At 38.1% G+C, this 144179-nt stretch overlaps 5 protein-coding genes across 7 annotated transcripts; 3 read left to right on the forward strand and 2 right to left on the reverse strand.

Moving 5' to 3' along the window:
* Positions 1 to 1945: 1945 nt before the first annotated feature.
* LOC121297391 (proton-coupled amino acid transporter 1-like) lies at positions 1946 to 33017 on the reverse strand. Of its 2 annotated transcripts, none has more exons than XM_041223698.1 (12): positions 32891 to 33017; positions 30343 to 30414; positions 29987 to 30113; positions 26904 to 26994; positions 25770 to 25858; positions 24833 to 24928; positions 24338 to 24422; positions 23193 to 23411; positions 22202 to 22300; positions 21848 to 22014; positions 20485 to 20654; positions 1946 to 4224 (listed from the first exon to the last, which is right to left on the reverse strand). In XM_041223698.1, exons 3-12 carry the CDS (start codon positions 30106 to 30108, stop codon positions 3950 to 3952), a joined length of 1413 nt encoding a protein of 470 aa, XP_041079632.1. In that variant the 5' UTR covers positions 30109 to 30113; positions 30343 to 30414; positions 32891 to 33017; the 3' UTR covers positions 1946 to 3949. The 2 variants fall into 2 exon arrangements, with proteins under 2 accessions (XP_041079632.1, XP_041079633.1); XM_041223699.1 differs by lacking the exon at positions 32891 to 33017 and adding an exon at positions 32513 to 32608.
* Positions 33018 to 34146: 1129 nt separating this feature from the next.
* On the forward strand, positions 34147 to 37095 carry LOC121296871 (copper transport protein ATOX1-like). The gene is made up of 4 exons (XM_041222749.1): positions 34147 to 34468; positions 34898 to 34973; positions 36210 to 36359; positions 36830 to 37095. Exons 1-3 carry the CDS (start codon positions 34463 to 34465, stop codon positions 36332 to 36334), a joined length of 207 nt encoding a protein of 68 aa, XP_041078683.1. The 5' UTR covers positions 34147 to 34462; the 3' UTR covers positions 36335 to 36359; positions 36830 to 37095.
* A 12644-nt stretch (positions 37096 to 49739) lies between these two features.
* Positions 49740 to 58184, forward strand: LOC121297321 (SPARC-like). The gene is made up of 10 exons (XM_041223574.1): positions 49740 to 49845; positions 53994 to 54063; positions 54736 to 54771; positions 55028 to 55115; positions 55568 to 55689; positions 55831 to 55951; positions 56639 to 56772; positions 57091 to 57239; positions 57338 to 57486; positions 57704 to 58184. Exons 2-10 carry the CDS (start codon positions 54007 to 54009, stop codon positions 57730 to 57732), a joined length of 885 nt encoding a protein of 294 aa, XP_041079508.1. The 5' UTR covers positions 49740 to 49845; positions 53994 to 54006; the 3' UTR covers positions 57733 to 58184.
* Positions 58185 to 62489: 4305 nt separating this feature from the next.
* On the forward strand, positions 62490 to 69880 carry LOC121297244 (ras GTPase-activating protein-binding protein 1-like). 2 transcript variants are annotated; one of them, XM_041223421.1, is made up of 12 exons: positions 62490 to 62629; positions 65458 to 65564; positions 65744 to 65825; positions 65934 to 66107; positions 66190 to 66280; positions 66445 to 66532; positions 66707 to 66914; positions 67195 to 67296; positions 67912 to 68023; positions 68191 to 68316; positions 68456 to 68565; positions 68915 to 69880. In XM_041223421.1, the coding sequence occupies exons 2-12, from the start codon at positions 65470 to 65472 to the stop codon at positions 69149 to 69151; spliced, it is 1425 nt and encodes a 474-aa protein (XP_041079355.1). In that variant the 5' UTR covers positions 62490 to 62629; positions 65458 to 65469; the 3' UTR covers positions 69152 to 69880. The 2 variants fall into 2 exon arrangements, with proteins under 2 accessions (XP_041079355.1, XP_041079354.1); XM_041223420.1 differs by lacking the exon at positions 62490 to 62629 and adding an exon at positions 64761 to 64800.
* A 6780-nt stretch (positions 69881 to 76660) lies between these two features.
* Positions 76661 to 103312, reverse strand: LOC121296821 (glycine receptor subunit alphaZ1). Its single transcript, XM_041222650.1, has 9 exons — positions 103217 to 103312; positions 97602 to 97726; positions 88850 to 88917; positions 86686 to 86909; positions 84626 to 84708; positions 83554 to 83691; positions 82209 to 82423; positions 81692 to 81838; positions 76661 to 77665 (listed from the first exon to the last, which is right to left on the reverse strand). The coding sequence occupies exons 1-9, from the start codon at positions 103270 to 103272 to the stop codon at positions 77378 to 77380; spliced, it is 1344 nt and encodes a 447-aa protein (XP_041078584.1). The 5' UTR covers positions 103273 to 103312; the 3' UTR covers positions 76661 to 77377.
* Between the last annotated feature and the right edge of the window lie 40867 nt (positions 103313 to 144179).

Below are 144179 nucleotides of genomic sequence, written 5' to 3' on the forward strand. Positions count from 1 at the left end.
TTAGTGCTTAGGGCTTTGAATGCAAGTAAAATTAATTACTATAGAATTTGTCTTACAGTTCTTTATAATGCGAATCATCCTATTCACTCACCTTCCTTATATTTTCAGTGGTGAATGCCAATACGATGTTGAGAAACACGACTCAAACCAGCCCACTGGGACTGCTAACTCTTCATTTAAGTAGCTTCTTCTGGTTGCTGAATTTAAACGCAGTCACAGAAATATCATGGTCTGTTCCTGCCTACGTATCATCCCCACTGAATGTTAGCTCTTAAAAAAGAATAACTATCTGACAGAAGCAGGAGATACAAAAACAAAACAAAAGCTTTATAATGGGTGACACAATCTGTTAATGGTACAAGGTGAGAAACTACTAATTGCAATTGCTCAGAAGCTATTTGTTGCTTACAGTAGTTGTTTGTTTCTAGGTTTCAAAAATAAGACATTTTTGGCCTTTTGAGAGGGAAGAATAAATTACTGACTGGTGGAAATGAAACATTCCATCCATTCTTTGCCTGAGTAAGCATGGCAAATAAGGATCACAATGGAAACAACGAGAGAAAAATACAGAACACATATATAGATGATACAGAACATGAAGGTTCAGAGTGCTGTAGGTCTTCCACAAATTAATATAGCCGAATAACGACTACACCCAAAAAGCAAATAACCACAGCACTCCTGAACTTTCAGAGTATTATTTTTATACAAGTACAAGGTTTGGAAATTAAAGTATGCTTAAACCTGTACTTAACAGCTGATACCACAGACTTTCTTTAGTCAAACTCCACAGTTGCTTAGCAACACTGCGTTAATTGAAAACAGTGCGTTTTGCTCAATTGGTCTGTCGCTGGATTTGAATGAACGCAAGAGAGATTCCATAACGAGAAAAAAAAAAAAAAATGATAAAAACCCAAACTCTTGGGAGTCCATTCTTCCTGATCTGTGTAGGGTTTACTGCGCGTGTTATCTTTAGTTATTGTGTTTGCTCAGATGAGCGCTTCTTCAGAACCTCACTGAAAGCTTTAATGAAATGTTACAGTCCCTGCTACAAACCTTGGTGTAACAAATGAATGCATGTCTCGGTGTCTTAAAACATGCAGCTTGAGGCCCCAGTGATATTATTCCAAAAAGCAGTTCAGTTTTAATAATACCCAGGCACGGCTTAGGAAAAAGCCTGAGGTGGCATTGCCTGTGATGGCTTGGTAGAAAATGAATAAACAGGACAGGTAACTGGGGAGTCACGTGGATGTTACTAATACAGGCTATGGAGTTGGCTATGGAGTTTCCTTTCGTCAAGAAATACTGTGTGCTCCTGAAAAACTGCTATATTCTTAGATTCTGCAGTTCTTAAAAGGCATCTTGCTGGGAAAGCTAGAACTGTTCTTAAGAGCTTCAGACATTGTGTCCTTTGTGAACATTATAAAACCTTGTTGCTGATCTTTTGGTTTCATTGGTCCGGTCTTTCTGAAACTGCAGCACAAAATGACAAAGTGCTTTTATAACCAGTTAGTTAAACAAGAATCTAGTACAGTATGCTTTATCAGATTAGCTTAAAACAATACAAGGAAGAAGTATTTTACATGAGCTGTCGACATAGAAGTACAGTAAAGAACACAATTAAGTAGACATTGTATTGGATATAATAGATCAAATAACTCCATCTTCCATTGCATGGTGTGGATTTCAGCATTAAAAATAGAAAAATAAGACATAAAAACAAACAAAAACTGTTCACAAATGCTCATATTTAATTATTTTGTAAACAAAAATACGGAACTCAAACTTATCTTCCAAGTACAATGTTTTTTATCTTAATCTCATGATTAACAGAACACAAATGCAGAAATTAAACTATTATATATATATATATATATATAATATATATATAGAATATATATATTATATATTATATATATATATATATATATATCGTTTCTTCTATTTAATAATGCCGTACCTCTTGACTGAAAACATCAAATAACAGTACTGGGGGGCGAGGGGGTGGAGAAAAGTTTGGTGAAAAGTCTTACAACGTAACTAGCCATGCACTGCTGGAAATCGAAGGGATAATAAGAAATGGTACAGCCAAGCAAGCCAGGCACTTAGACTACTTGCAATCCCTCCCTGGTCCTCCACGATGTCATCTTCTTACATCTGTACTGGACTCAGAAAGGATTCCAAATACACTGCCCTCCTCCCTGGCCCTGCCCCGTCCAGGGCAACTCCAGTAGCTCAGCTCCCTCCTCCACCCCACACACAGATTACAACAAGTAAATAAGGCAACGCGCACAGTAAACTATACAAGAGAACCAGAAAGCAAAGCAGTCATAATAAAAAACAGCAAGGTCTTCAGTACACAATATTATACATCCAGATTACTTTCTATTTTTCCTATATTTGTGTACAAGTAGTTATATATTTATTATGTACTTACAACGGCATAATAAAATTAAATAAAAAAAAAAAAAACACACTATAAAAAAATACATGTACCATTAGATGTAACCCCCCCATGAAAAGATATAAAAAATGAGTCCACCCTGAATGACACGGGTTGTAGGTTTGATATGTCCTATCACTTTAAATTGTTGGGTTTTTTTTATATTTTGTATCATGGTGTCAGGGTTATCTCTAGTTCTAATTAACCTGTTTTTGAACACATTTAAAAATGAATTGCGTTAAATAAATCAATGCAAAAACAATTGAAAAGGTAAAGAGTGTGCGTACCCAGAAAAAACAAGAAACGGACAGAGAGACCATGACCTCCAAATGTAGGAGGTTCTCCAACTCAAACCCCTTGCCAGGGATATACACCCCCTGCCCTTAACGACACCCACTAGCAGTATAAGAGGCAGACACAGCATGCCACTTCAGTGGTTTCAATGTAAAATAGGACACGCTGCTTGGCCACAGTACCCGATGAGTAGAATAGCACACGTTTGTAGGTAAACCTTGGTTAGAATAGAAATGACAATGGGCACCAGAGGAAAAGTCTGTTAAAATGCAGAGCTAGCAACTGATCAGCTAAGTGCTGACAGTCTTACTAAAACCCCTGCAGCTCAAATGAAACCTTTCATCTGCAAGCAACAAGAATAAATGTACATTTCCATGCTAACAAAAATATATAAACTGGATCCAAGGATCCTCAGCTCTAACTTCTGCAATGCAGAACTGAAATAGTGTTTTGTGTAAAACCTATATTGCAACTCCCTTTATCATGAAGAACAGTGATGGTTCATCTTAACAGAACAAACACAAAAACAGACACATGGCATAATTTACATAAAAAAAACTAAAGCACCTTACTAAAAATAAAAACAACAAGGAATGCAAATACAGAGGTTTACTTTAGTGCGCGATCAAAACACTACACAATGACAACATTGCGGTACATTTGGCATGCAATGAAGAGATGAGCATGGCACCCCCTGATCTACAGCAAGGCAGGATTACTATTGCATCCTCCAAGTTTCAGGCACTTTCCTCCTGCCCGTCTGATTTAGCTCTCTTGTAGGATATACATCACACCTCTGTTTGTCTAAAACTTATTCACAGAAGTATCAGTCTGGCTTATCTTACAAGATACTGGCCTGATGTGTCTTTTTCAATTCGATTCTTTGTGAAACTCAACCGGTTACTATTTCAAAATAACTTAATATTATATTGCACTTTGAAGTCAAAACTTTCTGAAGTTATATTAAAGCTGATTTTTATACAGAAGACAACACTGATTATTTCAAACTGGCAGACAATTTCAATAAAAACGTTCAGGTCAATAAATAAAAAAATAAATAAAAACTTGAAAAAAAAGATGAATGATGTTTTCCTGACATGGCATTTTAAATCTGAAATGATAACCCTTTTGACAGGTGGAGCGCGAGGCGCTTTGAGATAGAAACCATCAGGTCTAACCCAGAGGGAGCTTGAAAACCTGACACTGCCCGGATTAGTGCACTCCGGACAGAGTTCCATTGAGCACGTCTCTGGCAGAATTCCGGAGGATGATTTGCTCGATGGAGACATAGGTCCCGGTCACGAAGCCCACCAGGCCAATGATGCTGATAAGGAAGTTCTTGCAGATGACCCACCAGGGCAGCCCCTCGCTGTGGAAGGTCAGGATCTCCAGAAGGGGAGGGAAGATGAGAGCCAGGGCACTGCTGCTGACGGAGCCCACCAGAGAGATGACGAGATCAAGCTCTGGAACCAGGATAGCTAGGACACCTAAAGAGTGAAGCGCACATACACACACAGTTACTGGAGAATAACACAGCCAGTGGATTGCTCTTTATTTCTTTATATTACAGTATGGCATATCACAAACCCAGTGCTGTACAAACTACAACCCTCTCAGATCAGTTTCAACGTATTGCAACTGCATGGTGTGATACTGCTTTGCAATCGCAATGTATCTAGACCTTTAAGGCAAAATATCTCGCAGCTATGTGCTACTTCAGATTAACTACAGTTTAGAACAGACTTAAAAAAGTGGAAAAGAACAGACAACAGAAATCTTGCATTAGAGGATAAAATGGGTTAGCATTGGGGAAAAGACTGGGAGGGACAAAGAGAGAGATACACCAGCTCTGTCACATTCTCAATGAAACATTAATAAATGCAGACTACAAAGACAGACAAGCAGAAAGGACTGGTGGATACGAGCAGTGTAATGTTAAAATAAAAAAGGCAGATTAAGATAGTGAAACTTAAGACAGTTAATATTATCCACCAACTCTGTTTTTATCCTAAAACAATTAAGCCAGAAAAAAGCCAGAAATTATTTTAAATAAATAAACAGGAAGCTCAAGGACTTCTTTGATAAACGTAATTTCATGTGTAAGGAAAGATACACTTCTTTGGTATTTCTGAAAGGGGGGTTGGCCACTCCTGCATACAACTCCTGCATGCTAAGTACAGAAAATTCATTGGCTAAATTATTGCCCCTTAAACTTTAAAGATGCATTTCTGGGTGATTTAAAACTTCTCTCATATCTGGAGATCTATCCACTGAGCTTGTAATTTATTTTGCATAAAAAAAAGGAGACAGCTCAATACAGATTGCAAAACCAAACCTGACCTTTTCTCTTTTCTGATGTTATCGTGTCTACAACTTTTACATCCTTTTAGCACAGTCTTGACAGGTGTCTTCTTGACATATCAGAAACTTTTGCCTAATTCTTTCAGCACTCACAACAGCACCATGCTGATAGCAAACCTGTTTCATACTGCCACATTGTTTGAATATTAAATAACAAAAGATGACGGATTATACATAACTATTCTAACTATTCATTTATTACTATTTGCAAAAACTAAGAGACGCTGCTCAGAACATCCACCTGTGAGTGTCTGCACTTCAGCACATCTCCTTGCTGCAGCTTCACTAGCACACTGTGGTCAACAGCTCTGCAGCTCTTGCCAAAGCAAAGTGGCAGTCATGCTCATGGCTGTTGCTGTCCCTTCAGGTGAGGAAGCCAGCCACTTGGTTAATTGAGTGTTTATTTGGGTTAGGGCTTCTCATCTTGTCTACCTGTCTCTGCTTCTGCTTTCCCCAGTGGATCCCAGTAAACAATTCTGATAACACTATATTTTAATTAAACCGACTGAAAATCAGTCATCTGATAAATCCCTTGGCTGCAGAGAAAAAACACACTTTCTGACCGTATGATGCTGTTAGCGCTCGTGTGTGTAGATGTGTGTCCACGTGTTTCGGGATCACAAGAAATGCTGGGCAATGGCGCAGAATGAACAAGGAATGAAATGATTCACATGAGCAATCAATGTCAAGACCCATGCCGATTACCATCTCTGACAGGCATGACAAACCCTTGTATTTAAGTCCTTTATATCTGAACGAACACTCATAACACTTAAACTTTCTTTAAAAATGGAATCAGAAGAAATGGAACCTCGAAATGAAACGAGAACTCCCAATACGGTTTTGTATTTTCTTCAAACAGCAGCGACTGGAATGAATGCCATCCCTTACCATCGCGGTCAGCAGTTCTTCAGTCTGCACTCCGGCTCTTAGAAATGCAAACTGAATAATAGCATTGTTAGTTTAGCTCTAATTGGAATTTTCTAGTGGAATGGAGTGGGATCTACAAACTATTCAGGTTTATGAATGTATTTTCTAGTGTTTCTAATGGAAAACTATGAGATACCACTTTATTTACTGTGTTAACATGGCAGTGGTTTCCATGCTCAATGCCACCATTGTAAAGCAACACTACCCATGCTGGAGAGTAGAGAAATCAGCAGTACTATCACACTCAGACTCCGTGGGATTATTCTAATGATATTACATTATTGATTGCACTGTGTGTGCAGAACAGACAATTAAGACTGGAAAGTAAAATGACAATTCCACAGCCAGCTGCTGTTTCAATAGATAGGTCTATATACTGTATATATTATATATTAATGATAGAGAAAGAGTATATATTTATGAATCATTCTTGCAGGGAACGTAACTCTGAACATTCTTGATAGACTTTAGAAATTACGGCAATCAAACAAAACAAATACAAAATTAAAGTGAATAGAGCAGACCGTTCCACTCAAGTGTACACTGCCAATTGTGGGTGATTGCTTTGCCCCACTTGAAATAATGCATAATGCTTTCTATATCGCAAATGGAAAAGTACAAAGGATTTTAAAAATAAATATCTAACAGCAAGTGCTTGGAAATTACAGTGCACCATTTGAAAATCTATTTTATTTTTTAAATAACAAGTGCATTCAAATTTTAAAGAGAACATTTATGCAAGTAAAACATGCCTGCAATAGTTTTCTGCAGGGCACAGAAACACATTCTCACTCCATTCTGCTCTTTACATCTTAGTTTCAGAGTGTCACAAGGCGGGCTGCAAATTAGGACATGCTCACAATCAAGGTTCAATCAGTCAGGGTATCTTTTACATCCTTTTAAGAGGTCTTGTTTTGAATGCTTAATAATGAGCGTGGTGAACTCCATAAATAACGTTTCAAAAGCAGAAATGGAACAAACATTTAAAAAGCACGTTGGTATTTAATCTTTTACTCTTTTGTAAGCATTACTGTGGCATTTGAACAGCGTCACGATAAGAACTGCATGGCACAGGCTGGGAGGCAGGGTCACAGTGATTCCACAGCAAGGTTAACTCAACAGGCTTATCACTGGGCATGAAGGCATCTGTATTCAAGCGTGTTATAACATTTTATTTGCAGAAATAATATCCAGCTATTCTTCTTAAAAAGAGCCCCTTGGGGAGATGGTCCTGAAATCAATTAAATGCTCTGCAGTTACTTGTCTTTAAAAACTCAACAATTGATTTATGTAAGGATGACACAGGAGTTCAATTAGCGCCGTGTCTGCTCTGCATAGTGCATGTTGCCTGAAATGGTTGCCAGAGAATTTCGGCACGCCTCTACTTTATTGCAGCAAGATAAACAAGTGCGTGCTTCCCGACATAACAATTTGACTGCACATTATATGAACAAATATTCTGTTTTCTAGATGCTAAACATCATAAGGGGTTTTGCAGAAGCAAAAACCTTCAATATGCACACTAACACTTTATTGGCACGGTTTACACAAAGAACATGACTGGAGATTTATTTTGACAGTGAATTTGGACTGACACTTGTGAGGTGCAAGTTCTCTTAGACGTTAATGAAGGTAAAACATTTTTTTTTTGTAGTGAAGTAGACACACATCACCAGTGTTACTTGAATTAATTCAACATCAGGGCATGTAGTAATCAATCCCCTGCAAGGGAAATTATGTTCTTCTTGTTAATGAGGCACGCTAGGCTTGTGAAAAAAAAACCTGTGTGAAATACTCTGATGTGCACAGTGCATGTGCCAGTAATACAGAGCGGTGCTCCGATGTGCAATCAAAGGTCAGGCCATTCATTTCCTGCACGAAGCAACTCAAAAGAAAGAACATCTAGAATAGCTGACCACTTATCTAACATACTTTAATCAGATGCCATTCTGAGTAATGTAACAAGCATGTTTCAGGATGTGGGGTTTTTTTTGTTTGTTTGCGATTTTCTTTTGTTCCATCAAAAGGCCAAATAAATAAATAAATAAACAAACAAACAAGATTAAAATTGAAATAGTATGACTTGTGCCTTTTGCCAGCAAAGTTTAATTCCTCAAAATGTGCGTACAAATAAACAAATATAAGACTGGACTCTATCCGACAGTTCATCTCCGCGCTTTTTAAATTGCATCCGCTGTGTCAGTCTCTAACGTGTGTTTAGCCCTTCCACAATAGTTCTAAAGGAACTGCAATTCTTCACTGGGTACGGTTTTCACTTCTACTGGTAATCAGAGTTTTTTTTTTTTCACATCCAACACATCGAGCCGCATTACAGTTTGTGAAGGCCTACCAGCAGGTATTTCTGGCTTCAAAAGATACTGTAGAGTTTGATTGATGGAAATCTCATTTGTACTTACTGCTCTGTTCACTTCTGTTAACTTGTAAAGGAAAGCCAGTATGAAGAGACAGCAATTTTGCTATGAACAGCATTGCAGTCCAAACAGTACAGCACTGCCAATTTTAAAGCTACATGGGTCTGTGCCCGATCAGGATTTGAAATAGAGTCCTCCCAGACTGGTTGTATTTCACTGGGATTGGCAAGTGACTTGTGGGAGACACAGCGATTGGAAGGGAGCTACTGGGAGAGGTTTTAGAAAAATCATGCTTCCCATGAAGGTGTGGCTCCTTCTGAAGCAAGAGTTTGACAATGCGTTGATTTATCGTTTTTTAGTCCTTCAGTGGCAAAGCAATTACACATGATACTTCTTTCCTGTGCAGAACAGTGAGAAGCTGGGGAACAGTAAGCGCTGCAACAGTGATGCTTCTTTTAGTGAGCTAGCAACCTGCCTTGTCTGCATCTCCATGGCCAGTTTAATGCATACCGTTACCCAATTTAAAAAAGAACATGATTTCAAAACAGAGAAATCAAGCAGCCACCTCCCACATCTAAGGGGGAGAGAAGCCACCTTAATCAGAAACCGCTCTCGTCAACTCTCAACTATGCGAGGAGCCATCGGCAATTAAAGCCTCCGAGCCAGGTACAATCATCTGTCACAACCGCTCTCCATCCCATCAGACAAGGTCCTACAGAGCTTGAGGATAATGGAGTCCCCAGATCTCCAACTGGGTAAACAAGGGGAGGTCAGTCTAAATCACTCTGCTACAACACAACCGAGCATCACGTATAAACAGCTAATCCAGCCTGCACCAGGCCAAAGAAAAGGAGCTCTGCCTCTAACATACTGTACCCTCCTACCCACGCCACTTGTAAAAGATGATCAAAATACAAATAAACAGCAATGATTTACCAATAACAGGAGTTATACTTAAAAGATTCGGACCCACTGCTGCACGTGAAGTTAAAACCGTAAAGGCACTGACAAAGAGACTTCCAAACGGTCTGACATTTCAAGAAAGATACTCACTTTCCATTGTCTATGAGCAAAAATATGACCAGAAAACACCATGATCTCATAATTATAAATGATTGCTGTTAGGCAATGAACATGATTTTAAGACCTATATATTTAACTTAATTATCATTATCATGACAATAAAAATAATAATAATGAAACTAGAAAAAGGTGAGAAAATAAAATCTATGTGCTAATACTTTAAACTGCTAACAAAAGCTAATCACCTGTAATTACCAAGAATTACCCCAATTGTCTCAAATTTTCTTTTCACAAATTGGGAACTAGACAAGTCAGGTAGACAACTGTTTCCACAAACATTTTCCCTGACTGTATACTATATTCACTTGGGTTGAGTTGGCATTCTTTGTTCAGAAGAAGAAGAAGAAGAATTCAGAGATTGTATTGAAAACTGAAAAGTGCTGCCCATGGACCTGGATCTGCTGCCCATGGAAATGAACGCATCTCTTCAAATCGCTTCACGTCAACCCCAGCTGCAGATTAAAAAAACAGTTTTACAAAGTTCTACTTCATTGCAGAACCTTCGACCAACTTCTGAGCAAAAGTAACAACGCATGCAACAGTAACTTTCCAAGCAATAACAATAACAAAATAAAATTACAATTCTGCTGTGTTCCAATAACGGTAAATAAAATAAGAGAATCTTAGTCTAAAATATATCCGTACACTCTATAAAGCAATGCTGTCTTAAGCATAGACACAAAGCAATATATAAAAAGCTCAGCAAGTACAACACATGAGATTAAAGGACTGCAGCCCACTTGAATACTTTCAATTGCCTGCGTGATCAGGCAGCATCCATCACAGGACAAAGCAATAGTCAGTTCTGATGCACATCAGATAGGGAGGAAAAAAAGAGTTATTCTTCAGAGACAATACGGATTCAAATTACCGCAGAAACAATCTGCATATAAGATAGAGGGAACAGGGAGTGCAAATAGTCAACAGCATACTTCAATTGAACCAGGCATTACAGATCCTGACACTTCTGAGAAAAGAACGCTCAACAAATCACAACATCCCCCCCCTCCCCCCCAACACACACAATGCACAGTGCAGCACTGCATAGGGCTGATCTCTAAATCAAGGTTTAGAATTTTGTTCGACTTTCAGTTCTCGGTCTTAGTGAAAATTACAAGAACAAAAAAAAAGATCTTCTCTGATCTGGCCACTGCACCTCTTAGAAATTTCTCTTGTAGTGGAAACCTTTCAAGTGCTGGCCCAGTGTGTTTACAGATCCAGAATATTGCTTTAGGCGTGTTTTCCGCTGATGCTGCAATGTCCTTCTATTCCACTGGCTCTTCATCTGCCTGTCTATGAAATCCTCAGATGCTGACATGGCATGGATTGTAAATATTACTGCCACGCTACAGTTTGGTTGATGGGTGAAACAGATGACACTAAATTCAAGTCAAAGTTTACCACAGGGGTGCATGATCATCATAACTTTTAGTAGTAAAAAGGTTCTTATGTCAACACTGAACAAAAATATAAACACAACATGTAAAGTGTTGGTCCCATGTTTTATGAGCTGAAATAAAAGATCCCAGAAATTTTCCATGCGCACAAAAAGCTTATTTCTCTCAAATTTTGGGCACAAATTTGTTTACATCCCTGTTAGTGAGCATTTCTCCTTTGCCAAGATAATCCATCCACCTAACAGGTGTGGCATATCAAGAAGCTGATTAAACAGATGATCATTACACAGGTGCATCTTGTGCTGGGGTCAATAAAAGGCCACTCTAAAATGTGCAGTTTTGTCACACAACACAATGCCACAGATGTCTCAAGTTTTGAGGGAGCGTGCAATTGGCATGCTGACTGCAGGAATGTCCACCAGAGCTGTTGCCAGAGAACTGAATGTTCATTTCTCTACCATAAACCGCCTCCAACGTTGTTTTAGAGAATTTGGCATTACGTCCAACCGGCCTCACAACCGCAGACCACGTGTAACCATGTCAGCCCAGGACCTCCACATCCGGCTTCTTCACGTCTAGGACCAGCCACCCAGACAGCTGATGAAACTGTGGGTTTGCACAACTGAAGAATTTCTGCACAAACTGTCAGAAACCGTCTCAGGGAAGCTCATCTGCGTGCTCGTCGTCCTCACCAGGGTTTTGACCTGACTGCAGTTCGGCATCATAACCGACTTTAGTGGGCAAATGCTCACCTTCGATGACCACTGGCACACTGGAGAAGTGTGCCCTTCACGGATGAATCCCGGTTTCAGCTGCACCGGACAGATGGCAGACAGCGTGTATAAAAGGCGTCATCTAGGCGAGCGGTTTGCTGATTTCAACGTTGTGAACAGAGTGCCTCATGGTGGTGGTGGGGTAATGGTATGGGCAGGCATAAGCTACGGACAACGAACACAACTGCATTTTATCGATGTTAATTTGAATGCACAGAGATACCGTGACGAGATCCTGAGGCCCAATGTCGTGCCATTCATCCGCCGCCATCACCTATATCTTGTTTCAGCATGATAATGCACGGCCCCATGTCGACCTGTAAAGTGGCAAAGTTAACTGCCACTGATTGGTACTCAATTGTAAATGTGTGGGAAGGACAGCTTTTCTTATTTTGAAATCAACACATTATTCAATGGATTTATTGAATTAAACCTACTTTTCACCTCACAATATAACCGTGTACTAAATTGTAGGTACGGAAGATCAGCTCACAGTGCACAGTTCATTGCCTCAGCACAAACATCCAATACAAAACTCTACAGAGCTGTGTATTTACTTACCTACAACTCAAAACAGGCCCCTTGTCATATTGTGGCCAATGTACTGTTAACAACATTCCAACAGCAGCACCAAAGAACAGGCTCCCTTCATGGGGGTTAGGTGCTTAATTCAATTTATACATAATTTACAAAGCTGCATTAAGAAAGAAAAAAAGATTTAAAATGCTAGCCAATCACGGGGGGGGGGTTGGGGGGGTGATGTAAATTGCATACAGGTTTTAAAATTGGAATGGCAGAATGTGTGTCCATTTAATATCATACTCCATTAATTATCAAGATTTTTCAGAAACCACTCGCCAAGCACCATAGGTTCTTTGAAAAACTACCTCTCTTAATATCTCACAAACCCGCTTATTGTCACGTTTTGTGCAGCCTGTCAAATGCTGCGTGGGCAGTCACAGGATAGAAGTTCAGTTTTTCTTCTTTAACATAGTCAGTCAGTCTTATACAAGTGCACAAAAAAAACCCAAAACAAACACACTTCATCATCGGTCGACAATTCATGCCATTTTTTTAGATAATGACAGTGCCTCTGTCTGTTAAATAAATAACTACCCCAAGTTAGTGGTTATAAAGAGGCACTTTATCAGCATGATCAGTGCTTGTCCGATTCCTAAAAGCTGGTTTGCACCTTAAAGGATCCCAATAGTTCAGCATCAACAACAAGGCTTGGCAACTGATTCAACACCCTCAGTATGTAAAGAAGTGTCTCCGACTCTCAGTCTAAAGTCTCCACTTAATTTGCAACGACATACCCTGATCCCGGTTTCCGTGCTGCGCTTCAAATACTAGCTAGGGTTAAGTTTCTCAACTCTGTTTAAGATTTTAAAAGCTCCAATCAAGTTTCCCCCACCAATAATTATTTGTTGAAGGATAAATGCATCTCTCTCCAATGCCACAATGTCCTTGTGGTGAAGGAGTCACAGAACATTGTTGGCTCAGCCTTGCAGAAACAGCAGCTGAGCAGCAGCTGAGCCTGAGGCAAACCCCTAAAACACCAGCGAAAGCCTCTGGCTATTCTCTCAGAGAATAATAATTAAGAGTATCTCAAACGTGAACAGCAGGCAGCGATAACTGAGATCACTTCGGAACAGGCATTTGTTTCCTTGCTTGTATCTATGCAAAAAAATAAATTTAAAAAGAGGGGAGGTCCTTAACCTGCAGGCAACTGATCACTGATTGTGAGCTGAAACAACCAGTACATCGATAGACAGTAGACTCTTAGATTTGAACCCAGCACAATGACGGTTTTATTTTTCCTTTAATAAGGAAAAAAAAAAAAAATAATAATAAGAATAATTCTCAAATTTAAATCCTAAACTATATTAAAAAAAACAGCTTAAATCCTTAAAAGGCACAAGAAATGCATGTTCACAAAACAGGCAGAAATTGTCTTTCTTTTTTTGGATGTGCACTTTGTTTCCCCAATCTATATGTAATGCAGGTGATATCCTGTAGTACTGCCTAGTATACAGTGCATGGTGCAACAGTCTTTCACTATGGCAATTAAATGAGTGGAATTGACTCACATGAGTCACACTCAATTTGTATACAAGTATACCAGCATGCTGCCAATGCTGCCTTTAGTCTGGGATCCAATTGGAACTGCTGATGGACAGCCAGACCAGAGCAGCACCCGTCAACAGGACCATGCAGGTAAGAGCAGGCATCTCCGATCTGTACTGAAAGCACAGGGCTCACTCTGCAGGATCCAGAGACGGCAGTGGAATCCAGGTGCAGGGCAGCCCCTGGCTGCACTAACCAGCTCGTCAGCAAGGGCAGGGTCTGTAACCAGCAGTCCCCAGAGCTAAACCCAGAGACAGGGAAGCACACAGTCTGCTCCACAGAGTCTTGATAAGCATTCAATCTTGTTTTTCATTCAGTTTGCATTACTACTGGAATTACTGGCAAATTAAAGCTTTGGTGAAGGGCAGTCCCTCACAATCCCCGATTTTATGAGATAACTGGACCAAAAATAAATAAATAAAAGTCATGCATGCCAAACTGAAAAAAATGATAAATAAAAATCTTACAATACATCCCATGAGATTGACAGGCTAATCATAGTGGGAATCATTTCTGTGATAAAATATTAGTTTTGGCATTCATATAGCTAATACTTAATCTCACAAAGGAAACAGCATCAGGAAGCGATACAAAAACATGCACTAGAAACAAAAGTTTCATCTTAGTTTAATCCAGCCAGCTGGCAGAATAAACTTCTCATGGAGTCTGAAGTTTAACACTGGGGCTGCAAATCTATTTAAGCAGTAATCACAACACAGAGTCTCTACTTGATATTGTGAGTTCTACATAAAAGCCAAGTCCCTTTGGAAGCATTCACAACATCAAATTGAACACCGGTGCAAGTGGATCTGCGATTACTTCTGCAAGTACTCAGAGCACTTTGTAGAATAACTTAAACAGAATCACTTCAAGCACTGATGGGTTTTGATTTATGTTAAATGCAGCTTTAAAAACTAAAATTCGTCAATTCCGATTGTGGTCACTGAACACTTAGTTAACATGCCTTCCACTCAACACACCAGTTTGTCGCAGTAAGTGACTGTGAGCTCTGTAACCTGTACACTCCAGGGTCTTTTAATCAGCAGAAAGCGCAAGGCAAGGGGTTACGCATCCATTACCACAGAAGACCCAACAGTGGTCAAATAAAATAAACAAAAAGGAACTAAAAAAAAAAAAAAAAAAAAAAAAAAAAAAAAAGAAATTCAATGATAAATGTTTACTGGGCAATATGGTCTCCACCCCTCAAGTGGATCTCTCCATGGACACACATGGAGAGATGGATCTCTCCATGGACACACAGGTGTGAGTAGTGACAGTTACAGAAGGTCACACAGACAAAAAACATGGAGAAAGGTAAACAGAGAGAGAGAGAGAGAGAGAGAGAGAGAGAGAGAGAGAGAGAGAGAGAGAGAGAGACACGCAGGGCAGGACAGAACTGTAGGTTGGGTGCTTTAAGTAGGCAATATTTTCTGGTACAATGGTATTGTGCACAAAGACTACTTCTACTCTGCCACTCCCAAATGTATTCATTAGGGATACAGGTGAAAACAAGACTAGGCCATTCTATTCACACAGAGATAGCATTTTACAACAAACAGAAATCACGATACATGGCTTTATAGGCAAGTTTTAATTGCAAATGCCCACGTTTGAGCAATTTCGTGATACTGAGATTAATTAAAAACCTATCACTTAGACGTGCGTACAAGTGCCTTACTCAAGATTGAGAAATCTGAACTGAATTATGCATGCAACGATTCTAAATGCATACAAACGCATAAATTAATTTATTTATGCACGCTGGCCCATTCAGAAATAATAATTATTATTATTATTATTTATTTTTTTAAGTCATGGAACAAAAGCAAACTTCAACTTGGCACATAATTGCCCTCACATGGGTTCCAGAGATCACTAATAGAAAACACCTTTCTGAAACAGCTATTTGCATTGCCATAAATAATCTATGCTGGTTTTCCATATCAAAGTTTCTTAATATTTAAGCCTGTTCGCTTCTTATAAATCAAACATCTTCCTCTACAGAATATTTAGGGTAACAGGAGCCCCCACCCGCCACCCGAACCTTTTAACTGTTTCATGCCCATCTGCAAATCAAAAGCTTAAACATCAGTGTGTGGGTGGAGGAGGGAGGGAGAATTAAAGAAAAAAAAAAAATCTTTAAGTTGGGTCCTCAACATACTTTGTTTGCAGTGGACACAATGAAAGATCCACATTTCTTTTATATCCGGCTCTGTCCTTCATCAAGGACACACACTTATAATGGGTGAAGGGCTAGCTTTATACTGTGCAGTTTAAGGTACGGATTCCCGAATACATACTATTCTTTCCTTCTTGAATACATTCAGTACATACATTACGCGTTTGCTGCTTTTCTGATTACAATGAATGTGCATTTTAACTATGGGCTTGGGATGCAAGAGTCTCTCGGTTAAAGACAGATTTATTAACATTTGAATACAGGGTGCATTCCTTTGTCAATCCATCTCCTCTACCTTTTCTGCTCTGTGGGGTTTTGGTGTGATGTCAGTTGCCATGGTGAGGGCTACACATTGCCATTTGGCCCTGCAGCCATCTCTTCTGAGAATCGCTTTAGCAAGTCTCCGCAATACAGCCGTAAAGTCTTAGTGTCTTACTCTCTCAACGGCCACAACATGCAGGGATCTTCGGACACATTCTCAATGCACTCACCTCACTAAAAGCTTCGTAACTAAAGGCAAAACGTGTGCTCTAATAGAACTAAAAAGAGAGAGATGGATAGAAAGAATTATCCCCCCCCAGATTTCAAAACCCATCTGCTACAGTCCTCTTTGCAATTGGTAGGATGTGTAATGGCCTAAGCACAGTCTCATGCGAACGTTTTAGAAACTGAACTGTTCCTGGTAAGGATTAGGACCAGATGGACTCCGGGTGAACTATATTGCTATCACCTAGTTGCTGTTTGAAGAGGATATCAACAGTGGCAAATCTAAATTGTTTTTGCAGTAAAAGGTGGCACTGGCCCAAATACTAGAGTTCTGATTGAGCATTAAGAAGTTATGTATGAAACATCTTCAGTCACGTTAAGGGAAGCGGTATAAAGATATCTATGCCACTGAAAGTCTTGAAATAGGATTTTGCTCACACAGCAGGGAATATTTATTTTGCAGAAGCTTCCCTGTGTGATCAGTCAGGGGCATTAGTTCCATTAGCAGCTACTGTATACCTGTCACATGTTAAAAACTTGATGAAGAACAAGTCAGTAATCTTCCATGCTCTCAAAGTGATATAAATTATTTGTTACTAATGGGGGGGGGGGGGGGGGGGGGGGGGGGTATATTACTCCAACTCCATAAAGGTAGGTATTTTCTATAAACATTCTTATTAATTCATATACTGTGAATAAAAGGTTGTTTTTGGCATATACTTTTTTACCTGACAGATAACAATTGCAGTAGTATACAAATATATCTATCTATCTATATAAACACAATCTCCGGGCAGTTTTTAAACTGAAGTCACTGGCTATCTTTGTACCCCTTTTATTTAAATCAGTGACCGAACCAGTGATTGATTGGCTATCATGAAGCTTCATACCACGCTTGCATTAGTGTTTTCATGTTTTAACATGGCATCACAATGCTAGATGCTTTCTTGTGTGTTCCATGCGCACATATTAAACTGTCAACGGGTGCAGAACATACACCTATCCTTAAAAAACTTTTAGGCTGGCGATATTCATTGTCTTTTAGCTGGAGATCAGTGGAGCTGTGTTGAGAAACAAACAGAATATGCTTGCACTCAGGTAGGCTCTGCCTCTCGCAGCCCGAGAGTGAAGCACAGTGAGAGACTACTGAGCCAAGGCTTAAAGACGCTTCCCTTTCATTGGGCTTTCTCTTCTGCCAAAGCACTCCCTCCTCCACAACCGGAGGGGCTGCCTCTTCACTCTCCAGCTACACCAGCCAGGTTTATTTTTTATAGTTTATGGCTGGCGTTTCTCCTTGTGCAGCATTTCAAATAGCTGTATTGCAGCTCCTTCACAAAGCAGAATCAAAGATTTCTATTGTTACTTCAGCCGCAGGGAAAGACAAGGATGAAAGGACATCCGGGAAGGAGGCAGCTTTTGAAACCAATCCCACACAGTATCACTCACCAAGAAAGACGTTCCAAAACTTTACAACCTTGAAAAAGAAATAAACCATTGTATTGTACATTAAAGGTTTGGTACCTCCTTATTTGAGTGCTCTGGTAGAAAAGACTTGCAGCTGGCTGTAGCTTACGTTCTCAGGATTCTGTTAATTTGGCAGTTGCAAGATTCTAACGTTTGGGAAAATTGCAAATCAACTACCGAAGACGTGCAACTGTTAAAATTATAGTATGAAGTTCGCATTAACAAATACAGTAGTCTTATTTCCTTTGTTCGTTGATCACTGTATGCTGAAGATTAAGTGTGAACCGCTCACATTTTTATTGTGTTGTTTGTACATTGCAATTTTCTTCCGGAGAAGACACTGCTGCAGATTTCCATCGCGGCCTCCCTAAAGTACAAGCAGTAAACGGGGGGTACTGGTCACGCGTCCTTCCAGAAGAATGCACCATGTCACGCCACATCAGTGCTGTCCTGGCACACATGGTAGCTCAAAAGCCCTGCAACAGAGCTGCAGTCCTTTATTTATTTTGTCCATCATCCTACTTTGCTGGTCTTTGTCTTCGGGTTACCCTGGAATACTGCACATATGGAACATTCACGTACTGGGCATGTGATTCACAATCCTGGGGTACAGAATACTGAACACAGTGTATTCTGAATACCCGGCATTTCAGATGAAGTGAGAGTAATACAGACTGTACCGAAAGAAAGATTGCTAGTACTTTTCCGATAGAGAAAATCAAGCTACAAATCAATAGCTCAGCATATGCATTATAGGAACTCCTACATACACATTAGTTGGTTCATGCTATTATTTTCCTTTTAGATAGAAAAGGTAGAGTGGGGTAAAGAGTGGGGGTGTTACTCAAATAACCTGGGCTGTATGTTCAAGATTGTCCTGTTTTCAATGAGTTACCATTATCATTGTCCATGGCAGAAGTAGAACGTGCTGTCCATTCTCTGCTGGTTCAGCAAATTGCCTTAGCAATTTTTTGAATCCAAGTGTTCTTATGGCTCACTTTTCTTTTTCAAGGTTAAATCAGAAATCTCATTATATTGCAATAAGTCTTACTAAAATGCATTAGCAATACTCATAATAACACTAAAGGGCTTCTTTTCTATTAGAAAAATGGGTCACGGTAAATGTGCATGAAAGCAACTGATTATCAGGTTTCCATTATCTGTGTGTGTGGGGGGGGGGGGGACTATTTAAAAAAAAAAAAAATACAAAAAACTTTGTTCATCTTCTACAACCTTTGCCGGGTGCTAGCTAATAATCCTATTTGTGCAAAAACATTTCAAAACAACACTTCTTGTTATTTTTCAAACAGACCTTTGTACTCACGGAAACAGAAGGGATTTCATTCAAACCCTCAATACCAGTGTATTCAACACATTTACAGAAAGTGATAAATTCAAACTGTTGTATAAAAAATAAAGTATGCATCAAAATAACTATCTGAAAAAATACATTTTAAAAACCCTCCAATGCCCAAGACAAAGCAATAGCGAACGGAGAGTAAAACATCATTTAAAGTTCATCAATCACAGTTATTTTTGCCTTCTTTTGAACTGCAATACAACACTCAAACCTCACAACGTACCTGGGGGCAGGCTCTACTCCAGTACAAGACACAGCCTTGTGTATGTTATTTCTTAAAGAACTACGGTTACTTTGCAATGAAGAGGGTTTTGGATAATATGGTGTAGCTCTGGAGGTGTGAAGCTCTGCAATCTCACAACTCGTTAGCACTGTATTATCACCCTATTCTGCAAAGCACTCCTGATGAGCACGCTGTTCCAAGGATTGTTACACCCTCCCTCAACAATGGCGGTACAGAACTAGAACACAAAGAGGAACACCTTGATGTTGTAACCACAATCACTCTGCTACTTATTTTAAATCTGAACAGGGTTGCAAATCCTGTAAATACTGACTATGACCAGGATCAGGGTCATGTAAAAAAAAAAAAAAAAAATATATATATATATATATATATATATATATATATATATATATATATATATATATATATATATGCTTTTATTTCGTAGTACTGTTTTTATGATTGTTTTAAGTGTTTTTCATCCCGTTTGAATGATCTGCCTCTTTTGGACGCTGACTTTATGAAGTTCTTTCTTGCCTCTTCTCTTGTCAGGACCCCCTTGCAAATGAATGTTAAATGGTTAAAGAAATACATTTGAAATTTGGAGTTTGTATAGCTTTTCCGTTTCACTGAGAATCATCATGAGGCTTTGCGTGGACATGCCAGGTCATTTAATTACATAAACACTATTCTGTATTCAATCTGATGTTAGAGGCATACCTTACCTCATTTACATGTCCCTAATATTTAATTTCTTAATAGTATTCTATGCGTTTGTAGTTTCTTCTTAGATCTTGGTCTTTGGACTGCCTAGCCAATGACCTTATATATACTATGACTGAAACGAGCAGCTGTGAGTTCAGTTGTTTCAGCCATTATGAAGCTTGTTCGTGGAGATGGATTTATGTAGTACTGGCAGCATTTTTGCTTCAGATGAACATATTGGTGTACACTATATACATTCTTGTTGATTTTCATACATTACTTACAGGTGAAGGTAACTAGCGCTGCACGGACGGCAAGGTCAGCTGCCCACGCCCATCGTTCCTCCAACCGGGCAACTACTCGTGGGATCAAGATTTCAGCAGGCACGTAGAACTGCAGGGCATAGGTGATGAAAATCCCAAAGCTGTAGAGGATTTTCACTGCCTGATACAGCCTAGAAACAGACACATTTACAAACAGACTTAGTATTTTTAACAACCTACTTTATTAACTGTAATGAAATGCAATGCCACAAGTAACAGGCAAAGTAAATATTTCTATATCGGTTTAGACAACAAACTATATCGGTCACTTTGACAACAAAAGTGCAAAGGCTGTAGCTGGAGGTTCCCAACTTCTATTAAAGGGAGGAAAGCGCTTCATTTATTTCCGTGCCGACTGTCTCCGCCTACATGGTTCTTGAGGTTCCCAGCTGTAAAACAACTAACTGATGCTTTCCATTATCTTTTGCTTAAGCGCTGATCCATAGGAATATGTTCACAGTATATTGAATAACCTCCACAACACCTTGACGACTGGTTCTGTACATCACCAGAGAAATAACCTGCCCCTACTATAAGTGTGGCATGTAACATCAATGAGCTCGGTGTATTCAAACACACTATAACCAGGCTCCAATTATATATATACTTAATTAGAAAAAGAGAAGACAGCAGCCTGGATGAAGGGAGGAGACTTCGAAGTCAAAGGCAATTTATTTAATATGAAATTGCAATGTTTACACATCAGAGTCGAGCAGTTTGAAGAAATGAAGGAAAAAAAAAAGTATTTTAATACGCCATCGTCCTGGTGCGCAATTTAAATCGAAAGCCAACAGCAGACTTGGATTAAATTGAATACTTAATGAGTCTTTCCATAAAGATTTGAGACAGCGTTAATACTGCCCGAGATGAATTCTCACTGCAGTGGCTACAGTGTCTCTGATTGGATTTCTGATTTCATATGAAAAGTCACACCCTGAGACATCCTTTAAAATATAACAGCTCTTCTTAATACTGATCACATCAACTATTTTACCTCTTTTGTATTATCTACAAGTTTCACTGTCCCTATGTCCTTTGTCACTTGGCATGGAGTTTACCAATGTATTCTTTTTGTCACAGGGACACATGGATACACCAGAATAATGCTTACATTCCGGGGTACCAGGACACACTTGGAGGTCCCACTCAATCCTCTGAGCTCTACTGTGGCCACAGAGGTGCTAAGACTTTATATAGATATTTCACAACCACACCATCATGCTGTGTCTTGTGAATGAGACAGTATATAAAAAGAAGCATTTCAATATGTAAAATGGCAAGAAAGTGGTCTTTCGTATAAGAGAAAGAAAGAGATAATACTGACCAGCAGTTTGGCAGGTTTAACGTGATGCTCGCTCCGATGCCGTCTCCGAAGCAGAGGTATCCCAGCGTTCCCAAGCTGATATACAGGCAGGTTACAATCGCCATGCCCAAGTACAGAACCTTGTGAAACGATCGAGGCATCTTCATCTTATTTTCAAGAGGGAGCACCTAAAAATCAAAGGACAGTAACCAGCAGGATGAATACTGGGAACTTTCTTTTTGATGTGATTAGCAAATAGGTTGTCAATAAATTCCTTTTTTATCTTTAAGGAATAAATCTCAAGTGTTCTTCATGACCACTGTGTGATTTCAACTTCTTTCCTTTTTTTAAATTACGAAACCATGAATGACTTACCACTCCGATGCCTTCAAATGCAAATATGGCCGTGCCAAAGAAGAGAGGGTAGTTCTTCAATTCGCCCAAATACGGCAAAGCAACAGGAAAAGGGATATTCTGAAAGGGACAAAGGTCAATAAGAAAAAGAACAAGTACAGTATGGCAGTAACATACATTCCTTGCCCAAGCCGTCCATGCAGAAAAAGAGCAATCAGTGGGGAAAAAAACATACAAACAGTAACTACTAACACACACAGGTCACACATGAAACTGCAGAGTTTCATGTATTTAACTGGGGAAGGTATTAAAGCCACGCAATTTTAAAGCCAGAGCCTTTGTTACAAGAGTAAAATCTCTCATTTGAACAGTGAATAGTTTTAGCTGAAGATGCTTGTGGTTTGTGGATTGGATGGCCTTCATGAACAATGTACACCCACTGTGGTCATATTTTCAAGCCTTTAGCAGTGGTACAAACTTGAATATTGATTATTACAAGGAACAGTAGCTGTATCCGCTTCAGGGACAGTTAAAAAGCCCATACCAAGGACATATTAAATGATATTGAAGTTGCAATAGGGAAGAGGTAACAGGTCTCTAATATCTCCACCATGAGAGAAGTGAATCACTGCAATGCAGAATCAAAGCTCATCAGCTGTAGCAAGTCACCACATCTCACTTGCCGAGGTCTGGAAACCTTGATTCTTGCACAAGCCAGTCATTAGCTAAACACAGTTCTAATGCATACGTTTACCGTGAATGCATCGGACTGTACTACTGATAAAGTCAAATGGCAACTCACAAGAAATTGTTCTGAATTAACAGGGAAAGCCTGGTTTTCCTACTCCGTGCATATGCTTTCCTTTGCAGGCTACAATTACATGCATTGTAAGAACTCCCGGTTACAGCAGAATTGTGATGGAATTAATACATATGACTAAAGTATAAAATGACATTTCATAGTAAATACCTAGGGACAAAATGCACAGGCAACATGTTCATGGATACCCACCCATACGATGTAGTTATAGATCATGCCTAGACTGATAATCATGGCAAGGTTTGCAAGCATTGAGAAAGGGGCCAGGTACTTCAAGTTTCGGATGAACACCAGCAGAATAATAAACGGCAAAAAACACAGCATGTACAGCCGGGAGTCAAAGGTGCTGGCCATCACAACCGTCTGGTTTAAATGACAGTCTACGGTCGTTCCATTTGCCGATTCTATGACCTTCAAAAGAAATACAGACACAGCCATCAACTAACAAGCTTTGCGGTTCATTTGTCAATTCCACTTTCAAATAACAAAACAATTCTAATAATTAAGACACAGGTTTCAGCTCATCGCTGTTCTAAAACCAACTAGTATTTAATAAACAAACACATATGGGTTGTCATTCAAATAACTGAAATAATAAGGTTAGTAGAAGACATATTAAGGGTGAGGCCCCTGTATAGATCATAAATAAATCCAGAGTCCTTTTTTTAACAAACTACGATGGAAGCTCAGTAGGCCGAGAGCATTGCTGACAGGAACTGTACTCAACCTGACTGGAAGGACTGTGTTAATCAAAAACACAGCAGCAGAGGCCAAGGTGTGAAACAGCAAACTGTGCAAGCTCATGCTACAGGTGTGTCTTACTGATGGCATTCAGAACTGCTTTCATACCGAATGTGTGCTCGTGCATAGCTGTGTGAAAGAAAACAAAGGCGATATATAGCCTTTTCATTTCACACCCATCATTGTGAAGACCGTCGGAATATTTTCAGTTTAAGGATTGTCAAAGTTTTCTCAAGAAAGTGGAGCAGAGGAAATTCTCTTATGGATGTGCAGTTATAGAAAGGAATTGCTGAGATTTACATTGAAGAACACAGAATGTGTGGATATACTGTACTTTCTTAAAGGAAAAACCACCAATCAAAATTATAAATTGAAGAAGAAACAAAACAGTCTATGAACACCTTTATTAAATGCTTATTCTGTAGTTTATTTCTGGTTTGATAACATAATCAGTGAGGTTTACCTTTCTGAAAGAGGTGAGCTACTTGGAGTAAAGAGCTTTGAGACTCTAGACCCATGTGTAAGGAAGTCCATTTAAAAAATAAAATAATAAAAACAACAACATGTGTGTATAGAGGAGGAAAAAATAATCTTACCTGTTTGATATTGTCAGAGAGAAAGACGAAATACACACAGCAAAAGCCCAACTGAGTGACCATCAAAAAGGCATTAACCACTCGCCTGGAGAAAGAAAAAGGGTAGAAGATGAACAATACATGACGGCATCGTTCAGAAGTGTTCATTGTGGTTTTTGCTGTGCGTTTGTTTTATATGGGGTACAACTGGATGTTGCACAGAAACATTTTAAAGGTGAAAGAAAGCAAGCCAAAGCAAGAACGTCTTGCACAGCGCTACGCGGGTTATAAAGATTACAAAGTCCTCCGCATACACATTTCTCTCATGTATTCTTTTTTTCTTTCTTTTTACACAAAATTCTTTGTAACAGCCTTTCACCCAAACAGGTTCTTAATAGCTGCTTTTGAAGTCTGAAGTAAAGGTAAGTGATTACTTGTTTGTGTTGTTTTGAATAGCTGTTCATGTTCTGCCATAACTCCTGCATACACCCCACCTCCTTCCATCCCATATCTTACCTTCCCCAGATTGCATGTCTTTGCAACCAGGGTACTGGCCCCACCTCCAAGCCATACTGCATACAATTACCATAGTCCAGGAAAGGCTTTCTCATCCTAATATAAAAAGAAGAAGAAAAATGAAGAGGAAGAATTTGAAAAAGAAGAAGGAAGACGATGATGTAGAAAGGGGGGAAAAGAAATAAGGGAAATTATTTTTTTTATTTTTACAAAAAATAAAAAATAATGATAGATAGATAGATAGATAGATAGATAGATAGATAGATAGATAGATATTGTCAAAAACAGTTCAACAGATATGCTCTGGAAAGTCTGGTAGAAAGTTCCATGCGTTACTTGAAAAGCTGTAATAATTTATTTATTTAATGTTGATAAAAGGGTGACATCTAGTGGAAGCAATAAATACTGTACATTAAACAACTGAAAGGCTTTCTCCAAAAATAAATAAATAAATAAATAAATAAATAAGCAAGCAAGCAAAAGACCTTTGTACTAAAACAACCTGCCGATGTCTTGGTATTGCATGGCCTACATCACAGAATACTGTATAGAAGAGGCATCACACTACTGATTCAGTCTAAACGTATGAATAGTATCCTGGACAACATTCTGCAAGAATAAAGAACCATATTCAGAAGCTGAGATCAAATGTTGGAGTTTTGCATTTGGAAATAGAATATAAATGTGTAAGATTAATAGATTTGAATTGTGTAAAGATGTAAAACTTTTGCACAACTGGAGATGCTGGGGGATATACTGTAGTATACTGTAATATATACATATATAATAATATAATATACTGTAGCCAGCCAGCACAGAACTGCACAGTGCAGAAAAAACACTGTAAATGAAGAACAGCGGCCAATCGGAGAACAGGAACAGAAAGACATGTGCAGCATCTGTGCCTGTGGGCAGCAGCAGAAACACAAGCACTCACCTGCCACTGAGATAATGAGAACATTTCACCAGAATGTCCATGCAGTGAACTGCAATGCCACCCATTACGAGCAGACTTATAGGCCCCAACTACAAAAAAAAAAAAAAAAAAAAAAAAAAATTACAATTGCAACAAAGCAGTGCTTTAAAGGGTTTTCTTTTTAAGCTGCAGAGTGATACAATGGTGTGGGGTTTTGATATCTGCAGCTCTCCTTATTGTAGAATCTGACCTGTGGGAAACCTGACAGGCAGGACTGCAGGACTTGGTACTAAGAACAAAGGTTTTACCTAAATGTGTGAATTGGACAAACATGTATCAATGTTCTTTTTTGGGAAAAATTGAAAACAGGCGATTAAGTCAGGGGTGTCCAATCACGGTCCTGGAGGGCATTCCATTCCAGGGTTACTTCAGGGCATGCGTGGAGTTTTAATTGGTTCAAGTAAACAATTTAGGACAGGTTGGAACAAAGACAAGGAGTGGTAGGGCTGCCTTTGGACTTACCTGGTTTAAGTACTCTGTAACACTGACCTGGGGGTCAATCCTCGAATATGATTTTACCTCTATGAATGGTTTAGTCAGTGAGATGCAGAGCATGAAGCAGAAGGGAAGAATAACGTTGGCATTGTGCGGCATGCTTTGCACGGCTGCAGATAATTCCATGTGGTATTTATTAATTGTGTCAGATTGATTTGTATATGGAATTGCACAGTCTGTGTGAGGAACCACCCTGGTCTGACCAGGGTATACTGCCTATCTTCCTCTGAATGTTCTGGTGGAGGGCTAAAGTCTATGCTCTGAGGAACGCTTTGCAAACATATACTTTTTGTTGCCAAATATTCATGGGACTACAGAATACATGTGCACAAATAAGAAATCCACCTTCAAAAAAGAAATCCACCTTCAAATGCAAGCATGTTAAAGATGAAAGGTAGCTTGGGCATACCAAATAAAAATGGAACAATCGTATAGACTTCTTAGTCTAATTTGACAGGTCATAGTTTTTTGTATATGGCAGCATCAGCCACCCAACCACTTCCACAATGAGGGGAGACGGCATTGAAAAGGGGCCCCAGTCCTGATAGGGTTTTGAAACGGGATCAGCGCCACACAGCGCCACTGCCACAGATCTCTTACCACAAGCCCTGCATTCTTCACAGCCAGAGGAAGTCCCAGCAGTCCTGTGCCAATGTTGCCTTTCAGCAAGTGGATCAGGGTTTGAATGAAACTGAAATGAAAATCAGGTGATCAGCACTGACAATGTACAAGCAACAGCAACCCTCTCTGACCGTCTGCATTTCCTACCAATGCATTAAGCAGATAACTTCTTGTAATAAATGTCCATGAGACGCATTTTAATTTGGTCATGTGCCTATCAAGATGTAGTATTTCTAGGTAATAGTTTAAAGGTAACCAAAGTTGGATCTTCCACTCCAGGTTTTTGTTCCAACCCTGTTCTAAATTATTTAATTAAACCTCCAACCAGACCTTGAAGCAGTTAATTATCTCATTTCACCTGTTAAACACAGAGTGGAATGGCCCTCCAGGAACGTGACTGGACAACCCTGATTCAGAATTTAAATATTTAAAAGTTGTTCAAGTGTTTAACATTTAGAATTTTTGCCTCAAAGTTTAAGCACTTTCAAACATACACATGTATTGTTTATATGGTGGGAGGTTTACAGTGCAAGGTTACATATTCATATTTATTTAAAGTAACAGCAATCTTCTCATGGTGTTTTTTTTTGACTGGATACAAAAGTCCACACAATTTGAAATGTTGAAACGTGTTCAATCCTGAAGTAGAAACATTTAAGGAATTGAACTGAATCCAACATCCCTATTTCTAGGTGACCTAATCAAGTATCAGTAAGCTGTATAGAGAACACCGGCTGGGATAACTTCATGTAAAACATCTAATTCAGTGAGTCAGCTTTTAATAGCTCAGCTACTCAGGTGTCAGGAGCCCTATAACCTACATGAATAATAAGTGGAGAAATGTCCTGACACAAACGCTAAAGATTTGAGTATACAGCTTACCCAACTAACCATAAGCTAGAACTCAAGAAAAAAAAGTAGGTCACCATGACCTACTTTTTGATAACTTGCATTTTTTTGCATTACACAATAGAACACACACACACACATACATATATATATATATATATATATATATATATATATATATATATATATATATATATATATATATATATATATATATATATATATATATATATATATATATGATTCTATTCTAGCTTTAGTATGCTACTGCACTAGTCAAATACAGGATCGGCTTTTCAAGCCAGTTATCAGACAAATATGAGTGTTCAAGATACAGCTAAACTATCCAGATACAATTTAATAACCAATGCAATTTGGCACAGCACTGTTGCAAGCTGTGAAAGGGTAGTGTCATGACCCAGGCTTGTTACCCTCAGGAAGCAGACTCAGAAACAGGAGCTGTGCAGTATAAGCGCAAGAGCATGAATTTATTAACAAAAACAAAAGTGGTTCAACCAACAAAACAAATATACAAACAAAAAGAAACATACAACCACTATTCCAGTGCTTTAACTGTGAGCACACCCTGCTACTCACAGCTAACAAAGGATTTCTCCTGCTTTCATACCATGTGGTTGAGACCTGGTTGATGCTCAGTCATTCAGTCAAGACCCAGTCTCATTCCACTGGTGTATTCTGCAGGGATGGAATTAACCCCATCCCTGCCAAACAAAATCAACACACCCTACAGTATTTACCTGTGCAGACTTCCACCCTGCCACACAAGTAATCACACAGCCCTGCAAAGATAATTCAGTTCTGTTCCACAAGTGTGCACTGTAATCCCGCAGACGCTTTGCTATTATTTTTCTGAAAGTCTCGTCACGTAATCCAGTACATAAAGCTATAATTAAATAACAATGACAAACAGCAGGACAAGCCCCACAAAAACCAGCTGCCTGCACAATGCTACACTGAGAAACAGAATTGCAAAAATGTTTATCACAAGGAACCTTTCTGAACAACATTTCACCACCAAGATCCTTGATTGAGCATTGATTTTGCAATTACTAAATACAACACATCCTTGAACAGGCAGGCTCAAATGTCTTAAAATGTATTTATTTTTTTTTATTTTTTTTTAGAAACGTGTTGGCCTAGTTTGTTGCTCAAGAAATTCTAAACAATAAAATAAAATAAAAAAGTGAGAAACTCACTTTGGTCCACAAGTTCAATAGTATTATTCAAGCCTAATATTTTGACTTCAAATTACTTCAATGATTAATCTATTCAATGGCACTGAGATAAAATCAATTCATTTACCTCTTCATAACTGACAATTTCAAAAAATAATATAAAAAAATCTAGACAGTACCTACAGGAATTGCTTTTCTTTTCCGTCTGCATCCTGCCTCGTTGTTTCCAATCTTAATATGGCTTCAAAGTCTCAATCTACCTGATAAAATATTGCCAACCCTCTATTGGACTAGGAAGGTTGAATTCACCTGTAACCCTTTCTTAACCAAAATGTACATGCATTAGAAATTAGCACGAATCTATGACTACCTAATGTTATTTTCAGTAAAATAATCCAAGATTAGTGCTGATCAGAATCTATGAAACCAGCTGTGCAAGAATGAAATCACTGAAGCTCTAACTTGACGTTCAAGCCAGTCAATGAATGACAATCCAGATCTGATGTCACTTTTTCCCTTCTCATTATAAAACATGTAAAACACAGTGGAGCAGATAGACACTGTGGAAACACACCCTCTAAGCTCAGATGGCACACTTGGTTAGTGCATTAGCAATGCATGTTCCTATTTGGGGAAATGGTTGTTTACTCTGTTGCGTCGTTGTTTGTTCTATGTTCGCTCCTGGTTTCGGTAAAAAGCATTTCTGACTTTACACAGTTCAGGTCAGAGGCTAAATGAATAAATGAAAACAATATTGCTGTTTGTTGATTTGGGCTTACAGATCTCTCTACACCACAAAACTACCAGCTTTATTTTATGCACAAATGTGAACTCGATACAAAAGAAGCAAAAAAACAAACAGATCTACAGGGGAAAGAGGCCGCCATTAATAAGAGCTCTGGCTCACAGCTGGATATAAAATTCCTTATTTTTTTCTCACTGAACTGCAGCATGTGGATACGGTGAACCAGCCTAAATCAGAACCCTTTCTCTTCCATGCTCTAGCAACCTCCTTACGTTGTTCCCGTCTTCTCTCCCAGCCTTGTATACTCATCCTGGGGTTCTTCAGGACCTGGAGACCGGTCCGGGGTGAGACAGGTCTCCTCCGTAGGGCTGTTCACTCGGCTGCTATTAGACATTGTGACTGAAAGAAAGAAAGAAAGGAGAAACACATTTACACTTTGTGAACGTACTGACTACACAATGATCGTTACATACTTAGTACCAGGGATTCCAGTGCATCATAGGGTGTACATGCTAAAGCCAAAATGATTTCATTATAATAAAGCAAAAGTTATCACATTTTTAATGGTCAGACTCAACTGCTACGTGTAATAAAAAGAGATTACAGGTAATATTGTCTGAAGGCTTACTTAGTCTAGAAGGCTTCTCTCACTCAGTGTCTTCAGCAGTCCTATACAAGCTCCCACATAGAGTAAATGAGTCTGTAACAGGCAGAAGTCAGAAAATATTTCCATTTCCATTCGGTATGATATGCAGAGCACCAAACATTTAACAGTGTGTAGAAGAAATTGTCATGCTCTTGATTCAATAAGGAACAAACAATAGAATACATTGAACCTGCACTCCTTCAACAATCTATACTATGTCAAACAGACATTTCCATCTCAGAATTCATGATGCAGTGTTCCAGGTTACAGCCCCTAGCACTGCAAGACCTGCTAAATCAACGCATATTGAGACTTTCAGTGATCACGACCTTGTGCCTACATAAATGTAATAGGGATGTTCAGAAAACACAAACACAACGGTGCTGTGTGCTTATGTAAAATCCTGTTCAAAGAAGCACAAGTACAGTGTACAGAAAACAGTGTACAGTGGTCAGTTTTATAATACAGTGATCTCTTATAGGAGGGTCATAGTTAGGACTGAAGTCATTGTATCTTGCTCTTAACTGTAATTCTTGATATTTATTTTTTGTATACAACTGTAAGTCGCCTGGGTAAAGGTGTCTAATAAGAAATAATAATAATAATAATAATAATAATAATAATAATAATAATAATAATAATAATAATAATAATAATAATGCATGTAATAGGAAAGACCATGCAGGCACTGAACAATAATCTTCAGACTCCGACATCATTTCTGGTCTGAGTTATGTCATCCACACTCACAGCCTTTTTCTCGTCGTCTGCGACCTGAAATCGCGTTGGGTCGGAGTGAAGCTGCACTGCTTTTATAGTATTAATCTGCGACAGAGGTATGAATATTGCAACATACGCACTAATGACTTTGTATTTATTTTCTTTTTATTTGTTCATTATTATGCAGTACCCTAATGGTACAGTATGTTCTCTATACTGATCAGCAGTTCTCCTGTAACTAAGCAAGGATCATGTCTTGCACCACAGATGTGATTAAATACAGAGAACTATGGCAACCTGACGACCCATGTAATCTACACCTCTAAATTAACCTTCCTTTGAACTTTTGTGCAAATTAGAAAAGCTCCCTTTTTGTTCCTTTATCCAGAGGTAATTGTGCATTACAGATTGCAAAACAATTAGAGTGCAATAATCTCGGTTACTTTATCTTGCTGTAATAAGCAAAAGGTACACATCATAAGAGAAAAGAGCTCTACCAGTGCGATTATTAGAGTTTCTTTTAGGAATTAATCACTGACTCATAGTCTACAGTATTAAGAGCCTTACAGTACACTCATAAATCCATGTACTGTAAATCTTATATTTTCTAATAAATGTAAGAAATCGTGTAAAAATTCCAATATTAAAAAGGAATAAACATCACTAAAGCGACTTTTGCGTATAAAGTACTGGTACTGTAGTTTGAATTTCATTCAATGGGATCAGGTGACATCCTGGGAATCGCATGATTTTAAAACATATTTCTGCCCACAAACTTGCCACATAACCACATTCCACTCAATGTGCAGATTGAGTAACTCTTGTAGCGCTCAGTGTATTACTTAAAAGGTCATAAACAAACCTAGTTTTAAAAAAAAAAAAAAGTACAAACTTTTTTCTTCAGCAAACAAGCACTGCATTCAAATACAGTACATGCATATATTATTTAAATGACTAAAATATGCAGCTGCTCACAGCTGTGCTTGGATTAAAAATCTGGTAATCTGCATTGTCCAGCCTCTCGTTGGCACCACACGGGCTCACAAATCCATAGCTTTGGTGCGTGTAGAAATTGTCATAATGATAAGGAACAAGGCGCTACAGTAGACCGAATGCGGTTCGGAATGCAGATGAATTGACTGATAATTACACCTGTAACACAAGCAAAGTATCGATAAATACGCAGCAAATGATAATGGGTTTTTACATATCACAGGACTGCATAGTTTAATTTACTGTAAATTAATCTTTCTAGTATACAGTATTGGCTTAAATTAAATACAACGTTTTATACAAGACAGTAGTAGCAGCTTTTTAGGTTTGTTTTATTTGCGTATGTATATTTATAAATAACATCCAGGTAGGTTAAATACATTTTGTTTTGTTTTGTTGTTAAATCCAACATTTATTCGGACAATAGAAACGCACTTACCCACAATGCACCGCGTGCTCCTACTGGCGGTACTAGTGCATGTGAGCACTGAAAATGAACGGTGTTTGTGATTGCAGAAATAAACCACGCATGTTCAAATAGCAATGTCTCCCAACACACTAATACAAACTGTGACATGCGCTTGTCTTAGTGGTGTATCCGTGCATCAAATACCCAAACCACAGCATGCCGACACAATGAGTAACCACTCTGCCTTGTGTGTAGGTTTTACAGCATAAATTATCATGCCAGTTACACAGCCAGTGGCAACTCGAACCACCGTCATTCTGCTTATGTATTTTCCCTGATGCTCTGTAGCCAGGTCGAACATGTTAAAATGTGTGCTTTGAGCACTTAAAAAAAAAAACAGACAATTACCTATTTCTTCTTTCTGACAGCTTTTGTTACACCATATTATTGCTGTCTAAATGTCCACGGCGGATCTGTGGTGTCAACACAGTCTGAAGATGCGCTGACAGAGAGCAACGCTTCCTATAGATCACACGATCTCCACCCCAATGTTGCTCTTTAGTGCTTCCGTCACAAACACTTCCTTGGATATTGTTGCTACGCGGTTCTAAACAATATGGCGCTCTCATAGTAATAGGCATACTTTTTTTTTTTTTAAACCTCTTTCAAATCAGGGGATTAACAATCATTCGTGTATGATGGCACACTTAGGGTCTTGAAAACCAAAAAAAAAAAATGTTTCAAACTTACGGTGTCGAGGCAAGTTTCTCGCTAAATTCACGCTCGGATTGTATTCTAATTCATTTGTAAAGTATATATAGATTATTTAAAATGCATTTTTAAACAAGAATACTAGTAGTTGATAATATTGAGTAAAAACTAGGTCGAGTACACAAATTGTGGTGTTTATTTTTTTATTAGTAGCCTATCTTTCCGACAGTTTCGTACAAACCGGCATGTCTTGGCATTTAGGGACCAGCAATCGACTAACGAAACTGCAGCTTTGTCTTTGTCAGAAGGTTTCTGAACTGCGGTTGCAGTCTGCAGCAGAGCACTGGAACATGCTGTTTACTCTTTTTTGATTTGTATTTTAAAATGACATCTTACAGTTCAATTTACTGAGGTGTCTTTTGCCACTGATTCATCATTTTGTGGTTCACCTGACCAGGACGCGTTTCGAGGATGACCCGTTTGCTTATATCACAGTGCCCCTGGCGGAAGTAAAGGGGACTTGGACAGAACCACGAATCCTTTTGATATTTTAACATTTTTGGTTCAGAAATGAAATATTTTTCACTAAAAATAAATTGTAAAAACTAGAAAATACCCGTAGTGTAAAAAGTGGAGTATTTCTTCAGCACAGAAGGATGTCATTAGACAAGTTACTTCAAATGGCTTCATCTTGAATTACAAGTTTTGACCCAGCAATCTGTTTTTATTAGTTAAAGTCTCCACACAATGTCACTTTGTAATAACATACTCACTGGCCATATTACAACAAATACACGTATGTATTTAAAACATATAAAAAAAAAATAAAGTAAATGTGATACAGTGCCAAATATATTTTCTATTAGATTCAACCATTCGATTCCTAACGACACCCAGTGGCGAAATAGTGCAGTGCAACCATTATCTGGAGGCGAGTCAGAGTAACGCGAGAGAGTACGGGAGCCACACAAAAAAATACATATTTGTGTATTTATTTTTATGACAGGAGAATTCCGTTTGGTTTTGGATAGATAGTTCGCTTAATCAGTTATTATAGCATTTTGAAACTAACCGGCCACTGTGCATATATTTAAATAATAAACTATATAGACCTGAGTTTATTTCGTGTAGGAATTTTTCTGGAATTGATCGATTGTCCCTTAAATATAATCTGTGGAGTTGCTGCAGAAGTACATTTTACTGGGTGAAGGCGACTCGTCACAAACTGTAAAACGAAGGATCTGGGCGTTTTATATTACATCTTAAACCATGACCGTAAGTAAAATAAACAAATAATGATGTTATCATCACAATTTCGCGGATTACAGTAAATGTTATATTATAACGCGCTTGTAGACTCTCATTGAGTTTTTCCACGTCTGAGCCTATATGACGTGTTCCAGTGTGCAAAATCGGTACAATAAAGCGAAACTGCTTTCTTTGAAATCGTGAAGTTTTAGTTTTATATATTTTTAAATGTGGGAACACTATGCATTGATATTAATTTGTAACAATGCCCTGGTAAATGCGTTTACCCACGAATCTGACTATTTTTTTTCAATGCAAGTGAGTCAACGAGGTGCCCAGTCGACAATATACAGCTGCTTACTGCTTTACTCTTTTACTCTGGCCTCTTTTCACATTTTTACCAAATGTGCTACATGTTATTTGTTTGTTTGTTTGTTTGCTTTGTTTTTTTGACAGAAGCACGAGTTCTCTGTTGATATGACCTGTGAAGGCTGCTCCGGTGCTGTAACCCGTGTCCTTAATAAACTCGGGGGTGAGTTCTGCACCGCATACTGCATTGTCATCAGAATTAGTTGATATATTAGCGATGGACACCTACAGCAACAGAACTGATTGTTCTTGAGAATCTACATTGCAAATCTGCATGCGTTTTGCTTACTCGAGGGTATAGTTTTGACTTGTTCACAGTACTTATTCTAAAACAAAATTGAAAGTGTTCAAACGTTTGCTTGTATTTTCCTACACTGTTCTAAAGTGAATTATTTGTTTATGTTTTTTTTTTCTTCCATTGAGAGCTCTAATGTTACAAACCTATTACAATAATAACGCAGGTACAGGAGGATTGTAGGCATGCCTAAATAAATATTTAGAGTTCTTGTCTTTTCAGTTTTACGGATTCTGTTCCCCTTTTCAGAGAAAATCTGCACGTTCTTGAACCACATAACCTCTGAAACGCTTCTCTTTGGAGGGGTAGGGGGGCAGGGTGGTGAATTACCCCTCTCTGGCTTGTTCCCATTGGAATGACAGTTCCCCAGAACTGTAAAATCAAAGGTTTTTGACCTTCCAGTCACTGAACTGGGGCTGTTCCGCCCTTGCCAATAAGAATATAGCTGACTGTCACAAGACTAAGGCTGCTAGGAGCTAGGGAGGAGATAGCACGAGGGGGCTGATAATTAAAATCAAGTGATTGGTAAGTAAATAGATATTATGTAATGAGCCCTGGAGTATTCTGTGCACAGAATGCTAAAAGCTGAGTTGATTAATCAAAGTTACAGGGGGTTCCCAGTGCCTGACCTGTCACCACTTGGGGTGCAGGGTGAGTCATGCAAGCGTGATTTCAGTCCCATTCTCGTAGAGTTAAGGAATGAAAATAAGACTCCTACTGCATAGCAGTTTGACCCATTCCACGTTTTGATACAAGCTTGAGCAGCCTCAGTGTATAGGCCCATTCCTGGAGTTGCTGATTTTGGCTGGAGACCCAGAGAGACCTGCCTTGGTTGTTGGTCTTCGCATATATATATATATATGTGTGTGTGTGTGTGTGTATATATATATATGTATATATATATATATATATATATATATATATAACCTGTTTACTTGTACACCTGTATGGAATAAAATGTAATACCAAAACATGTATTACAGAACGTGTATTCTTCCCCCTGCGGTTTGCAGCAGATGGACAGTAATTATGTTAGCACCTTAATAAGAAGCAGCGTTCTTCTTGAAGAGTCATATTAATTTCTAACACTGTATCTCTCTGCAGGTGTCCAGTTCGACATTGACCTGCCCAACAAGAAGGTTTTTATTGAGTCAGAGCACAGCGTGGACCTGCTTCTGGAAACATTGAAGAAGACTGGGAAAAATGCCACATATGTCGGTGCTAAATAGAAAACCGTGTCATGAAAGAAATGAGGTAAACACAATGGAGTGACATAGTTTACTCTGAAGACCTGATAATGAAAGCAACTGTTTTTATTTTGTATTATTTAATGGAGAAGCCATATGAACTGCAGGTGTCTTGTTTACGAGGGTGTCCCAGGAGTGACCGTCACATACAAGCGTACAGCAAACACAGTCTCACAATCTTACAATATTTACAACAATATTTGACTTCACATCCAATGCAATCACAAGGCAGGTTCAAATGATCAGGTAACAATCCAAGTAATTCAGGGGACGGGGAAAGCAAACTCTTTCCTTTCAAGGATGGCAATGGCTCATGGTTCCATTAGAAGGTTGGTTCAATGATCAAGCAATAGTCACAGCTACGGAGGGTAGAGCCTAAAAGCTATGATGAACCAAGAAAACACTGAGTTTTTAAAAATAAAAAAATAAATCATCTATACTATACTAGTAACAGTTATCTTTATTCGCCCCACCCAGGTATGCGACTCCGTTGGAACTGAAGGAAAAGGAGCAGCAACATCAAATCATAACCTGCAAACACTGTGGAAATCATAGTGGCCTCTTCTGTTCTCTTTTGTCCTTTTCTGTGCTTTGGGGAACCAGTAGAATTTTTTATTTTTGGAAGGGGGAAAAAAAAAGCTGTACAATTTAACTCCATCGTCCATTAATGTAATATCTCTATTCCATGTATATGTCTATGTTTCGAGTCAATTAAACTGTGTACCATTGCATTGCATATGAAATGAAAGTAATCCTCTCTCTGTTAAAACTATACAATTCATTTATATAATCAAAGGAAAAATGTTTCTTATGTTCTTCTGCCAATTCCTAGCCATAGGGATATACAGTGGGGGTGTGCAAATACTGAGATCTTCCAAACAGTACCCTTCTAACAAGTTTTAAGTTGTTCGGTATTAACCCATTAAGTGTATTTGTCCTCATTTGATGACAGGCTACTTTGTAATTTTTTGGAGTATTTTTCACCTTTCCAAATTGCCACATTTTTCAATCCCGCTATTGTCAGAGGGCCTTTTTTCCTGTCAACTCATAAAACAACCACCAGTGGGCACTCCAATTCTTCATTTAAAAAAAAAAAAAAAAAAAAAAATCTGTTCTGTCATCTGCATTACTCAAAACACCGGACGTGTGAGATGATGATGAGGTTTTAAAATAAGTGCCTGTCGATCCCTAACAACAGAGTGCTGCCAGCCTGCCTGCCTGCTGCATTTCTTCATCCTGCTCAAATGGCCAAAGCAAATACAGATTGCTATTGCTCTCTTCCAGTTCGGTTGCTTGACAGCAGCCCCATTACTGACACGTTGACTAATTGCTCATTGATAGATCCCAGGTTTGGATTAACTTGATCTACAGCAGAGCCATTGTGTTTTAGCTAAAACCGTCTGTAGAAGTTCAAGTTCAGTAAATCGGGGCTAATGGTATCCAAGTGTAGTTGATTTAGTTTAAATCTCTAAAAGTAGCACACACATAATTCTTGTTTAAGATCACTATAGAATATGATTTTTCATAGAGAAAATATGCTCATCTTTAAAAAAAACATAAAGAAAAAAAGTAAAGACACGAATGTGATTCATTGGAAAAGTTATTTTCTCATGCAGTGTCGTATTTGTTAAAAATACTGAAGTACATTACTGAAGTTTTTGAGTTTTTTGGTAAGCTTTGTCTTGGAAGTAGTGTGGCGTGTATTATGTGGCAGGCTGCTGATGTAACCCTATGAATGGGAGACTGCAGTATGGAGATTCTGTTAGAAGAATGCCTCTCTCTTTACATCCCACAGTGGGGAGGAAACCAAGAACACACCCTGTATAAGTGGTAGGAATGTCTATCAAGCAGAGTTGCTGCAGTTGGTTTAAACTTACATTTGTGGACAACCAAAGGACAACTCAGAATAAAGGGAGCTCCCTAAATACTTTAAAATACAGACTGCAGTGTAGTATTTAAAGTATATTACAGGGCAGGGATTGGCAATCCTGGCCCTGGAGAGCCACAGGGTCTTCTGGTTTTCGTTCCATCCAAGTTCTCAATGACCTAATTGAACCAATTATTTTCTTAATTGGTCAACACTAACATGTTTCCTAGGTCTTTGGCCATTAAAGAAACTCAGATTCTGACTTTCACTTTGAATATGACTTTGAATGGGCAAATTTGAAGATACAAGATATCTATGTATGTATGATCATTATATGTGCAAGAAAAAAATAACCATTTAAACAGAACGCACTCACATTTGCCTAAACAAAAGAACAATGCATTGCAATGGGAATGTGAGATACATTTGCCTAACTATAGAGAAAATACCTACTTCACAATTGTCAATACAATTATTTTTAATGTATGCATTCAACTATACAGTATTATGAGTCTCATGCGCAGTGGAAAAATAGAATGCAGAATAATACATCTGGATATGATCAATGAGCGATCAGACAAGAACACCACTGTGTATCACTAATGCATGTTGTTACAAACAGGATGACAGGATGAAGTTAGCAAGCACTCAGGACTCACGAAGTCATGGTTCTACTTCTGTTTTAGTCAGATGGAGCAGATAACTGTCAGTACAACAGATTTCTTAACAACAGTGAAATTGTATCGCTATTACAGGGCGCTTCTACAGAGTAATATATGTGATTGTATGATTAACACAATATGGGTTAGCTCTCAACTGGTTTCACAGACCATAATTGGCACCAAGGTTCACACTCACTTTCCAAAGCACAAAGGGGCGACCTTCTGCAGAAGTTAGAATGTAGTCTGGAACACAAAAACAAAACAACGTACAGGAAAAAAAGAACTGTCTTTAGAAATCCTGCATTCATCCACTAAGAAACGGTGATAATATTATTTCCAACAATTCATATTGTTGCGTCTATTGCAGTAATATTGTATCCTGACTTATCTAACTTGTGCTGAATTTACACCAGTGGCATACAATGAATTCCCGGAAACACCTTGCTGAAAACCAGGATGATCCAGAGAAAACAGATAAGGGTCCTGCAGTACCAGGGTCGCCAAGAAACAGGTCAGAGAGCTCCCGCAAAACAAAGCTGCAAGAGAGAACAAAGACAGCTTGAGAACATGATCAGGCAGGATTGAGGGCTAGGTTCCTCAGTGCTATTTAATTCAAATCTTTATTCACGTGATTCTTTTCAGAAAATATATAATATACATCAGTTACGAAAAACAAAAGGAAACCACTGAAGACTGCTTGTAAGCCCCATTGAATTTGATATTTGAGTAGTTTATTTCTGGTTTGGCAACTTGGCTGTGCCAATGGCATTCAGGAGTAAAGAGCGTGGAGGATATAACCCCTAAATGGCTAAACCACACAGTGCTATATGCAATTGTAGTGGTATTGCCATCGCTGGTGTATATTCATTTATAGAGTGAGTTTCCCATGGGTACCTGCCAGGACGCTGAGGATGAGTGCAGTGGTGGCTCTCTTCCCTTGACACAGAGCTGGTCTGATAGTGAACAGGCTGATGAAGGAAAGCACAGACGAGGCAGACAGAAACATCCAGGACAGGCTGCTGGTACCTGTATGATAAAACAATACAGCCGTAACCTACTGATACATACTGGAGCTAATGGCCCTGGTGCAGAACTCCAGTACATATGAGCATGACTACCATAGAACCCTGAATCAGCAGTGGCTTGCCCATGTGTAAAGGTGTAGACCCGTGCCATGCTTTGTATAACCCTATTGAGACACCATAGAAACATAATAAAATCATCTCAATATCTAAAATGTAGTTCGTCCACTGTTTTAAAGTAATATCAATCAATATTGTTTATACAGTGTTCGTTTAACTGCCTAGTTGAGAGCAGTTAGTAACATCCTGCGTTGATTACATTTATTATTATTATTATTATTATATTATTATTATTATTATTATTATTATTATTATTATTATTATTATTATTATTATTATAAAACATAAAAGTAAATTATGGCAAGAAGCTCAAAGCACCTATTCCAAGCTAGAACTATAAGAAACTAAAGTCAAGTAGGCACACATTTTGGCTAGTGTCTTTTGTCAGTGTACCAGTCTCCACCAATTAGAATCATTATCACAATGGGAGGTATGCTCACCCATCCAAGCAGAAACTGTAACACAACTGGAGAAGCCCTCATAGGCATTACAAAGAACAAACAGCCCCTGGCTGATCCCTTCTGTGTACACTAGCCACTGTGGAGCACAGAGTGATATTGTGTACAGGACGAGCTGCACAGACACCAGGGTCACCATCAGCGTCACTGGGTTCTTCATTTTAGATAGGACCTCAGAATCAGAATGCAACCTCTTCCTACACACATTGATTTCTTGAATGGGCTTGTTCACTTTTTCTATTCTCTGATAGTGAAGCTTTCCCTGAAGTGACTAGTTCAAGTGAAGTTACTCAGAGATTTCCCTTCAATTATATTATGTTTCTGGGTTTGTAATTTCTCTAATTTCTGTTTCTAATTTCTGCAGTTGAGTTGTTATCAGTACTCTACACCTTCTCTTGTACCTCTTTGAGTTAACTCAGTGTATCGATCCTCTTAGTTGTAGTTTCTTCCTTTTAGCACAGTTCCTCAGAGATCAGTCTCCACTGTGTATTGCTTTCTTTCTAATATCTTGTTTATTTGATGCTGTAATAAAATGACTCCTTATGCTTGGAGAGTTGCATGCAGTTCTTCTCTCAGATTTAGTGAGCCGTCTTCCTCATGAGTTGTGTTAGTCATTCACTAGCCTTCCTTTAGCTTGATAGTTTTGTTGGTCTCCGTTCCTTGCTGGTGACTTTTAGGATGCAATCTTAACGGCTATCAACTGTGCTAAAAATCTTCAGCAGGTGACCTACCAATGCATGTTCATGGGACTAATGAAGGTCCAGCTCAAGCTTCCCTGATGATCCCTGCTCTGAACACGATTTGAACGTTTCTTCCGACTTAAACACAGTGGTCATTCATCTGAGCAGCAAAACACAAGCTCTGTGAAGGACAGTGTCCTGCACTCTGTGCATCCCACAGCTCACACTGTTTCAGGTAACACTCTGACCTTGATAAATATAGTTCAGACTAGCATCTTTAACTGTGAACAAATGAGATGAAAGGAACTCCTTGCCGTCATTGTAGTCATTTTATAACACTTCATTCAATATCCAAACACGGCACAATGCATTATCAGGTAATGACGTGACAGTTTTGTTTGAGATGCAAATATGGTTTAAAAATAAATCCACAGAGAAAATATTTGTCTTATTTCTGATAATACATCGCACATGATTTTTTTTTTTTTACCCCAGTCTTACAAAAACAAGATCTCAAAATGCTCTTTATGGAAAATGTGTCTGAAAAGTCTGAAGAAGAGATTGAAAATTACTCCCTGTTTATAATACCAATGAAGAGTGCCATCTAGTGTACAGCTATGTGTTGTGCACTGGATCAGCCAACATGAGCATCTACATTCAGATCTGCAACCAGCTGTTTTATTATCAGGATAAGTGTATGATGCTGTTCACTGTCTGAAGCCAAACAGAAACACGCAACAAAAAGAAATACAATCTGTCCCTTCTTTGCACATTATGGTGAACGCATTGACGATAACATGGAGGTTCAGGAGTGTTTTCTCAAGAATACGCTTCCTGCACGCCGCTGTTCTTTCGTTTCCAGGAAGGGAGAATGAAACAGAGAGAGATAAGACCAGCGAGCTAACCCACCATTGAAAAAGCTGGAAATATCTGTAATATCTTGAAACTGATTTGGCACAACGGGGTTCATTCCTCGGATTTCAATAGATTGTCCTAGAAGTGAAATGCGTCACAAGTGACAGTTAAAACAATACACAGGTTTCAATACACATGCAGTACAGGCAGGCAAATCAGATCATTGCCATTACTTTCTCATACTTATCCAGTGCCATCCCAATGTCTCCCTTTTCAAAAAGGGTACCAACTGAAAGCTTTATCACTCGTTGCCCCAAGCAAGATGCCTAGCTCTTTTGCGTTGTGATTAAGACTCTCGCTTGCTGTGCGTGGTTCGTCGGTTTGCGCCTAGCTGGCACCCTGTTATACAAGCATCATTCACTATAAAACATCAATCTTATCCTTCTCAAGAAAGAGCTGAGGCTATTTCTCATGCAGTGGCTGTGAACTGGCTGCCCACTCCTGTCAGGATATATAAAAAACTGGCCCTCCAGTCAGCTGCCACTGAGGGAATGGATATGGGAGCTGAATGAACTGCTGGTGTAGTGCTGTCGTCTAGCTCTCCCTTGCTGAGCCCCCCACAGTCATCTCTACACACTAGGAATGTGGGATCTTGGCTGTGGGTTTTCCCTGCATTTGTTGATCTGAAACTCACAGAGTGTTGAGAAGCAAACATACTGCAACTGCACAGGAAGCAAAAGTAAATCTAGCAGAATGTTTCTTTCCTTGCCAGCTGCTGAATAAGGCTCACATTTTGGCATAAGCACAGCACTGAGGATTCCTTGCCATAGCTTATACCTTGTAGTGCAGTGATTATTTGTACTGTAGTATAATTATTATGAGAGCTCTAGTTATTGGTACATGGTGCCTGCTTTCTGTACAGTTCTAAAAGCACTGAAGCTGTGATGTGCAATGAATTCTGTGGGCTTGCTTATGCTTCAACAACTTGTCTCACCTCCAGGAGGCAGTGTTATCTTGCACAGAGGGTTTGCATGTGTAGTAGGGCATTTAAAGTGCCATTACAATTCTGTTACCTCATTGCATTCATGAACATTCTGCCTCAGTCTGCAGCGTGTAAAGAGATGTCGTCCCGCCAGTTACAACAGGCAATGCAATTCTTAACAGAACTCTCTTTCCTCCCTGCTCTGGGCAGTAACCACGAATGGGTCTCCAGAAGGAATCTGTTTCCATAGAAACTGACTAGGTTTTTGACAAATCACAGCTCTTTGGTGCAGGGAGTGAACTGCTCTAACAATGTTCTGTTTAATCTGCATTAAAACTAAATCCATCTCACATACTGACATGCAAAAATGACATGGGTATGGCACATTCTGCTAAATGTTTACATATATAAGCTTCAGCAGAAATGCTAAGAAAAAAGCTCTTTTGAGTATAGATGTAGCTGTGACGTACCTGTCAGTTTTATATTTTGGCAGTGATTTGTATAGAAGCTGAACCACAGATAGTTCCATGATAGACCACAGAATCCTTTAGAAAAAACACATTTTCACTTACCAACCCTTTAGCCCCATGGCAATCACAGAACTAAATAAGTATTGCAGCCATTATGCTGTAATATAAAGCAATACAGTCATACGAAGCAATGGGAACACGTGGTATCCTTTTGTGGTATAATCTCAATGCTTCATAATTCCTGAGCTAATTGTATAGAACCAGATGGCATTGAAAGTTAAACCAGTGAACAGGGTAAACAGGCCACGACTAGCAATGACCAATCACAAGTGATACCCATTCGGATACTGATGATTGTGAGGAGTAAGATTTAATAATGCAGAGCCTCCTGTCAGGGACCAAGGAGAGACTCGTATCTCAGCATTTACACTCATGTAAACTGTAATCTTAGAAACTGGCATGACTACACATGTGGCAGTTGCACTGGTGTAATCACACAATAGACAGGCATGTTGGGATTATATCTTTCTAAGCAGGGTAACTATTCTTATTTGGCTGTAGTGTAAAAAAAAAAAAGTATTTTGTATTTTTTGTTGCTGTGGTGTGCTATTTTAAAGTTTGTGTACCAACAAACTGTTTTTGTATAGGTTTTGCATTATAGACCAAAGTGTTTAAACAGCTAACATAAATATATACTAGCACAAGATACTGATATTCCACTCCAGCACCAAACACATGCACACACACACACACACACACACACACACACACACACACACACACAGCCTTCATATGAACTATAGTCTGTTGACCCTTCTAGTTTTTAGCATTTAGACAATTCATTCTTTTTCCTCTGTCTATATCCAAACATTGGAAAAACCCTTTGGTTAAACCACAGCGTTTCTTGACGACACATACCAGATGCCTTTCTCGAATAAACACACACCAGCCTCCCCCACCCTGATAGCTTGCGTTCCATTTTTAACCTCAGGGAGCATTTATAAAAGTTTCCCATAGTAAAAGCATAGCAAAGTGTAATAAAGCACAGTGAAATCGTGGCAAAGCCCAGACAGGTATAGTAAAGCATATTAAAAAAACAAGGCAAAGCATGGTAAACTATGGCACAAACATTAAAAAGGCATGGGGAAACTGCAAAAAATCCAATGAAAAAATACTGTGGTAAACTTTTACAAAGGAGTGTGCAGAACAAATGATTCCAATAGCAATGCAGAGCATGTATCACTCTGTTATTGGAATTGAAGTTTGAGGTCTCAAGGCCGACTAGTGATGGTTTTGCAGCTCACTGTGCAGGTCGACAGCAGCAGGAGACAGTGAGACTGTACTGACATATTCCCCGTCTCGATGTTCATGCATTTCACTTTTGCCACATGCACCTAAGTGAGTCAATGCACATCTGTTAGGACAAAACAAGGTGTCTTTGTGCATGTTTGTAAGGTAAGTGAGAGAAGGAGGCTGTATCCATTATCTTAGGCTTCTGAAGGTTAGGGTAGTAAAAAATAACGCAGGCATTATCCATTGCAAGTTTAATTTTGTAAGGTGAGCACCTTAATTGTAATTCTGTTTAAAGTGATATCAGGTAACCCCCTGGGGTTCTAAGTACTTTTCCAGTCAGCAAAATTGTACAGGAGCTGTTGTATCTGGAGGTGTTCTATAATTTCAACTTTGGTTTTCCGAATGGAACGTTCAGTTCAATTCGATCTCTCTAATAATCTCTATAATAAGCACATCATTTCTAGTCTCATTAGCCACAGTGATTTCATGAGTACCTCTGGCAGTAGTATAAAGATGACAGTTGTGAGCATTAGGACCACAGCCTGCAGGTGTGCATGTTTCAATCTTGTGTGGCTTCACCTGTTGGGTTCATGTTTAATACCACGCATTATTTCCAGTCTCGTTAAAAGAAGGGGAGATAATTAACCTGGTGCTACAGCAGTGGAAGCCGGACCCCTTTCTAACTATTCCTTTCTTACTAACGCATACACCACATATTTTATTAGATATTTATTATGACCTTCCTGTTTACATTCTTGTTCCTGCAGTAATCAATGGGTCTGGAGCCTGCAAAGTATGGGCACCATTTACAAGTGTCTTAGCTGAGGGAACACAAAGCCACTTTTTCAGGAACAGTGGGTCTGGTGGGTCTGAACTCAAATGCATAAAACCTGCTCTAGGGCAGACCTCCTTGATTTGAATGTATTTTATTGTATGTAGTAAAGTGTGGTTGAGCACCGTTGTTAAATTTACGGTATTTTGATCCATCCCTGTTTAGATCATTAACATAGACCCACAACATCTTCTCCAGGACCCAACATGATAAAGGGTTTACTGGCGGCCTACAGAGGTAGACCGTCGCTCAGCCACGATCGTAAGACAGTGTTCAGCTCCTCCACATGTTGAAGGGGTTGCTATGGAAACCTATCAAACAGTAGTCAAGAGGGAAGACAAAACAAAATTACCTCCCATCTCCAAATGAAAGAATGCAACAGATAAATGGAGAGTGACACATCTGTGTGATCCACAAGCTGCCTCTATGTGTTGCTTTATAGACAGGTCAGAGGAGGGACTGCCAGTTGGTCCTAAGGTAACCAATAAGCAATTGCAGTGAATGGATTCCCAGACAGTAACCTGGTTTTAAGATCCTGGTTTTAAGCCAAACATTAATGGATAACTGTTGGATAACTCCAAAGCTATACTAATGCATACAAAGAAAACACATTTTATTTCACTGCAAATATATGGCTTTACTGTTCAACAACCAGTGCTGTTTATTTCTGTAAAACTGCTGGGTAATAACCAGTAAGAAACCAGTAACAGTGAATCATGGCTGTAACTGATTACCAGTTGCTGGAACACCCAGAAGAGAAAAAAGGTCAAAGCATTCTCAGAACTGCACTGAAAAATTCAGTAATAATTGAAACCACAAAGGAGTTAATGGGTGTGTTTCAATTTTCAGTACCTGCAGGGCTTGTAAGCTTGTACAGCTGGCAGTGAGAAAGAGAAAGAGAAAGAGAGAGAAACAGAACGAGAAAGAGAGAGTTTGTTAGTTTAATTGTTTTTGTTTTTTAATACAAAATTGCTGAACAGACAGACATCTCGTAATAGTTTACTATTTTTGGATCATTTCATTATGATTATAATTGTAAGTATTATAGTTCAGCTTTACCAGGCAAGACAAAGTTTATGTAATTACTACCGGTATAGATAATTTTATTGAACATGTTCATTGATATGCTTTACCATACCTTGCTATGCTTTGCATGCTTTCACTGTGTTTTATTACATTTTGCTGTGCTTTTACTATGGTAAACTTTTATTGAGGGGATGATCTGCTTTCCTCTGGCTGCCCTCTATCTTAACATGCATGCAGTGAGCACATGTCAAAAGTATTTTCACTGTCTGATCAAATACTGTACATCTGCAACAGCTGCTGACAAAATAGCTGCACTTCAGTTAACAGTGCAGTAGAATTTACGTACAACAAATTCAAATACAAATGGGCTTGAAATTAGTATTCTACCTAAAAAAAGAAATATTAGTTCCAGATCGGGTATCATATACTGTATAACATATCCAATAAAACAGCAGGCCCTCATTACATTCTTATAGAATCTTAGCCACCCCAGAGTTCTGTTGGCAATGCAGACGTTTTTACACACTGACCTCCAGTTAGTTATAATGAAAACAAAATGGAAACTGTGGCAGACTGGAAACCCTCTGCATCCACCTGGCTTGTCGCTGAGACAGCCTGCTATTAACGACAGTAATTACTGTACAGAGAGCACCTGCCAAGGCCTATAGGTTCCTATGGATACACTTACGAGATGAGGGAGGTAGAAGGGGAAGCCAGAACACTCCACAAACACCACCTCCTGCCAATTTGCAAAAAGACAAAATAGAGACAGAGAAAACATTGATATAGCAACAGTATGAAGGAGACAGTCTGTATAGCCAGTGGATATAAAGTCTAGCTAGATACTGGGGCCATTTTATTGTTCTCCAAAGTGTGAAAACCTACATTGACAGATGCTGGCTATATTCATGCAATAACACTACCTTTGAGCAAGTATTACACAGCAGGTCGATGATGATATCAAGCACAGCAGCACTGTTCATTTACATTACCAGCAACAGTGCAGTAATTCATCAGAGGGGGAAAAAAAAACAAGCAAGACAAACTAAACAAGAGCCCTTCACAAAGTAATAACAGATTAGAGAGAAACACAGCCCACACCCCCCTCTTGTATCTCACACCCTGCAAGCGTATCCATTAAAGGCAGCTCAAGGGTAGCACTTATTCCAATGCTGCTAGGCTACAGCTGAGGAGCCATGAGAACTCTGTCAGGGACACTTCAGAGAGGATGCCTTTCATTTCTCAGCTGCTTAAAAACTGAGGAGATTCAGTTTTAAACCTGCGCGGTCTCTCGGAGATTGAATATATCCTCTCTGGAGGTGATCCCAAACATCTGAACCTGAGTGCAATGAAATGTTTGATACACGATGATCAAGCCACGTAAGACTTGGTTCAATTAGGTTATTTGTCCATGCAGAAAATGGGAAAAGTTATGAATCTGAAAATTAAATGGACATGAAAATCCAGGGAGTTGACTTTGTGGTAATTGTGAAAATAAAAAAAAAATTAAAAAAAAGAAAGAAAGAAAATGTAATCAAAGTCAACCTGGATTTGAATGACACATCTAGGGAACCAGACTAAAAATGATCATTATGTACAAGTTTCTTTCCAGACAAGTAACCCTGGAAATATGAAAGCATTCACCCAAATTATTCTTTAAATCAATTTGAAGCCTCATTTTAAAGTTTGTAGTTAAACTGCTGGGATGAGGAGATGGGGGAGTGAGGGAGTACAACAGGGCATAAACATGTTTATTTTGTACATGTATAGCCTGGGTTAGGGTGGTAATCCACAGTAAAAGGGTTCTCTTCACAATGATACGCTTCTGCTTTGTCAAGACACGCTGTTTGAAAAACTGACGCTGCCACGTATACAGAAAAAGACAGCTGTTATAATTAACTGTTCTTTTTTTTCATTTGGATCTGCTTAATGTGCAGGCTGCAGGCAGAATGGGAAGAGCCACTGTTGCCACGTTGCAGTCTTCTTTAAAAAAAAAAAAAAAAAAATCCAGATGTTTTTGTTCTTAGTGAAGTTCCAGTAACAAGGCATTATTAATCCATCTGCTGCTGTCTGGCTTGGTGCCACTTGTCTTGGAAGCTGTGCTGTGTGGAATCTTGATTTATATAGGCATTGTTGAAGCCTCATTCTATTGCTAAGGACACTGCGTCGTTTATCTGTAAATAAACAATTTTGAAGATATCTTAATTTAATTTTGACATTGTCATGCTGCCTGTCTATTACATGCTATGATATATATATATATATATATATGATATATATATATTCTATGATATATATATATATATATACTCTCATAGAGTAAAATCGATATTGGAGTCAGGTCCAATGAAACAGTTTTCCCTCCTGTCATATAACCTGTCGGTTTGTCGTATTGAGCTATAACCTCAGTCCAGGTTACTTTGTCACAAAGGGAGGACAGTAAACCTACCACAGCCAACAGCATAACTGGAACTACAACATTATTCTGGAATACTGTTAATCAACATTGCCCTTTGAGGAAAAGAAGGTGTCTACCATATAGCTGTATATATATCTGGTACTGTAGTAATCACATACTTCATATTGGATCTAAGCAGGAGATTGTCTCTGCAAGTTGCATGGTAAAACGTAAAAAATATTATTATTATTATTATTATTATTATTATTATTATTATTATTATTATTATTTATTTATTTTTTTACTTTGCATGCCCAACACGTAATTTGTAACATCATATTGATTTTTCGTTCACTAAGTCGGAGAGATTCATGTACATTGTATATGTGTATTGTAAGAACAAATGAAAGATGTGTCAACTTCTCCCGAACACAGACTTTGTGGGAACTTTGATGATATAATATATATATATATATATATATATAGATTTATATATATCTATATATATATATATATTCGGATCCTCACTCTAATATAAGCTTCACATCATATGGTTAGCAATCATATTCACTGATCAACCCCTAAACTTGACTGCTTATGTCTTTTTTTTTTTTTTTTTTTTTTTTTTTAAATCAGTCTGGGAACTCTGTTACCCAGTATTTCTACTGGCGGCTGGATGCTTGGTCAACCCCCACAACAGAGGGGGCTGATCCTGCCCACAGTCAGCTGCAGTCAGACTTCTGAAAGAAAGCTCGTTCTGGAATCATCAGATTCCTCCTGCCCCTCAAACAGTCAGCTGCTTCGAATTCGCTTCTCGTTGTAACTGAGGTAAGAGAACTTTTAAAACAACCTCCAAACTTCTAAACTTTCGTTCCTTGCTAAAGTTCTATCTCTTATTCACGGTGGCTTTGCTAACAAGCAAGAGTCCTTGCATGTAATTCATGTTTCTGCGCGCTGATTTTGTTTGGTTTATTTTGAACTTTGTTCAACTTAACCAGACTTTCTTTTTTTTTTTTTTTTTGCTTTATTTAATAGTTTAATTTACCAAAGTGAGTTTTTTTTTAAATGTATTTTCCTCCAGACGTGTCTTTGCGCAGTGATAATTTTGTTTTTGTACCACTCCTTAACATTAACATGGACAAAGTTTAAACGTCTTATGTCTTGTAATAACTTTTTGACCAAAGTGAACGTTTTAGATAAAGTAATTTTATTTATTTATTTTCTACTGTTTTTCCATAAGTCTGTGGATGTGATTTTTTTTTTTTGGGGGGGGGTGAGCGTCACGTTATTTTGTTGAATTTGATATCAGACATTGTCCCGCAGAAATTTCAAATAATCTTAACATTCGTGGCAACATAAGCATTGTTGATGATTTTTTGTAAATTTGTAAACTCTAATTTGATACAGACAGCTAGAAGCGAACACCTTTCAAATCTGCTTATATTGATGCTCGGAACTGGCGTGCGGAGTAGCTGAAACACGAAAGGGTTAACTGCATTGTGGAACTGTTGTCTGCCACATAGGCAATTGTGAAGTGGGGGCAGGGGTTTGGGGTGGGGTCTGTGGACTTTTCAACTTCGAAAGAAAACCCTCCCCACACAGAAAACCCTCCCCATTACTGGCTCCAGATGGAATGTCTGTTACCAGTAGCCTGCTTCTCCCAGCATTGCAGTTTCAAGCTATCTTGATTGTATACTTTTATATTTGAATATAGAAAATTACTCGAAATTGTGAAGACATGTCTATAAGTGGAACAGTCATGTTTGCTGTATATATGGCAACTGTAATCATTATATAATATCTATATATTATAGATATATAATATATAATTATATAATATATAGTAATATAATATATAGATATATATATATATATATGTGTTATCCTTGTTGTGATTTCCAACTAAAGTTATGTGTTAAATGGTCATTTGCTTGCAGTCTTGTCTCACAGGTAATCATAAATATGTATTGCTGATATATGAATATTCCAAGAACATTGTAAATTACTCTTCTCATATTAGGTCATGTAACAGAATCAGGAGCAAGAGACTGTGCTACTGGGGCGAACCTACTAATTGGTGTTTTTAGTTCAAATAGCGGTGTCCACATTGGCAAACGGAATGTGGCTAGAGAATTAATTTCCCTGCTGGGATAAAAGAGAAATGTCTGCTACTAATCTCCCTGTGTATTTAAAAAAAAAAAAACTTTGTAAAGTGCTTGAGCCTCCTCACAAAGACACAGTCCCAGGATGGCTGCTGTGAGAGCTGGAAAGGACAAAGCAAGGATTTGGCATGGAGCCCGTTTTGGATTTCACTGACACTTCTTTTTTTTTTTGTAGAGAATGAATTGCATTTCAGTTTGATTCTGTAAAAAACCACTCTGCCACTGGGAGGGGTAGTAAAATGCATTAGTCACTTCGCTGTGAGTCCTCTCCTGGAGGTACATTATTTGTTTTGTGCATCTTATCTGATGTGTACAGTATGAAAGCATTGCAAAGTAACGTGTTGGATGAGGTTTTACATCAGCTAGAAACAAAACATTCAAAAGTGATTCAAATACTGGACTTTACACTAGAGTCTGAGAGACAGCTCTGTAGCAGTCTGCTGCCTTACAAAATAGCTTTAAAGCTGTCCATCAAGTGCATTGAATAGATGGAGTCTGGCCTATGGCCACACAGCTTTGGCTTGCCTGACCATTGGTGTTTGTTAGCATACTTCTAAACCAAATACCCTGGGAAAAGGGAGTTCTTTTAGGCTTCAAAGTTTCTTTTCAGTAAGTTTGTTATGTGAGTCATCTAGAGAGCTGTTGTTGTTTTCTTTTCTGTAATTTACTCAGAACTAAATTAAAGTTCCAAACTAAATACAGTCTCAGAAGATGATGCTCATTAGTGAAAACACGCTGCATTACACAAAATGTGCTTTCCAAAGCAAACAGCACCTGTGGAAAAAGACAGACAGGATTCCTTGTGTGTGAAGTCCGAAGCGTGGTCTGTTCACTTCCACACAAGCCCTCTTCAAAGAGAGTAGCACCGCTGACCTCTCATCTGGAGCAAGGCCCTTTTGTTACCTTCCAACAAAAACAAGAAAAGGAGGAAAAAGCCTGCCTGTGCCTGGTATCACTGAGTGGCCAAAAAATACAGTCTGACTACATATTCCACCCAGTTCCTTTGGATTTGCTGTTTCCAAATAAAAGCCATGTGTTGGGTTATGCCATGTCTGCCTGCAAATCCACTGCATGTTGTATTATTAGTATGAGCTGGCTGGTGAAATGCATGGGTGGTAACTGACACACCCTTACAGAAGCATTATTCATCTGATGTGGTTCATGAGTGGGGAAACCGAAACTGTCCCTTTTGTGTCACTTGATGGAACAAAAACGCTTTTAGATAAGTTTAATTGGCTTTGTTTTGATGCACATTCTGCTGTACATTACAGTGGACTTGTCCACCACTCAAAAGGGATTTTCTGCAAACATTTTGTGCTTTGCTTTTGATTTCCTTATCCACAGTTCAGAAAAACAAAGAGATAACAAACTTGTTAGGAATGGACTTGGACTGCTTTGGTCCTGTAGGGACAAGCCAGAAATATTACTAGGAAGGCTATTGTGATGGGTTAACTTCTGTCCCATAAGTTGCAGGTTCTGCAGGGGCAACCCAGGCAACTGCACAAAGAAATAGATTTACCAGCAAACGTCTTGAAATAACCCCTTTCCAAAAACATTCAATTTGAAGGCAGTTGCAATTTCTGGGGAGAATCGTGGAGACTGAGCAATGTGGTATCTTGGGGAGGTCAGGGGTCAGATGCCTTAGCCAACCTGTCTGCTTCATCTGTGGAATGTGTTGACATCCTCCTTTTCAATCACAGCAGCTCCAAACAAACTGACAACTGAGTCTTACTTTTATCCATAAAATACAAATATTGAGGTTGCACTAAATGAACTTTTTTTTATAATTAATCTCCATGCCTTATCAGTAACATTTCAATTTACACAAAGAGCCCTTCTGTATTGGAAAGGATGAAACGGGACACTCTGACTGAGGCTGAGGGCTGGAGGCATTGCTAAGAAGTTGGTAGTCAATGAATCAGTCTTCGATAGACAATAAAGATTAAGGTTCTTCAATAGCCATGTGCATTGATGCAGTAGAAGAGATTATTAGCAGGGATATAGAGAAGAGAGGAGGAATGCAGGAATTGATTCAGGCTTGGGACAGAGTATCTATTACGTGGACAGTTTATCAGTAATTGCCCTTCTTTTCAAAGAATCAGTACAGAAAATATCACCATGCAGTTGTAAGTTCAGAAGTGTCTAATCATGTCAGAGATTTTGTTTTGTATCATTTTCTACCTGCCTGTAGCAATGCTAGAAGCACCCTGCAGGTGTGATTGTGCAGTTTAAAAGCTAGTGGTGACCATCCAAGTGAACATTCAAATATACAGCAACACGCAAAAGCATTGATATTTTGATGATCGTACAGTATGGGTGAAATGAGGTTCCACCAGAATCAGACCGTTGAAATGAATTAGTGTGGCAGCATATATCCATACTTGGAGCAAGTCATTTCAGTCTATTGAGGATTTGCAGTTCATTCAAAAATCCGTCAAATCTGTGCTATTTATCAACACACATCTCAAGGTAGTGACAGATTTGCAGTTAATGTTACGAGCTTTAGGAATGCTGAAGCATAAATCTCTTTTTGTCAAATCGGTGTTCATTCATTGGAGGGATGCACAAAGAGGGAGGTGGGCGTGCACAGGCTAGTGTAATTCATGTAATGTAGTCTCCACCTGGATGACCTGTTCGGTGTATTGCGTCAGTCACGTCTGCATATCGCAGAGACACCAAAGAGATTCACATTGCCAGTAAAAACAGAGATACTTTACAAGGCTTAGATTGTCACCCACAAAACTGGAGTTGAGAAAAGGTCAGTGTGGCCCTTTGGCTTCTAAAATGTTTTTTTGTTGTCTCCTTCCTTTGTAGGTTGAGATAGAACATGCAGGTTTGGATTGTCTTCCTCCTGTGCCTGGGTGGCAAAGCCCTGGCTGCTCCTGTAAGTAACCTCTGCCTGCCTCCTCCTCCACACTTGACTCCTTTGCACCTCCAGAGACATGCAGATAAGAGAGAGAAAGACATTGCACTGGCACAGCGGAGCAGTTTGTTAAGACTCTGACATTCAGGCTCTGAGTCTACATCAGAAAGACAGATGCAAAGTTAACATCAATTCGACGAAACTGCTCAGCTGTGGAGGGACATGTTTTTATGATTCCATTGCTTCTGTTAGTACCTGCAGTGTATGCCTTGTTAGTCTGGATCACCAAAATAAACTGGCTCTGGAGTACAGCTGCTAGTGAGTTCAGAGAGGTGTTGAACATGGAGGTTGTGAATGGAGGAACTGCTTGCTTTCCCAAATGTGATGAATGTTTGCACAGACATTCGTTGCAAGAAGTTATTCTGCAGTATATTACTCTGACGACAGTCTTTTAAATATAAAGTTTATAAATGTACATGCTGTGCTGTTGGTGTAGTGGGCTATTATAATACACTATTCTGCAACCTGGGGATGCTTCTATATCAGGTTTTCTATTGTAATGCCTCTGCACATCTGTCTGGGTTGGTTTGTATGGCTGTGTCTAGAGTATCCATGGGTTGGTTTGTATGGCTGTGTCTAGAGTATCCATTTTGCCACAGTGATTGCTGACATTGATCTTTTGTTTGATCACAGGCTAATGAGGATGAGGTCATCGATGAGGTGCTGGAGGTATGTCACATACATGGCTGGGGTTTGCCAACCACACACCAGTGCATTCCAGTCTAGAGTTATATTGTACCTCCTTTCTCTGGTATCAAAGCAATCAAGGTTGAGAAACCTTCTAGAAATCCCATCTCCTTGCCGTGCCCTTTCCTTTACTACCTGTGATAAATTCTGTTTCTAAAGTTTGTTTTTCCCTCCTTTTAAATCTTGGTGCCAAAACATTTATGTTTTAAGCTAATTAAACGTCCATCTCTAACTCTAGGAGCTGCCTGTGGGCTCAAACCCAGTCCAGGTAGAGACCGGAGAGTTCGATGAGGCCATTGAAGTTATAGAGGAGACCCCCTCTGAGAGTGAGTAGAGAGAGCTGTGTGCACGAGCCAGGGTCTCTATTTAGAGCCTTGCTATCCTTGAATTGGAGTATACACCCTGGAATGTCTTCTCGGTTGCCCTAAAGCATAACAGTGTGTTTTATATTTTACAATTGGGAATCGACAGGAATTCTACCTGGCATGTGTCAGTTGTATTTTACACAAAGAAAATCAACAACAGCTACAGTGTCAGTAAGCAGTAGTGGATTTATTTTTTTAAGAAGAGTTGTGTTATAAAATGGAGTTCGAGAAGTTGCCCAACCAAAACTTTTGGGGGGGGGGGGGGGGGGGGGGGGGGGGGGGGGGGGGGGGGGGGGGGGGGGGGGGGGGGGGGGGGGGACATATGTGCATTTTAAAACGATACATATGTGGGAACCTTAATGTGCAAACATTGACTGCAGGGGAATAACAATCCTGTCTTTGTTTGTTTTTAGACCCCTGCCTGAACCACCACTGCAAGAAGGGCAAGGTGTGTGAAGTGGACGAGAGTAACACGCCCATGTGTGTGTGCCAGGACCCCTCCACCTGCCCCACCAGCACTGCTGAGTTCGAGCATGTGAGTCATCCCGTCCCGTCCCCCATTCTGCTTCTCCTTGTCAATCAAATACCTTTATTATCAGTGGAGTGGTGCTGAGACTGCACAATGCCTCAGCCCTGCAATGCTCAGGATATGTTATTCAGTGTGTATCTTTACCAGGTCTGCGGCACTGACAACAAGACCTACGACTCTTCCTGCCACTTCTTCGCCACCAAGTGTGCCCTGGAAGGCACCAAGAAGGGACACAAGCTGCATCTGGACTACATCGGACCCTGCAAGTGTAAGTAAGGGAAGCACTCTGGGGGCAGGTGAATGCTTATTACAGTTCCTTAAGGAAAGGGGGTTCCAAGAGAGTGGCGACAGTAGTACTTGCTCAGTCAGTGTCTCAACAACCAGCAACAACAGCAGCAGCAGCAGCTGCTAGAGGCAGTGATTGATGTGTGAATGGAAAGGCCCCATTCACAGGTTTAAACACAGAGTGCAAAGCTAGAGTGGAACAAGCCAGAACTTGCCCTCCCCTCCTTTTAATCCAAAGTATAATCTCGACATTCCATTACCCAGTGGAAGGGAAGGAGTTTAAGGAGCGAATGGAGCGCAGCAGGCTAAAATCGAATGCCTACAGAAAGCCACTACGTAACTTGAGAATAAGCAAAAAATACATCTGTTTCTGAGCTTCAATATTCACAGAGTTCCCAGGCAGCTGGCTTGTGGTTTATATAGCTTTGCTATAGGAATGCAGATTTAGGAACTAAATTGCTTGTTTTCATAAGCGTCCTTTGCTGGTTGTAGTTTGTTATTTTTTTGGGGGGGGGGGGGGGGGGGGGGGGGGGTGTTACAATTTGTCTAAATGATTCTAAGAGAGCCCTAGATACAAAAGTGACTTTTAATATTTTTTTTTTTTTTTTGTTTATAAGATTTAGTGGTTTTCTTATTCATGTTCTTTTCTTTCTTTTCTTTCTTTAAACAGTCATCGCTCCCTGCATTGACAACGAGCTGAGTGAGTTCCCCCTGCGCATGAGGGACTGGCTGAAGAACGTCCTGGTGTCCCTGTACGAGCGTGACGAGGACAACAACATGCTGAGCGAGAAGCAGAAACTCAGGGTGAGTCTCCCCCTCTGCCTGCAACACAAGAGGCACCTTCACTCCACAGCATGAAGGTGCAACACAGCAGCACATTCAGCTCCGAGTCAAATACTGAAGGGTGGTGACAGATTAAGAGCTTGCAACAGTGGAGCTTGGGCTAACTGAAATGAGATTTTGGAAGTTGGATTTTATATATTTAATTTAGAATACCGTTCTTAAGTTTCTGTTTCTGAGAAGAGCCTCTGTTCCTGTTATGCCTCCACAGTGCAGCCCAGTGTGTGTGTTAATGAGCTTGTGCGCTAACTGTCTCTGTCTCCTGGGTGCATTCTCCTGCAGGTGAAGAAGATCTACGAGAACCAGAAGCGCCTGCAGGCTGGTGAGCACTCCCTGGACCTGCTGGCCCACGACTTTGAGAAGAACTACAACATGTACATCTTCCCAGTACACTGGCAGTTCGGACAGCTGGACCAGCACCCCATTGACGGGTAAGTGGTAGCGCTACGCATGGGGCTGCCTGGCTGCTTGTGCATCGGGCACCTTCGGAAAGGGAAGGAAACCGAGCGTGATGGTGTTTGTGTTCCAGATACCTGTCCCACACCGAGCTGGCTCCTCTCCGTGCTCCACTCATCCCAATGGAGCATTGCACCACCCGCTTCTTTGACCAGTGTGACACTGACAACGACAAGTACATCGCCCTGGAGGAATGGGCTGGCTGCTTTGGCCTCAAGGAGCGTGAGTATCCACAGGCAACAAGCACCATCTGAACCAAGCCACTCCCAACTGTATAATAATGTGTCCAATGTGTTAGTTACCCATTAAAAGACTCTTGCAGTAGAGTACCTTAAAACCAAAAATAAAATCATTCAACTATTTACTGTTTTCCTGTGCAGTGTTCGTAAACGTAATAAGGTGAAACTAACAGTTTTGTATCTTTCTGTTTCTCTTGCAGAGGACGTTGACAAAGACCTTGTCATCTAAACCCAGCTAATCTCGGACACTCCCATTTCCTTTACTGGTGCGAGGTGCTAATCCTTAGATGCTAAAACACAATGCCGGTGCTAATCTCTCATTTTATCAACCTACCTATACCACTAAAAAACACAGGCACGCTTCTGAGTATAAATCACAAAACTAACTGAAGTACCTTTTAGCTGTGCCAAAAAAGATAGTAGAACTGTAACCCAGGCCATTAACCCCTTAATAAAGAGCATGCCGGTGAGGTAGAGTTTGTGTGACCAAGCTTTGTGGAGTGCCGTTATCCTGACAGGTGGACCATGTATGTTGTGGAGGGTTTGTGAGATGGATGTTTTCATGTAAGGTATGGGTAATGTGTCTCATTCCAACAGGGCTTGAATTTAAGTACAATTTGGCGTAAACAAAGATTTAAAATGTTCCTCCAAGTTTTTAAATAAATATCTTTTTTTCCCTGCTTTTAAACTCTTACTTGTTTGCTTTTGAGATTTAATTTGGGGTGGCATCACAAGCTTTCTGCTTTTCTTTTTTTTTTTTTTTTGTGTAGTTTTTTTTTTTTTTTTTTTTTTTTTTTTTTTTAATTAGATTTTGTAGGTTTTTTTTTTTTTTTGTATTCATCTATTAAATTTGAGCCCTGCTTTGTGTGTGTCAAGACTGTGTTTATTATTTTTATTTTATCCAAAAGACATGTTGAGTGTTTTTTAAAAATAAATAAAAAGGAAAAATAAATAAATTTGAACGAAATGAGGGTTGAATCTCGCAGGTTGAGAATTTTTCTACCTCATAAATGTTCTCGCCTTTTTTTTTGCCACAGTGTGAGCCTTCTACAAGTCTCAACTTGAATAAAATGAATTAAAAAAAGACTAAGCCTTTGCATGCATCTTAAATATGCGAGTCGTCTTTTATTCATGAAGTATTTGTTTCCCTTTTAGCATTAGACACAGATAATGACTTCTAATCAAAATGAATGTCAAAGACTTACAAGTTTTTCCTTGCCGTTTCTACTATTGCACTGATCATAGAGAAAATGCATACAGTACTGGAGTGTGAAGGTTTTGCAATCATTTGACTGGAACGGGTTAGTTCATTAACCGGAGACATCATGTGATCTTCTTACTGGTCAATACCATGTAGCAGACAGACAGTGAGTGCACACGTATGGTTTCACTGTAGCTCTAGATAACATTGCCCCTTGCAAAAGCCAGCGTCATAATTTAGCATGACAACAATTAGAGGTTTTCTTAAATGGTACATTTGCTGGCCTATTTTAAAAACCAACCCACTCTGTTGACGAGTTACAGACTTGTAAGAGCAGGAATGGATAGTGTGTCTGGTTTGCTAGAATCTTCTATTTGCCCCAGAAGAAGGGTATAGTACATGCAAACATCTGTCAAGACAGGACAGGTGTGGACATGCAAATACTATGCACATGTGCTAAATACATTAGTTGTTTAGTTTTTTTTGTTGTTGTTGTTTTTTATCAGTTTAAAGGTTTTACCCTGATTATTATAAATGTAGCGTGCATTTAACATCTAGTACGCAACAATATATCAATTTATGAATTCATAACTTGCTACTGATTCTCATCACTGATCAAACCCATAAGCTGGTGTGTCTTTCAGTCTGGGCTGGAATGAGTTAAGTCTATGTTGTTGCCCTAGAGGCTCATTTCAGCACTCCCTCACAACAAACTAAGAATTGTAATGAGTGATACTATTGATGCAAAGTATAAAAGGCTGAATTGTCACGGAGCGGTTTCCATGGCAATGCGGCTTACATTGTTTTGCCAGTCACTAGAGGAGAATACATGAATCCTTTTCCAACGCGGTCTAGCTTAATTACATTTTGTAAACTCACTGAATCTCACCCTGTTTAATTAGATTCAGTAGCACGCGATTGCTGCTGGTTATAAGGTTCTATAAAAACAACTGGTAGATTAAACAGTTAAGACAAAGCAAAGCTACGAAGCTATTCCCTCGTGAAGACAGAGGGGGAAGGCAGTATCTTTCCAGCTCAAGCCAAATACTGCAATAAAACAAACTGCAAATATAACTCCTACTGCCGATATCATCTAATGAACGTAGTCGCTTTACCTCTGCTTTCATCTGCTCTCTGCAAAAATGTAATCACATTTCCATTGCACGCACAGACACAGTGAATGCTTTTAACTGTGGACAAATAGAAACATGGCCTCAGCACTGGAAGTAATCTCAGTTTATGGATTCATATCAATTGACAAAGAACCTTAGAAGAATGAAAATGCTGATGTTTTGGTTTGTTTTTGTTTTTTTTCCCCCAAGGTGATGCTTTTTTTCTATCCTGGTAGTTGGTAAGATTTCCCTTAATAAAACAAAACATGGGGCCTGGTTGATTTCAGGAGACAAGCCTTGGAATTTGGCTGGTATCAATTTACACCTCTTTCCACCAATCAGAGCCCACACATGGGAACGGAGTCTTTGTCTTACATTTTTATGCTATAAATGTAAAAGGAAATCAGTGGTCATCCTAAACACTTGAGAAGTCAGAAACCCATGACTCTTGCCTAAATAATAAGCTTCACCATAGTTTTACTATTCTATACTGTGTTCCTGCTGAGCTTCCATAAGTGTTATTATGCTTCTGCCACTTACAGTATCAATTACACGTTTGACTATATCCAACTTAGTGGTAAATTTGGAAATCAAAATATATACATTTATTTTATTATTCTCAAGTTTTATACTTTTTGATTATAGCCACCATTTACCATGGGGTGCTAGACATCTTCAAGTGCAAGCACTGAGCACTTCCATCAGAGTCCAGTCTAGTACCAGCACAATCACAGCCTGTAGTTTACAGGCACAGCAAAGCAAACCCAAGAGTTTAGCCTGCTGTGAAGAATGGGAGACCCAGTCACCAGCTGCACCCTCACAGCCTGATACTCCCAGCCAGGAATCTGACACCACAAGAGGCCGAGCCAGGAAAAAAAGCAGCAGCAGCCACACCCAGAGAGAGGAGAGCTATCCCTGCAACTGACGCAGTGAGAGCAAAGCCAGCAAAACATGTAAGCTGCACCAATCCAGACGTGTGAGTAGCGTAGGCATTCTGTGTGTTCCCTTTGGAACTATACAAAGAGCATTCCATCGGCTTGACACTGCAATCCTCCACACTTCCACATTCAAGACACAATCTACACTAAATAATACTGAACCCTCCATAACTGCTAAACACTTCATGGAGTAAAATGATCTTAATAAATTAAATGACAAAGTATTTGTTAATGTTGTCAATGTTGAAGATGGACACCGTTCATTTAATATTGTCAGGGAACAAATGCACTGTCATTGTTTGGTATCAGGTGTCCATACTGTACTACTTTAAAGCAATGTATATCCAGCCCCATTGCAGAATGGAAGTCTCAGTGATAATGCCCCACCCCCCCTTCCTGAGTGAGGTGAGTGAAAGTTGAATTACAAACACAAAAGCAGTGTGGAGTGGAGTCACTCCAGTGAGAATTCAGCGGGGCTGGTTGACAAAAGGCTCATTTAAAAACACAATGTCCTCTGTGGTTTTGAAACTAGTTTGTAAATATCTCAAAGGGAGTCCAGTGTGAGAGGAGTTTGCTTGTTTTTTTCAAGAGGACACACCATTAAACCATAGCAACAACTGCTCGACAGAGGTTCGGGGCTCAAAGAGTGTTCAGGTCTTCAGAGCTGTGCAGAATCTCTGTCTCTGCCATTGCTTGAAAATGTAATAACATATTTTTTTTTTCTGCTTGCACTCTTGGTTATAACAGAGTGATGCATTGGCAAGCATCTAGTATCTACAAAGAGGTCGCACTTGTTGTGTCCTGTTCAACTTGCCAGTTATGTATGCAGTGATTTTGTGATGTGGTCATGTGGTCAAGTGGTCAAGGATAGGGTGACATTACCAAACTCACTTTCAGTGATTCAAACCCAGGTCCCCAGAGGTATAAGACAGCTAGCTGGTGTTCTGGGATCTGGGCTGTGCAGTTTGAGGGCGGGGAAGGCTATCAGAAAGAGATGAAGAATTCCCTCTGGTGGACAGCTGCAATCAAAGCGCCAGTTTCACCAACACCCGGCAGGTGCACTTTTTATTTTTGTAAACTTTGTATTGCCATATTCTAAACTGTTCATATTTAAAATAGCAATAATAATAATAATAATAATAATAATAATAATAATAATAATAATAATAATAATGTGTACATACAAAAAAATGAACTCCTGTCACTTTAAGAGTTCGACTTGACTGGTCATGTCTGTCAGACTGAGCCCTCTAGTCTAACTGGTCGCCAGGGTTACCTAACACAGAGTCCCGCCCAGCTCCTTTAGGGTTTCCCAGGGTGTTCCACAGGGGCTCACTGGCAGATCAGTCAAACGTGAAAGTGAGCCCGCCTCCTCGCCACGACTAACCGCCAGGGATCAGGCTCTCACTGGTCCGAAGAGCGTCCATCACAGAGCGTAAACCCACCCACATCAAAGCGTGCTCAGATTTGTTCTCTGTAATGCCAATGCAATTCTGACTTCCAGGGTTTTTTTAATGTTAAGAAATTCTGATTGGCTCAGAGGCCGTCCATCTCGGATAAACAATCGCTTTCTTCTGGGCGAGGTGAGCCAATGGTTTAGGATCATCGGGAGAATGTGTACACCGATTGGCTACTGGTGCTTGTCGGTTGAATCCGGCCTGTGTGATTGGTTCCAAAGTGTAGGCGGTTGTCTACTGATTGGCGAGCAGGACTGAAATTTAGATTGTCTCGCCATTATATGAAGTAGCCGGTAAGAGCACGCTGTGAAGTTGCTGGATAGACAAGGCGTTTGGGTAGTTGCTGTTGGGCAATCGTAAAATAATTCATATTATTAATAAAACATTAATAAACCTGTAGCACACGTTTAACCCACAGGTAAGGGCGATTAAATGTGCATGTATGTTATTTAACTTCTCTTAGCTAACCTCTTTGTTCGTACGGATTTGCTTGATGTAATTGTGAAGTAAGATTAATTATGAAATTATTAATTATGGAATTATGAAATATAAGGTTAATTATGAAGTTATTAATTGTGCAATTATGCAAGAAGTTTAATTGTGCGTATAGTATAATGTTTTCTTGCCACTGAGCGGCCGATTCCGCTTACTTTTGATTAGCTTTATCTTTGTAATTTTAGATGCTTTTATGTGCGTTTTAAGTCATTTAAAGTAGACGAAGGGGTGTAGTAAGTAATATCATGTTTAATAAAACTGTCTTGTGAATGTGAAATGTTAACGATTAGATATGCTATTTAAGACTCATTTTGGCCCAATTTGGCTTTTTCTGCAAGACTACTATCAATCGATAAATATTGTATTTCTAAGGATGATTGGGTTGCTATTAAGCACTTTATTTTTTTGCACCAGTTATACAGCGCATGGCCGCTTGGTTGGCTCATCGATGTACTTCCATTTTTAGCAAGGCCTAGCTTTGGTTGTGACGTGGGGTCTGAGCTAAACCTGACCTAGAAAAGTTGGCATGACTGTTTTAATACGATTATAACGCCGGTTTGCCCTTGATTTGCACTGACGATACACCTATTAACATACATGGTAACGTGTCGTACAGTTACCGAGGCGTTAACACCGTTGAATGTGGGGTTAGTATAGTCCAACTGGTTTGAAAGAAGCCTGGGTGGTTATTTTTTGCTGTGCCGGTACTTGGAGGGGGTGGCTAAACCTGTCGGCCTTCATTGAATTGTATGCAAAACCGGCAAATACATATATTTTGTATTCGCCTATTTTTAACAATAACGTAATGAAATACCGCAGCTCTCTAAAATGAACGGTTAGCTGTCGAAGGTTTTTTGAAAGCCGTGTGTTTTGTTGCATCTCCTTTGTTTACTAGTACTGACCAATAAAGCTGTATGACCAAAAAATGCCCAACTGTTTGAACCTATTGCGTTTTTTGTTTGTTTTTTGTTCGCATGGTAAAAGCAGACATGTAGTCGTTTGGAGAATCTCGTTCATTTTACTGCTGCCGCTGAAGTCAGATTTAAGGTGCGTTTCTAATGCTTTATCATACTGCCGTGTGACAACTGTAGTTGCGGCTGCGCAGTAAAGGGCTGTTTGTCTAAGAAATCCTGATCATACGTTTTGCTCATTACTTTGACGTCCTCACGATCTACGGTACAATTGAGTGATGCGATTTTTTTGGCAAGTCGGTGGATACGTACTCCCGGGGTTAGATCTTTGCTGGTCTTGAAATAAAACGTTATTTGAAGTAGGACGAAAGCGTCATGTTTGGTCTTAAACCCATTTGATTTGATAATTCCATGCAATACATTTCTCCACCCCCACCTCTGCCTGTTTCCCAATGGGTGGTATTGATGTCCAGCATTTGGTTGAAGTAGTTGCTCTATATCTGTTACTGGCATTGATAGTTCCATATTAGGGCTCATGATTCATGCAAAGGGGTGGATGGTTTTCATCGTGTTCACAAGATATATAGGTCCAGACTGTTAAAATTTTCCTTTAGGCATTCGATTTGTTTGTACACTTGAGTTATTCTCTTTTTTTTTTTTTTTTTTTTTTTTTTAAAGCCAGTGAGCGCTTGTCCTAGATCAGAGACAAGATTTCTGTGCATTAATTGAGAGCAGATGGTGAGGGCTCACCCCAGCAGGTGGAGTTTGCAGCCAGTCTGATCCAGTTGCTGCCCCTTGTACTGCTGCATTGCAAAAATGAATGTCGCTGCTCTAGAAAGAGCGACCAGAATTATTCAGAGTTTAAAAAGCACGTCATGCAGACAGGTTAAAAGAATTGAATCTGTTCAGTCTCGAACAAAGAAGACTATGTGGTGATCTGATTTTAAAACATTCAAAATTATAAAAGGTGTTGACAAAGTCGACCCAAGGGACTTTTTCAACCTGAAAAAAGAAACCCGGACCAGAGGTCACAAATGTAGATTAGATAAAGGGGCATTCAGAACACAAAATGGGAGGCACTTTTTTTTTACACAGAGAATCTTCAAGAAGCTGTTTGAGATTCTGGGAGTAATGAACTACTAACAACCAAATGAGCAAGATGGGCTGAATGGCCTCCTCGTTTGTAAGCTTTCTTATGTTACTGGCAGTATTCAAATCGCAAGAGAGGATGTGGACTTGGTGCTTGTCATTGCAATAGAGAATTCATTCAGGACAGCTTTGTGTACTATGTTTCTAAAATGAGAGCATTTGTAATCTGCTCCTAATCCTGTCACCAAGATGGTTTATAGTCTGAGGCTGGAGCAGAACCAGTACTGCAAACTTGATTGCAATGGCACATACATGCCAAACATTTTACTCCTTGTGGGGCAAGGTTTAGGTTTATTTGTTAGTTTAGTGTAATGTATTTGAGGGTTATCAGGAGATGTATAGAAAATATAATTTCACACACAATATATATTTATTGATTAACTGTCAATTTGAATTGTTTGCTGGGGTGTCCAAATTACTTTCCGTGGAAGTCTAGTTACATCTTGACTTTTTGTAACCCCTGTTTACAGCCTGTGCAGTTTATAGTGGGCTGCTGAGCAGAGTTACACCAGCAGCTGCAGAGCTATACTGAAATCCACATTTGCGCAATTGTTACAGCTTAAAATAAAACCAGCTTACTGTAGATCGTGTGTGTATATAGATAGAGATCAATTTCAGTGTGTTTTTATATTTACATTTTGGCAGCAACCAGGTGTGAACTTGGGTATTAAATATTTTGTGTTCTTTCCAGCTGTCCAAAGAAATGGTGATGGAGAAGCCAAGTGCCCTGCTGGTTGGGCGGGAGTTTGTTAGACAGTACTACACCCTTTTGAACCAGGCACCAGACTACCTGCACAGGTAATGCACCTTTTCTGCTTCTATTCTGGGAAAATTAAACTGGCACGCTTTTTTCACTCTTCTAGTTTGTGCAGAACAAACGAACCTAAAGCTCCTTGTTAGATTTAAACGTTCTTGTTTAATATTTGTAGCTACTGCTTTTTTTTGTGTAATTAACAAACGGCTTTATTGTTTTGCAGGTTTTATGGGAAGAACTCCTCTTATGTCCACGGTGGTCTGGACAACAGTGGAAAACCTGCAGAGGGTGTTCATGGGCAAGCAGTAAGTATATGCAGTGTTGAATCAAACCTGTTCCTGAAATCCCAATCTGTATATGGAAACTGCATTTTTGTTTTATTGATGCACTTCATCTAATACGTGTGTGTTTAGGAAATTCATAAGAAGGTGATGTCCTTGAGCTTCCGAGATTGCCACACGAAGATCCGCCACGTGGATGCCCATGCCTCTCTGAATGATGGGGTTGTGGTTCAAGTGATGGGAGAGCTTTCCAACAACATGCAGCCCATGAGGAGGTTCATGCAGACTTTTGTGTTGGCACCTGAGGTAAGGGGTAGCTTTATGATGCCAAAGGATGTTTAAGCAATTTATTTTGTTGGATCTAATTTTTTAATCCCTTTTTCCTTAGGGTACTGTTGCAAACAAGTTCTACGTTCACAATGACATTTTCCGCTACCAGGATGAAGTCTTCGGGGATTCAGACACTGAACTTCCTGAGGGTAATGGGCCCTTGCTGTACTGTTTTGAAAGCTTGCTGTTTCACTGTATGGGAAGCGAGATGCATAGTTGTAGATGGCGACTGGTTATATCAAATAACCTCGACCATTTGCTAGACAACTGTGAAGGGCATAAATGGTTGACTTAGTGGTGTCTTGTGTTTCAGAGTCAGAAGAGGAAGTGGAGGAGCCAGAAGACAGACCACACTCCCCAGATGTAGTCCAGGACGACTCGTACTATGAGCAGCCTGCCAGGTGATTACTACTGTATAAATAGTTGGGGGCTTGGTGGCACTTTGACAGATGTTAAGTACCTGAGCAAAAATGTATCAAATGTTATTTCAAGTAGAGCTTGTAAGAAATGCTTCGCCTAACCTTTATTAACGCAGTGTTCCTTCGTTGGTACTAACTAGAATAATGATCTTTCAGTCACGAATTGGAAGAGCACTTGGAAGAACAGCTTGCGACGCCAGAACCCGAACCGGAGCCAGAACCCGAACCGGAGCCAGAGCTTGCTGTAGAAGAACTGAAAACAGAACCTGCAGTGGAGGAGGAGCCCTGTGCAGTGGAGCATGTTGAGAAGTGTCCCTCCCCAACACCTACAGATCCTGCACCTACTATACAAGAGGACTCCAGAGTAAGATGCTCTTCACTGAATATTCCAGCGTTAAGAATTTAACAAACCCACTGCATATAGCTGTTGCACTCTGTCAATCTATTGTATAAGAAAGCATTCTCATAGTTGATTTTGTAGTCCTGAACATGAAATGAAAACCTTAAACTGCTTTAACATCCTGAAGCTTAATGTAAAATCCATTTACATCTCCAGCTCAAGATATTAAAGCTCGCAGATGTCTCTCTTTGATGCAGGACTAGTCCTGTTTGATTTCTATTCCAATCTGTATCCATTTCCTTAGGTATTCTCATGGGCATCTGTCACCAGTAAGAATCTTCCCCCTAGTGGGGTGGTCCCAGTATCTGGAATTCCACCTCATGTAGTCAAAGCTCCTGTGGCGCAGGTAAGGATTTGCCTCATCTGAATGTAGCGTTTTTACAATCTCCTCAGTAGAGCTGCACTTGTGTGATTTAAGCGCTTCACAGCAAGCAGGTGGCAGAGATGTCAAAGGTTTTGATTTAGCCAATTTGCCATTCCAATTGCAGCAATAGAGGAAACGGCTGGTTTTCGGTGATTGTTCTCTACAAAGCTGTCAGCTCATGGCCTCTATGGAGAGCGACATGCAGCACAAATTCAGGATGCTGTTTTCTGCGATTTTCTGTTGCTTGCTTGGGGAACTCAATGTGAAGAATATGTTTGTGCAGCTCTACTCATGTTGCACCTTCCTGGTGACCTGTCTCTGTAGACAATGCCAAGGTACGGAGAAGGTGCTAACCACTTAATATAATTCTTAATTGCGGTACTTTAAATATTAGTCACAGGACTATTTTCTGGACAGCTTTCAATTTATTTTATTAAAAACTAAACTGCATCTAGGTGCTCATTGCAAATTGGCTATTATAGTCTGCTTATCTAATTGTATGTGTGGTTTCATCAGAATTGCTACAGGCATTGTGGATAACTGTCTTGGTTGTTATAAGCAAAGTTTTTTTATATCTATTTAATTGTCATTTTTCAGACAAGAGTGGAGCCAAAGCCCGAAACGCAAACTACAGCACAACGACCCCAGAGAGACCAGAGGGTAAGGGAGCAGAGGCCGGGTGCACCAATCCACAGGGCTCCACGACCAGGTACTTAATGCATGTCCCTGACACTAAATTGGGTGTCAGTGTTGCACAAACTTAGTTGTGCCAACATTGACATTGTCTTCCCGTTTTTAGTTGTGCCAGGGAAACGTTGGTTGAAATTTTCTCCTTTCTGTGGTTTGTTGCTGACTTTTTATTCTTGTGTGTTTTAGTTCGGGAAGGTGAACAGGGTGAAGCAGAGGTACGTCGTGTGGTGCGGTATCCAGACAGTCATCAGCTCTTTGTGGGAAACCTACCCCATGATGTTGACAAGGCAGAGCTGAAAGAGTTCTTTGAAGGTCAGTTAGTGTTTTTTTTTTTTAATGCAGTTTTTCCATCCACTCTTTGACCTTTTTCATTTAACTTTGTCATTTGCATTCCCCAACAGTGGTAGGTGGCCTGTAAATTTATTTTTTGTATGGGGTTTTTATTTTGCAGGTTATGGTAATGTGGTAGAACTGCGAATCAACAGTGGGGGCAAGCTGCCCAACTTCGGATTTGTGGTGTTTGATGATCCTGAGCCTGTGCAAAAAATTCTTGCCAACAAGGTATGGTAACTGCTTTAAAAACGAAGAAAGTGGTTTGGTAGCCTATACAAAGTTGTTTTATAGTGACCCCTTGTGGGTTTTTAGAATTGCATCTATTACAGTACATCTAAAGGGCACCTCCTAAGCACCCTCTTTCATGTAGAAATAGCCTGCAATACATTCCCTCGCCTCAGATCTTTTAAGGAAAGTAAGTGAAAATGTCTCCTCAAACAGGTTTAATCTTTTCCTCAATTGGAAACTGCATGCTGTAGATCAAGTGAACAAGCTATTGCAGATACATCTGTATTCTAAAAGGTGTATTTGGGTGGGGGGGATTGAAAATGTAACAAAGCAATTTATCGTATTTTAGCCGATCAAATTCCGAGGAGACGTGCGCCTGAATGTTGAAGAGAAGAAAACTCGCGCCGCACGGGAAGGTGACCGACGGGATATTCGACCCAGGGGGCCTGGCGGGCCACGTGACAAGTTTAGTGGAGGAGTCAGGGGACCGCCATCCCGAGGGGGGATGATGTCGCAGAAACCCAGCTTTGGAGCGGGACGGGGTGCTGGACCCAGCGAAGGCCGCTACATGGGACCTCGCCAGTGAAGATAGTGCCACGACTGCAGACCTGTTTGTCATAACAGCGCACAGCTGGATTCCAGTTCATGTGATCTCGTGATTATTTCTTTTCAGCTTTGGGCTTGTTCTGGATTCTGTTTTAAGAACAGCTTTTATTTTAGTTTCTCCATTTACTGTTCATTTTAGTCAAGTTCAGAACTTTTATTTTGTAACAGTGCTACTTGAATTGAAAGGGGGTGGGGGAAATCCAGACTGGTTTTAGTGTGCTCTCCCTGTTTCTTAATGGAACGTGTCTTTACTTCTCATTCTAGTGCATTGCTGAAAGCTATTGGCTTTTAAAATTGGACATTTTTATTGCTGAGGAGCCACTATATCTTAGCACTCTTGGAATGAACTCTTGTTTTAATCATGGTTGTCTCGCAAGAGTTGTGAAATCTGTTGGAGCTGAGTGTTCCTACTTTACATTTGGATGGTTCCTTCTGCACTGTACTCGTACCATAAGTGTTAATTTGTAATCTGAGTAAAAAGAATATATATGTGGATTACAAGATGTCCTGCTCTTTTTAACCACTTTCTGTAGACCTAGTTCAATGGTGGGGATTTTTTAATTGTTCTGGATTAAATAAAACAGGTTTCCTAAAATTTCGAAAGGGAGATGGCTTTTATTTTGTATTGTAAAAACAAATTGTTGTGCCTTCTATTTATCTCATTCCAGTCTTTGCAAAGTTGTACAAAATAAAGTGTAGATTTGCTTTATCAATACTTTTGTGTAACATTCTTGTCAGTGCTTCTGGGATGTGCTTAAACATTAATAGAGCTGCCAATTTGAAATGTCTAGCGGGCCTCCAACATGGTCATCTCCAGTCGAGATGGAGTCGCCCTGCAGCTGCTTTACTGTGCAGTCCATTAACTTCACACACCAGATACCAATTTTAGCTATGCCCAGGTGTTGTCATTGCTCTTGGGTTTTTCTGGCAACGTGAAAGTGTTTCTGTGCTAGAAAGGTCTTCCCTTCAGAAGCAATGTCATAGCAGTACTTCAGTAAATATTTATCCTGTATTTAAGTATGGAAGGTACATAAAATTCCCCTTGTTTTGTTTCGCTTCTAGACCAAGGGCAGCTTTTTTTTTTTTTTTTAAATATATAAATAAAATAAACATGTTTAGGAACCCTGGACCATAATGTGCCTGTGCCTATAGGTGCATGTCAATCCTGTGCAGAGCAGTAAGCCCTCGGGGGTGAAGGGAGTAATTGAAATAGATTTTTGTATCCTGATACTTGCAACTGTCCAGCTGGTAACTGCAGTGCAAGTAGTTGCTCTTTTGAATGGACAATAAATCTTTTCCAGCAAATTGGGGATGTGTTTTCTGATATCATTGGGGGAAGGTTTATTAGGATGATCGGAGCAAGGAGAAACATTCTCATAAGCCTTTTGGAAACTGCCTTCTCCACGATTGAATAGTTTATACATTTGGTTATTCAAGTTTGTATTAATCTCTGCTGAAGGTATGTAGGGGAGTAAGATATTTTACTAACCCAGGTTTGTGTTTTTTTATTTATTTTTTTTAATTCATTGATGGATTCAAAAATGGGCAAAAGGTTTACATAAGAAACATCCCACAAGTGCTGTGCTTGGGTTTCTTGTACTGAAATTAAGCTGATGGAGAAACAGTTGAGCTGGTGCTTCCAAATAAAAAGTGAATTGCAGAACATCAGCATGTGGTTGTGCAATAATAACCAGGCAGCAGACGTACGGACTGATTTTTTTGGCAGTAATGAGCCCGAGCCAAAGGTTTTATTAACCCAACATCACTTTAAATTTGCAAATACTTTAAAAATAGTTGCATCTTAATTCTGATTGTGTTCGTGAAGCATTAGTGCATCAGTAAATGCACTAGACTGCAAGTAATATTGGGGCTTTGATTCTAGTGAATGGCATTGAAATGGCTACAGTCTTGCACACAGTGTTTATATATACAACCCAAAGCCCCCCTTCCCAGTCTTGTAAATGTTTCTAGTAAATTGTTCTGAAGATCACCTTTGTTGTAATGTTGGAAATGTTTGTATCTCTCCATATGTGCTTAGGTCATGAAGTGGTAAATAGATGGTAGCCCCTTGCTGTTCAATTTGAAAAAGGGATATGAGTATAGAATAATTTACAGTGGGTCTTTGTTCGTAGGCTGTAGTGTAATTGCAGTAGTGTTGCTTTGCTGATGAGAGAAGTCTGTATTTGGCTATGATGAAACAAGGAAAGCATAATCTGTTCAAAAGTAATTAGTGGCTGCCATTGCACAGGTTTAAAATTCTGCAAGGCAAACAATCTCCTGTGTTCCACTGCAGTGTTTTACAATGATTAACAAAGGAGACACTTAACAGGACAGCATAATTCCACCACACCTGCACTGTAAATGATCAAATACCTGAGCAGTTAGCTGAGCTGGCAGGTACATACATTAAAGAAATGAATTAGCTACGGCTGTGCCAAACAGCTCCCCATCCCCTTTGTGATGTTTCATTGTTTAGCTGGCACGGATATTTGCCAGCCTTTTTAGACGCAAGCAGTTGCAAGATTTTCCTATTATGCTAGTTTGCTTACAACAAAACAGTTGCTGAGTTTAATTAAAAAACAAAACCAAAAACAGTGTTCTGTGTTTCTAACCCCTGGCAGTTGTGATTTTTACGTTCATTTGCAATAACATTGAACATACGAAACTGGAGAAGCTGCAAGAGAGGGCCCATTCTTCTCTAAATGAAGAATTTGCGCAAAATTGATGCTATTTGTCAAACTGCACATCACTATACCACTGGGACCCTCTCAGCCCAGCTCCTCATTTTGATTCATACCCTGTCTCTTCTGTTCTTTCCTCACTCTGCAACCTGCAGGGCTAGCAGCAGTGGGGTTTGTTGTTTCGTTTTACTCTTCTAGGCCGTTTGCATTTTCTGGCACAGAGAAACTTAATTGTTAAGTGGAGGTTATCAAAGAAACAGGATTGCAGGGTTTCTGAAGCTTTGTCCTTTACAGAAGGAGCGCCTCGTACGCTGCCCAGTACCCCTTCTTCCATGCTTCACAATCCATGTCTACAGTGGAAAGCTGTGTGGCTGAGAGCACACCTACTGAATGGAAATTAGACTGAGGACTGATCCAGCCTCCTGTTACCGAAACAGGATGCTGCAGTGAACCAATGATCAAAGTATTTGATGAAAACAGGAAAGAGGAAGGTTTGAGCCTGAAGCATATATTTCAAATATTAAGCCCCCATGAAAGATAAACATGTTTATTGTGTGTGTGTTTAGTTACAATAGTGTAAAGCAGTTAAACTGTGTTTGAGGTTATTTTTTTTGGAATTTAACTACTGAACTGTAACTATGGTAATTTAACTACTGAACTGTAACTATAATAATTCTTCTCATCATTTGTCATCCTCTTTAATCAGGGTCAGGCTTTTTGACATACAGTATTATCTGCCACTGCTAAGATCATTAATACAGACCCTCTTATCAATTTAAAACAGTATTTGTATAGCTGATCTTCACCAAAGCATTTCCCTGAATGCTTTTGTGATCTATGAGGTTTAAACAGCTGGTTTAATATCCACTGTCATTAGGAATGATTATGACTGCTGCACTCACAGACTGTATTTAAAGAAGGATCCATCAGAACGGAGATGATGGTATTTGGAGAGTCCATAAATTCGATGCAGCACTATTACCCAAACAGTTGCAGCCAGTATTTTAAAATAGAGCAATTGCTTAGATCTGGTCATTTTTCTATGCAGTCCTTGTGAAAAAAAAAGGGAACACGTTTCAGCTAATGCCAAATTCCACTTATAAGAAGGATTAGAACCCGAAACATTACCAATACAAATGACTGAGCACCAGAAACAAGGTACAGGCTAAAAAAAAAAAAAATGAAAAAGAATTTTTCAGAAAACTTTTAATTTCAGTTAGAATTAGCATTATGACATAATTCAATAAATATTTGTTATATATACAGTTAAAGCAGAAATTGTACATTCCTTTTTCCCTCAAATTGCACACTTTTTATTTAATTTACAAGCCAAAAAATGTTCTGTTTTTTATAAGATTAATATATATATATATATATATATATAGATACAATTATATATTATATATATATATATATATATATATATATATATAATAATATCATACTATTTTTAGATTTTTATTTTTTTTAGAATTCAAAATAAAAGTGAAGTATATATTTGCCAGTACCCAAGGTCCCAATGTATTTGGTGGGGCACCTGACAAGTAAAGAAAAGCAATTATAATCTGCACTTTGTGCCAACATACTATTGAAGCAAAATAAAGGCCACACTAATTTGTGCAAAAATAAAAGGTGTTTTTTTCTTTCTTTTTCTTTTTTTTTTAATATACAGAAACCGCAGAACATCCTTTTCTTTCTGTTGTTCTCCAGACCACCCCACTAGTGACTCCCAGCTGTTTCTTTCTATAGCTGTCCATATTGGAAGGAAATTTCATTAAAGTCTGTTCAGTTTCCAAGATTTCTTCAGGTTACCGTTTGCCTCTTGCAGTTAATTTCCCAAAAGAAGTAAAATCAAACACACACACACACACACACACACACAGACATGCTTTTTGCTATTGTGCCTGAAGAAGTAATACTCATTAACAGGACCCTCTTCCCCCTTTCTCTTTTAAAGAACACACACATTCTGTACATATATCAGAATTGCAAAAACCATCTTGCAAAATCCCCACTCATGTAGCTAATCACTTCTTTTCCCAACATGTCAGTTCAACTGTATTAATATATTAAACATCTCACATTAGTAGCAACAGAAAAAGCAACAGAATTGATAAAAAATAAATAAACAAAAAAGCTTCAGTGTGTTACAACCCCCAGGAAGATCCAAGTATTCGTTACGAAATGCAACCCAAGCCTACCGGACTCAAATTCATTCATACCCACTTCATTGAATAAGATCAAATTCAACAGATAAAATCAGAAATGCATTATAATCAAAAAGTGTGGCACAAGAGGAATCTTTTCCTAGGCAATGAGACATGTTAGATATGAATTATGCAGGTTTTATTCATATTAAATGAAAACAAAATATTGCATATTTATTTTCTGATTGCACCCGTTCCAATTTATTAGGGTGTGTGCGTGTGTGTGTGTGCATATATGCATATGCTTTCAGTATAGTAAGTGTATCCTTGTACAAATCTTGAATGCTATATTTTACAGTACTGTAAAATGATATCATATTTTTAATAAATACAAAGGAAAAGGTAGTCAACAGGATCCTAGCATTCCTGTTGCTTTACTTACTGCACACTGCATATATATATACATATATAATATATAGTATTATATATTATATATATATATATATGATGAGTATATATGAGTGTATATATATATATATCTATATTATATATATATGATCATGATATATCATTCTTAGTCTATATATCATTCGTAAAATTATAAAAATTTTGGTTTAGCAGTTATATATATATATATATATATATATATATATATATATATATATATATATATATATATATATATATATATGTGTTTTTCTTTCTATACCACAAAACAAATAAAGAACTTCTTTGTATTGCCAGATATACGCTGAAATACTGGAAGATACAATATGTTCGTGAAGATACATTAAGAATATCATTCAATATATTCTTAGTTTTCTTACCTTTCGAAAAAAGGGACAAGGAACTGACAGAAACCCTTTGAGAAGTAAATAACAATCTGCATGTGGCAGAGCAAAGCTCTGCCCTTTTTAAATTGGCAGGGATGGGGTTAATTAATCAATCATCAGCGCCCAGCCACCTGACATAAAAGGAGGCCTCTGCTTCTTATTTGGGAGGAGGGAGCTGAGGAAGCAGGTTGGTTTTTGTGTTTTTTGGTTTTTGGTTTTTTGGTTTTTGTGGATCCAGTGAAGGCATTGCCCAGCCTGGAAACCTTAATTTTGTAAGTTTTGTTTCGTTGTCTTTCTTTTTGTGTTTAAAGATTTTTATTTTACCCTTGTGCACTTTCTTTTTGTGTTTATTTATAATAAAATTAGGATTTTTTGAACTGCAGTCTGTCTCTGGGCCTCTATCAGCTTGCCAGCCTGCCACACTCCAGTTTTCTTAAATATTCTTTGCAAAACTGGGATTTCTTTTTTTTATTATTATTATTATTATTATTATTATTACAGTATTTCTCTAAGGAATTCTTTGGTTTCATAAAGAACTGGAGAGAAAACGAATTTGGCAAGTGGAAATCGATTACAAGCTATTTAAGTGCTATAAATATGGACACAATGTACAGTTCCTGACTCCGGTTAGACCCGCAACAAACAGAAACTCACTGAAAATAAAGTGCAGAGAATCGGGGGGAATATTGTGTGACGTAATGAGGTTCTGGGATGCAGGTGTTTGGGTGCGTCGCTGTTCATTTTGATGGCAAGAGCTGATTCTGTGCTGGAATAAACTAGCCTGATGAGTTTACAAGGCAGACGCATTGGCAGGGAGCCTACAGCAACTACCTCCTGTAGCTCCTTTCTACAGGTAAGACTCACTTGATAGCCTTTAACAAAAACAAAGTTTCCCTACCTTTTGATAGCTTGGTCATTTTCACACCCAGTGAAATCCATAGTTTGACTACACAATCCCCAAGGTCCCAGATTGAAAGCCTCGCCAAAATCAATGCTAGGTATAGCTCTGGCCATGTCGTATAGATTGAATACAGGCTAGTAGAAGAAGCACAATTAATAGAAAAGGTAAAGGCAAAGGCTAGCAAGTTCACCTTGAATGCTGCTGATAATGCAGAAAACATGAACTAGGGGATTGGGAATAAATCACTGAACTAACACATCACTAAATGCTGAGCTAAACATGCTGTACAAAAGGAAATCTGAAGTCCTTTGATTTGCATTATATAAAATATATTATTCATGATAAATGTACAACAGTCTTGTTATTATTATTATGATAATGATTATTAGTAATATTTTTAAACTTGTATGGCCTTTATTTGCGTACATCAAAACAAACTGATGGGACTGAATAAATAAGCATTCCTCCACCCTGTGTCTATAAGCAGCAGTTTAATGAGCTTAGGCTAGTGTATTGGATTTACGCCACCATGCATATTGCTCTACTCTGCAATCCTGGCTGTTTGTTATTCCTCGCTCGTTCTCTCACTGAAGAAGTCTAGCGTCTGTGGAATGAGATGCCTTTTCCAAATGAAACGAAGATGAAAAGGAAGTTGACCCATCCTATACACAGTGGCATTGCATTGTTTAAAATCCATACAAAGCCTTTATAAGGCATTATGTTTAAATAATCACGCTTCAGTGAAGTGCGCTATGTTTACACACACACACACACAGATATATATATATATATATATATATATATATATATATATATATATATATATATATATAGATATATATATATATATACACAGTATATGTAAAATGGAATGACTAATATATTAGACAACAACATACATATCAACTACATATATCAACAACAACAACAAGCTTAATGCTCACAGAAATGGAAATACCATAAAATGTATTTTACATCCATGCACTTAGATGAACATACAAATGCTGGCTTGGCAACAAACAAACACACAAATAAAGCCCAGATCCACTCTTGTCAAAGCCCCCGTTTCTGCCATTTGCACTTGTAATAATTCTCATTTCATCATTGCAGGAAGGGGGGGAGGGGCTTGAGAAGAGCAGATCCATTAAATTAAAAATAAAAATAATGGTACATGAGGCAAACACTTACATCATTTGTTGACCCTATACGTTTACAAAAAACTCACTAATGTTGGAAGCACCTAATCACCTTTGTTAACATCTTTCATTGCATGCCCTAAATCCAATAGCCTAACCTTGAAGTCTGTTGCATTTTAAATATACACGGAATATATTACAGTGCTTTCGTTTCTGCCCTGTTTAGATTTCTTTGTCCATAGGTTTGTCTTGCAGTTGCGACGTTCTTGGAAGAGACTCCTCCATCAGTCTTTAGTTTTATTGTCACAAGGAGATTTCCAGTTTCAAAAAGTTTTCTATTTATTTATTTATTTATTTTATTTTTGTAATTATATTGCCACATTCATATTTCATGCATTTTACTGCATTGCTATTGCACAGGTCCAGAAAAAAAAACAACCTCTGACACCATCAACCACCTGTAAATCTCTATCTCCCCCCAGGTAATATTTCTGCTCGCCCGCCAGCCTTACTGTTTGTGGGGGTCCTCACTGCGGATGATCTTGTAGAAGATCCAGTAGAAAGTGTTAAAAATGAGGAAAGCGAGTGGGAAGGCCACACGGGACACTGTGTCGATCCTCTTGGCTCTCCCGATGAAGAGTTTGCGCATCTCTTCCACGGTTTTCTCAGGAGGGGCGCTAGACGGGGGGGCGTTGTTGTTGTTGCCCTTCATGGAGATCCCATCCTTGGCCTGCAGACAGGCAGGGCCCATCCCATAGGCTGTGAAACTGAAGCGACCCTCCCCAGCTTCATCCTCCTAAAACACAGGCGAACATGCAACCTGTTACAAACTAATTTACACTCACCATGGTCAACATACAGGGTCAGCAGTTTAAAAAAAAGCCACTTTTCAATCCAAAAACAGGGAAGATGAAAGATTGACCAACATTTTTTTTAGACGTCAGTAAGTGATGTTTTATATCATTACCTGCCTTATATTAATCTCAACAAAGAGTTTAATCATTGAAATAACATTATGGCAGTACCACTGCATAGTGGCTTAACAACTTAAGTGAAAACTTCCCTATATATGAAGTCACAAACTAATGGGCAAACAAACCGACCATTTGTAAAAACAGCATAAAAAAAAACTAAACAACATAATACATTTAAGATATATTGTACGTTACAATATAGCATGACCTTGAATAATAAATTATAAATATTAGTAATGACATCACCCTTCCAGAATGACCCTGACTGATGTTCAGATGTTAAACAAAAGTGCATTAACCATGTTCAACCAAAACCAGATGAGCTCCACTTCAGATCACTGTGCAATTGTTCTATTTGACACTGGCTTTTCTCTTTGTTAGGGAGTGTAAAAACGGTTATCTTTTTAATGGCGTTTTCCTGTTCCAACCCTAGCAGGTACATTTTGAATCCTCTGTCACTGCTCCTCTGATCACTCCTATGCCCTTTCTGTCCTTGCCGCCAAGCCTCTCCAATTATAACTTGCATGGTGCTGCTGTGGATGTGTACATTAATAGAACTACAGTGAGAGAGTGAGAAACAGAGAGAAGACATCTCCCAGAATATCATTGTTTTTCTAAAGACGTAAGGACTTTTTACCCTCTTAATGTCCTTCAGTCCAGTACCAGTTCTCCATTTATTACTGTTCTGGATGCTCTTCTTGGTGTGTGATTAATGTGCACCGCTCGCTACGTGATAGGAAGTTATTAAAGGGAGCGAAACCTTCTTGTTAATTTCTCTGCTCGCTGTCCTTTCATCCTCTAAATCTGATTCATTGCTTTTTCCTAATTGAAAAAAAAGCCAGAATTAAGGCAGGATTTAATTCAGGTTCCAGGATTTGAAAAGTAAAGCATTGCCCTTCACATTGTGGCAGGATGTAATTTATAGAGAGAGAGCATGCATCCTTAGCGGTGCAACACTGTGGACCTCTTAGCCCCTTGATCCATCAGATAGATGTTAGCTATTGACTCGGGCTCTGATATCTTTCACAGCAAATCAGATTAGATTAATGATCACGCTTTGAAGGGGCAGGTGAGAAATTGGGATCCATTTTCTGTTATTTTTACCACACAAATCACAGCTTTGACAAACTATAGTCATCTAAACAACAAGCCCTGCCATGGAAGGGAATTCAAGTCAATACGATGCATTTCAAACAACTACTCTGCGGCGATTTTGTCTGAGTATAACCCCCGGCAGTTATTTTATGATCATGCAACATCATTCCCTTTCCAAATGTAATCAGCATAACACACAGCAGAGTGATTTGAGGACTCATCCAGTCGGGATCAGATAGAGAGAAATTGCAAAAAGAAGCAAACCACATCTAGGCCATCAATACACAGAAGTTACAAATAAAACTATTTTCTCAAAGGGTTAGCACAATGGGCTGAATGGATTTCAGCTTATAAACGGTGCATCCTGCATTGGACTGAGATGAGAAAAAGCCATCAGGTGTGATTGCACTGGCCAGGCGTTCTGGGGTTTCAAGAAGGAACCATGAAAGACAGTCCATTAACCCTGTAATAATGTCCTGCTTGACCCACTCATTATTTGATTGCAACATCGAGATTGTACTGGAGAGCTCTTCCATTAAAACCTTACACCACTACATACACAACAACTACTTCAGGGCTAAAAGGCTTGGAGGAGATGGGAATGCCCCTCACCCTAATATAATCTGGTGCATTCAGCTATGTAAAAGATTTTTGCATGACTCATTGATGGCAATATATAGACAAAAGTGGCTTGTATTGGTCCATATTGTAGCAGAATACCAAATATATTGTGCAGTATATGATGAAAAGCAACATATAGCGTATTTATCACAAAAAAAAAAACTATTAAAATATATTGATATGTTTATGATACCTATTATATTTGCTAATTAAAAACCATCAATAACGGACTATTAAAATGTATGGGAAACTGATATGAATAACCATATTCAAAATAAGAGGTTAAAATGACTCTTTTTAGAAGAAGAAGAAGAAGAAGAAGAAGAAGAAGAAGAAGAAGAAGAAGAACCATCATCTCTACAGGCATTTGTAAGTCTCTTGTTTCCAGGAATGGTTTATTGAAATTATAACCAAGTCTCGCTCACAGGTTATGGTTTAAAATGGCCGCAGAAGCATCTATTAATGCTGCACAGTCCCCAGCCAGTGCATATGCAGCAGCATCCTGACTGGATTGATTTCTTAATAACAAACACACACAGTTCATGGGCATTGCTTGCAGAATCTCTGCAGCACTAAGGAGTGGCAGGTCATCACTAACAGGCACCGGGGATGTGTCTGCGTATTTTCGATTGCAATAACGCTTTTAGATTTAGATTGGAGTTTATAAAACTAGTAGGAAGCACCTTACATGCTTTTAAGTAGTATCACTTAGATTGCCTTTCTCAGCAGTTCAATTCTAGTTTGTTCAAACCAGCAAACCTTCTCTATTAAATCTGGAAACGCCTTGCAAATATTGCACATAAAAATCTGTCTGCATATGTACTAATGAGTGCAATGTTGATTTCTGTCCAGCAGGTGGTGCAAGAGTCACTGCTGCTCTGGTTAATCCAGTACCAATGTGGTATTTTAGTCTCGCAAGAAAGAGCAGCATCCTCTTTAAGAAATAACAATGGGATACAGTTGAATTAGAAAGCAAAAATTGGTCAAAAACTATTATGTACGACTGATTGACAGCTTGTAAAAGCTGTTATCAGGGGCTGTTCCCTAATGATGCAGAAAATATTGATGTCAGAACATGTGTGGTGCAAGTGGCTGTTCTCTCTTTCATGGCCAATATTGTGGGGCCTTTCTGTGCATCCGGATTAATTAAGGTGCCTTGGGAATGTGTGCAAAATCTGATAGCAGACGTATAGAAATACAATGTAAAGCCTCTCCTTGGAGACTTCTGATTAAATGTGTTGGAATAGTTTATGGATTTTCCAGAGTTAGACAAGCATCTATACTGAATGACTTGCATTTCTGCCCTGACCTGTCCGTGCCCAGATCCCTTTGCTTTAGTTCAATCATAAGTTGGGTTAAAAAATGCAATGTGCGACGCCAAACTCATTTCACTACCAAGCACTCGGCTTGAGAACAAGGAGTTTAAATGACTTGCGAGTCGAATGAGAAATGCATTACACAGATATAGACGTTCTCCATTTAAAGAAATGTAGCAATATATAAACTAGTGTAAAATTACCACTGTTGAATAGTTATAGATGATATATGTGAAGACGAAGAAAGGCTTTCTTTTTTTTCCCAGTGTTATTAATAAAATAAGTTGTACAGCTCATGAGAGTGAATGCACCCAGGAATATAATACTCAAATCACCATGCTTGCCAGAGGAAACTCTGGCAATGCGCTCAACCCCTTTTACAATATCTAGTTTCGCAGATACAGCACTAGTCATTTTTTTATCATTTGTGCTTCCAGGTGGGATCTGCCAGGGGGAGGGATGCATACAGGGCACAGTAGATTCAGTGCACCTGACTGTGAGGCAGTGGTGTCTGTGCTTTGTTACTGATTTGTTTTCCTCTGCCAAAATGTTATTAACTGTCAAACTTAAACTTTTATTTCAATGTATGAGGGCATTCCTTTTCTATTTAAATGCGTTCTTTTGCGTTGTCCATCAATTACATTGCATCTGTAAAATAACACAATGGACAGAACAAATATCCCACTCAAGCGCATTTACATAGTTTTCTTCCCCTTATCCAGTTTGGATTGGATTCAAATCTTGTCCTGGGAGGAGCTCTGTATAGCGCGTAGGAGGCACATGGAGACTGGAATGGGGACGGGAGTGCGGGGTTACCTTGTGGTGTCGCCTGTTCCTGCGGAAACGCAGCAGTTCCTTGTGCTGCCGTGCGAGGAAGTTCACCGCAGCGTACTCCAGCAGGGCTGAGAACACGAAGAGCAGACACACGGCCATCCAGATATCGATGGCCTTCACATAAGACACCTGCACCAAGAGTGAGGCATTGTTAAAAAGAATACCCTTGCTTATACAGGTTTCAAGAACCCATCAATGTATGAAGTGATAATGACAAATTTCACCCAAGCAGTGATCTTACATATGCGTTTTATTTAGCAGGCTGTACAGTGACTGTCGCGGGTCTGCAGGTTTTAATGTCAATTTGCGTGTCACTTGGATGGTTTGATTTAATCCCGCTGTGCAGACACTCTGCTGGGAATCACAGTTTGTACTGCACACAAATCACCCAGGTATCAACAACTAAAAGGCTGGATGCACCTTTTTGTCTTTTGCAAGCCACCCAATACATAATAAAGCACAGAATAACATCAGTTGTATTTTGAGACACATGGTACACCTTTGGCAGGGAGGTTCTGGCGCCTGAGCTCTGTGTGGTCATAGTGAGCACTGTGGTGATGCCCAGGCCCACCCGGGCCGGCGCTGCGTCCATGTTGATCCAGAACGAGACCCAGGACAGGATGACAATCAGCAAGCTGGGGATGTACATCTGGATCAGGTAGTAGCCCATTTGCCTTTCCAGATGGAAACGAGCTTCAATACAGGTAAACTTCCCTAAGAGGGACAGGCAGTGAGTACAGTTAGCTATAATCTTGCAATTAGCGTGAGCAGATTTCCACAGCTTAGAACCATCCAGGACACATACATTTCAAACAGTTTTTAAAACGTTCTTTTTTTTAAAACAGTGGTTATATAACTATTGCACTATTAATGAATGTGTTTAAATGAACACAACCACTGCACCTTCCCTTTCCAATTAGTGGGCACATGTAACTACATGTTATATCTGTATTTATTGCTATTTTAACCCTGAATTTGTATCATTTTGTATACTTTTAAGGTAGTAATCTATATGAAACATATTATTTTAGAAGCATTGCTATAATTGCTGATTGTCTACGTAATTCAGACTGGGACGTCTGGTCACCTACTTGCAATACCACAGTAGCTCATCCACAGCTCAATCAGAGGGCTAAGGTCAAATAGAAGAAACTAGGTCAAGTAGACAAACATTCTGTGCCATTCAACGTACTATACCACAGTAGAAACTTCATGTGACACTGCATCTGCATTTGAAAAATAAACGCCTTACTACTTTAAAGAATACAAAACCACAAAGTATTATTATTATTATTATTATTATTATTATTATTATTATTATTATTATTATTATTATTTTCATAGACATATCTATAATATGACACCTACATGAACATATGAATGAGAACAATACACCAGCACAAGCACAGGCTTTAGCCGGAGGAGCTTCACACAGCGAAATGCAGAGTACAGACTACCCAAACTGATTAGGGGGTGGTAATCAAATGGGTTTGTTCAGATAATCAGATTATTAGCTTTACTTTGTTAATCTGACATTGCCAATTCAGAGACCTCCAGAAATAATTAGAATGCACCATCTGAGAACTGTACTGTATGGAGCTGCATATACCAGAGATACTGGTATGGCTGGTTACCATGTTCTGCATACAAAATGTGCAGAGTCTCATATACAACAGGACAGGAGAGTATAGGTGTGTCTGTGAACTTAATCAGGGTTTTACAGTAAATATCTGTAAAAAATCAGACCAATGTATTAGAAAGTCAATTTTTGCTGAGCGCTCCGATTGTTTTTGAAGAACCCCTATCTTATCAAGGTAGGAGATTGGATTTCAGCTGGTACTGACCTGTGTTGTAGTGCTTGGTGCAGTACCGCAAGTCCTTCTCTTCTTTCAGGAGAAACTGAGGTAACGTTAGCCCATCAGCAATCTGCACGGCTCCCTTCTCGTCCCACTCGAAGATGACGTCATTCATCGTGTATCCGACTGGCACGGGGAGGCAGAGAGAGAGAGGCTAGTTAGTGTGGGCCTTTCACTTCTGACAGCAAACACTTCAGCATTACTGTCCTCCGCAGTGGTCATTACCTGCAAGATAACTGACGCAGCACCAATTCGATGTCCCAATCCAAACACAAGGGTACTTAATTATCTCCAGGTAATGACAACTCATTTGTTAAACTTAATAAATGGCCAACAAGGTGCATTACTCAGCTGTATCTTGAAGTAAAGGGATCGCTGAAAGGTTGAGGAGGCTCTGCCTCCCTTGCCTCCTCTGATATACATATATATGACCATTTTAACATGAGTATTTCAGTGGTATTTTGAACTGGATAACTTAGGCTTCTCGACTGTTATGTAACTGTTTAAGGCGAATTTTGAGATGTAAAAGCTATCTTGGCTTTTAGAGGACATCTGCCTGTGGGATAATGCCCACTGTATTTGGAACCTGACTGGCTGGTTATCTGTGAGGTTTATGGCCATTGCTATTATATTAAAATATGATATTCGTGCATGCATATTGCAAATAGCAAAACATTTTCTTTCTTTCTTTCTTTCTTGGAAAAATCCTAGACAATTTAAAGTATATACTAGATGTCTGTTTGTGTGGAGGGTTTAAACTATGATAAAATAAATTATCTGAAAAAAAAAAACATTTGAAAAGAAATACCCAGAGCCGAAGCTTTCTTGATGCCGACTGCATAAGATAAAAAATAAAACAATGACATGGTGAATTGAGCAAGAAAACCTCCCGTTCCACTGTACTAATTCCCAGGTGGATGCTGCAGCTTGTTGAAACTGCTCTGGAATGATTGTAATCTTCATCATGCTGTCTGAGATCTGTGCATCCATCTCAGTGCAATGGAAGATACAAACACCCTGCTGCTGCTGCTGCTGAAAGATAATGGGCTAGGCTACTCACAGCTCTCCAGCTGCATGATGCAGGTCTGCACATCCATGGGGAAATTCTTCAGGTCCATTGGACAAGCAAGGATTAGCGTTATCCTATCAACAACAAAACAATTCGATAAGAAGGCGTGGCCTTTATAAAACACTGGGTAAATTCACAGAGGTTAGAACCCCTGCTAAAATATTCTATGCCTGGGTTAATGGTATGATTCGTTTACTAAACACTGAACCACTTCTGCTTTATCAAAATTTGGAACCCATTTATCAACTCTTTAAAATAAAATTAACATAGTCAATTGTAAACACTTTGTAATTATGAAATCTGGGCTATTAGTATGACATACCTCTTAATAAATATGCATGCACAACTTCACTATAAACTTCACCATAGTTTAACTGGGGTTTTTTAGACTTTGCTATATTTTTTACTATGTCACAGCTCCATTTCACATACAGAACTTTGCTGTTATATAAGCTTGCACATTGTAATTTGTGTGTGTTTAAATTGGGAAAATAAATGGTTAAAAGAAGGTATGATGCCTTTTTGACATGATACGGACTTCTGTATTTATGAATAATACAACAAGTATTGGTTTTCAACAAACAAGACCCAAATGCAAAAGCCATGTTCATTTCTTCACTGACCATGGTTTCCCAGTTCTACACTGGTTGCTTACTGATGGAGTGTTGAGCTGTCCCTTATAGCTGCCAGCATTCTAAACGCTTCCATTAATTCAGCAATATCAAACCACATGGGGCCTTACTCTTTCTTCTGTGTTTTTAAACAGGATATGATTATAAGGTTAATAGGGTAATATTGGTGTTCAGATACTAGAGATTGACAATGTGGGAAACGTGAAATGTGTGAAACTGTTCTCTCCTTATCAGCACCTCGGAGATTTGCAGAGATAAGTGTCTTATGCATTCCTACCCTGCAGATGAATTCAGTCTCAAATCAACCCTTGAAGTTAGTTTAAGGCAGACTTGCTTCTTATAATACTCCCCTCCAAGCTCAATTTCTAATGAATACGGGAGACTATGGATAGCCTTGATTCAGTGTATAAAACGTCACAGCTGTCAGATTTGAATGTGCACTCGTGCACTTAAGAGACTTCCCTAACAGCACAGAGTTGACTCCTAGTGAGGCAAACACATTTATCAGTATCCAGTAGTGTTCTCAAGCTTCACTGGAAACTACTTAAACTTCAGTCCCAGGTCTTATAAAAAACAAAAAAAACAAACGCAGTAGGAAGGACCAAAATGCCTCATTTCATTATTAGAATGCTAAGTTATCTTGTTTGTAGCTTCGTGTTTTTGTCTCAAGCTTTACCTGAGGTATTTCATTGCATCACTTTCTTATGTTCTTTCTGTATTAAAAAATAAATAAATAAATCTTATTTTCATAGCTAAAAGTCCCCTGAAGACGACTTTATTTTCAGCCTGGCTCCTTGTTGATGGGAGTTTACTGCCCTGTGATATTAGATCCATTGATTCTCTAAAATCCGAAAATCCTCACAAACTCACTCTGAATTTTAATGTGAACCAGTGATTTGTTGCGCTTCTTGTCAATAACTGTCGTGTGCTGTATTGGAAACAGAGTGGAGTCCAGGCTCACTACTCTGCAGTCAATGCGATACATTTTGACACAATTAAGAATGATGCGTCTCAAAAAGAAATGACTTATGGCTTTAAAAGATTTTAATATTGTCATCGTGATAGCGGTAGGGGCAGTAGGACTCCACTTACAAATGAATTTAATAAATGTAATTGTAATTGAGATCAGGAAAGCCAGCACTTTTAAGTCTACATAGTTGGACTGAACAGAACCTCGTTCTTTAATGTTGAACTTTTTTAACGGGAGTCAACTTGGGACACCTTAATTGACACGAAGAGCGCTCACTAATTTGAATTTTATACCACAGTGAAAGCATGACAAAGCATAGAGAAAACCCACAGTAAATACACAGTACACACATGTGAAAAGTAAGGCAACAGCAACAGCAATAGCTGTAGTGTCTTGAGAAAGGGTCTAAACTTGGGCTCTATCCCATTCCCCTTTGTCTGTCAGCTTACCTGATGCTGTACAACACGTTTCCGTTTTTAAAGATCCGCAGCAGCTTGTTGTCAGTGGTCACCTCGTGGAAATTGGCTCCCTTCTCATTGGCAAAAAACAAATCTGGTTTCCAAATGGAGTCCAACATAGAAGGATCCAGATCCAGAGAGCCATCTGGGTATTCGCTATAGGCTAACCGTGGGTCATTCCACTCCTGTCTCAGGAAAATATTGACTCTGTAATCCTGAAATCATGGGTAAAAACAGCGGGTGAATACAATGAAACGGGACAATGTCTACTTTCACAAGGATGTTTCACTGCTGTGACCTAAAGTACATAGTAGCACTAGTTCTAGGACCGAGCTGTGTGATTTGGGAAAGAGTTAAAAAAAACAGATAAAAAGCAGATAGAACCGGTTTCAATGTATTTAGAAGTATCTTGAAGAGCTGTTGAAGAAGACATTAAAAGTCTGCAGGAAATGGTGGAGGAGTTGATCAGTTATAGTCATCAGCTCAATATCTGGATTCTTTTTTCAGACACAGAGTTAAAGAGCTAGATTTATATCACAGCTTCATTATTGCAATTCAAGCTGATGGTCAGAACTGCTCCTGACTGCTAAGGATTGAAAAGTTTGCTACTTTTTTTTTTTTTTTTTTTTTTTTGACTAGAGAGACTAACTCTGGTGACGAATGACAGGGCTGCTAACGTTCTTGCTCAGAGTTTGGCATTTATGTTTTGGCTCTTCCACTCCCTTGGGGAACTGAAATACCATCAAACTAATTAAATAGCTGATATATGCTCTCCTGGGCCTCATACCTTTAAAACAGGGTAAACAATTAGGATAGCAAGATGCCGGGGGATTACTTGATCCCTATAGCTCCATGAAGCTGTAGCATCTCCGCTTGATAAAACATTGTCCAGCAGCACTTCCCGATAGCCTCACAAACTGGGATTTATTGATTTCCTTTGTTTTTGCTTTTTTTTCTCTTGTTCTGTAGCTCAGGAGAGCGGTAGTAACTTGGATCAATTGCACAAGATGTATCGGGGGTAAAAGAGTGGAAAATGTTGTATTTGTTGCACATGATCTCATTTTTCAGGCTGCAGCATTTTTGAAAGTGTGTGTCTGTGTTTGCCATGTGCCTTGACTGTCTCCACTTTAATTCCCTGTCTCTTTTCTGATACAATTGTGTTCTTACATATATCGTGCAAAAAGATGTACATATTAAATACATTGTAACTGTGCATAATAACATTGTAGTTATGTGTAACCACGGATGTATTTACTATGTAACTGCTATGTAAATAAACAGTAATTAGAGACACTTCATGTGAAGTGTTATCTTTATAAACAACACTTGAGTGTTAGCGCTCACTTAAGTATTTCAATGCAAGTGACCATTACCTTGGTACACTCAAATCACCGATTCCTAATGAAAGTAATTAAGAAATGTTTGTATGAAATCAATTGTGCCTGGTGGAGTAATTTCAGGCTTGTTTTAGACTTTGATTTGATCTAAACAGCCACTGATCAGTAAAGCAGTGTCAGGGAACAGCAAGCAATACAGGTCCTGTAGTTTTCAGTTCCCTATCCAACTTACGCATTATAAATTAAAGCAAGAGAAAACTTTACGAAATGTAATTGTAGTGATCACAAGTTTTGGTTATGTATATATATATATATATATATATATATATATATATATATATATATATATATATATATATATATATATGGATATTATGAACTATCTACAACTGTTAATGACATATGTAATAACCTGTTTACAGATGGAATATTAATTAGTCATTTATCCAAAGCGACTTACTGAGAGGTGGGGGGTGAATTATGCATCATCAACTGTTACTGCAGAGTCACTTACAAGAGGACTTTGGTTTTACGTCTCAACTGAAGGATGGAACACAAGGAGGTTAAGTGGCTTGCTCAGGGTCACACACAGGGTGTCAGTGGCTGAACCAGGATTTAAACCAAATCTAGCCATTGATGGTAATATAACGCCTACTTAAATTAAAGTTATACCAACTTGACTACGAGGTGAAGCTTTTAATACCACCGGATACATACAGGATACATGTTGAGCTTGGATTTCAACCCAGAATCCCTGTGGTGCATTAGCACCAAGTGTAATGGCTTTCTGCATGTGATAATGTTTTCATTGAACTCACCATAGTGGTTTCAGCGATGGAGCCAAAACTGTTGATAAAGATGTTGCATGTTACATTTACTGGAGGTCCTATAAAAAAATAGACAAAGAAATATTATATATATATATATATATATATATATATATATATATATATATATATATATATATATATATATATATATATATGCATACAGAAAATCTAGCAAATACATTTTCTTCTCCAGAACTAAATTGCTTTGTGAACAATGAAAAGGGAAATAACCTGATATTGTTGTTTGAATATACATTGTTTTCTTCATATTAAGCAATCTTTTGAAATTGCACTGTTACACTTATGATATTTAAATGTTTTTTATTGTGCTTTTCTTCTCAAAGTTTTAGTTTTGTATTTAAAAAAAAAAAAAAAAAACTTTTTTATTTCATGATACAGGGGAGTCTGTTGATGTTTTAAAATGCATTTTAAGGTTAAAGTTGAATTTGCTTCTCTACTTCAAGAGTATTTTATTGGTCTGTTGCCTGGCTTTTGCTTTATTCTTTTGCTCTTTGATGGTTTAAACCTTTGAGTCAGAACCACAGAGAAAACTTTTCAGCTAACCAACTAAAAACTTTAAGAAAAACAGGGCAAACTCAGTTTGGTCTGGGACATGGAAATAAACACTGAAAACACATATAAAGGATCAAAATGTAGGACAAACACAAAAAAACCACAAGCTATTTTACTTAACTGCTGATGTTGCTGCCTCAGCAGAATAATTATTCTTCTATCGATTTCTATGAAAGAGTCTGTGGCAAAGCAGAAGCCCTGCACGTATAAATAGTGTGTGTGTGTGTGTGTGTGTGTGTGTGTGTGTGTGTGTGTGTGTGTGTGTGTGTGTGTGTGAGAGTGTGTGTGTGTGTGTGTGGTTTTGGCTGTTGGGTTTAAATAAAGATGAATTCATTTTGAATGTCAGTTTGTCAGAGATGGGGTTAAAGCCATACCTGCCAACAATCACAGGCATAATGTGGCCGTTCTCTAATTAGATTAATTTCCATATGTATAAAAAGAAACCAAAATCCTTTGTTTGGTGGAGGAGTTTAGTGTGAGTTTGTGAACTGTGTGGTGTAACTGTGTGGTGAAGGCGAATGCCCAGCCTACAAGCATCTTTCTTTTGTTTGAATCTTTTATTTTGTGCTGTTGTTTCTTTGTTTAATTTGTGTTTTGTTAATTAAAGTGTCCTTTGCTTGTAAAACTGCAGCTTTCTGCCTCTGGGTCTCTTTCCTGCCGGTAAGCAGCCTTGGTCGTGATGCTACCCTGCCATAGAGTTATATAACCCTTGAGAGACACAGTGAAGAATCCAGGGCTGTTGTTTGCGAAGCAGTAGGATGGATAGAAATGGCCTGATATTCATTAATATGGTCAGACAACCTATTCAGACACGTCTTTTGCAAAAAAACATGTCCATTAACATTGCTTAGTTTTGTTGCAGTCTTGATAAAAGCTTCCAAATACAAGCGGGCAAAACATGAAATTTATTTCCACAGGCTGATTTGTTGATTTCATTTTTAAGCTCTCTTCTTTTCCAAAGGAGCAGAGGTGTATTAATTTAATAATTTGTCATTTTCTGACATTCCCTGTAGCGTGTGACGCAAAACATAGGGGGAAATGAGTGCTTGGCCAACCATTGCAGCTCGCTTCACATTTTCATGTTGTTAAAATCCTGGGCTCATTAACTACAGTCGCATGGTGACTCAGCACACCCAAGTACTGCCCTTTAGTGTGTCTGTGTGCCACTGTCTCAGGCCAGGGAGTGGAGTCCCGACAAAGAACCTAAAGCACTTCACAATAGCAATTATTTTTCTTTTCTTTTTTACTCAATACTAGTGTAGGACATGCAAGCCAATCGGTTAAGACTTCACATCATTTCAGGATCCTTTTGACATCAAAAATAACCCTGGCCCTATTCATTTGTGTAGTTTGCTGAGATTCCATTCTATTTGCATGTTAATGCTTCATAGCTAAAGATATCTCTGTTAGTTGTGCAGTATTCCTTTTACTGTTGCTATGTTTTAACTTGTATAAATCTTAAAAAAAAAAAAAAAATCTGGAATCAATATTTTAGTCTTTTTTAAAAGATGTACAGAACATGGAACACATCCTTTGATGGTCTAGTTAGATAACGGACACTTGACAGGTCAGAAGCCTAAATGACATCACACAGCACTAGCCAAGAAGAATGCAACATCAGAGCATTGTCACACACTGACACACAAACACGCACACACACACACACACACACACACACACACACACACAGACACACACACACACACACACACACACACACACACACACACACACACACACACACACACACACACACACACACACACACACACACACACACACACACACACACACACACACACACACACACACACACACACACACACACACACACACACACACACACACACACACACACACACACACACACACACACACACACACACACACACACACTCACACAGTCACACACACGATACATTTGGGTCTGTTATGTTTATGATCTAATATCCAACTGGCAACCAGCACATTGTAATGACTCTCACTTTAATGTGAAATGGAAATTGATTTATTGTGAAACAGAGGGCTCTAGATATGCCCTGAGAGGGAGAATGCCATTGATGTTAATCAGAAATTAAATCATATTGAATACAATTGCAACGCAGCAGATTTCAGCATGACTTATAATGGTTCTCAAGCATTAAATATTGAAACCATTCTCATCTATATCTGTAGGCCACTGCCAATGCCATTTCTCCTTTTTATTGCACTGATTCTGTGCATGTACGGAAAAGTTCAATTAATTCTACACATACAAATATGTTGGTCAGAATAGGCATAGCAAGTTTTGAATTGGCCTCAGCTGAGCCCTGGAATATGTACTCTCCTAAGAGAGCTTTGTTTAGTCCGTGACTGGAAAAAGACAGCTTGAGATTTGATTTGTAATATTAACTCTACTGGGCTCTGACGGCTGAAACATGCTTCCTAGATCTCTTGCAAAGTCGTCTGATCAATAAATGAGTTGAAATGAAACCTGTAGCCTGAAGGTGTTTGGCACACATAATATAATTTCACTCCTCTTGCTAACCTGTTGTCCCTCATCAGCAGCTACAACTATTCAACACAAGGGAGAGAGTAGAGGTGAACATCGAGTGAATTGGAAACTCCGCCTAACAAATGTTTTATTTTAAATCTGGCAGGTATATAAGCCACAACACTCTTTTACCAGCTTAAAAGTAATTGTGATGGACCGTGAGGGGCAAGACAGAACATAAAAAAAACAGGACCCTGACTCCACAATAGCCTCCCACCAGTATGCATACTAGCACGAAATAAATGCAAGGGCAGCTTCAAGCACAGGGGCCAACTGTTCAGGTGAATCTGCTGCAGAGCAAGTAAATAAAATGCTAATGCTGCTGTTCTCTAACACCTGTCAAAATGAAAGCACTTTAACATTGCAAGGGAGGTGTATATACAGTTGTGAGGCACACAGATTTAAAAAAAGGCACAAGCTGGTAATGGATGAGCTTTAAAAGGGTGTCAGATTACTGCATAAAAAAAGCCAAACGTACTATAAGGTTAGTGGCAGCACCAAAATTCAAATTTAACCCCAGGGGTTGTTATAAGAATATAATCTCTTGACGTGTTCTGACGTTACTCAAATTAAAACAGAGTCCAAGATACTAAACAGCCAGGTTAGCATTCTTCTTTTTACAATGCTATTTCTCAACATCCATTGCTTTTGAGGTTGATAAAAAAAAAGTCCTATCAAAACACTGTTCAGGGGTCGGTAACCTCTACTATACCTTTAGGGATTATAATAATTGTAAATACAATAGCAGCATGTTAACTCATGTCAGCATATAATGCCTGCACATTTAATAGGTGCATACGTGCTGTAACTAATAACCTTCCGGTTCGTTACCAAGCAAGCAGTGCTCTGGGATAATACTGTCAATGCTGCCGGTGGCGCAGTCTCAGTCGTGCATGCACTTGCTCCTGGTAAGCCACACTCTACCCTAATACAATGTGCAGTACAAGGACAGGGTCATTTATGTTCATGGTTGGTGTCTAGAGGTAGTGGGGAATGACTAGCAAACAGCTGGGGGAAAGAACTGAGACATGAAGTGAAATCCTGAGTTTGTCTTCATCCCACACATAATGGCACGTTGTTTCATTCAATGTGCATTTCTTCTTGCCTAGTTCTTGTTCCCATCAGAAAGAAACAAGGGAAGATTGATTTTGAAGTCCACCTGAGCTGTAAATGTGGAGCTTGCTGGTTTGTTAAACAGGTAGCTCAGGGTTAATCAGAATACATATGAGTTTAGTGGACTAGGCGAAAACAATTCACTCAGGATTCAATAAAGCCCACTCACCAAAACATTTCAAAATCTGTTCCATTTAATTACTGAATGAAGATCTCAGGGGAAGACAAACAATGGCTATTCTGTGACTCAGAAGCTGCTGGGCCAAACAACACATGACGATGAAGAAGACAGGATGTTGGGAAGATGATGAGATGAGTGGAGGGTTTCCAGGATGAGTACGATGGGGGTGATGGAGAGACGACACATTTTTTTGCAAGTAGGGTTACCTGAAAGAAATTAATTCATATTTATTATACAGTTCAGGTGGAGTTTTCCAGTGATTGGGGTAGTGGCTGGGGAAATAAATGTAGTGAGGGGTTTGCAATAAAGACACTGGTTCAGTTTGATTCATTGAAAGTCTGATTGCTGTGTTAGGTGATGCCACTTTCAAGGAAAGCCTGTAATGAACTCCCCTATGAATTATTCATCTTTCTTCACAAATTTTGAGAAAGTGACCCAATTTAAGTACACTGGTGGCGTTGTGTATATTAATAATTAATGCTATCTAGTCTGGTTAGATTGTGTTCATTAAAAGCAATGAAAAATCTCCCTCGTACCGATGGGAGATACAAGCTGTACAAGTTTTATTTTTAGCACTGGTTTAGAATGTGGGATATAGACCAATAAACAACGTGCTGTGGAACCAGATAGTATATCAGTTGGTTTGGCATGAACACAGTGGGAAGCAGTTTGGCTTACAGAAATGTCCCTGTTATATCTGAATGTTTAATGACAACTTTTCAGGGTAGGATCACAACACTAATCCATCAAGACTACATAATAGCATTTTAATAGCATTTTCCAATTCTTTTTTCATGGGCATCTGAAAAGACTGGAGGCTGCATTTGCATTAGCGGAGGATTTATTCAAATTTAAGCCATAGAAAATGATTCTCCGGTACATGTGCATACTGAAAACTTCAGCAACTGGGCTTATGTAATAATAACTGGAGAGGCACCATAACAAATGCAAATACCTGATAATATGGCATTATTGCTGTACTGAGGCAACTGCATGGGCTATGGCAATAGTACTGGGTAGAATTTTGCATTGGCCAGTTCTTACTGTTGAAAACAGCTGATACTGTTAAAATACTCTAATGTATGAGTGCACTTTAAATACAGTGTTAGGTTCTCTTTTGGTTGTATTGTTATGGTTAGGTGCTGGTTGACTGACCAATTTCTGTACTATCATAGAGATTCAGCTAAGATTCAGATTGGGTGATTAAAAAAAAAATGCAACCCCTTGTTGTCTGCTCACTGCATTCATTTATAGTTAGGTACGTTCACTGACGTACAGCTATGGCCAAAAGTTTTGCACCACCCTGTAGAATTAAAACATGTTGTGTCATCAAGTCGAATGAAACCTGCTGAATAGTGGTATGTTAACATATTGAATTACACACCCCTTTGTGGTTTTCCATATACTTAACGAAATACTGAGTACATAAATACTGCACTACTATTATGGCTTCTGGTGGACTTTTGCTATTGCATTTGATGTATATGTTATTTATTTATTTATTTTTAATTCTAAGTGATGCAAAACTTTTGGCCATAGCTGTAGCTTAATGGGAAAATCCATATTGTTAATAACAAAAGGAAATACAAGGGTATTTTGCCCAGATTACAGTTGTTTTCACCACGAACTTGGTAGGCTGGAGAGTTACTTTAAACACCCATAATCCTAATATAAGACAATACCTACAGTACACCAAATCCTCCACTCAGACAGCTACCAAATGAACATCATGAAGCCATGCTTTAGTGCATTATAAAAAAGTAGTTTTTCACAAAGAAAATGATAAGGAGTTGTATGACCTAAACACATCTGCAGCAGAGGCACTGCATGCACATCCATACTGCCAAACACAACCACCCAGCAACATTGCAGCAGCAAGCTAGACCACTTCCTGCAGTATAACTGGATGGGGTTAGCTTTCTAAACCTGAAGCGTTCTGTACAGTTCAACATTCAATCCAGCCTTCTTTGCCTGTCAGTAATGATAACTCCAGGAATTACAATACCTCCTTAAATTGATCTAAAGAATCAGCGACAGCTTTAAACAGCACACAGCAGTGGCATTGCACAGCCCTATACCCTGGCCTCATAATCACACCAAGGACGTTGTGTGCGGAAGGATTTATAGAAAGCGTTCACTCTAGCTAATCAAACGCAAATGAAAGCTTTTTTCGCTGGAGGCTACGAAGGAGAATGAGGATCATCTCTTGCCATCTGTTGGTGTTCCAAGAACCAAAATGCCCTGCAGGTAGAACATGAATTAATACCTGTTCTATACAGCTGTTTAAAGCCACTTCTCGGATAGACGCATAAGTGACAGAAGTAATGTCATGCCATGATACATGCTTTACCGAAACTAACACCAGAGCCTTTAAACAGGAATGCAGTTGGGAGTCATTTTTGCACTACCCACTGAAATGAATACTATCCATTCAGGCAAACAGTAGAATGGTTCTGTCCTTTCAGTCTGAATTGCTTTTGTTGATATAGAAAATATCTTACACATGACATTTTCATCAGACTTGGATCTACAAGCAGTTGCCTTTTTCTCTATGTAGAAGTCCTAGTGTGTAGTTTACTGGCTATCTTTAGACTATCAATTCACTCTTGTGCACTAGCAAACCATTCAGACATTTGAAAAACCATCTGTCGTGCATGAAGTGTACGGCACATGAAAATGTGGAATATATATTTCATAGATGTAATTGAAGATTACATTATGTTGTCTGTAAATGCATGAAAATACAAATACCAGAATTCTGTAGATTTGCTAAAAATTGCAACTGATCAAAATGTAATTCCTGTAAATAAACACAAAAATGTTTTCTTATCTCCTCACAGCTTAACTGTTTAACTTTCACATTTTTTCTTGCAATGAGAGCATGGTGTCCTTCCAACACACCTACAGGAGCCTCAAGTCTAAAAACTAGTTCACTAGACTCTGGGGAATATTTGATTTCAATGATAAAAACAATATGAGGGGAAAATCGCTTTCTGCTTGCTGGTGCCAACAGAAGGGAATCGATGACCTGGCATGATGCAAATTTTAATATGTTAAAGAACCTGACATAACTATTATCTTTAAAACGTGCCATTAAAAATAAATAAATAAACAACAATTTGCCTGTAGAGGTTGGAAAAAGGACCAGTGTTTGACCAGTGATAGATTAAAATGCACAAAAAAATGCTGTTGTTATTTCAAAGAAAGAATACTGAATGTGTAGGGAATCAGTTATTAAATTATGAAAAGTCACACAGCCGCTATGATTAAGTTCAGCTGTGTAAGTCTTACATAATCATGTTTTTATTTGCCTTTTTTGTGAATTTATTTTACAATTGGAATTTCTATCCATGTACAGTAAGTTATTTGATGATCAAAACACAGTAAAACCAGCCCGCAACAATAATGTTTTCATGGAACACTGTGAAGAAACTGTCAGTGCCGGTGCTCTTCAATCTCGTGCTGATGTGCATTGACAAGGTTAGAGAAGGAGAGTATAATTGTACAGTGCATGTATGACCACAGGCTAGTTTAAAGGGAACCTGGTAGACTGCGCAAGGGAGAAGAGTTCCATTGAAAACCCTAATCAGCATTATCCACTTTATCAGCTCATTGTTCTTTTTAATAGAATTACCACTATCCCAAATAAAATAAGTCTTATTTATTGAAGTAGCATTAAATGCTAATGAGATCACAGAAGCCTGGACTGCAGTGTGAGAATAGACTGAAAACACCCCCTAACCCTATTGCTACACATGTACATGACTGATTAGAAGACAGCTTCTCACTATGTGGGAAATCCAAATTATACCAAGGATTTCTGTTTTAAACTAATGAAAATGAATTAAAAACGCTTCCCATATTCAGCGTCAATGATGATCGGTGTAATTTCTCCCCATGCTGGGACTCTCTCAGCTTCAAGCATTTTCGTTGCTGTTTTGGTGCCGTACCACCAAATTAGCAGAGCAGGTGCTAATTTGATGATGTGTGTTTCTCAGCCCCAGGAGTTGAGAAATCTTACATCACAATAATGAGGCTTTATCAAAAAACTATCTGGAATACAATCAAAGCTGTCTGAAAAGACACCAAAGGTTGACAGAAGCAGAATCTACCCTTATTTATATTCACAGTTTTTTTTTCTTACTTAATTCCTTAATTGGTACCCCCCCCCCAAAAAAAAAAAACTGAAATACTTCATGCTTTTTTAGGTGAATGCACTAATTCCAGGAGAGCTATCAAGTGTGAAGTGACCAGGCTTTGTGTCTCCAGAGGGCGCAATGTTTGCAGGTCTGGCTGCAGTCCTGTTTGGTTCCTGCAGGTGCTTGTGGAGCTATTCCTACCTTTGAAATTGGGTCTGATTCTTGCATCATAGCCTGACACTTTGCCCATGAGGTTGTCCAAGAACTCAGAGGGGGACATGGGGGTGGTGGGTTTACGAGCTGCTGCTTCTTTTGATGCTGCCAAACTGCAAAAAAAAATATATATATATATTTTATATATTTATATATTCACAGTGGACACAGAGCACTTCAGTAAAGGAAGACCAATGTAACCATTCCTCATGAAGATTTTTCACTCAGCACTCACTTCCCTTCTGCTTCTTAGAAGAATACAAAAAAGAAAGTTCTCAGTGCTTCCAGTACATGCACTGATTTTTTATTTTCTTTACTATTTTAAATTAACAACAATCTGTTAGACAGATCCCTTTTGCCATTGTCGCAAGAAAGAATACTAGTATATAACAATAACATTTGACCGGCACAATTATAGGGGAAAGATTAATGTTTTAAAACACTTGTTATAGTTTACTGCTATTGATAATGTTCATAAACAAATGATGCATAAAAACATTTATAGCAGTATTATTAATTATGCACCATTAAATATTTACTATGAATCCTCAGCTAAAGTGTTATAGATGATTTTATCTCACGATGCCACTTTGCATCTTAGAACTTGGTTTCAGGAGACTAGATTTCAGGCACTGCATGGTACAGCAGGGAAGACTTGGAGTTTGATACAGCAAAGTTGTCTCAAACCAGGTCTCCTAGAATCAGGTTTCAAGCCACTGTTCCTGAAAAACTGATTTGTGTTCCCTCAGCTTAACTGAGAGGAATAGTTCTGGAGAATGTTGTGTGTTTGATGTACTTTATTTATCAGATATAATTCAGCATTTTTGTTCTTGATATTGTATCATAGGTAGATGTGTAATCTGTTTATTATTGAATAAGAATTCAAAACAACACATGAACAAATAAACACATGAATAAATCAATAAAAAGCTTTTTTAAATTTTCAAACTGATGACATCACAGAACAGGATGCTCAGTAATTGAGTTTTGACAAATCTTTAACCGTTTCAACAATTGGTTTCTCATGTGATTTATAAAGGCTAGACTATGAAGGGATCATCAATAATACACTGATTTATTAGTACAATAATCTGTCTTTGTCTCCACTGATCAATAATGTACCATTCAGCAGATGCTAAGAATGGACTTGCCTACAACTGATTGTAGTGGAGACGATATATATTGTTTTTTCCCCAAATACTCATTCATTTCAATTGCACATTGTACTACAGCAGTTCTGTTTTCTCAACAAAGCCCATTGATACAAAAGTGTGTGCACACACAGTATGTGTTTCCAATTGGTATTTGATGTGCAGTTTATGGTAGAGATGATTCTGTCACGCAATCCAGTAACACTATAATAGAGGAACTGTGCATTGCACAACAATGAGTTTGTTATGCAAGTTACATCACTGACTTGCATTCTGTAATATATAAATCAGTTTAAAGGGCACACTAGTTTGAACCACACCACATGAAGTAATTAGGTACTAAAAAGCTGCAGCAATTATTTTTTTTTTTTTATCTATAGTATTGCATATTCCAAAGTGAAGTAAAAACACAAGTAATGCAACAACTGGAACCACTGGTGTGTGGCATCTTGAACTGGGTAGTAAGAACACCCAAGTCACTGACTCCATGCACAGACAATGATCAAACCCAGCAAGGTCAAGCGTTCTAAAACAAGCAGATGGATATTCAAAACTATTTTGAAACCACATTTTGTTTGGAATGTTTGATGTAATCTTCTTTGTTTTCCTTGATTTTCTCAGTAAGTGCCTCATATGAAAAATGCATGGTCTCTTATCGAATTAGGCACAGTACTGTAATTACACTTCATGATTAGTTAAGCATCAATTATTTAAAACATTGGGTAAGAACAACAATGAGCCATTCATGGCCCCAATGTGTTTTTGTAAAAAGAATCCTATTCCTTGCAAGGTCTGTAATGTATTATAGTGGGGTTGATGTGTGTTTTTAATAGACTCCTTTGTTTTTTTATTTTGACTGAATGCTTATCAGTAGCAGTAAAATGGATGACAAAGCCACTTTCTATAGATTTGCCACACTGATCTCTCAGGCCCTCTGAGAAATTTGAAATGTGTAGTGAGCATCACTGTGGCTCATGGTGCACCAAATAAGGAAGTATTTTGAACTTTTTTGAACCACACTAAGAAATCAGGTCATTTTTTCTGCTACTGTTTTATTTCACATAACTATTTTGTTTTCTTATTTTTTAATATAAATAAATGGCAACAATTGCCCACAACTTTGCAATGGCAGTCCATATACAATATTACATTCAGAAATACTGATTCTCCTGGACTTGATAGTTAGGCATGTAAACACTATGCATTTGTTTCAACTGCAAAGGAATTGATTTCTTGAGCATGTAAACATAGTAAATAAGACAAGTATTCAGACTGGTCAGTTGATTCCAGGGATACCAGCTGAAAAGACATGTGTGCAACATTGTTAACATCCTGACAACTCTTTACACTTATACCTTTAAAGTCTGTTTCAAAGTTCTTTTCAAAATGGCCGCTCTAGTGCACCGGTAGTGTAAGGATTATTGCCCACATTGTCAAACAGGTAAACGTGGTATGGAAAAGAAAAGCCAGAGCACTTGCTATGTTTTTTTTTTTTTTTAATCGCTCTTCCTGCTATGATTTAGATGATAGATCTCAAACCCCAGTGCACTACAGCAGCAACTACTGTGCATGTGCCTCTTTGGCTAGTATCCCATGATTCGCTTTCCCATGAAGGTCGAACCACTTTTCTCTAGTGCAGCCTCTTGTGCTTTTCCAACTGTGTTTGCTCTATTAGGAAAGCATGTCATCCAGGCCTGTTTTTCTTCCATGACAGCGCCTGGAGGCCAGTGAAAAGCCCATTGTGGAATCTCCAAGCCTCCCAGGACAAATCAATGGCAGACCTAAAACCATTTTGAAAACCATTCAAAAAGTAATCTGTTTGGAGTATATGAGGAGAGTCTTTGTAATATCTGGGTAGTATGTGGATAGTATCTGGGTATTTGTAATAAGTTCTTTAATCACAATGTGAATAAAAAGAGACATTTTAAACCCCAATCTACTGAGTTTAAAATTATTCATAAGGAGAATGACAACACAACGAATAGATTGGTTTAAGGGTTGAAGGGTCCTTCTTGTGCCTGAGTGAATCTCATCATAATAATCATCTATACCGGGTTACCAAGGCCATGCACTTTCCACACACACACACACACATACACACACACACACACACACACACACACACACACACACACACACACACACACACACACACACGCATATAAATACTATCTGGGCATGACTAAATGTCATTATGCAGTTATGACTCAACATGCATTGAATGTGGAAACCATCGTTCACCTGATTGCTGTTTACTAGTCCACAGCATGGTCAGGTAGCATGTGAGCTAGTCTTAAAATATCATTAGGGAACTTTCTCAGCTGTGAATTTGCCCATTGCCTTTGTCTCTTGTTGGTGCTCCTGTGTTAATTGTGAGAGAAGCGATTCATTAATTAAACTGCTCTCCTCAAAATGATCTGAGTCAAGTGTTTTCAAATAGTTGTGTGAGTGTTCCAGCAGCCAAGCATGCATGTTAAAAAAATATTATTATTAATTTAATTGCAGTAGCGGTAGTAATAGTAGTCATAGTAGTAGTAGTAGTAGTATTGCAGTAAATGAATCACAAGAGAATAATGTATCTAGACTGTTCAAAACAAACAATGAACAAAGGTATTTTCAGGGCTGTAAAGCTAATAAAAAAGAGAAAATCTGTAGATAAACTCCCATCCTATTCAAGACTGTAACATCCTGAATTTAATAAATAAATAATGAGGATTTTTTTCACCTTAGCAAGTAGCAACTTCATTTATACAGCCATCACAAACAAACCATTTCATTATGTGTTCAGTTCATTGAGACTTATTGGGTTTGCTGTAAAAGATTATATAAAACAAAATGTGTGCTACTAAAAGTATAGCACATCAGTGCTAATAAAGCTTCATACTACAAATAATGAAATAGTATAATGTTTCATGAGGGAATATTCGAGATACATTAGCTGTCTGTATACAATCTATATGCATCAGCTGCATTCCCATTGACAGCATGATCAATATCTGGTTATAAATCTGCATTCAAAATGCGGTCCGGGCAGAAATGGATTGGAGAGGAGATTTCAATTAGGGCAAATTATGCAGTGTTCAGCATTGAGAACTTAGAAGGTGCAATATCATGATCCAACTTCATTAACTAAACAGTGCGGTCAGAATACAAAATAATCATGACAACTCCAATTTAAGCAAATAAAAATGATTTATTAAATGCAACAGGGCAGGACCCAAAGTAATTAATAAACAGGGTGCATGCTAACATGTTAGACACATGACTGTATTCTTTCCTTTCCAGTAGTTCTATGCAGGTTGATAAATCAAAAACACACTTTAACTTTTTTGCTTTGATATTTTTCTGAGGTCTTCTATATTTTATTACACATATATAAAAATGGTAAGCAGTGCATACATAACTACAGGGATGTTATCTAGAAGATCTGACCAAGGCACTTTACAATTGAAATTGAGGGGCTGGCCTCAGATCCTAGGGCTAGCAAAGTCAAATACTGCAACCTGATTATGTGATTCAGGGTAGGACTCTGTATATTCACAACACACAAAATGTATGTCACAATGCATTGCTTTTGTTACAAGAAAAAATATAATAAACATATAATTTAAACTTTCATAGCTGGTCTTTGCATTCCTCAAATTGAATAATAATAATAATAATAATAATAATAATAATAATAATAATAATAATAATAATAATAATCCGGATGAGCATCATTGTGGCTACTAACCCACTTACTGTATGTTTTATATCTTAAACCCTGAACTGCAACCATATGCCAACAGGAACAACAGGAATCAACAGGAATGCATAACGTTTTCATGCATATTGGTGAAGTGATCTATGAGTTTGATTACAGTGCAGTATTCCATAACAATTTATATACGCAGTAAACTTAAATGAAAAAAAAAACACCCTTCAAACTAAAACAATTCACTATTGCGGAGAAAGCACCACCGAGACTTGGGTGAATATTAAATTAGAGCACGTTGCTTTTGACAATGAGGTTTGATAAAGCATTACTTTTGCCTCTGGTAAAACATTATCCACCACTAGTTTTCGCTGTTTGCTCAAACTTAGCCAAGCTAAGAAATTCAGCACTGCAGTCAGTATCTAATGCAACTAATTACAGTCCCAGTGCAGAAAAATCCCCGTAAAGACAGTAATTAACTATTTTAATGGAGACACACGTTAACAATGCACAGCCATTTAAAGATAAACACTATCAGATGGTGATTAAATAGCGCCACCATCTTCTCGACATTTTGTTAGGATAATTTGTTATTATTAATAAAGCGTTCTTTAAACGCTTGGAGAATGTACTCAGCATTATTATTATTATTATTATTATTATTATTATTATTATTATTATTATTATTATTATTATTATTATTATTATTATCATCATGCATTTTTCTAACACGAACTTGATAGTTAAGTAAGACTTACCTGAAAAATAATATTGTCTCCCACAGACAGATCCCAAGTGCGTTTAGCCGGTACATTTTTGCCAGTTCTTGGAAGAACCAAAAGGGTTGCTGTGAGCACTAACTAGAGGAACTCCTGTGTGGGTATCGCACTTCCAAGGTGAGCAAATCTCCCGTTTCTTATTTCAGATCGTAGCTGATTATGGCGATTTAACGATGAGAACCAGAAAGAACGTGTGTAGCAAAGTCCTCGGGATCCCGGACCTCGATTTGTACAACCGTGTTCAAAGAGCTCGTTTCAGGACCATGGACAGAGATCGAATACCAAGCACTTGCTTAAGATACTGGCTTCCAGACTCTGCACGCTGTGTATATATGTCTTTACAGAATTCTCGTTTATTATTATTATTATTATTATTATTATTATTATTATTATTATTATTATTATTTCGTTTTTTCTTTTTTCCTTCTTTTTTTTTTTTTTTTTTTTTTTAAATGTTTAATTTAAACCCCAAATAGACCATCCTCGCTGTCCAGTCACACATAGTTACACGAATCCAGCTGTAGTCGCTTGCTGCTGTTTTGCAGATAGAATGATCCCCGGTGTAACTTGTTATTTATTGCTGCACAGAAAGTATCCCATTGTCTGGGTGATCTGGGGAGACGCAGTCCGTGTCAGATTTCATGTTTTTTTTACCCTCATCGTTTAGCCAGCATTTCTCTGGGGTTCTCGATACAGCGCGTTCATCTTCCACGGCCTACATTACACAGGCGAAATGCATTCAGACCCTGTGAATTTCTTACTGCAGTCATTTACCAAACTCAAAAAACACTTCACCGTCTAACACACGCCCACATACCGATTTGATTGGGCCGCGCGTTTCACAGGCAGACTGCGTGCACGCTGATTGGAAATACTTGTTGTCAGTCCGTCGATTTAAATAAATAAATAAACAAATAAATAAATAAATAAATAATAGTTGTTGAGGATGCAGTATTTTATTTGCTTTTAAGGTATTTACACATATAATTGTTAAATAAAATAAAATAAAATAAAATAAAATAAAAACATGTTATATTTTAATACATGTTATAGTTTCTTCTGTATCATACTTTTAAATACGTCGAAGTAAATCGAGTTCTCCATTTAAAATACGGCGGCTTTGCTGTTTTCTTTTTTTTTTTAAACAACACCATTGACACGCTTACTGGCATAAGAATTCAATCCTTTTTTTTTCAATGCGCCATTTAGAAATCGAGTACTCAACCTTTGTCCACGAGATAATTGGACATTTGCCTCCCTGCTCTACAGTTAGTTCTATATCCAGAAGAAGCTGTTGTAAACCACAGGCGTATAGAAGCCATCTGTCTATCACAAGCAGACCCTTTCATACTCTGAGCAGTGATTTATGTTGTCCACCAGAAGTGTGGTCGTGTTTAACAAATCTCACTGCACTGCGGTGTCATTCAGACTGCTTTACGAATTGCCCAGTTGAATATGTTGTGTGTGTGTGTGTGTGTGTGTGTGTGTGTGTGTGTGTGTGTGTGTGTGTGTGTTATAGGTCGATTTTACCATAGGGATATTTGCTCTGTGTGCGTGTGTGTATGAAAGAAAGAAAGAAATCAATCAATCTTCATTTTATATCGCGCCTTTCATAGTGGAACACCATCGCAAAGAACTTTACAAGATGCAATAAATACAAGAAAATCCATAATACTTCAAATAGAGAAATGCATAATACATGATATACAGTGGAAAGTGCAGAATACATGAAATAGTATAATAAATACAGTTGAAAGTGCAGAATACATGAAATAGTACAATACAGTGGAAAGTGCAGAATACATGAAATAGTACAATAAATACAGTGGAAAGTGCAGAATACATGATAGTAACAATACGTGAAATAGTAGCAGCAGCTAATAACAGATATCAGGCTTAAGGAGCATGGAAAGCAAAAAAGAACAGGTGGGTTTTGAGAGCTGATTTAAAGTGAGCTACAGTCGGAGCATCACAAACCAAAGCTGGGAGAGAGTTCCAGTTCCAGGAGTGGGGAAGCGTATTAGCATTGCACAGGCTTCAATGCACAATAGTGCACAGTGCAAAACACATGATATTAAACAAGTAGGACATTAGAAAGGTTTTAGGAAAATATAGATTAAACTAAAACTGGTTCAAATTGCACACTGATGTAAAGCGCTCTCTTCAATTGTGTTAATATTCTGGTCTAGGTTGGATTTGAGTAGTTTAAAGTAGTCGGGTATATGGGTCAGTATTTTAAAGTTTGGTGTTTGCTGCCTATGAAGCCCAATTTACTGCATTGGTTGAATTGGGTGGTACCTAGCATTGATTTTGACAAGGTTTTGATAGCAGATATAAAGTCACCTCAAAAATAATTTCATTAATAATCTATTTAATAATTTGAGTGTAAATAGCTATTAAAACATGTATGTTTCTGCATCTAATTCCACATTCAGATGTATACAAATATGAACAAAAAGTTTTTTTGTTTTTTTTTAAAATCCAGATATAGTATGTGGTGTGATCTGAGCTTGGCCAAGACAATTATTTGCTGCATCATAAATGAAATGAGGCAGGTTAGTCTTTGGGACCCACGTATTTAGATGAGTCACAGTATTGAGCCACTATCGCATATAAGAATGTTCGCTATATGAATGCTCCTCTTTAAGATAATCATGTGTCACAAGTCCATTGACCTGTTTAAGACCTCATTGACCTTCCAAGGCTGTAATATTCCCTCGTCCAGCTTCCCTCTGCTGATTAAAAACCTAATTTGCTCACTTTTCTATATTCCAATGATGCTATTCTTCAAGTTTGAAGCTTTCTTGGTGAAAGAGCCCTATGCATAGTTTAGCCAGACCATGCATTTGTCCTTACACCCACTAGTACACATACTCCTTGTAAAGACGAGAATCCTGTGGTCTGTTTATTTAGATTCTGTATAGAACCATTCAGAACTGAACATCAACAAGGTTTTGTTGTCAGTAAGGGATGAGGAATGAAGTAGAGGAAAACTTCTAGATTAATTTGTAGAATTCATGAGGTATCATAAGGAGAAAGGATTACAGAAATGTGTAACCCCCCTTTCTCCCCCAGGCCTTTTATTCTAGTTTACTGCTAACCACCAGGCTCTCCTAGCAATAATCCCCAAGACTATCAACTCTCAATGAATCCCACTGCCATTGGTTTAGGAAAGGAGTGACACTAAAGACATGCATTCATTCAGGCTGATTGGAAATACTTCCAAGCACCTGAGGTTCTCTGCACAGCAGCAGCAACAGCAGCAACAGCAGCAGTAGGCACATGTTGACAATGAACTGAAGGTAATAAAGCTAACAGTCCAAAATAACCTGCAGCTTTTATTTGTAATTCCTCTCGACTCTCTGATTATGATGATTTAAATAGTTAAACACGGCCTGCAGATTGCTTTAAATGATCATCACAGTAACCAATTAAAGAATCTTAACTGTGGCGAATCTTACAAGCGTCACATTGTATCATGTATATGTATATCATATCATACTCCCTGTTGATTTCTGTATAATACAACAGTCCTTGACCAACACACATTCTCTTTGTTCTCTCTCTCTCTCACTCTCTGGGTTTCTCCAAGCATTACTTCCCTGTCTGAGCTGCACTTGTTCCTGGGCCTCCAGGGAACTGTCAAACATCACTACCCCGCTGTCAGGGATGCAGGCACATTGTTTTCTGTTTCGGCTATAATCAATAATTCATCACTCATTTTAAGGGATTTAACAGAGAATACTCCCTCTTCGCTACAGACAAAAGAGAGAGAGGTCCCTGAACTTTGTTCACCTAGGAATGTTCAAAGCTATAGCTCCAAGCAGTTTCCAGATACTTTCCAATAACTGTAAGTAATCACTCCTTTCTTTTTCAGTATAAATACAGAACACCCTTGTGTTTCAAATTGCAGTTTGATATTCATGAAGCAGTTTCACAATTATTCTATTATAAAAACAGGCATGAAAAAAACAAACATTCTTTAAATAACGCACAACTGAAAGCTTTGTGAATAGGACACTGAATTTCCATACATTCCAGTGCTGTTTTATCGCTAACTTGGAGTTTTAAGGGAAGGCTATGAGTGTGACTGAGTAGGCTTTTAATGTCTGACAATGTGTGCTGTGCTTCTTTGATACTGTGAGCCCATGTGTCAAGATTATCCCCTTACTGATCAGTAGCCACAATGGGTTGAGAGAAATTTAATTGCATTATAATAAATTAATTGGATGCTTGCTTTTGTAATACATTAATTGCATACTTTCTTTTGTACCTAATCAGTCAGCTTAATATGCTTCCATCCGCCTTGGTGCATTTAAGCATTCCTATTCATAGTCTTTAGCTTGTAAGGAAGGTTGAACGAATGAGTTGTGGTTAGATGGCATCAAGGAGTCTTAAACTACAATAATCTCCCACAAATATACAATAGTTGGCATATATACTTCAATCAGATACAATCACAAGCAATTCACTTTGGGTACCATTGCTTGGGGTTGTGTTTTCCATTGTTGCCCATTTATTGGCTCAAGTCCGTATCAAATGTTTTAGGTCTGTGCATATAGAACACTTGGTAAAGAACACTTGGGCCATCTAGAGCGGTTCTGCTGAGTAAGCTGGTGACAAAAGATACCGTGAGATTGGTGGACAGCATTAAACCTTGCCTTATGTCCCATGAGTTGTGCCAGCTAACCAAAAATAACACTGTACAGGAATGCTAATCATCAGGCTCGTTCACCAGTAGAAAGGGATTCAGCAGCAATTGTCCAACTTAAACCACCATTTATCAGGGCTGCTAAATATATTTAGATCCTTTTTAACAATTCCCCCAGAAGGCCAGGGCTATTCCCAGAAGAGAAACTGTGTGAAACAGCATTACAACCAAGCAGACTCTGAGGCATATTGTCTTAAGCCATCATTATAAGAGTGAACCCTGAAGACCTATTGATTTCTCATGATTAGTAAGTCAAACTATTTATTAAGAAGCTTACAAGTGGTTAAATAATCCTCATTCACAAAAGTATTCATTCAATAGTGTCACATCAGAATTGTAATTACAAGTACACATCATGACTGTTTCCCACATAAGAGGTGTATGTATTTTTTTTTCAATTTCCAGCAAGCAAAAGCTGATAGTTTGGGTTCTGATTGTACATGTTCAGTGGTGTGCTTTGAGGGACAGAGCTAATAGTAGTTCACAGCTTTACCACTCTAAAACAAATCCTATTGTCCATATGGCTTCATATAAGTAAGTGAAGCCTTGTTATAACTTGACTAATGTTAAGCTTGTGGTGAGAATATCACAGCTGTCCACATTTCCTGAACATAAGGCATTTGCTGGATATTTGCAGTGTTGCTTGCACAGCTACAATGGAGCCCCATATACCATACAGCACTCTGTAGGAAACGAAGAATATAAACCTTTCATTGTAGGCAACAAAGCTCTTCTGTTGATGTACGCTTTATGGAGCCACACTGACACATGACTGGAAGGACAGGACAGATCTTTGCTAAGGACATTTCAGAAGTGTTGATTATCTCCCCTTCCCTTCGGTTTCTATACTGTGCATTTCTTTGTTTAATTTATTTGCTATCAAGATTACATATTTGAATGGCATTTCTGTTAGCTCAGGTAGAATTTAACACCAGCAGACCCTCTAAATGAAGTTCATCAAGGATTGGCTAATAGAAATGCAATTAGGCCAGCTTGTTGTCTCTTGAGAAGCTGGGGATTAATCATTAAATGCTAGTATCTGAGGTCCAGAGATAGAGACATTTGCTGGAATTATAAGAGGAAATGAGCTTTAAAAGAAAGTTCTTAAGTGAAAGTCTTTGATGTTTTGACAAAAAGGGCAACAAATGTTAATGGGACAAAACGTGGCATTAAAACTAATTGCAGGTTTTAAAAAAAAGGAAGAACAAAGCTGAAACGCTCCCTTGCTATTGAGTCATTTTCATGTGCAAATGCAGCAACAGTGTCTGATCTGTCAATGAAGACCTAGTTTCAGAATGAAAAAGTTTTGGCTTAGAGCTCATTTTAATTCACTGAAGTAAGGACATAGATTCAGGAATAACTGTAAAGTGGTCCACGCAGTTAGGAAAAGAAAGATAACACAACTCAGCTGTCATCCAGGTGATGACCTCCTGAGGCAAGATGAATGGGAGGCAGCAGGTTTGTTTTGTTTTGAAGCAGGCTTTTTTTGCACCTTGGAGCTGATCGGCACCGTAAAAAGCATGTCTGAGTTTTCTGCTCAACCCGACACCATTTGTTTCTTAACTCGTGGCGTGTTTATTAAATTAACCTTCAGCATATTTAACACAGAGATGTAGGAATAAGGTAGAATAAAGGTGGCCACAATAAAAAGATTGCAACCGTTGTTTTGCAATCAACAGTAAATAATGGGGGAGGGGGGGGGGGCAACCTCAGGAAGTGAACTGATAAATGATAAAATGAAAATATTTAACATTGCAATAAGATCCCTTATCACAGTATATAGTAGTCCATTTAGTACAGATTAGCTATTATAGGGTGTTGGATGTCTTTATTAATCTCGCTGGTGCTTTCCTCTAGTGGTGATGTTATGATTTATCAGCTTCTCTCAATACAACAACACTGTGGAACGACATCTGGTATAGAGCAGTTTTATAAGCTGTAACAGTTGTAAAATCTGACACCGTTTAGAGCACTGAAATAAGCCCAGCATCATCCACTTGTCCCCTTTGATCCGAGAATATGCAACTGCAGATCTGTAATGCAAAGAAAAGTGAAAATTCCTTGTCTGTGATTGATTAAGAAAGACGCGGATCCCAGCGCCTGCCAGCTACCCTTGACCTCCTTCTCTTTCCACATATTAACACATTAACACTTTCCTCTCACACGGCCTGTCCCCTCATCAAAAGATTCCTTCTGAGCAATGGTATTTTCACCTTGCTGGCAATTAGATTAAGAGCTGCACCCCTTCGCTCTCGGGGAGCAAAGCACACTCTGCAATCCACTTCGTTTACCAGGACTGACAAATGGCTGCTCCTGAACTGTGCCACAGCTGGCTATGTCCTTGTGTTAGCGGTCGTTATGATTGAAGGTAAGATACATTGCAATGCACTCTTTATATACACTGCGAATGGAGAATATTGACGCACTGTAACAGTAAAATCCCTGGTATTGTAGCACACAGCTCTCATTCTGTTTGCTTGCTAAGTGATCAGCACTGTGAGCCTCCATGTAAAGCTTTTGAGGTGAACCATGTCATTTATGAGAGTGACATGATATAATGGCTATACAGTTATAAAGGCTCAATGGTATAAAGGCCAGTTTTTCTTTTGGAATCCTAAGCTAATTTAAGCCTCCTCAGTAATCTTACCCCATTGCTCCTGTCTGTTTTAAGAAGAGAAGTTGGTGTGGGAAAACAATCAGTGACTACACAATGTTCTAGGAGGAAAAAGCATAACAAAAGAGAATAGCAGCTTAGAATATCAGGCTTAGATTAAGGACAGAGGAAAGCATTCACGATACCTACAAATGATGCTGTCAGTGCTTCACCTGGTCTCTGAGACTCGCCACAGAGAGCAGACTGTTTCAGGATTCAGGAATGTTAGAAAGATGCAGGGTGTTTGGCACATCTACTGGTAACATAACGAGCTGGCGTCAGGCCGCATCCACATCAACACAATAGGGGCCACGGTTCTGTGAAATGGGAAGATTCTGTCAGCACGTTCCTGGAACAAGGCTTCTTGAATTGGCAAATCTTTAAGTGTGACCCTTGAACAGATTGTTACGGATTGGTTTGAGGCATTGTCTGCTATCCTTGAATTGCAGAGAGGTATGGAGCGAAGAGAGATGTTGATGACTTTAAAAAAAAAAGTGATTCTTATTTTTAAATACCTTTTTGTTGTTGTTTGTTTGTTTGATTTTTGTTATTTTTAAAGACAACTTGCTATTGACATGTTGAGAAGTGATTTAGAATTTTGCAATGAGGTTTATTAACAACAGCAATCTTTATAAGAACATAGGCTTGTTCCAGTACTGTTCACCTCTGCTTAACTCTCCCGTCCCTTTATATGTCTTTCATTAGCAGGGTGCTTCATACAGTGTATTGCAGGTTTTCTAATATTCTTAGATGAGTGATTAATAGATTTAGATACATGATTTCAGTAATTCATATGAAACACCTCACTAAAGAAAAAGGAAAAAAGGTTGTCAAAATGTCAAAAGTATTTAACATAGAGCTGAAATATGAAGAGCGGTAACAGCTTATTTCTTTTTATCATAATCAAATCAGTGTCATTAATTCCTAGAGCTCACTTTATGTCCATTGACTGTCATTGAGAGAGACAGCCTTTAACTTGCTCTGCAAGAGCACTGAGGTTCAAAACTCAGCTCGGTCCATATTGTAAAGGCCTCTTTTTCTTTGATGGGAAATGCATGCAAAAATCAGAATGACTTTGGTTTACCTCCCTTGTTTGAAAGCACGAGACTCGCAGAACAGTCTTGAGAAACTGGATGTTACGATTCAAACAGGCATATGGCGTGCACAGAAATCAACTGGAAGACACATTAGATTGTGAGAGAGAATTAAATTGCAAAGTGGGGTTGACTCTGTTTCTTAAAGAGACACCAACTACCTCTGAGTACTGTTTGACCTTCGCAGTCACGCACACAGTGTTTTAAAGAGCTCCAAGGAACATAAAGGAGAAGAACAGCACTCACCAGCTTCCAGTGTCATTCAAGGGTGTTTAACAGTGTACAGCGAATCCAGCATTAACTACATGTGTCACAGCCACAAGAAGTTACAACATGTTGTAAACCGGATACATTGATATCATTTATAACAGGGGGCTTACTATTCTCTTGACTGCAACCTGCTGTCTGTGCTTTACAAAGATCCACTAGGCAACTCGTCTCTCTCTGCCTCACTTTTGTTTAGAAATGTTGCAAGCTTCTTAGCAAGTACTGAACAGTGATTTTTAATTTTAAAAAAAGGCTGCTGAAGTGATGCAATTGAAGCAACACTAAAATGCTCATTACCTGATTACTAAGACCTACTTTTGTGTTCTTCTACAACTGCTTTAGAATTATGGATGAAGCACATCCAGTAAACTTCCTCAAACAAGATGTTGCAACCCAGTTGAACTGTTCCAGGGTAACGATTCAAGTGAAGAATGAGTAATGAATACACTGGGTCAATGAAAACTTGATTAGATATACTGTGCACACTGTTTAATAAGGCTGGTGAAACAAACATCAATAACATGACGTGTAAAAAATGATTACCACGCTTGTAATGTTTTTTTTTTATTTTATGAGCACTTCAGTGAGTTTATTGAAACGTTAACAACTAGATACGTAACATGCTAACAAGTGTTGCTCATTTACTACTACTAATAATAATAATAATAATAATAATAATAATAATAATAATAATAATAATAATAATAATACAAAGTAACAGCACAAATTGGCATTCTGAGTTGTTTATTTCTATTATGTTTTTAATCCTATTTTTATTCTTGAATTGAAATCTGGTATTGGAGTAAATGGGGATGGAGTTATTTTCAAAGCTGCAATAGCTGTTGTCCAGCATGCTCCTGGCCAATCACAACACTGTACAACAAGCTCTTAACGCACCAGCATTTCAGAACTTCTATAAATATTCTACAACTAGAATGGTTGTCTGTCACTTTTTAGGATTTCTTTTAGTTATAAATGCTCATATTGTTTTCCACAGGATCTTTCATCTAGGAAAACCATCTTGAAAAAAAAAAAATATATATATATATAGAGACGACTATCTGCTTTGTCTATCAAAGTGAATAGTGATCCTGTCACTGCCCTTCTGTCTGGGTGATAATTGTAGAGGTCAGCTAGAGTGTGCATCTGCTTGTCCTTCTAAATGCTATCACATGGATCTGAAAGGCATCTGTATGTTGCTCCTGGTAGTAAATGTGTCTTAAGACTGGATTTGAATCAATCATAGGAGCAATCGAGCATTTGGGTGTCTGCATTTCCATTGCGACTGAAAGCTCCAAAAATGAAATCAAAATAAATATTCTATTGATTCAAGTACCATTTTACAATTCATGTATTGGAAGCATGACCTCAATGGACTTATTCAGATATCAGAAGCACAGTGTTATTGAAAATCCATTATATTTATCAGTTATGTTATGGCACTGCAGAACAGATGTGTCCCCATGGGGTGTAATGAAGAGATAACAGCATGGAGAGAGATGGGCACAGCAGCTGTGTTTCAGGAAATCTGCTCTATACAGACCACAGACCACTTCACTTTGGATAAAGTCATCACAATAAAAAAAAAAAAAAAACATAGAACATATAAAGTGAAAATGAGCGATACATTTATAAACATCTATTTGCAAATTGACTAATTTAAGCACCCGACAGAATTTGTCATGTATAGGACCAACATATTCAGGACAGCTTTTTGCCTGACACCAATAAAAATGTAAAGGCATGTCAAGTTAAATGCAAATGAAGAGCTTACAGATACTTCATTCGGTTTAAAAGCAAGTAATTGGCATCTCGTAATTGAATTAAATAAAAGGCAACCACCTTGCAAAGCTTGCATTCATACAGCTGTAGAATACCCCTGGACAATACAAATACACTGGACTATCAATCTACAGTAACCGTCATTGGATTGTATTGCAGTGTAAAACTGACCAGAGTTTAAATGCCTCACATCATTAAAAGGACAAAGCCAGAGACGAACAGCACAGGCTGCTGCAGTGACTAATGTGGGGATGTTTTAGTTTTTTTTTTTAGATATTATTATTAATGTTCAGCTATTTATTTATCACACTTGATTCAAACTTGTAATGGTTATGAATAATACACAGTAAAGTGCAATATCAGTTTCCATTAATCTTGTAATCCCTTTTAATAAACCTATTCACAAGAACCTTGCAGAGTGTGTCCCAGGAGGCTGGGTCTCATAGTAACTTCCCTTATATATCCGCAGTACCACCACTGGTACCTTATTTTCACATTTACTATATACTGTGCATAACATTGGGAGCTAACTGGAATACATGTTGTCTGTTGCCTTTACATTATATGTAAAGGAAACCACAATAAATGTTACCCTGAATCACTGCAGAGACCAGAGTATTATACATTATATACAATGCTTTAAATATTGTAGGGGTTTAGGCTGTGTACAGTAAAGTACTGTTTATATTTCTATCAATCACAGCACTGTGTCTACTTGACATTCCTACTTGTTTATATGTATATTAGTTCAAAGAGCCAGCTGCCCATTTATAGTTACATGAATGATGAAATAGGTATTAGAAAATACACATGGGAATGAAACTTGTGTTTGCCACTGATAGCTGGAGTTATAGGACAGCCTGCGTTCCTGCATTGCAGGGTGCAACGACGTTGAAGGATGCATGCTTGCATGTTAAGTTTCTCCCCAGAAGCCCTTGATGGAATTGCAGCCTTATTATACACAGTTCCTGTAAACAGGAAACGTTTATAGCATTTTTGCATATATAAAGTATGCGTCCACTATATATAAACGCTAATTTTGCAGCATGTTTATTTTGTGGATTTGTAATAAAAGCTAAATTATTGGACATTTCTTGCCAGCAAACATTTACTGATTTACAGTACATAGCAGCATTTTGGTAAACCTTTTAGGCTGCAGTAATTACATATTACCTTTGTATATTTTTATGTGCAGTTCCATGGATTTTTATTTAAATTATATGTCTACTGAAACACATGCATATAGCACACAACCCCTACTTACTGCCCGTGTGTATACGAGTCAGTATATCTTTTGCATTTGTATGCTTTTCAATGTAGTCAATTCAGAGAGCAACTTGAGTGTTCCTCTCCAATGCTGGTAGAGGTTCATTGCTAATTACAGTGAGTGCTTTGTTCTGCATCACTCTCTTTATTCTAGAAGATGATAGTGGCTCACTGCTCTTGACATTCACATCAATAGTAGTTTGAGGATGATGGATTCCTCTGCGCTCTCTGTATAAACCACTTTGTGATTATTAATTACACACTTTTCATGATGCCTACAGCACTGGAGAAAGGTCATGATGTACTTAAAGACAAAGAAAGAAAGAAAGAAAGAAAGAAAGAAAGAAAGAAAGAAAGAAAGAAAGAAAGAGAAAATACATCAAAAACCTACATTTGAAAGACAAAGAAAAAAAAAACAGACACACACAAGTATAGTCAAAGCAAGACACCTACACTTAGATAATAAAAGCAGCGGGTTTCCAGCATGAGATTCATTTGTTTGTTCTTTTACAGCCAGGTGTTTGATGAGACCTGGTAAGAGCACATTCAGGTTCCAGCAGTTGGCACACAACTCTCCGTTGTAGGGTGTTTATATATTGATGCAGTCAGGAGGGTGCCAGTGTTAAAGAGATAAGTGGCTATTTTTCCATTATCTTACAATTACAATTGAATGCTTCCATCATCATTATAAAAGACAGCTATGGCAACCAGAAGGGCCCACAGTTAATTAAATAAAATGTTACCCTACAAAAAACAGGTCTGCTTAACCTACCCTATGCACCAAAATATACCTTCATTGTCGTGGCTCTTGGCAAACCATCAACTAGGATGAGTCAAAGGATGATCAATAAATATCATGCCTTACTAGTAGTCCTCTCTTAGCATTGATGCTTCCATTGTTACCTTCATAACAGGATGAAAGACATTAACACAAAGTAGAGAGCTGCATGTTTAGCTGGTAATTTTAACACGAAGTAGAGAACTGCATGTTTAGCTGGTAATTTTAACACGAAGTAGAGAACTGCATGTTTAGCTGGTAATCTTTACATTTTAAGATTTGTCTTGTGGAGGGAGTTTGAGTGCAGGGTATTCAAAGGTTCCAGAGAGATGTTGCTGTACTGCAGAATGGTAATGACTGATAAATCCATCTCATTTTCAGTCTTTCTTTGGCACCAGAATTGACTGCAGTATTGAGGGTTGCTCTGTCTGAAGTCCTGAAGCATTGTGATATATGACATCTGAGATTAATTCAATTTACTGAACAGCTTTGTCGAGAACCTCTTATCAATATCAAGGGCTTTGCACATCTGAAAATTATTCCTTGATCATTTCAGACATCTATACCCTCATCATTTCTGCAGCTCAGAGTGGTGGAGACTTGCACCAGCTACTACTGCAGGAAGGTTGAAAGCAGCAGATAGGGACGGGCTCTAGAGACTGGTTATAAATCACACAGAGGTTCTGCCACTGGTACTAAAAACCTGCATGGTAGTTGACCATATAACTGATTCTGCAGTTCTGAAAAAAGCATGAACTGTGTTTTATATCATCTCTATGTGTGTGTGTGTGTATATATACATATACAGTAGATACAGTAGTCTGTCGATTATCTGACTGCAGTGGCACCAAAGTAAGGGCAGATATGTAAAAAGTCAGATAAATAAATCCTGTTTTGTGACAGGGTAGCCGTGTGCCATGTGTGTGCGTCCATTCGCTGCTGAGTGACAGGCAGGAGATCGAGACAGAGGTTGAAGCTGATACGCCCAGCAGGCAAACAGGATTTATTTACATATCAACACACTGAACAGCTCACGTGGCACTACCAGCACATACAACACAGTGTACGGAAACTTTGGTGGAATATAAAATCTCTGAACTAATGTTCTCTGTTCAATAATAAACTAACACTGCTGAAGAGCTTGATCATGGAGGATATACAGTTAGGGCCAGAATGTGAAAGGCGGATACACAACAGATTACTGTGAAGTGGAATAGCATAAGTGGAGTAATATTCTTACCGGGACTAGTTTCAATAAGTGTATTTTCTTACATTCAAGTCCAGTTTTGCACTGCTGAAATTCAGTTCAGGAGCAGCTGAGTTCCTCACGAGTTTAAATTCAGATGCTTTTATACATGTGGACAAGTTAAATTGGCAATTGATTTTCCAATCAACTGTTGACTCTCTTTGGTCGTTTGGTCTGAAGAGTGCCCTGGTTGCCATTGCAGCAAGGTCGTTTGAACTCACTGATCACATGTGAGTAAATATACCACAATGATTTATAAACATAGTATTCCTTTAATCAGCTGACAAGATACCATACTGTACTGCACATGTTTCTAATCCCACCTTTAACATCTATACCAATGCAGAGCACTGGTCTCATGTTTAATCTGCTTTAAGGATAGAATAAGGACATCTCCAAAACCATGGTCATACTGCAGTTCATGGTAATGATTACATTACACAAAGTCTGTTATTGACCTTTCAAGTTTTATTTTTCCTAAATTTTTTTCCTAAAAAATACATTGTTTGAAAAAGGGATTATTGACTTAATGATCTATGATCTTGAACTATACTCGCAAAATTATTTTCTTCAATTTGTCATGAACACATGAAGGAACATTGTGCTATTGACGATTTGGAGTAAATATCTGATCTTACCTCATTAATTTAAATCCCCAGTATATTTATTAAGGTAGATTAGCTGTCTTTGTAAATTCTGTTTTAGTGTACCCTTGGCCTGGTACACATGTGTAAATAATACGAAGTTCTGAATGTAATTCCACTCAAAGCCTAGGCTTGTCATGTGTGTCAGTGTTCACTTCAAGAGGAGTCAATAGAAAGCCCCCCCATTCATTAGAATCAGAGCAGAGGGGGGCAGATGAAAAAACAGGACCACATTGTGTTTTTCTGGTGTGAGATTATTACATTCTAAAAAGTGTGGCTCTGCATCTCCTGGTTTTTGATGTCACGAAATATATTTCCTAAACTGCTAGTTGTGCATGGCGGAATGGGTGACAGGCTGAGGACTGGCTGATGTAAAAAATAAAAAATAATAAAAAAAAGCTTTACCTCATGCATGAAATATAGGATAGGAATTTTAAGCAATAATAATAATAATAATAATAATAATAATAATAATAATAATAATAATAATAATAATAATAAATAGCTTCTATCCTTGCAAGATTATAGATCATGATTATAGATTATAGAAATAAGACTCCTATTGCATAGCAGTTTCACCCATTCCAGGTTTTACTATGAGCTTGATTAGCCACAGTTGGTAGGTAACAAGCTCAGGTGTGTCTTATTAAATTCATAGGAAAATCAGGAGTGGATAAAACTGCTATGGAATGGGAGCCTTAATCCCTGCCTTTTCTTGAGCCAGTGTCCCTAGTATGCCAATAGATAGACTTGGACCAACATGTGACTTACCCCATTAAACAAGACAGACGTCCAGTTACAAGATGTGCCCGTCTGTGCTGCAAAAACTGCCGTGTTTTAATAAAGACATATCGAGGAAACAAATTAGCCATGCTCTCATAAAGAATTACAAATGCATTTTTTTTGGCTACACTGTGTAGCATATTTTTATACAGCAGATGGAAATTTTAACTGAATTTGCTATAAAACGTAATTGTTTTGTTTTTTTTGTTAGAATGTCTAGAGGGTAGTTAAGTGAATGCTGTTCCAAGAAAACGTAATGATGTAGTGAACCGTAAAGGGCAACAAGAAATCATCAAAAAAACAAAACAAAACACTTTTGTAGGCAGTCTGACTAGAAAATTAATTAAAACTACTGTTGAAAAAAAAAAAAGCACAAATGTTGTGAACAAGATGATGCTGTTTGCACTTCATTAAAGGAATATCATTTCACACAAAACAAAAAAAACACAATAAATATACTAAAGCAGAAATAAATAACTCAGCAGTTTCATTTAACATTCAGAATCACGATAAAATAAACTAATTAATTAATTAATTAATTAAAAAAAAATAAATAATAATTTGGACAATAGTTTTTTAGATGTTATGTTTAGATGTTTTTGTTTTGATTTTTAACTTTAATGGTGTTTGTAACTTTAAACAGCTACCAGAAATAAACACTACTTAAGCACCCCCCCAAAAAAAGGTTGTGCCTGACTGAGTGCAGTGCAGTGGGGGTGACAGATGCGAGGCATGAGACACATTGCCAATATAGCTTAGCGCAGTACACAACGATGCATGACAGGGGCCCGGGGCACTACCAAGGACCTTGAAACCAGACAGAGGCAACACTAGCGAAGTTTAACTGCCTTACTCTCAGTATGGATTGAAGATTCAATAGAACCAGCCAGGGACGTTCTAAGGGCTGCCAAGGTGGCAGTGTGGCACGAATCACTGCAAGAATGGTACAGCGACTGGCTGCAACTAATCACCTTTTAAACTGCTCCCTTTCGGTGGCTCCCAGCTTTTATAGCCTTCAAAAAAATTACCACCACTGGGTGCTGCAGAACCCACATTACACTTCCTCACCACGTTTACCAATTGACCATTACAATGTGCATTTATAAATAACAGAGGTATATTTGATTTTATTATTTAAAGGCATGAGCGTCAGTATTAGTTATATATGTATAACAATGGGGATCCTGAGGAGGACTATTTAAATGTTACTTTGTCTTTTACTGATCACACTATAGAAAATTAAAAATAATGTAATGAGAGTATGTATATGGAGTTACTCTTAATTGTCTTTACAAAATGTATACAGCGTGTGTCCTATAAATATCCAGCAAAAGCAAGGAAACAGCCATCCGATTCTGACTCCAGAAGCAGGATGGAGGATTGCTGAAAGACAGCTGGGGTCTCGTCCTCATGATGCTGCTGCAGCTCTTACAATGTGCCGCCAGTGAAGAGGTTAATTCAGTCTCCCTGCTCCCAGCTCAGGACTTGATTCAGGCAAAGGGTCTAATTGTGCAATGGCTCTATAATGTGTGCAAGAAATAAATAAAAAGAATGTGTGCATTAAAATGTATACATTAAATGTTAACCTTTTATTGATACTGTGACAGCTCATTAGTGTAATCCAGTGGGATTCTCCAATGTTTATAGAGTCAGGGTTATATTATTTCAGGGGTCTCGCTCCCTATTATAACTTTAATCTGTCTATGCTCATGTTTGCAGAAAGCAGGCTTGGCACGCATTGTTAGCATTAGCTGCATATTAAGGACGTAAGAGCTTTTGTGTTATTCAGTTTACAGTTTTAAAATCGTCCAAATGATTTTTTTTTTATTCATTTTGTCCCGTAAGGTGCTATAGAAGTCTGCCATTTTTGGTTTTATTGTTTGTTCATTCCAGTTTGCAGGACGTAAGAAACGCTTTACACACAGCTGCCCTAAGAGCAGGCGCAGGCAGTCCGCTACAGCTCAGCCTCTACCAGCAGGTGTCACTGTTTAGCAGTGCTGTTTGATATATGCCTTTCATAAACAGTCTTTTTGTCCTGCTCCATGACGATATTCAGTGTGGAACACACTACGTTACATGAGCCTCAAATTGAAACAAGTACACGTACACAGTATATTGCCCATTGATAGATGCTTTTGAGCATTCTTTGACAATACAGTTCCTGAGGAAAAAAAATCTATATTATTTTTTCATTATGGATGATATTGAAATGTTTTGTCCTTGAAACTCCCCTATAATGTCAGTATAAGACATGTATTTACGCAAATATACTATATAGAGCAGCAATCCCAAAATCCCCTTACAACTTGTACAACTCTTGAAAATTGGTTGAAGTAACGATCAATGTCACAGTGGTTGTTTTGTAATTGACAAGGGGAACGAACTGCAAGAGGGAGAAGCAAAGTAAAGTAATTAATCAACATGCTGAACTTTCAACAGTATTGCAATGAAGCAGAAAGCTTGTATGAATTGATTGCTTCTTCTTTAAGTAAACGTGCTGTTCTATTGGATAACAGCAACTCAGCACCTTAACTCCTTTGTGATAGAAACTGCAATTTAGTTCATTTTCTTGTGATTGTCCACATCAGAAATTAGGATCAGGGAGCAGAGGCGTTTGTTTAATTGCCTGGAATTACATCCTTCTCTTTGAATCCTCATCAATAGAAAGAAACATCATAAAGAAAGATGACAATTATATTAATGTAGTGTTTGCTTTTTTTGCCCATGTGTTATACGTCTTAAATATGCATGTAACAGCCACTGAGGAAAGAGAGCATGAATACTATTAGAATAAGCAGCTAATGGTGTTCCTTATTTCAGGGATTATCAGAAAAAGAGTTTATGGGATGTAGCTGGAAGAAATGTCATTCACAAACAGATTCTTGAAGTAAACCAGTTGAGAAAAAAGGGCATCTTGGATCAAGGAACCACTTTTTAAATTTAAAACTCTCATTCTTTCTCAGAACTGCTGTCACTCTTTCTATCTGACATGGAAAAGTAGATGCTGTAGAAGGTTGTGTAATAACTGAAATGGGAAGAAGAACATGATATATCATGCATCAGTACCTAAATACACATTGTACTGTTATTCGGTTTGTAGAATGCTTTAACACAGGTTTTAATAGAACACTGTCAAGCGGTAATTTTCTACTTTTGATAAACCATCAGGTTAAGTTAAGGTCTTCATTGCATGTGAGGTAAACTGAGACTCCTCAGCTACACAACATGACATTTGAAAAGTCCAGGAGAACATTTCCTGTGGCACAGAGGCAAGGTTTCCATTTGACAGCCAGCTACTCGAAGGTCAGGCAGCCTCACGTCATCAATCTGCTGTCTGCCCCTGTGCCTGTACCATTTCAAATAGTTTTTTTTTTTCTTATTTGGTCTGAATTATCTAAATCAACTGATCCAAACTCATGGAAAAGCATAGAGGTCACAGTTACTAATGTGCTTGTTTTTTGGGGGGGTCATTAAACGAATGTATTAAAGGGCATTCCAGCATCTTAATCATTTATCATTCTGAGCTGGCCACCTGGAGTAGCATTGTGTACCTCAATAAACTTTTCATTAAGAATTACTGTGGGTTGTACAGTACAGTATCTATGAAGCAGCCATCACATGAGTCAATAAGCACTTCAATACCTGTAAAGAATGACAGAATAGCATTGCGTTACAGTCATGAAGTAAGTTGAAAAACCTAGTGAAATTTTGTCCTTACAATAAAAATGTTCAACTCCCAAATACAGGGTTGCCATAATCATTCCTGTGCAACATCTATTCTTATTAAGAAAAACATTTATAGATCGGGTCCTGCAATGTTATTCTCTTCAAAAAATTGGTAAGAGACCTTGGCAATCCCTTTAGACTATGCATAGACTGGAAGCAATAGTCATCTGCTGGGTGTTGGCAATTGCATTCCTGCTTAGCAGTACAAATAGAGGAATGGAATAAGTTATCAAAAGGACGTTTTATGCTCACTTTTACTGCCAGGATAAGCCTTATCCAGACTGTGGAGGAGGAATACAGAAACTCCACTAGCAATGATTGCTGTACATTGCAGTCTGAGCCGTACCCCTGAGCAAAACGAACACAGTGATTCAGAGCAGCTAGAAATAAAGAGAAGAACAATAATTGAAAACAGTCAAGTGAAACATTAGCATGGTAAACAGCATGTGTGCATGATTTACCATTCTCCACTCTTCTTTTTCTTCTTCTTCTTCTTCTTCTTCTTCTTCTTCTTCTTCTTCTTCTTCTTCTTCTTCTTCTTCTTCTTCTTCTATTATTATTATTATTATTATTATTATTATTATTATTATTATTATTATTATTATTATTTATTATTATTATTAACACAATTTGAAGTGTTTGTTCAGTAAATTATTACTTTTGTATACTAAATATACTAAACTTTTGTATACTAAATCTCTTAGTCAATCAAGATATCTAATAGTGCAAAATTTATCCTTGTTCTTAAATTAGACAGTTCTGACAAGATTGTGTAACAAAGTTTCTTTTAGTTTTTCTAAACTCATTGGTATACCTCTAAAAGTTCATCAGCAACACATTTAATCTCATGTTTATAGAGACTCCCCATATCTGGGATTTCCTGAGGTAACCAAAGTCAGCTTTGATGCACAACAATCCTATCTCTTAATGGTGTGTATTGTTGTAGGTCTCTAGACAAATAGATTGCTATCAGTTGATTTCTGTTAAAACAGGATGGGCTGTAGTCATACCTCTTCCAATGCTGTAAGTTATAGAAATAAAACACAGGAGATTATTTGTTTATAAAGCAGGACTGACGCATAATGATATCACAGGATCGATACCAGCCAGTGATGTAATAAAGCAATGTAACTCTGCATGTCCTTTTGTCCTTTCTCCTGCATGTTGATACTTCATAGCTGTGTGTTTCTGTGGATTTTCACCTTTAAATTCCTGTAGCTGCTAATTTAACGTATTCGTTTCTTGAGTGCTTCATTTTAATTATCTTTCCTTGTCACTGTGGGTGATTGTTTTGCATTGTGGCCCATCTCTGTGTATTCAGTAATTCTGTGTCTGCTTTCTGGTTATGGTCTATTCTTTAAGACAACAGCCCTCACTATAAGACTGTATACAGTGGGGACCATCTGTGTGCCGAGTGACAGATATTACTCTTCATTTCAGCAGACAAAAGGGTCATTTGACATTTAATGAACATTATTCATTTACAAATCACCTGTTTAAGAGTTCAAATAGCACATTATATATATATATATATATATATTATATATATATATATATATATATATATATATATATGATTTTAAAGCATACCCTGATCTATAGGAGCCTAATTGGGAGTATAGCAACTTACAATCTTTGTGAAATATTGCCTTAGTTGTTTAGTGGTGCAATCTGATGGACTTGATTCAGCCCAATTCTTAAATAAAAAACAACAAACTCTAATTAGTACGAGAATAGGAAGTGAGGAAGTTTATTTAATCTTTAAACAATTATTTCCACACTATGAAAAGTTCCAAACACCTGTTTACACCTTTGTTTGCAGTTTTTTAAGATAGCTGGAGGATAGTACAGGCAGAGACTGTCATGTATACAGAAACACTTTGCTGCACAGTTTTGATCAAATATATGTCATCCAAACTTTAGCTGACATGTCTAAAGTGTGACCCTGGAGCTGTGTGCATTAAAAACTGTGCTCAGTGAGCATTCCTATTACACAAGCTTTGCATGCTGTACACATGTTATGAGGGGATAAAAAGAGGTGATCACAAAAGCTGATCACAATCCAACAATTACCACCAGAAAAAAATTATAAATAAATAAATAAATATAATATATAAAAAATTGTTGGAAAAAATATGCAGACTGTTCCCCAAGTACAGATTGTTTTTGTTTTCTCGCAAGCTGTGATGGCAGGGAAGCTTCGCTGCCCATAAAAACAAGCAGCAGGGTGGTGCCCATAATTCAGAGGGCGAGACGCTGTAGTAAAGGCAGTGGCCATCTTTCGTCAGCACTGCAGAGGCTGTACAGCAGCATGGCTTGCCTGGATCAAAACACTAACATGACAGCCTGCATCATAATTGTGGTATAACCCATTACGATTATGACTTTGAAATTCAATTCAAAACAACCAAGACTATCAGGCTGTAAACAAGAACAAAAGAAAGAATTATAGACAATTATACCAAGTCGTATTTAAAGGGTAACACTGTACTTGTCAGGATGTTGTTTTATTTTGGCAGGTCGAATTTGGTTGCTTTTATCAAGCATTGTTCTGTGATACCTGCCAAGGATTTTTCTCTCTGTTCGTCAACTGCCACCAGGATATGTGTTGCCTGTTTGCTACATTCTCCCACAGTTATACACCACTTTCTTCATCTGAAAGATCACAGCTCTTTCTGAATAACCAGTTTATTTCCCAAAAGACAGTTTTAGCTGCAGGAACACACACGTGTCTTCCCCCTTGATGAGTTCTGATTCAGCACAGGAGGAATAATACATTCAAATTAAAACTAACTGACTAAATAAATACATTATTAAATAATTACTTATTTGTGTAGACTACACCAATTAAACTAGTAACTAGAGTATAACGATCAAGGAATGTCCTTTATTAAACTGTTATTGAAAAACAAAGAGGACAATCGTAACTCTAGATGTCCCTTCTGACATCACAGGTTTAAAAAGTGACCATCAGTAGGTAATAAACCCATCAGCTTTGGGCATTATTACTTGGTGTCTGACACATTTAATATTATGTGCATTCAACTTTGATAAAAAGGAAGTAGGTTTAACCTAAATGATGCCAACATTTGCTATCAATATATATCCCGGACCTTGATTTCTTATCAGACTCATCCAGCCAGCTTCCATCTATCAATTTCTCAGACCTTCATCAGCAGTTGTTTAAAGACTTTGCTGGTATGAAACAGTAAATTCATTCTTCTGCTGTTCCAGTGCAATAATAATAATAATAATAATAATAATAATAATAATAATAATAATAATAATAAATAATAATAATCCATTTGAAATGGCTTTATACATCCCAAAGCAATCAACCACTTCACAAACACAGCACAGACTTTCAAATACACTGACAAACTACAAAGGAACCACAAGCTTAAAAAGAGTAGGTTCATTTACTTTTAGAAATACCATAAGAAGCTTATTAAGTTCAATGACATTCAATGACTCAAATGTTTTTGACTTGAATTTTAGTCTTCAATAATATTTTAGAAGTATTTTAGTTGCAAATGTTTTTTTTTTTCTCTTCAATATTTAATAAGCACCTGTTTAAATACATATTGCATTTGTTTCACTAATTATAATTTTTGCTATTTTATCATAAGTAAAACCATAAGTCATTAGCTGCTAATTGCATCCGGAGAGTTCTGTTAAAGCCCTTTAGCACCTGTTTCCCTTGATTTGCAAAGCCCTTTGTATGCATATTTTTCAGTATTTCATTAAATCTACTTCGACCCTGCTTTTAACTGCAGTTATAACCCTCTACAGTGATAATCAACATTCATAAAGCAGGTATAGTGCTTGTGATTGCAATGTCACCAAGAGAATCCTTAGTAATAACATTTCAAATCAGAATTTCCACTTGGTCAAAACTTCAGTCGGGTTGAGTGTTTTTTTCTACATTGTCAGATTTTGGAAAGTTTGTATATGAATATGAGATGTAATATTTGAACTGTACCATACCGAGTAAAGATAACATGCAACACACTGTACGTACAACACATGCATATGACAACAGTATTCAAAATACATGAGCGTTTCCCAATTCATCCATTAGAACAGAATATTGTTCACAACATAAATACAATGTTTATAAATATATTATAACAGATCCTTTATATGTTATCAATGGATAGAAATGTTCTGTTTTACAGACTTGTTCATAATGTATGATAAAAGCAAGTGGGAATCACTGTGTAATATTAAAAAGACTAAGTGTTAGGTATGATTGCTGCTTGAAGAGCTGAAGCCCCAGTTATTTACTAAGCATGTTGTTTGATGTAATCACTGCTGTTGGCAGTGAGATTGCACAGCGGATGTTATTTAGACACACTTGGCTGGTTGTTAACAGGTAAGGCAAAGACGAAGAGCTAAATCTTTCTGTGCATATTGACTCGTACATTTCATTTACTTCATATTGCCAGCGGTAACTTTAATTTGCCGTTCCCATTATTTATGTATTTGAAATTGAGATAAACAGGTGTACTGCCAAAGGAAGCATATGCGAGATTCGCTGAAGAGCTGTCAAAACTGTGAAATTAGTTACCTTCAGAGAAGTAATTTTTTTTCTTGGGATAAATATGTCTTTTGGCTTCATAATATGCCCTGACCTGCTATGTTTCACATCTGAAGATAGATGTATTGATAGGAACTGTATTGTCTCCAGTGGTAAATGTCAGCTTTGTCAACAGTAGATGACCCGATGTTGTTTCCAGTATCTGCTTCCGTTTATTAAATTGCTGGAGTGCCATGATGTCAGCTAGCACAGCACAGAGCAATATTAAACACCAGGCATGATGTCAGCTAGCACAGTACCGGGCAATATTAAACACCAGGCATGATGTCAGCTAGCACAGTACCGGGCAATATTAAACACCAGGCATGATGTCAGCTAGCACACCGGGCAATATTAAACACCAGCATGATGTCAGCTAGCACAGTACCGGGCAATATTAAACACCAGGCATGATGTCAGCTAGCACAGTACCGGGCAATATTAAACACCAGGCATGATGTCAGCTAGCACAGCACAGAGCAATATTAAACACCGGGATGTTCCACCTGAGCGATTTGTTGACAGACATTGTTAATAAACTGGAAAACCTGGAGGTCAGCATCCTAAATCTCTACTCCTGGACTTGAACCAAAAGGGAACATGTTTAAAAAAAAAAAAATGCACAGAATGGAATGTGGTCCTCATACAGTTATGATCTCGGAATGCATTGTTTAGAATTACTGAAGACAATTAGTGGAAAATAACACTGAGTAGGTTCAATACAAAAAGTGATTTCATTTTTATTCCAGTTCACCAGGCAGTACATTCCTTGCAGTACATTCTCTGATGCCCAATATGTTTCAACAGATGTAAGAAAAAAAAGATATTTTGAAGCCTTACAGCCTGAGTCAATATAATAGTCAATATTTGCTAAAATATTTGCTAAAAGTATTAGCTTGAAACAGTGACTTACTAACGCTGGCTGATTATTCAGTGAATTGGTTTTGTGTCGAGTTTCGCAGGACCTTTCTAACCCATCAGGTGTAATGCAGCTTCAGGGAAGCAGAAAATGAAAAATGGGCCAAAACTTGGGGTCTAATTTGATTTCTTTTATTGTGCCTACAAAAATAAATAATCATCTCAGAACAGAATGTAAATAGAACCATTTATTACAGAAAATAATTGCAGAATGATATGTATTTTTTATTTGAATAAAGCCTGTTTTCCATACCCCTTTAATATGCTTTAACTGCCTAGAAAGCATTGCTGCCAAAATGTTCAGCCATTTGTAACACATTAATTCCAGCTTCAGACTATTCGATTTTCACGTTGTCCATAATGTTGCAAAATTGTATTATTGTAAATCACAGACAATTCGTATTCCTTTTCATTTAGAGCGGGATTTATCCCTTTGTCCTTCTGTATGATATTATGACTGAAGTCCCTGTTCCTTCTTCCTTGATTCAGTGCACTCACCTTTTTCATAAGCTGTTGAAAGATAAGCACCTTCATGTTAGAATCCCCTTTGCAGTGCAGTAAAACTGTTAGATTAATAGCTCCACCCAGTGTAAAAAATATTACAAAGGAATCACCCTGCATTTACAGTACAATATGTACCACCTGGTATCTACTGCACACACTTAAAAACATGCATGAACTTAAGCATGGCAAATACACCTTTTTAATTGCATATATAAAATCTAAATCAAAAGAAATTGATAGATGGTTCAATTTACATGGATTTAAATGCATTTCAAACTCTTTCCTTAGAGTGTGAAGAGCTGATACTGGTGCTCAATGCCTTGTGTCTGAAATGGCTGCTCTGGTATGAAAATACCGAAAGACAACACCCATACACTCTCACACACACACACACACACACACACACACACACACACACACACACACACACACACACACACACACACACACACACACAATTAAAACCAGCCTGTCTCCTATATTTTAATTGCATGGCAGATCAGAATTTCTCTCTGTACCCATTATTATATTCATGGATCTTGAAGGATTGTAGAAAACTGATGGCTGGTGCATTTGTTATGCATTTTGAGCAATATGTACAGTATGATGTAAGATGTCTTGATTCATCATAAATGTAATTATTTCTATTGTTACAAGCAGGGTTTTACAAGATTACCAGTGCATGCTTTCCACTGCATGATTGAATTAATGCTGTTTCTCCTTGCCAGGATTCCTTTGATCAAATATAAAAAAAAAGAACAGAGTAAGCTTATGACGAAACGCTTTTAGTCCACAAGGTGGATTAAAGGTTGTTGATGGAATTTTACATTTAAATATACAGACATCAAGCGTTTTAATTCATTGGGCGGACAATGTGTGTGAAATATCATTCTGTTGTATGGGGTACATTTCTTGAAAATAATCAAGTCCATCAGCCAAATTTAGATTTGCATAATTCACTTTATTATGAGAATCAAATCATGTTAACAATTTCTACAGGAAATACTGATACAGATGAGTGGATATTCCTGCCTTCTGCATGCTTTGTGGATTCATTTTGGAGGAGAATTTATTGCACCCAATTAAAAAAAAAATGTTTTCCATGGAAATGAGTGCTTGCTTGTTTGCAATCACATGTGTTATTTGCATCATTGTATTAGGTCAATAGTATGCAAATGTTTGTGCTTCCTCTTAACCATTTGGGTCTAGTCATTCTACTCATTTCACATAAGCTGGAGAATTGCATTGCTTTGTAGAATCCCAGTAACCTCGTATTTAGTTTTCATTGGGTTTTCTTCATTCTCACATTCAAGGCTACCTGAAATCGCTACATGTCAGTTTGAGTAATTTGTTATTTATGATCAATATTCATTGCAGTAATTAATTATCCTCAGACAGCATACTAGAAACAAAGATAATCACTACAGTGATGAAGATCAAAAATAAATCTGCTCTGTATATTAATAGATTAAGAAAATATCTGAGCAAGACAGATCTAGAGAGTATCAGAGGACAGAGAGAGAACCCTCTACTGCGGGTCCTGGAGGGTCATTCCACTCCAGGTTTAACAGGTAAAATGGGTTGGAGCAAAGACCTGGACTGGAAGAGGCAACTTTGGCCACCCCTGCCCTAGTGAATGACACACGTATGGCAACACCAACCGTTTAGTGTCATCTGTGTAGCACCACAAAAGCTGCTTTTTATCGTGCTTCACATTATTTAAAATAACACTGTGAACTCTCCTGTATTCCAGGTACTATAAGGAATATAAAAGGGATAAGGGTTGTGTATGTGTGTGTGTGTGTGTGTGTGTGTGTGTGTGTGTGTGTGTGTGTGTGTCTCTGAAACTAGGTGTTCCCCTAGAGTACAGTTTCCCAGTCCTGGTCCTGGAAACCCACTGTGTCTTTTGGTTTACATTCCAACTGAGTTCTCAATTACTTCATCAAACCCTTAATTTAACTATTCATTAGCTTAATTTTTTTTAAATTGTTTTCAGCTTTTAAACAGTTGGAGATTTCAAGTTAACTAAACACTTTCATAAGTAACTTGAAATTGGCAAATTTTTAGGAGCTGAGAACAATTAAAAAGGTCTATTCACATTATTAGTTCAATTAAGGGTTTTAAAGAAGTAATTGAGAACTCAGTTGGAACTAAATCCAGAAGACACAGTGGGTCCCCAGGACCTGGATTGGGAAACTGTGCTCTACAGTCTGTGGGTGTTGATTGAATCCTACAATGTGCAAGTGTTTCCTAAAACAATTTTTAAATTCCCTCCCACATTATCACTGGAGATAAGGAGCTTTATCTTCAGTATCTATACTGTCAGTTAGAAAGTTTGAAATAAACAAACTGGGGACCCCACCATATATCTTGGAAACACTAACTCTGCAATCTTCAAAACAAGGTGTTTTTATTCCCCTCAGGGCTGAGATTAAAAGATCATTTATGTTTTGACCTGTAAGGTACAGTACACACTATACTATACATCAGCTCTGGATGAAGATTTAAAGGTTCTTGATGAACCCAGTTGCTTTTTCCTGTATTTTTTAATTAAAGGAATAAGTCTACTTTGGCAGAATGAAAAAATAAATCACCTAGCTCTCAGGTGAATTCCCTGAGCAGTGGCATTTCTCTGTCAAGGAAACTGATTGAGCTCCACTCGAAATTTCTGTTTGGTAATGAAGGTTCAGAACTTTAGGCTTGTGAAATTAATTGCTGTAAAGAGGCATTCAGTCAAATGGCCAAGCAGCTCATAAAAGCTGTAACATAAAGTCTGATTCAATCTAACCCTTATAAGACATGTTCCTGTTTGAAATACAACATGGTCCGTGAGCTGAAAAAAACCCCCAGAAAAACAGAAGAGAAGTTTGTTTTCCAGTATTTCATAGTACTGCCATTTCCCAGATTTAAAGATGAATACAAGCATATCATGAAAAACATTCTAAGCAGCTTTATCAATGCTTCAGAAACAATATTTTCTTATTATTATTTCAGTGTGGTAATCAGGAACACAATTTTCATAGCTTCCCTGGATCTTTATTGTAGTATAATATGTATCTCTTTAAAGTGTAGCAATCTATGTATTTATTATATATGGCTCATGGTCCAAAGGACTGTACAATACAGCTTATCTGTACCAATATTGCAAACAGGGATTTACAAAAGAATATAATATACCTACCAAAGAACTAACCAAATTTTGTAGTTTTTGGAAGGGTGTGTTGAGGGTAATCCTGGGATTTGTAGTCATCATAGAGGCCGATGGAAAGAACACGTTATGGAGTTGAGTTCTGGAGCTCTACGCTTGTCCAAGCTCATGAGATGTTGCTGAATAACAGCGTGCCAGTGGCTGCATACTCCCACTGCAATCTGCTCATTCGCCTGATTTATTAAGCACTTTGACACACATCAGTGAAAGAAAAGTGCTTTATACTGTTCATGAGATTATTGTTTGTAATAGGTCCACCATGACTGCTCAAGGGTAGATATTACATCAAGTGAAGTGCAATTGCAGAACAAAAACCCATAGAGATACCCTATGGAGCTATGTCAAACAGCAGAGCAGTTACGATAGGTGCCATTGGAAAAGAGTGATTCGATCCTCAGCCTTGATGGAGGTTAAACACCTAGGGTCTCATTGGTGACCTGCTTTCCTTGGTCAATTCTACATGTTAAGAAGAATCCCCTCTGGGGCCAGCCTTTGCCTATAGATCCCATACAGTTGAGACATGAAATCTGAGCAGAGTGGCCACCAGAGTTTACTGTATAACTTGACGTAAACAACACTGGAGAAATCGTATGTTACACCCAGCCAAGCAAAAGAGGCATTGTTGTAAATCATCATTGGAACTTCATGGCAGTTTCATCAGGGGGAATTAAATGTGTAAATGATTTGGCATTAATTAAATTTTTAATGGTATTTCAATTTTAATGATTAAACATCAGTGGCATACATAATTCACACTGTAAGCAGGGAGATTGGCTCTAGAATGTATTACCGGAAGTAGGAAGAGATAGAAAGAGCAGGGTTTTATTGCACATGCTTATTATGGCATTCCAATGGCAACAGTTGTGCTTAAAGTGTAAGGTTGTAAATATCTTTATAATTCTGGGAAACATTTTACATTAAGTATATCTAATTATTGTGTATTTATATAGTAGTTACTTAGTAAATACACATGTACTTGCACATAGTTACAATGTGTAAATCTTTTTGCACACTATATGTAAGTACACAATTGTATCAGAAAGGGTTATGGTTAGGGTTAGGGGGTTAGGATTAAGACTAGGTTTAGAGTTAGAGTTAGGGATAGGGTTATGGTTAGGGTTATATCATGCAAAATATTGCACATAAAGTACATTGTAACAATGCATAATAACATTGTAATTATGTGTAAGTATACATGTATTTACTAAGTAACTACTATGCAAATACACAACAATTAGACACAGTCAATGTGTCACCTAATTCTGCATGTTTTAAGATAAATTCAGATTTTAACCACAGAGTGTTTGAACTTGCCTATCTGGGATTATTGTCTGTCTTTGCATCATCCTCCTCTTCCTCATCTTCCTCTTCTTGATCGGCTCCTCTGTTTGTGTTATGAACATTCCTTACATAAGTTAGAAAGAGAGACAAGACAAAGTCCAATAAACAAGTTTTATTTGAAATAGACTATTCCTCCTGTGCGACTGTACAACCTTTCGCTCTTTTGCTCTGTCATCTTGTCTCTGAGAAAGGCTCACTGAATGAATCCACTGGGCAAAAAAAAAAAAAAAAAAATATATATATTGTCATAACTCAGAACTAAAATAAAGGAAGTGTTTAAAAAAAATGCTTGAAAAAATAAGTAAGATTTAACTTTATAAATTAAAAGGAAATTGCAGAAACAAAAAAAGGGAAATCCACAAACGTTATTTTATAATGTGCCAGTTTAATTACTGCCTCTGTGTCTTTTACCAGTTGTGAACATGTTCTTCCTCTAGCTGTTTTAACGACAGGGCATGGAACACACGCTGGTAATGTGCATTTATCTTCATCTAATAATGTCAACATTTCACAAAGAATCATTCTCAGAATTGCAACTTGAATTGCCATTCATCTGTTCTAACTTTCAAAAAAGAAGACTTACGATAAACTGTCTCAAAATAATTAAAGTGCACGCATGAGATCACATCTCTCTATCTATCTGTGTGTGTATTGCATCTATCTATCTATCTGTCTGTCTATCTATCCATCAACTTATTACTGCTCAGCATGAAGGATCTTGGGATTTGCTTTCATGCTGTATTATTTGTTTTATTGTGCTGTATTAATCAAGATTTGTACTGGCTAGTGTTAATAATATTAGTTATCTTAAGTTCTTAATTAGCTACCATTAAGGATCGTCATTTGTATGTATTTGTGCTGTAATCATTCAGATTTCTATTAATCTTTACTGTAGTTAAATTAGGGATTTTATGCATTGTATTTTATTGATTTGTGCAATGAAACTATTTAGACTACTTAGATGTCAGCATGAGGACATCTTTGTAACCAAGACATTTGTTTTCTGCCCTCTATACTGCTTGACTAAAGTACCCTGGTATAAAAGGATTTACCACCTGTGGTCCAGCCACCAAAGTGCCCCGGAGTTTTAATTTCAGAAGAACATATAGGATCTGTTAGCTCCATCTAGGGATCATAGCATTGCGCAGCCTGGTTAGTGGCAATAACTCAGGGGATAAATAATGAAATGCTGATGAAAGGTTGGAATTCCTCCTGCTGGAAGATGCCTTTGACACTCTCCTGTCACTGAACTGGTCCCAGAGAAGCCATCCTGAAGGCTAGTTGTTGGAATGGAGCCATTAAGAAAGGCGTGAGAAAAGAGCTGACATTGTTCTATCTAATGGCCAGTACCTGTTATGCATTTATATGAGTCATTAGCTAAAGAAAGGGGTTGCGGTGTTATGAACATTTACTATAATTGAAGCTGTGAAACATTTATTACACATAGTGTGCTCCAGTTATTTTAGTTTCTTTAATAAATTATTTTTGTCGTTATTGCAGAAAAAAAGCAAGGGGAGAGAGAGAGAGAGAGAGAGAGAGAGAGAGAGAGAGAGAGAGAGAGAGAGAGGAGGGGGGTGGGGAGGTAGGACAGACGGACATATTAAGGCTTCTCTGCTTTTCTGATGAATTGCAAGTTGTGAATGTAAACCATTAATGGGCTGCTAAGATTATAGGGGCATGACTACCGGGCTCTACTGTGTTGTAATTATTACTGATCTGCTTTGTGCACCAATGCCATACATTTCATATACATGTACTTGTTTTAAAGGTAGCCATAATGTATGTGTCAAAAATAATCCAGCATAACTTCATAGTCAATGATATGAAAGCTACTAATCTTTACCTAATTTAAAGGGGAGGCTAATGCTGATTAGTTAATGTGGCTCTTTTTCCATCCCAGTTCAATGCACGGCAGAGAGAAGGTTCATCTTTAATGACGGGCTCATTTGTAACCTTGAATCACCAGGTGAGTCATATCGATAATGAATGGGAAATCTGTAATTACTTCAATCTGGGCTGGATAATAAATCATATCAAAACATTGTCGAGAAAAGAATTTGCATAATTTATAGCAAAAGCTGAACAATTTATTAAAGTCCCTCCCCAACGTAGCAGAGTATGGATTTTTATTTATTTATTTATTTATTTATTTTAGGGTTTTTTTGCAAAATTCCCCAAAAAAAGAACCCAATAAAATCTGTTCATTCTTCTGTAACAGATCATTCTACTGTAAACCTCAAATATCAAATGGAGTGAAACTTAAATATTGCTGCAGTATAAACTACTTTGTATCATTTGGTCTGGTTTATGGGATGGGGAAAAAAATAACCGTCAACATTTTTCACTAACTGTATAACCAGCTCTGTAATTACTGTGTTGTTACAGTGTAATGATATCCAAGATAGGGACACTATATAAAGACTTACAATATATATTGTTGGACACATTTGTTGTCACTGAACAATTGTATTTTCTGTAGTACTGCTGTATATTTTATTCTGTTTTTCATGGTGTAATATTAAGTTCCAATTAATTTCCTATCTGTTTTCTAATTTCACAGGACAAGGAGATGCAATTATAGACGTCTGATCCCCAGAGCTGGATGGCTCACATAATATCTGCAGTACATATACAATAAGGCTTAGGGGCCTTGTGGGAAAGCATTGGAAAATGAGAAGCTATTTCTCATGACTACATGTCACTGTATGCATTTAATCCAATACCACATTTTCATTTTCAAAGCTAGTGATAAAATAGAGAACTGGACTATTGCATAGTACCACAAGAGCAGCACACATTTTTTACAAGTTGTTAATTACATTGTTAATTATTAAAACCAATGATTAAGCATTCAGGACGCAATCCATTTTTTTGCTTGCTTTGTTTTATAGTGTTAATTACCTGAAAAAAACTTACGTAATACATTTAGTACAGCCAGTGGGTAATGGGACACGAGAGAGCCAGTGTGGTACTGTTAATGAACGGTTATCAAACAGCGAGTTTCCAAAAAAGATCCTTCAAGTCATTTATTAAACTGGTGTCGAGCAATATCTTGGAGACTTCTGGTTTGTATGCATGCATCTTAACAACATTGAAATTCACGCCATCTCCGCACAGAAGCTACATTGTCACATTTACTAATCTTTTGCTCTGTTGCAAAGTGATCTGTTTTATAGCTGCAAAAGCAATATGAAGATTTCCGGGTAACACTTTACATTGTGTCTCTAATTACTGTGTATTTACATAGTACCAACTTTTAAATACATGCGTTATTATGCAGAGTTACAATGTTCTTAACATGTACATCTCTTTGCTCTATATGTAAGTATATTTTGAAATGTGTAAATATATTTGAAGTTTGACAAAGGAAAGCTGCTGTGTACCAAAAGGAGCAAAACAAATAACAGAAAATTAATTATTATTAAACTCATAATCTGAATTATTAAACAAGTGATCCATGTGTTTCTTTATTTTATTAGTTAAATGAGTGGGCTGTAAACTAGCTGAATACACTGCTACAGTTTTGTACTTATAAAAAACGTGAAAACAAAATATAAAAACCGAGACAATTGAGCAATTTTACTGTTTATGCAGAAAACTGGCACCATCCCAGTTAGTCCCAGGAGGTCTGGAAACCCACCTCACATGTAAATGTGCAGCAAAAACATGTACTGTGTAATGTGGAACATATAGTGAAACAAGTATCATAATGTTTAAAACAGCATGCAAAAAAAAAAAAAAACTAGAAAAAAAAAATTTTTTTTGCAAGAGTTGTGCCTCGCAGTCCCAACACAACAGCTGTGCTTAATTTACGCTTTTGACCCCAGGAAATGCCTTTTGTTCTTAACTGCATGCAAACACCTGCGATTCAGCGTGGAGGAAATATTTCATTTAATAAATTCATAGTTATCTTCACAACGTGAGCAGCGTCATTTACTGGAGGATGTATTACAAATATGACAGTGTGACAAGTGGAATGAGCTGTAACATCCCTCGCTGAATACAGAGCGAGGGTGTAGCTCTTGTGAGACAGATATCCAATACTAGTTACACGGTCTTTTTATGCTGCTGATGCTGTCAAGTTGTCCGGATATGTCATTTAACAGAGAAACAGTGAAAATAGTCAGTGAGATATATCTGCAAAACCATTTAAAATGCAAAAGAAGCAATTATGGCGCCTTCTTGACAAATAGCATCATTGCAGCGAAACTAGTGTAGAGTGCCTATGAAGCCCCTACGATTGAGCTAGACTCTCAGTTAAAAGGACATTTGCTGAAATGGTTTATATAGCTCATTGCACTGCGTTTTTATACATCTCTAGATAGATTCACCCTAACAGCGTCTATCATACATTTTACAAAAGTAAACAGCAGCGTGACAAATGGTTCTTCGACAGACAGTACATGGGAGTAGTCAAGTCATACCATCACAGCCTGCTCTGCGTACAATAATATTGCAAAACAGCAACCTCTGTTTTATCTTAGCAAACTTTTACTTTTGGTGAGATTCATCAAAACAATGCCTGCATTACTGTTTTGTCCTTGAAATTTCAAACAAGTTTTCATAAATACTGACTGTAACATTCACAACATTTTTGCTATTTTGCTATGCTATTAAAGTTCTCCAATGCTTTTAAAGTATCAGAAAGTCATAAAGGAAGGTGGGAAAGTTTAGGCAGAATGATACAGAAAAGCACCAATCAATGGCATTTGCTGAGAAGACCATAGACCACTTGAGTTATAGCCAGCTAATGAATTGTCCCTCAAGCCGGCACAGACTTAACCAGCAAATTATCTGAACCCAAATGGCATAGTATTGATCGGGATAAGTGTGTACTGTATACATACTAGAGAAGGTTTGTCTTTTTAAAATGTGATTAATGCTGGAGCACAGCCATGGGATATAATAGACTTGAGTCTGCTTCACCTGGATTATTAATAAGGCTCAGATCGGAAAGGAAGGACCTTAAAGGAAATCAGATAATATTTTGTAATTAACTCCACATGTGAGCCGTAATAAAGATATCGTCTGTTTTAGTTGCAGTCAGTGAGCCTCATTTTCTATTCCACACTTTGACTACTGCAGCGCTTTCTGCAGCTTAAACCGCCACGGTCAGCTCCCCAGTCATTTCAAAAGGCTGTACAGGATCAGGTAAGCAAAGCAATACAGCTCTGCGCCTTGCATTGGGTTAGAGTGGTACAGTGGAATATAACATGCTGTGCATTTACAATAAATATGGTCTTTTCTTAGATTACAAATAGCAATTCATAAAATATATAATGGGGCAGTTTATTTTACTCTCATTTTTTTATTTATTTATTTTTTTTAAAGCAACATATGCTAAAATGTCATCTCACTGAATGAAAAGCAGCATAGTGCTTTAGATTGTGATTGTATTGTAAGTACCAATGAGAATATTGTGTGGTTACTTGGATATAGTACCATGCTGTTATAATTGCCCCTGGTAACAAACTGTTATGCACAAAGCCATTTCTATGTAATTACACAGTAGTTACCACAGAAGAGCAGAAACCATTATGCAGTTATTGCAAGGCAATTACAATGTAATTCACCCCCTGTTCTATCAACAGCTCTGAAGTTAATTTGCTTGCATATGCTTATCTTTAATCCTAATTGCATAATCTATTAAAGTATGAAAGCATTTGACATCCACATCTCCTCCCTGAAGTGATGGTCATTTTGGCAGTTTTTGGTTTTAAAATGTAATTTTCTCCAGTAGTGTAAATCATATGGGGCTGAGGCGTTCATGTACTTTTCTGTCTGTATGTATTAAATATGCTCGCAAAGCATGAAATGTGGGAGTGCAGAAATAAAGGAAATATATTACATTATACCTAAAAGCCCAGGGAGCAGTCACATTGACAGACCACACAGAAAACAATTGTATTGCGATTATACAGAACGGTATTCTACTTTATTATTATTATTTAACAGTATGCAATATGTGTAACTGTAGATTAGACTCTACTCTCTGCCTGAGTGAATGACTGACAGTCTATTGTTTTCAATCAGCCTTTTGAAGGCTGGCATCTGCTGCCAGCTGCGTTGCTTTGGTCAGTCAATTAGCATGGAGGACTAGTGAAAATAAATACCAGAGACCATGGAGTTTTACTACGCAGCAAAATATGGAGTTGATGTTTTGGATCAGATGGCATGGAGTATTCAGTGAAAGTTGGCTCCCTATGGTGGCCTGTTCAGGTGTTTGACAATGTGTTGGACCTAGCAGCCATCAGCTCCTGGGTACTTTACAAAGAATGCGCGGAGAAGAATTTACCAAGGAGAGAATATATTTTACAGTTAGCACAGGAACTTCACAGAGACGCCAATGCCAGGTTGGCAAGTGCAATAAAAATAAAACTTCGGACAGCTGTGCCCTGTGCAGAAAGGCTGTGTGGAGAAACACATTATCAGTGTTGATTGTGAACCACCTTAGACTCAAGGTAAAGGAATACCCTTTTGTTTTAACCTTTTTTTTTTTATAACTGCTTGTGTTGTGTGCCTCTGTAAAATGTTATTTTTTCTAAGTTTATTTACCTACGTTGCTTTTGCTCATCTGATAATAAACCGATTGCTGTTGAAAAGTAAAAAAATGTGTTGCTATCGTTTCAGTTTTATAAATATGTATCGTATGTTGTAAATTGATATCTGTTTAGATGCTTATTAATTTACATTTTCTTGTTTTGATTTGTAAAATAAATGTTCATATATATATATATATATATATATATATATATATATATATATATATATATATATATATATATATACACATTATATATATATATATATATATATATATATATATATACATATACATATATATATATATATATATATATATATATATATATATATATATATATAATATTCTGTGTGTGTGTGTATATATATATATATATATATATATATATATATATATATATATATGATATATATATGCTTTATATGTTCTGATGTTTGTGGCATAGACCTACTCAATAAAAAGAAAATTAAAAAAAAGAATTACATCCGACCGTTTCTCCTTTCGTTATACTATATACAGTGCTTTGAATACAGCCGTCAGAAAGACTGCTGCGGGGATTCTAGGTATGAGTATATCTCCGGTCCTTCTAGTGTTAAACAGATGAACTGACAACCCTGGGCTGGGTCACAGTGTCTCAGTCTTGCAGCCCATTCGTGAAACACACTGTGCTGCTGCTCATTGATAGGAGGTACAGGCATTAGTGATCCAGCAGTGAAAATGAAAATAGCAATCCACCACAGTTTATATGTATTTACTTATTTATTGAGAAGATTAAAATGATATACATGTGGAATTTATGCTGCGTGTATTTAAAAACCAAAAAGGCATACTGATCATCTTGAATTGACACACTGTAAACTCGTCCCTGCACTGTGTATTCCGATGGGGTTCAAAGAGGAGGAGACATCAGTGTGTCATAGAGCATGTACAGTAAATCAAAGAGGACGAGAATCTGGGCGTCTGGTGTGATTTATTACCTTTCCCTTGGTGAATGACAAAGAATGGCAGCTTCTTTCTAAGGCATGACAGCCTTAGCATACCAAACTGCTGCGGAAAAGAAATGCACATAAAAGGAAGAAAAATGACATTATTTTTTAACCAAAACCCACCACAGCGAGAGGACAGGATATTACTTGGAACGAACAGAAAGAACCCTCCCTGCTTGAACGGGAGGGGGATGAGGTGACTACACTCAGTCACTGTTATCTCATTTTTAAGGCATCTCAATGGAACCTTTCTGCTTAAATGATGAGTTTAAAAAAACTAATAAGCAATGTTTAGCTGTTTAAGCTAGGTCAGTTGCAGAAATGTTAAATCAAGCATGAACAATATTATACAATACAAACTGCACTGTATTTATAGAATCAGTCAACACCGTTTTTTTTTAACTGTGTTGGTAGTCTAGCTCTTTTTGTTTTTGTTCACATTTTAAACATTAACTCCAAATTTTTTCCCGGGAATCCATTGTTGTTATAATGGAATGGCACAAAGAGTTTGTCAGGCAATCCATCAGTGTTCTCAGTGCACACTTTGACAGCTCTCTCTTTGCTCAGTTGTCACAGCAAGGCGGGTTTGACTGTTTGCCACCATGTGGTTGCTACCTTAAACTTGCCTTCGAGGCGTGCCTTCAGATCCCATTACTGACAGGAAGACGAGCAGCGATCCCTGATCTGTAATGAAGGGGAACAAAAAAGTGTGTGTGTATTTCCTTAAGCATGAGCACTGATTTCATTATTTTGTTTATTTAAGTGCCTTTTACCCCTGATTTCCTCACCAATCTAGAATGTCAAATAATGTTTTCCTCTTCAGCAATTCACCACACAGGTGAAGGTTCAGTGGACATCCTCCGATCCCACGACCAAGCCAGTTTCTTCTTCTTGATCCGGGAAACTCAAGAGTGGATGTCAACGAGAGCTCACTTGGCGTCTGGCCATTAGGGTCAGCTGTAGCACAGTGAGGAGAAACAGTCAGTGTATAGACTAGTAATTGCTAAAAAAAAAGGAATTTTTTATGATCTTTGATTGCTTTGGCAGCCTCTGTTTTATTCTTTTTCCATAAACGTTGTAGTTTAATAACACAGCATGCATTATATATGCTTTCTGTGAAATAATATGGCAATATGGCAATATGAATAAAGATTCAAGCAGATGTGTTTATTATTAATAAGAAACTACTTATAAATAATATATTAGCCTCAGTAATAAGTCAGCTTGTGTATTTCATTCTATGTACTGCTGTGAATAAAATTGATGATACACAAACATAATGCTTATTAATTTTTAATGTTAATTTTTTTTAAAACGCGAGAAACAAAATAAACAAACACAACTGTGAGCTAGTAATTCTCATATGGGAAAATATGCGATGAGACGGTTCTGTGCAGGGTTAAAAACAACTGAATTGGTAAAAAAAAACAAAAAAACGTGACTACAGGGACATGCTGAAAATGATCCTCTCGTCACAAGCACTTCGGCAAAAACCCCTCTCTTGCAGTTTCTTTGCGATTGGGAAGTGTAACACCGCGTCCAAACTTCGAGAAAGACTTGCTATCTCCCAGGGTGTTTTGGGAGCACTGTCCTTCTCTCTATGAAAGAAGTTAGCAATTTTGTGGAGGTTGTCATACCGTGTCATTCAATTTGTGCAAGGCACCACTGCATCCCCTGTAATATTTTTTGAAAGGATTTTCAAATGGCTCTGATGGATTTTGTTACAGCTTGTCTCCTCTTAGTGGTATTGGGTGTTTCAGGGTTGCCATTCATCCTTCTTCCCTCTCAGGTAGAGCAGAGCATGATCTCCGCTGACACTGCCGATAAGGCCTTTTCCTGTCCCCTTTAGGTATTGATGGCACTGTTCATTTTGTTCCTCCCCGCACCCATTTGGCTTTCTCTGGTTTCACTTGGTATTCCGGGCCTGTCAACCCACGGAAAAAATCTGTCATTGCACGTATGTTCCTCACGCTGATAGCAGTGAATCATTTCTGTTGAAATCCTGTAATCTATTCTTCCTCTGACACCAAGGAGATTTTTTTTTGTCCTTCGGCTCCTGCCAGGAGGCATTGAACCTCCAATCCTACCCTGCGTTTATTTTATTCACAATGACCACGTCTATTACACCCCCGTTGGACCCGTGCACACTGAACTAATATTTTATCATTTGCGTGACTTAAACGTGAAATGGTTTCTTATTCCAACTGCAGACTGTAGTTGAACATCTTTACCTCTAGTGACAGTGCCCTTGTTCATGTAGGATGAAGATTGGTGTAGTGGGAAAACCAATCTCCCTGAGGTCATTTAACTAATGGCCCATCACAAGCTGTGAGTCATTAGAAAACATTTTCCAAGCTCCCTTATTTGAATACATGCACATTTTTGGGATATATTTTAAAATGCAGGTAATCTGCTTTACATTAATCACACTATACTGTATCTAGTCCTTCAGTTACATTATTATATCTCCTTCATTTTTATATTGCCAGATGACTGTTTTGGCACTGTCTAAATATATGTCATTTCATATATTTAAGTGCAATCCAAGCATATTTCCTAATATGTATGTATACATCGTCTAACTCCAAACTTAATGTACAGCACTGCATTACTGAAAGCCCTTCCAATAAGTATGTTAACCTAATTCCTGTTGGAGAATAGTGTACAGCATTCCTATTGGTTTACATTCTGGGACCCAACACTAATATAAAACAAACAAACACTAACCCTTTACATCAGCTGTCTCTAATTACTGTGTATTTACATAGTAGTTACTTAGTAAATACATGTGTAGTTTTGCATAGTTACAATGTACTTAATTTGTGCATTTTTTTTGCATTGTTATATCTAAGCACACAACTATATCAGAAAGGGGTTAGGGATATATCACGCAAAAAGTTGACATTGGAAATGCTTTGCCATGTACAGTTGTTTCTAAAAAATGCTGTAACCTCTACACATTGAAGAACCATCATCCAATCCCACTGTCAGTGCAATGGGGCTAGACTGTGCCTTCCTATTTTTAGCCACATAGGAGTCCAATCTGAACTGACTGCCATAGTAGATTTATATGATTTCACCCTAGGGCTGGTGATTTCATTACATTTCCATGAATGAATTTGTTCTGACATTAAAGTTTGAATCACTTGAAGCAGACAACTTTTGCAGCCTTATTCTTTTTCCATACACAACAGCCCCCGAATGTTAAGGGTCAGTAAAACAAGCGAGTCTCTTCAACTACTCTACTGTCGTGCTCTGCATAATCTATTGTCTGAGGGAAAACAAGCAAAACAAACAGAGATCATTTAAACTGTGCCTGGTAGCTTTAACAAAATTGCTTGCGTTGTTCTGCTGTAGTGCTACAATGGCATGGCATCTTGGCATCTCTGCATTTTGGCAACCCTTTTAAAAAAAAAAAAAGGTCATGCATGATTTGTCAAGTTCTGCTCTATGCTCCATTATGAACTGTCACCATCCCATATTTCCATTCTATTCCTAATATAGTGTAGGTAGTTTCGTGTTACTCAGGGGCTGTCAGCTTCCATTAGCTTTAACGCAGCCTATTTCTAAGGTTATTGTGTTTATAAATTAACTTTTTGGTCAGCTAATTACAAGTCTTATCTCTAACTTTCTCTCTTTTGAAGGAATCATGTTTAAATGTTAAGAACCAGTAGGTATTGATGACATTTAAATTAGGAGTAAACATTCAAGGACAAGTGTCTGTCCGCTTGGAGCAACTATAGAACAGAAAGCCAATTGCAATAAATAAATACATTAATAAATAAAATACTTAAATTCTTTACCACAAGGTTTCCTATTGCTTCTGTGTGATGCCTTTTCACATCTGTTCGGAAACTTCAGTGTACATATCTTCAAGAAGCATCTGATCCCATTGCGTTGCTATTGCTAGCT

This window comes from Polyodon spathula, chromosome 22 (assembly GCF_017654505.1).
Source record: "Polyodon spathula isolate WHYD16114869_AA chromosome 22, ASM1765450v1, whole genome shotgun sequence".
Classification (NCBI taxonomy): Eukaryota; Metazoa; Chordata; class Actinopteri; order Acipenseriformes; family Polyodontidae; genus Polyodon; species Polyodon spathula.

Bases quoted from the DNA above. Each gene is read 5' to 3' on its own strand.
- LOC121296871 (XM_041222749.1), top strand. The intron at 34,974-36,209 runs GTGAGTTCTGCA...ATCTCTCTGCAG, and splicing joins TGTCCTTAATAAACTCGGGG to GTGTCCAGTTCGACATTGAC.
- LOC121297244 (XM_041223420.1), top strand. The intron at 66,108-66,189 runs GTAAGGGGTAGC...CTTTTTCCTTAG, and splicing joins CTTTTGTGTTGGCACCTGAG to GGTACTGTTGCAAACAAGTT. The intron at 68,024-68,190 runs GTACTTAATGCA...TGTGTGTTTTAG, and splicing joins CCACAGGGCTCCACGACCAG to TTCGGGAAGGTGAACAGGGT.
- LOC121297321 (XM_041223574.1), top strand. From the start codon at position 54,007: ATGCAGGTTTGGATTGTCTTCCTCCTGTGCCTGGGTGGCAAAGCCCTG. The intron at 55,952-56,638 runs GTAAGTAAGGGA...TTCTTTAAACAG, and splicing joins CTACATCGGACCCTGCAAGT to TCATCGCTCCCTGCATTGAC. The intron at 57,240-57,337 runs GTAAGTGGTAGC...TTTGTGTTCCAG, and splicing joins GACCAGCACCCCATTGACGG to ATACCTGTCCCACACCGAGC.
- LOC121297391 (XM_041223698.1), bottom strand. From the start codon at position 30,108: ATGTCTAATAGCAGCCGAGTGAACAGCCCTACGGAGGAGACCTGTCTC. The intron at 26,995-29,986 runs GTAAGGAGGTTG...TTTTCATTTCAG, and splicing joins GGAGAGAAGACGGGAACAAC to TTTCATTCAAACCCTGATCC. The intron at 20,655-21,847 runs GTCAGTATTATC...GTCTGTTTCTAG, and splicing joins TTAAACCTGCCAAACTGCTG to GCTGTATCAGGCAGTGAAAA.
- LOC121296821 (XM_041222650.1), bottom strand. From the start codon at position 103,272: ATGTACCGGCTAAACGCACTTGGGATCTGTCTGTGGGAGACAATATTA. The intron at 97,727-103,216 runs GTAAGTCTTACT...TTTTTTTTGCAG, and splicing joins GAGACAATATTATTTTTCAG to TTTGGCAGCATCAAAAGAAG. The intron at 86,910-88,849 runs GTGAGTTCAATG...CCATGATTTCAG, and splicing joins CCATCGCTGAAACCACTATG to GATTACAGAGTCAATATTTT.